This window comes from Molossus molossus, unplaced genomic scaffold (genome assembly GCF_014108415.1).
Source record: "Molossus molossus isolate mMolMol1 unplaced genomic scaffold, mMolMol1.p scaffold_m16_p_6, whole genome shotgun sequence".
NCBI lineage: Eukaryota > Metazoa > Chordata > Mammalia > Chiroptera > Molossidae > Molossus > Molossus molossus.
The window spans coordinates 52,661,013-52,804,025 of NW_023425399.1; the positions used below are offsets into that span (position 1 = coordinate 52,661,013).

The 143,013-nt window shown below is 40.0% G+C and overlaps 3 protein-coding genes and 1 pseudogene across 6 annotated transcripts in view; 1 reads left to right on the forward strand and 3 right to left on the reverse strand.

The window, feature by feature from the left end:
- The window catches only part of ISY1 (ISY1 splicing factor homolog), a 54,468-nt gene extending 31,020 nt beyond the window's left edge, over positions 1-23,448 (reverse strand). Inside the window, exons 1-5 of the mRNA XM_036245812.1 lie at positions 23,347-23,448; positions 20,935-20,957; positions 20,089-20,140; positions 4,732-4,797; positions 4,501-4,543 (exon numbers count right to left, since the gene is read on the reverse strand). Of these exons, the coding sequence (XP_036101705.1) occupies positions 4,501-4,543; positions 4,732-4,797; positions 20,089-20,140; positions 20,935-20,957; positions 23,347-23,349 (187 nt within the window). The 5' untranslated portion in view covers positions 23,350-23,448. The remainder of the gene's footprint in view (positions 1-4,500; positions 4,544-4,731; positions 4,798-20,088; positions 20,141-20,934; positions 20,958-23,346) is intronic.
- Positions 23,449-29,019: 5,571 nt separating this feature from the next.
- Positions 29,020-33,682, reverse strand: SEM1 (SEM1 26S proteasome complex subunit). Its single transcript, XM_036245935.1, has 2 exons — positions 33,577-33,682; positions 29,020-29,321 (listed from the first exon to the last, which is right to left on the reverse strand). Exons 1-2 carry the CDS (start codon positions 33,680-33,682, stop codon positions 29,089-29,091), a joined length of 339 nt encoding a protein of 112 aa, XP_036101828.1. The 3' UTR covers positions 29,020-29,088.
- An 11,884-nt stretch (positions 33,683-45,566) lies between these two features.
- On the reverse strand, positions 45,567-61,360 carry LOC118618537 (CCHC-type zinc finger nucleic acid binding protein). 4 transcript variants are annotated; one of them, XM_036244820.1, is made up of 5 exons: positions 61,209-61,360; positions 48,295-48,411; positions 48,084-48,176; positions 47,726-47,927; positions 45,567-47,137 (listed from the first exon to the last, which is right to left on the reverse strand). In XM_036244820.1, exons 2-5 carry the CDS (start codon positions 48,395-48,397, stop codon positions 47,020-47,022), a joined length of 516 nt encoding a protein of 171 aa, XP_036100713.1. In that variant the 5' UTR covers positions 48,398-48,411; positions 61,209-61,360; the 3' UTR covers positions 45,567-47,019. The 4 variants fall into 4 exon arrangements, with proteins under 4 accessions (XP_036100713.1, XP_036100711.1, XP_036100714.1 ...); XM_036244818.1 differs by having other exon boundaries at positions 48,274-48,411; positions 61,209-61,359; XM_036244821.1 differs by having other exon boundaries at positions 46,049-47,137; positions 47,726-47,924; positions 61,209-61,359.
- Positions 53,003-121,397, forward strand: LOC118619201 (annotated as a pseudogene).
- Positions 121,398-143,013: the final 21,616 nt, after the last annotated feature.

Consider the following 143,013-nt stretch of genomic DNA (forward strand, 5'->3'; position numbering starts at 1 on the left):
AATTAAGATACCTAGGAATAAACTTAAACAAAGAAAAAAAAAGACCTAGTCGCAGAAAACTACAGATCTTTGAAAAAAAGAAACAGAGGAAGTTATAAAAAAGTGGAAGCACATATCCTATTCATGGATTGGAAGAATTAACATCATTAAAATGTCCGTATTACCCAAAACAATCTATAGATTCAATGAAATCCCCATCAAAATACCAACGGCATACTTCACAGAACTAGAAAAAGTACTTCAAAAGTTCATATGGAACCAAAAAAGACCTCAAATAGCCACAGTAATCTTGAAAAAGAAGAACAAAGTTGGAAGGATCACATTACCATATTTCAGGTTATACTACAAAGCCACTCTAATCAAAACAGCCTGGTACTGGCACAAGAACAGGCACATAGACCAGTGGAACAGCATAGAGAACTCAGAAATGGACCCAAGGCAATATGCTCAATTAATATTTGACAGAGGTGGCAAGAGCATACAGTGAAGTAAAGACAGCCTTTTTAATAAATGGTGCTGGGAAAATTGGACAGCTACTTGCAGAAAAATGAAACTAGACCATCAACTTACACCCTACACAGAATAAACTCAAAATGGATAAAAGACTTAAGTGTGACTCATGAATCCATAAAAATCCTAGAAGAAACTGTAGGCAACAAAATTTCAGACATCATACGGAGCAGAATTTTCACTGATACATCACCTAAGGCAATAGAAACAAAGGAGAAAATGAACACATGGGACTACATCAAACACAAAAGCTTCTGCACAGCGAAAGATACAATCAGCAAAACGGAAAGGCTACCCACTGTATGGGAGAGCATAATTGCCAATGCTATATCAGATAAGGGGTTAATTTCCAATATATCTAGAGTGCTCATACAACTCCACAAAAGGAAGACAAAGAACCCAATTAAAAAATGGGCAGAGGAAATAAATAGACACCTCTTCAAACAGGATATACAAATGACTAAGAGACATATGAACAAATGCTCAACATCACTAATCATCAGAGAGATGCAAATTAAAACAACAATGTGGTATCTCCTCACACCTCTCAGAATGGCAGCCATCAACAAATCATCAAACAAATGTTGGCGAGGTTGTGAAGAAAAGGGGACTCTAGTACACTGCTGGTGGGAATGCAGACTAGTGCAGCCACTATGGAAAACAATATGGTGTTACCTCAAAAAATTAAAAATTGAACTTCCATTTGACCCAGTGATCCCACTTCTAGGAATATACCCTAAGAAGCTAAGAAGCCTGAAATACCAAGCAGAAAGAATATATGTACCCCCATGTTTGTAGCAACACTATTTACAATAGGTAAGATCTGGAAACAGCCCAGATGTCCATCAGTAGACAAATGGATAAAAAGCTGTGGTACATATACACAATGGAGTACTACGCAGCTATAAGAAAGAAAGATCTCTTATCCTTTGATAGTACATGGAGGAACCTGGAAAGTATCATCCTAAGTGAAACAAGCCAAACAGAGAAAGACAAGTATCATATGATCTCACTTATTTGTGGAATATAATGAACATAACAGTCTGAGAAATGGGTTAGTCCCAGAGACCTGGAAGTGGGGTACTGACTGACAGTCCCCAGAAGAGGGGGTGGGGGGAAGAGATAAACCACAGAACTTATATGCATGTATGCATGAACAATGGACATGGACAACAAAGCTGGGGACAGGGCAGGGAGGGAAGGGGAGGGGGGAATCAGTGGGGGGAAAAGGAGAAACATCTGTAACAAAAATTAATTAATATAAAAATAAATAAAAATAAAAACAAATAAATAAAAAATGATTGAAAAAATAAAATGTAGTATTACATTTTAAACAAACAAAAAAAAAAATAAAGAACAAGTTTAGAGGTATCACACTACCTGATATCAATCAAACTAGTATAGTTATTAAACCAGCATTGGTACTGGCATAAAAACACAGATCATGGAGGTGGGAGCAGGAAGGAGGGGGTCAAGGAGGGAAAAAGGGGGGCATCTGAAATAATTTAAACAATAAAAAAATAAAATAAATAAAAACACAGATCAATAAAAAGGACCAGAATTAAACCCATGCCTCCATGGTCAATTAGTATACAACAAAGGAGGCAAGCGCTACAATGGAGAAAAGACAGTCTCTTCAATAAATTGTGTTGGGAAAATTGGACTGACACATGCAAAACAAAGAAACTAGACCACCTTCTTATACCACATACAAGAATAAACTCAAAATCAATTAAAAACTTAAATGTAAGACCATAAAACTCCTCAAAGGAAACATAGGCAGTAAATTCTGTGACAACGCTCTTAGCAATATTTTTTTGGATGTGTCTCCTTGATTACTCTATCAAGGGAAATGAAAGGAAAAATAAACAAATGGGACTACATCAAACTAAAACATTCTGCACAGCAAAGGAAATCATCAACAAAATGAAAAGACAATCTATTGTATGGGAAAAGATATTAGCCAATAATATATTCAATAAGGGGTTAATATCCAAAATATATAAGTAACTCAAAAAGTTAACCCAAAAACACCCAAGAAATCCAATTAAAATATGGGCAGAGGACTGGAACAGACATTTCTCCAAAGAGGACATACAGATGGCCAACAGACATATGAAAAGATGTTCAACATCAAGGATATACAAATTAACATCATGATGAGATATCACCTCATACCTGTCAGAATGGCTATCATCAATAAATCAAACAAGTGTTGGCAAGGAGGAGGACAAAAGAGAACTCATGTACCCTACTGGTGGGATTGTAAGTTGGTACAGACATTATGGAAAACAGTACAGAGATCCCCCCAAAAATTAAAAATAGAACTACCATAATTCCCAGCAATCCTACTTCTGGGTATATATTCAAAGAAATCCAAAACACTAATTCAAAAAAATATTTGCATCATGTGTTCACTGCAGCGTTATTTACAACATCCATGATATGTAAGCAACCTAATTGCCCATTGACAGACGAATAGATAAAGATGTGGTACATATACACAATGGAATATTACTCAGCCATAACAAGAATAAAATCTTGCCATTTGCCATAACATAAATGGATCTAGAGAGTATTATGCTAAGTCAAATAAGTCTTACAGAGAAAAACAAATACCATATAATCTTACTTATATGTGGAATAAAAGAAACAAAATAGCAAACAAACTCATAGATACAGAGAACATACTGGTGGTTACCAGTGGGGAGGAGGTTTGGAGGACTGAGCAAAACCTCCCAGTATAGGGGAAGGTGTTAAGTAGTACAAATTGGCAATTATAAAACCAGTTACGAGGATGTAAAGTTGACCACAGGGAATATACTCAATAATAATATAATATCTCCCTGGCCGGTTTGGCTCAGTAGTTGAGTGTCGGCCTGTGCACCAGAGAGTCCTGGGTTCAGTTCCCACTAAGGGCACGTACCAAAAAATAAATAAATAAATACTATAACATCTATCTATGGCATAGACGAATACTAGACTTATTAGGGTGATCACTTCATAAAGTATATAAATGACTAGTAACTATGTTGTATACCTGAAGTTAATATAATATTGTATGTCAACTCTAATTTTGTTAAATTATTTAAAACATAAATACTCATAAACCTCCCCCCAAATTTCTAATCTCCTTGTGGTTTCCTCTTTGACACATGGGTTTTTTAAAACTATGTTGTTTAATATACAAATTTTTAGGAATTTTCCCAATATCTTTCTGTGGTTGATTTCTATAATGATTCTACTATGATTAGAGAACATATTTATATGATTTCAATTATTTTAAATTTTCTAACATTTGTTTTATAGCCTAGAATATCTTTTATTTTGCTAAATGTTCCATGTGCTCTTTTTAAAAAAAAGTGTATTCTTTTTTGTTAGGTGAAATATTATTAGGTAAAGTGTTGTATAAATGTCAACTAGGTAAAATTATTGATAGTACTGTTCAGTTCTTCTATATCCTAATTATCTCCTTGTTCTATTGATTATTGATAGATGAGTGTTGCTCTAGCCAGGTAGCTCAGTTTGTTAGAGTGTCATCCTGATATACCAAAGTTGTGGGTTCTATCCCCTGTTGGGCACATACAAGAATCAACCAATGAATGCATAAATAAGTGGAACAACAAATCTGTGTTTCTCTCTCTCTCTACAATCAATCAATCAATCAATCAATCAATCATTAAAAACAGAGAAGATTAATGAAGTCCCCAAGTCTAATTGTGGATTTTAATTTTAAGTAGCCTGGCGGATGTGGCTCAATGGTTGAGCGTCAACCCATGCACCAAGCGGTCAACGGTTCGATTCCAGGTCAGGGCACATGCCCAGATTGTGGGCCAAATCCCCAGTGGGGGACATGCAGGAGATGACCCATCCATGTTCTCTCTCATTGATGTTTCCATCTCTCTCTCCCTCTACCTTCCTCCCTCTCTAAAATCAATAAAGAATAACAATTGGGGAGGGGGGCCACTTAAAGTAGACAGACTAGCTTACCATTCTGAATTTGAGCCACTTTTTTAGAGATCTCTCCAATGATCTGTGAAAAAAAAAAAGAAGTTAGTAAATTATTATGACTTTTGAATATGTCTAAAAGCATGGAAAAATTACTAAATTAAAAATTAGTAATTAAAAAAACTTAGAATTCTGGTTTAAGAGTCATTTAGATAATAAGAAGCAATCAGAGACTTGTTACTTCTACTAAGATTATATTCACCCATAATATACCTGTCGTCTCCACTTCTCAGCTTTGGGCAACTCAGTACATTCTGAGGCAAGGAAGGGTCTTCGTTCCTAAAAAGAAGCAAATTATACACGTTGCCACTACATGATATGAAATTACAAGCTTCATGCATCATTCAACTCACTCAGGCCTGAAGTCTAAAATCTCTAATGGTTTAAACACATCTGATGTTTCAATTCCAGATTTTCATCAAGCCTTAAACCTCACTCTACAATCTCTACCTAGGAAACTATATAAGTAAAAACATTCATTACATTGTGTTTAGTACAGTGAACTAATAGAAGCACCTTGAAAGTCCAATAATAGAGAAATGGCTAAGTAAACTAGGGTATATCGATTTCCTGACATATTTATATTACCTTAAGACATGATAGCCGTTCTGGTCATGATGGTGGCATAAGAAAACATGGTACTTGTCTCCTCCCACAACCAAATCAAAATTACAACTAAATTACAGAACAATCATCATTTAGAACCACCTGAAATGGAGTTGAATGGACGTCCTACAACTATGAAATTAAAGGAGCAAAACTGAGATTGGTAGAAAGGGCAGAGGTACATAGGGGCTGGTCCCATACCCACGTGTGGAGGATAAAAATCAGGAGGGCAACCTTGGCTAAGAAAGTCCTACTTGGGGAGCAAGGGGTCCCCATTCCACACCAGGTACACCAGTTCAGGAGTTCCAGTACCAGGAAGAGAAGTCTCCATAACTTCTGGCTATAAAAACCAGCAGGAGCCCTGATTGGTTTGGCTCAGCAGTTAGAGCACTGGCCTGCGAACCAGAGTCCTGGGTTCAGTTCCCACTAAAGGCACATGCCTCAGTTGCAGTTTCTCCCCAGCCCCGGTTGGGGTCACGTGGGTGGTAACCACTCGATGTGTCTCTCACGTGGATATTTCTCTCTCTATCTCTGCCTACCTCTCTCACTCTCGCTCTACCTGAGGATAAATGCAAAAATGTCCTCGGGTGAGTATAAAAAAATAATAATAATAAAAAATATATAAAAACCAGCAGGAATTGAGGCTGAGGGAAGCTGAGGCTTCTGGAATCCCAGGCACATCCTCTTAAAAAGCCTGCCCACAGTCTTACTCAGATCTGCTCTCTCCAGGTTCCAGCATTAGGGAAGCAGTTTGAAAGGCACCAGAGATATACCAACAAGAACTGAGTTGTTTGGCATTGTGGGGAGAGCTGGAGAGGCAGCTTTCTCCAGGGCAGATGTGCTGGTGGAAGCTGTTGTTCCTTTGCTGAGCCCTTCCCCCACAGGGCAATCAGACCTGCGCCATATCTGAGACTCCAGCAACCTGGCTCACACCATTTTCCCCACGCTGGTGATTACCTAAGGCCATGCCCCACCCAACTTTCAGGCCCACAAAAGCTTTGGCTTTACCATAGCACTGGTCTATCTTGGCTATTGCTTCAGAGTTTCCTATATTGTCTCGAACAGACAGCACCAGACCTCAGCAAGCCCCATACCTCTAGCTAACTGGCCCTAGGCCTGGCACTTTGCCTGGGCATCTCCAAGGCTAGCACAACAAGCAACCATTGGCAGATCACTTTGTAGCTTACACCTGGTGGTTCCAGGCAGACCACAGGCATAGGCTGACCTTGCCTCAGAGCCAGCAAACCCAGTGGAAAGCTTCAGACCATGTCAAAGCACCACCAAACAACTACCTCTAAAAATGACACACTCAATCAGTGGATTCAGTGGGTATCAGAGCCCTTATGAAGTAAGACTTGCTCTGTGTGGTGGGCCCTGCAAAGCTGATCCACCAAGGTGGTCAGAGGTCAGTGGTCAGTGGGCACAGCTAGTCCTTGCAGCAGATCAGCCTGAGTAAATCCCTTCCATTGACATGCCAACAGCAATCAAGACTCAATTACAATAGAAGAGTGGACAGTCCACACAAGGGATACACCACAAGGGTCCACATGAGGTGACCAAGGAGGCTGTGCCACTGGACCCTACAGGACACCTACTATAATAGGCCACCCTACACAGCCTACAAGACATACCAACTCTACCTAATACATAGAAATAAACACAGAGAGGCAGCCAAAATGAAGAGACAAAGAAACAGGTGCCAAATGAAAGAACAGACCAAAACTCCAGGAAAAGAACTAAATAAAATGGAGATAAGCAATCTAACTGATGCAGAGTTCAATACACTGGTTATAAGAATGCTCAATGAACTTAGTAAGAATGTCAAGGAACTTAGTGAGAAATTCAAGAGCATAAAAAAGGACCAGTCAGAAATGAAGGATGCACTAACTGAAATAAGGAATAATGTATAGGGAATCAACAGTAGAGTAGGTGGAGCTAAGAAGCAAACCATCAGTTTGTAATATAAGGATGCAAAAAACACCCAATCAGAACAAGAAATCCAAAAACATGAGGATAGTATAAGGAGCCTCTGGGACAACATCAAACATACCAACATTCACATCATGGGAGTACAAGAAGGAGAAAAGAGAAAGAAATCGAAAACGGCCCTGGCCAGTTTTGCTCAGTGGTTAGAGCATCAGCCTGCGGTCGAGAGAGACCTGGGTTCAGTTCCCACTAAGGGCATGTACCTCAGTTGCAGTTTGTCCCCGGCCCTGGTTGGTCGTGCAGGTGGCAGCCACTCGATGTGTCCCTTTCACGTCAATGTTTCTCTCTCTCTCTCTCTCTCTCTCCCTCTCCCTCCCTCCCTCCCTCCCACTCTACCTGAACAAAAAATGGAAAAATGTCTTTGGGTGAGGATAAAAAAAAAAAGAAATCGAAAACCTATTTGAAAAATAATGACAGAAGACTTCCCTAACTTGATGAAGGAAACAGACATACAACTCCAGGAAGCACAGAGAGTCCCCAACAAGATGAACCCAAACAGACCCACACCAAGACATATCATCATCAAAATGCAAAAGGTTAAAGACAAAGAGAGAATCTTAAAAGCAGCCAGAGAAAAGCAGTTAGTTACCTACAAGGGAGTTCCCATAAGACTGTCAGCTGATATCTCTAAAGAAACTTTGAAGGCCAGAAATGGGTGGCAAGAGATATTTAAAATGATGAAAATCAACAACCTATAACCAAGATTACTCTATCCTCCAAAGCTATCATTTACAAACGATGGACATATCAAGAGTTTCCCAGACAAAAAAAAGCTAAAAGAGTTTATCACCACCAAACCAGTATTATATGAAATGTTGACAGATCTTCTTGAAAAAGAAGAACAAAAATATAAACAATAAAATGGCAATAAATACATATCCATCAACAATTGAATCTACAAACAAAATGAGCAAGCAGAACAGAAACAGACTCATAGATAAAGAGAACTTTTTGTTGGTTGCCAGATGGGAGGGTGCTGGGGATATGGGTGAAAAAGGTGAAGGAATTAAGAAGTAAGAATTGGTTGTTAGACTGATGAACCTCAAAGGGAAGGGGGGGAGGGAGGGCAGGAAGAGATAAACCAAAAAACGTATATGCATGTATACATAACAAATGAACACAGACAATAGTGTGGGGAAGATAGGAAGGGGGTAGGAGTGGGGAGGAGGGAGTCAATGGGGGAATAAAGAGGAGACATCTGTAATACATTCAATAGTAAAGATACAGTTTCAGCCCTGGCTGGTTTGGTTCAGCGGTTAGAGCGTAGGCCTGCGGTCTGGAAAGACCCAGGTTAGATTGCTGCTAAGGGCATGTACCTTGGTTGCAGTTTGTCCCTGGCCCTGGCTGGGTTGTGCGGGTGGCAACCACTCGATGTGTCCCTTTCACATCAATGTGTCTCTGTCTCTCTCCCTCCCACTCTATCTGAACGAAAAATGGAAAAATGTACTTGGGTGAGGATAAAAAAAAAAAGATACAGTTTCAAAAGAAAAAAAAAAGGCATGATGGCCATCAATGTTTGAAACATAGGCGTGTGTTTGTGTATACACATGTATGAGAGCATGCATGTGTATACAGATGGACAAAAACCATATAAAAAGATGCTTAATGTCACTAAACATCAGAGAAATGAAAAATAAAAGCACAATGAAATATCACTTGCCACCTGTCAAAATGGTAATCATCAATTAATCAGCAAACAAGTGTTGGCAAGGATGTGGAAAAAGGGAAACCCTAGTGCACTATTGGTGGGAATGCAGATTAGACAGGTGCAGTCACTATGGAAAACATTGTAGAGGGTCCTCAAAAAATTTAAAATGGCCCTGGCTGATCTGGCTCAGTGGTTAGATTGTTGGCCTGCGGTCCAGAGAGACCCGGGTTCGGTTCCCGCTAAGAACACGTACCTCGGTTGCAGTTTGTCCCCAGCCCTGGCTGGGTTGTGTGGGAGGCAGCCACTTGATGTGTCCCTTTCATGTTGATGTTTCTCTCTCACTCTCTCCCTCCCACTCTATCTGAACAAAAAATGGAAAAATGACCTCAGGTGATAATAAAAAATAAATAAATAAATAAAATAAAAAATAAATTAAAAATGAAACTGACTTATGACCCAGTGATTCCAATTCTGAATAAATATCTAAAGAAATCCAAAACACTAATTCCAAAGAATATATGCACCCCTATGTTCATTGCAGCATTACTTACAATAGCCAAGATATAGTAGCAACCCCAGTGCCCATCAATAAAAGAGTAAATAGCCCAGCCAGTGTGGCTCAGTGGTTGAATGCTGTCCCATACAAGAGGTAGCCAGTTCAATTCCTGGTCAGGGCACATGCCTGGGTTGTGGTCCAATCCCCAATGGCAGGCATGCAGGAGGCAGCCAATTGATGTTCTTTCTCATCGATGTTTCTCTCTCTCTCTCCTTCTCCCTTCTTTTCTCTCTAAAATCAATAAAGAAAAAAAAAATTTTTAATAAATAAATGAGTATATTAAAAAGTTGTGGTACATATACACAATGAAACATCACTCAACCGTAAGAAAGAAAGCCCTGGCTGTTGTGGCTCAGTTGGCCAAGCATTGTCCAGTGCACCGAAAGGTCACTGTTTCTATTCCTGGTAAGGGCACATGCTCATGTTTTGGGCTCAATCCCTGGTCAAGGTTAATGTGGGAGGCAGCTGATGGAAGTTTGTCTCTCACATCAGTATTTCTCTCTCTCAACCTCTCCCTTCCCTCTCTCTCTAAAATCAATTTAAAAATATTTATTTTAAATGAATGAGAGATTGGAAAAATCGCGGCAGAGTGAATGGAAGCTACACAGTCCGTCTCCCAGGACCAAACTGGAATTACAACTAAAATAAAGACAAATCATGAAGAGCAGCTAGACAGAATGAGTACAACCAGGAACGCCAAATCAAGCCTGGTAGGAATTGCAGAGGCACGAAGGGGCAGGCTGGGAGCCCATACACAGCAGCAGAGACCTGTATTAGCAGTGTGCACTTCCCGCTGAGAAAGTGGGGGTTTTCTAAAATGCACCAAACCAGCTACATCCACTCACCTTGTTCTTCAGCAGAGGGAGGGCAGACTGGACTAGAACTGAGTGGCAAGAGTCCAGGGCTCCTGGCTTGGAAGGGTGGATGCCAGGAGTTCAGTACTGAATCACTCCCTCACAGAACAGCAGCTATCGTACTCAAAGCAGCCCCTTCCCAGAGCACTGGGGAGAAGCAACGGCCCCTCCTACAAGAATTCAACACCACCAGGCCAGGACAGAGAAATGTAAACTGAGGCTCATTAACATCTCAATTTAATGAGCAAGAAAGTGCCTCACATGCAAATCAGCTATAGCCATTCACCTTGGGCTCCAGCAGAGGGAAGGCAGACTGGACTGGAACTGAGTGGAGAGAGTCCAGGGCTCCTGGCTCGGGAGGGGTAGACGCCGGGAGTTCTGTACTGAATCACTCCCTCACAGGACAGTAGCCAGTACCCAGAGCCCTGGAGAGAAACAACATCCCCTCCAGCAGGAATTCAAATTGAGGCTAATTAATATCTAAATTTAATAAGCAAGTGCCCCACCTGAGGCTCATAAAGTAACTGAGACAAATAGCCTCCAGGCAAATAGTTAGAGGATAAGTGAACCTCTCCTTAGCTTACAAATGTACCCAGGAAAGTAAAACTTGACAGCAGTGTTTAACGTGGGTCCTCCCACACTCGTCCAAGCCCAGTAGAGTGAGCCACAACCAGTGGAACACCAAAAATCACACAGAAAATGTGGCAGGCTCCAAAACCCACTGAGATAGCCAAAATGGTGACACAAAGAAACAAAGCCCAAATGAAAGAACAAGATAATTTGACAAAAGATGAAATAAATGAAAAGGAAATAAGCAAGATATCAGAGGGAGAGTTCAGAGTAATAATCATCAGGAAGCTCAACAACATGAGTAAAGATACAGAAGTATTGAAAACCAACTAATTAGAAATGAAGAATGACATAGCAGAAATAAAAAACACATTAGAAGGAATAACCAGCAGAATAAAGGACACCAAGAACCAGATCAGATCATTAGAAGGCAGGGTAGAAAAAAATCACCCAATCAGAAAACAAAAGAAAAAACTATTAAAAAACAAAGACAGCTTAAGAGAACTGTGGGACAACTAGACACATAACACTATCTGCATTACAGGAGTGCAAGAAGGAGAAGAAAATGAGCAACGGTTAAAGAATATATTTGAAAAAATAGTGACAGGAAATTCCCTATCTTTGTGAAGGAAAAAGGCATACAAGTAAGAAGCATGACAGCCCCAAGAAAGAAGAACCCAAACAGGCCCACACCAAGCACATAATAATTAAAATGCCAAAATCAAAGACAAAGAAAGACTCCTAAAAGCAGCAAGAGATAAGCAACAGATTATCTACAAAGGAACCCTCAAAGACCTATCAGCTGACTTCCCAACAGAAACACTACAGGCCAGAAGGATATAGCATAAAGTAATCAAGGTAATGAAACCCACGGATCTGCCCTGGCCATTTTGTCTCAGCGGCTGGAGCTTTGGCCTGCAGGCCAGATAGACCCAGGTTCGGTTCCCACTAAGGGCATGTACCCCAGTTGCAGTTTGTCCCAGGCCCTGGTTGGGGTCATGTGGATGGCAGCCAGTCCATGTGTCTCTCTCACATCAATATTTCTCTTTCTATTCCTCCCTCTCTCCTTCCCACTCTATCTGAAGATAAATGCAAAAATGTCCTTGGGTGAAGATAAAAAAAAAAAAGAAAACCAAGGATCTACATCCAACACTACTCTATCCAGCAAGGCTATCATTCAAAATAGATGGTCAAATAAAGACCTTCACAGACAAAAAAAAAAAAAGGCAAGTGAATAAGTGAATATATTAGCACCAAATCAGCACTCCAAGAAATGTTAAAAGGACTGCTGCAATAAACAGAAGAAATAGGAAGAAAAACATAAACAGAATAAACAAAAATGGCAATAAATAACATATAAATAATAACCTTAAACATAAATATATTAAATACTCTGATCAAAAGACATAGACTAGCTAAACAGATAAGAAAGCATGAATCATATATATGTTATATACAAGAGGCCCACCTCACAACAAAAGACTCACATAGGTTGAAAGTGAAGGGATGAAAAAAATTTTTCCAAAGAAAAGAAAAAAAAAAAAAACTGTGGTAGCAATGCTCATATCTGATAAAACAGATTTCAAAATAAAGGCCATAACTAGAGACAAAGAAGGTCACTATAAATATTGAAAGGATCTATCCAACAGGAAGATACAACCTTGCTAAACATATATGCACCCAAATAGGAACACCAACATATATGAAAAATCTTTTGGAGGACTTCAAAGGAGAAATCAACAGCAATACAGTCCCAGCAGGAAATTTCAACACCCTTCTGACATATAAAAAATTAACAAGGAAACAGAGTCTCTAAATGACAGACCAGATAAAATCGATTCAACAGATATCTACACAGAATTAAACCACAAAACTACAGAATTCACCTTCTTCTCAACTGCACATGGGACATTCTCAAAAACAGACCACAGGTTAGGACACAAAGTAAATCTCTACTATTTCAAGAAGATTGAAATTATATCAAGCATCTTCTCAGATCACAATGGCATGAAACTAGAAATCAATTACAATAAAAACACTCAAAAACATTTGAACACATGGAGGCTAAATAGCATGTTATTAAACAACAATGGGATACCGAGGAAATCAAGGAAGAAATTAAAAACCTCCTGGAAATAAATGAAAATGAACACACAACAACACAAAATCTATGCGATGCAGCAAAAGCAGTCCTGAGAAGGAAGTTCATGGCACTACCGGCCTACCTCAAGAAACAAGAAAAATTCCTAATTGACTTCTAACCATACAACTTAAAGAACTAGAAAGTAAACAAAAAGAAAAACCTAGACCAATAGAAAGAAAGAAATAGTAAAGGTCAGAGCAGAAATAAATGACATAGACACTAAAAAAAAAAAAAAATTCGAAAGATCAAAGAAACAAAAAGCTGGTTCTTTGAAAAGATAAACAAGACTCATGAACCCTTAGCCAGACTTACCAAGAAACAAAAAGAGAGGACCCAAATAAACAAAACCAGAAACGAAAGAGGGGAAACAACAACTGACACCACAGGATCATAAAAAAAATATTATAAACAATCATATGCCAACAAATTGAACAATCTAGGCAAAATGAATAAATTTCTAGATCACACAGTCTCCCGAAACTGAACCAGGAAGAAACAGAAAAACTGAACAGACCAATAACAACGAAGGAAATTAAAGATATAATCTAGAAACTCCCAGCAAACAAAAGCCTGGGACTAGATGGCTTCATGGGGGAGTTTTACTGAACACTCAAAGAAGATCTAACATTTATTCTCCTCTAACCATTGCAAAAAATCCAAGAAGGAAAACTTCAAAACTTGTTTTATGAGGCCAGCATACTTCTAATTCTAAAACCAGATGAAGACACTACAAAGAAAGAAAACTACACATGCCAATATCCCTGATGAACATAAATGCCAAAATCCTTAACAAAATATTAGCAAATCGGATCCAGCAATACATCAAAAAAAGTATTCACCATGACCAAGTAGGATGCAAGGATGGTAAAATATTCACAAATCGATAAATGTGATACATCACATAAACAAAATGAAAGATAAAAACCATATGATCATATCAATACATGCTGAAAAAGCATTCAACAAAATTCAGCACCCATATCTGATAAATACGCTCAGCAATGTGGGAATAAAGGAATCATTTCTTGACATACTGAGATGAAAATCCTATAGCTGTCATCACACTCAATGAGCAAAAACTAAACGCATTTCCTTTAACAACAGGATCAAGACAGGGACGCCCACTTTTGCCACTTTTATTTAACATAGTACTGGAAGTCTTACCCACAGGAATTACACAAGAAGGAAAAATAAATGGCATCCTGGATAAGAAAGCATGACTCACATATATGTTGTTTACAAAAGACCCACCTCACAACAAAAGACTCACATAGGTTGAAAGTGAAGGGATGGAAAAATATCCTTCAAGCAAACGGAAAAGAAAAAAAAGCTGGGGAAGCAATACTCATATCTGATTAAATAGATTTCAAAATGAAGGCCATAACTAGAGAAAAAGAAGGCCACTACATAATACTGAAAGACTCTATTAAACAGGAAGATATAACCTTGGTAAACATGTATGCACCCAATATAGGAGCAACAAAATATATTAAAAATTTTCTGGAGGACTTCAAAGGAGAAATCGACAGCAATACAATCATAGCAGGGGACCACAACACCCTGCTGACATTACTGGATAGATCATCTAGACAAAAAATTAACAAGGAAACACAGACTCTAAATGGACTGCTAAATCAAATGGATTTAATAGATACCTACAGAGAATTACACCCCAAAACGGCAGAACACACATTCTTCTCAACTGCACATGGGACATTCTCAAAGACAGACCACATGTTAGGGCACTAAGTCTCTACAAGTACAAGAAGATTGAAATCATATCAAGCATCTTCTCAAATAACAGTGGCATACAACTAGAAATCAATTGCAACAAGAACATGCAAAGACATTTGAAAACATGGAGGCTAAATAGCATGTTATTGAACAATGAATAGCTTACCATGGAGATCAAGGAATAAATTAAAAACTTGCTGGAAACCAATGAAAATGAACACACAACAACACAAAATCTATGGGATGCAGCGAAAGCAGTTCTGAGAGGGAAGTCATACCACTACAGGCCTACCTCAAGAAACAAAAAAAAATTTCTAATAGACTATCTAAACTCACAACTTAAAGAACTAGAAAACAAACAAAAAGAAAACCCCGGAGCAAGTATTAGGAAGGAAATAGTAAAGATCAGAGCAGAAATAAATGACATGGAACCAAAAAAAAAACAATTCAAAGGATCAATGAAACAAAGATCTGGTTCTTGGAAAAGATAAACAAGATTGATGAATCCTTACCTAGACCCACAAAGAAACAGAGAAAACCCAAATACACAAAATCAGAAATGAAAGAGAAGAAATAATAACTGACACCACAGAAATACAACGGATTGTTAACAAATATTATGAACAATTATACGGGAACAAATCTCACAATCTAAGCAAAATGGACCAATTTCTAGAAACACATAGTCTCCCAGGACTGAAGCGGGAAGAGATAGAAAACTTGAACAAAAGAAATTGAATGGAATTAAGACTCTCCCAGCAAACAAAAACCCAGGCCCGGACAGCTTCACGAGAAAATTTTACCAAACATTCAAAGAACTAATACCATTCTCCTCAAACTATTTAAAACATTCAAGAAGAAGGAAGACTTCCAAACTCGTTTTATGAGGCCAGCGTAAATCTAATTCCAAAACTAGAAAAAGACACTACAAAGAAAGAAAACTACAGGCTAATATCCCTGATAAACATAGACGCCAAAATCCTAAACAAAATACTACCAAATCGAATCCAGCAATACTAATACTTCAAAAAAATTATTCACCATGACCAAGTGGGATTCATCCCAACGATGCAAGGCTGGCACAATATTCGCAAATCAATAAATGTGATACACCCCATAAACAAAATGAAAGATAAAAATGATATGATCATATCAATAGATGCTGAAAAAGCATGCGACAAAACCCAGCACCCATTTCTGATCAAAAAAAATGCTCAGCTATCTGGGAATAGAGGGATCATATCTCAACATAATAAACGCCATATATGAAAGATCTACAGCCAACATCATACTCAATGGGCAAAAACTAAAAGCATTTCCCTTAGGAACAGGAACCAGACAAGAATGCCCACTTTTGCCACTCTTATTTAACATAGTACTGGAAGTCTTAGCCACAGAAATCAGACAGGAAAAAAAATAAAAGGGATCCAAATTGGAAAAGAGGAAGTGAAACTGTCATTATTTGCAGATGACATGATACTATACATAGAAAACCCCAAAGACTCCATCAAAAATTTACTAGACTTAATAAATGAATTTGGAAAAGTAGCAGGATACAAAATTAACGTCAAAAAATTGACGGCATTCTTATACACCAATGATGAACTCACAGAAAGAGAAACTAAAAAAAAAAACAATTCTATTTACCATCATAGCAAAAAAATTAAGATACCTAAGAATAAACTTAACCAAAGAAATAAAGGACACAATGGAGTACTATGCAAGCTGTAAGAAAGAAAGATCTCTTATCCTTTGAGACTACATGGAGGGACCTGGAAAGTATTATCCTAAGTGAAACAAGCCAAAAGGAGAAAGACAAGTATCATATGATCTCACTTATTTGTGGAATATAATGAACATAACAATCTGAGGAATGGGGTAGTCCCAGAGATGTGGAGTGGGTTACAGACTGACAATCCCCTAAAGAGGGAGGTGGTGGGGGAGAGATAAACCACAGAATTTATATGCATGTATGCATGAACAATGGACAACACACCTGGTGGCAGGGCGGGGAGGATGGGGAAGGGGGAATCAATGGGGGAAAAAGGAGAAACATCTAGAACAAAAATATATAAATTTTAAAATATAAATAATAGATAAATAAATAAATAAATAAATAAATATAAATAAAAGGGACCAAATTGGAAAATAGGAAGTAAAACTTGCGTTATTTGCAGACGACATGATACTGAACATAGAAAACCCTGAAAATTCCATCAAAAATCTATTAGACTTAATAAATGAATTTGGCAAAGTAGCAGGATACAAAATTAACATCAAGAAGTCGAGCCCTGGCCAGTTCGGCTCAGCGGTTAGAGCATGGGCTTATGGTCCAGAGAGACCCGGGTTCGGTGTCCGCTAAGGGTACGTACCTCGGTTGCAGTTTGTCCCCGGCCCTGGCTGGGTCGTGCGGGTGGCAGCCACTCGATGTGTCCCTTTCATGTCAATGTTTCTCTCTCTCTCTCCCTCTCACTCTAGCTGAACAAAAGATGGAAAAATGTCCTCAGGTGAGGATAAAAAATAAACGAAAAGAAGTCGACGTCATTCTTATACATCAACAATGAACTCACAGAAAGAGAAACTAAAAAAACAATCCCATTTACCATTGCAGCAAAAAAACTAAGATACCTAGGAATAAACTTAATCAAAGAAGAAAAGGACCTGTTCTGAGAAAACTATAGGATATTGAAAAAAGAAATAGAGAAAGATATAAAAAAGTAAAAGCATATTCCCTGTTCATGCATTGGAAGATTTAACATCATTAAAAGGGCCATTCTACCCAAAGCAATCTATAGATTGAATGCAATCCCCATTAAAATACCAATGACATATTTCATGGAACCAGACCAAATATCCCAAAAGTTTATATGGAACCAAAAAAGACCCCAAATAGCCACAGCAATCTTGAAAAAGAAGAACAAAGTAGCAGGAATCACAATACCAGATATCATTTTATACTACAAAGCCACTGTAATGAAAACAGCCTGGTAATGGCATAAGAACAGATCAGTGGAGCAGAACAGAGAACCCAAAAATTGACCCAAGACATTATACTCAACTAATATTTGACAAAGATGGCAAAAGCATACACACTGGATTAAAGACAGCCTCTCTAATAAATGGTGTTGGGGAAATTGGACAGCTACTTGCAAAAAAATGAAGGTACACCACCAACTTACACCATATATAAGAATAAACTCAAAATGGATAAAACACTTAAATGTAATTCGTGAATACATAAAATCCTAGAAGAAAATACAGGCAACAAAATTTTAGAAACCACACGCAGCAGAAATTTCACTTAGGCATTGTGCCTAAGGCAAGAGAAACAAAGGAATAAATGAATAAATGGGACTACATGAAACAAAAAAGCTCTGCACAGGAAAACAAGCATCAAAATAGAAAAGGGCCCTGAACGCTTTGGCACAGCAGTCCAGAGAGACTCGGGTTCAGTTCCCGCTAAGAACACGTACCTCGGTTGCAGTTTGTCCCCGGCCCTGGTTGGGTCGTGAAGGTGGCAGCCACTCAATGTGTCCCTTTCACGTCGATGTTTCTCTTTCTCTCTCTCTTTCTCTCTCTCTTTCTCTCTCTCTCTCTCTCTCTCCCACTCTATCTGAACAAAAAATATCCTCGGGTGAGGATAAAAAAAAAAAATAGAAAGGGAAATCGCTATATGGGAGAGCATAATTGCCAACAACACTTACGATAAGGGTTAATTTCCAAAATACAGAGTATTCATACAACTCAACAAAAGACAAATAATTCAATTAAATGGGCAGAGGGCCTAAACAGACACCTCTCCAAACAGGACATACAAATGGCTAAGAGACATGAAGAAATGCTCATCATCACTAATCATCAGAGAGACGCAAATTAAAACAACTGTGAGGTATCACCTCACACCTGTCAGAATGGCCGCCATCAACAAATCATCAAACAAGTGTTGACGAGGGTGTGGAGAAAAGTACACTGTTGGTGGGAATGCAGACTGGTGCAGCCACTGTAGAAAACACTATGGTGTTACCTCGAAAAGTTAAAAATTGAACTGCCATTTGACCCAGTGATCCCACTTGTAGGCATACACCCTAAGAAACCTGAAACACCAATCAGAAAGAATTTATGTACCCCCATGTTCATAGCAGCACTATTTACAATAGCTAAGATCTGAAAACAACCCAAATGTCTATCAGTATATGAGTGGATAAAAAAGCTGTGGTACAGGTACACAAGGGAGTACTATGCAGCTGTAAGAAAAAGAGATCTCTTATCCTTTGAGATGACATGGAGGGACCTGGAGAGTATTATGCTAAGTGAAACAAGCCAAGCAGAGAAAGACAAATATCACATGATCTCACTTATTTGTGGAATATAATGTACTAAACAAACTGATGAACAAAATTAACCCAGAGACATAAAGGTAGGGTACAGACTGACAAACCTTAGAGGAGAGGGTGTTGGGGGGAGGGGAGGGAAATCAACCACAGAACTTATATGCATGTATGCATACCCAATGGACATAGACAACAAAACTGGGGATGGGGCAAGGGGGATGGGGAGGAGGGTGTCAATGGGGGGAAAAGGAGAATCATCTGTAACAAAAACAAATTAATAATAAAAAAATTTTTTTAATAAAATAAAAATAAAAATGAATGAAATCTTACCATTTGTGATATCATGGATGGAACTAGAGGGTATTATGCTAAGTGAAATAAGTCAGTCAGAGAAAGACAAATACAATATGATTTAACTTGTATGGGGAATCTAAAGAACAATATAAACAAACAAAAATGTAAAGAGACTCACAGATACAGAGAATAGACTGATTGCCAGATGGGAGGAGGTAGGTTGGGGGACTGAGTGAAAAAGGTAAAGTGATTAATGAAGTACAAATTGGTAGTTATAATAAAATAGTCATGGGGATGTAAAGTACAGCATTGGGAATATAGTCAATAATACTGTAATAATTATGTATGTTGTCCAATGAAATTGGAAATATTAGGGAGAACACTTTGTAAAGTGTATGATTGTCTAACCACTGTGAAGAAAAAAATAAAATGTAAAATTCATGTGTGTGTGTGTGTGTGTGTGTGTGTATGTGTATGTGTTCAAAGAATAGTACATCTTATCCTTAACCTGCCTAAATCTTTTTGAACTTGAGATCATTTACTGTTGCAGGTTAGAACTGTTCCCCACAGTACTTCCACTTCCTATTATTGAATATTAGACAATGCTGGGATAATATCAAAACCCAATTATAGTCGTACAAAGAGATGGAAGAACAAGCAGCCAAATCATCACACTGCCCCAGCTATAGAGAGACACAGATGGAATTCATCAAGTGTATAAACTCACAAGCGTGGCAGCAAATACAAACAAGAAACAGAAAGATTTGGAGTTTGAAGTCTGCTCAAGAGGGAATTTTACCACATTTGTTCATGACACTTTACAACTCGTGAGGAAGATTTACACCAACCTTCACTTTTCCCTCTTCCAATTGAGCTTGGCGAAATCTTGCTAAGGCCGTCCTACCAGAAAGAGAGAAGATTCCATTAGATTCTGCTCAGAGCTCACAGACTTCTTATCATCCAAGTTCCTGGATAGGATAAATCTGCTCATGACCATATTTAACATCATTCTCGTGTGTGTGTGTGTGTGTGTGTGTGTGTGACTAAGAAACCACAGAGAGCCCTAACTGGGTATCTCAGTTGGTTAGAGCATCGTTCTGATATGCCAAGGTTGTGGGTTCAATCCCCAGTCAGGGCACATACAAGAAGCAACCAGTGAATGTATAAATAAGTGGAACAACAAATCAATGTTTCTCTCGCTCTCCTCCCTTCCGCTCTCTCTCTCAAATCAATAAAAATATTTTTTTAAAAATAAACCACAGAAAAATTATGTGTTTCCAAGTTCCAAAGAGTGGAACTTATAAGGCCATGTGTGTTCCTGAACACCCAAATATCTATTTTATTTTCACTCCATGTAAAGACTGTGGGACACTCTACTTATCAGACCACTGTGGTGAGCAACACATCCACAATTTAAAGACTAATATCTTGGAGTACCCCAGCTGTCACTCTCATAGCCCCTGGGCCATCCCCAGGTGAATGAAGGTTAGTTAATCCGGAAAAAGTTCTGAGAGCTGTCAGAAAACTCTAATGGAGAAAACAAATGGGGAAAGATGGGAATACTATTTTAAAACATGTAGATAAAGAAACACATATCAAAAGGCTCATATATCAAAAGAACCAAACACAAAAAGAGCTCCATGGTAGTAATTAAGTTACACAAAATTTACATACAAAATCGAGTTGATACTTACATGGCTTTTTCTGCATTTCGGGCCTAAAAGGAGAGAGAAGGGAGGAAAAATAGCCATTTTTAAAATATCTTTTTTCTCCTTTGCTTTTAAGGCACAGTCACAAGCAAAATGCTTGGACTACTAAATAAATACAGTAACAAAAAAATACTGAAAGAGCACTCTCCTTCTCAGCAGCACTCCCACACCTTTCTTCCCTTTCTGGCATGCATCTCCTAAATTCTGAGGTTCCCCACGAGACTTGTAACCACGGGAGCAATAGGCAGTGGCAGCTCATCCATGGCTAACCCCTTGAACCTGACTCCAAGGCCCCTTTTCTCTGACATTCCAGTGAGCCAAAGCAGCCTAGGCTCATTTCTTTCCTATAACATTTCCAGAAAGCCAAAGCAGTCCTGCCTAGGCTCTTTAGGCTCTTTCCTGTTGCTTCTTCTGTCTTAAGCCCTGCCTTGTTTCACTGTCCCCAGCATTAATAAACATACTCTAAAAATAAATAGATATTAAAAGATTTCTAAATCCTGTAAATGTATGCTGCTCCCTCTACCTAAAATCTTTAATCCTCTGCTCCCCAACCCCTTGGATCTGGCTAACTCCTCCTATTCATCCTTCAAAACGTACCTTTGTTATCACCATCCCAGAAAATTCTTCCATGACCCCCTTCTTCCCAACTAAACTGCTATCCTTTGTCTGGGTATACCTACCATGGCACTTTCTATCCAGCATCACAACTGTCTATTACCTGGCTGTAGAACTGGAGGGATAAAAGACTTCCTTTTGCAAAGTGAGTTTTATGTAAGCACTGTCACACTAGTGTCAAGTAAATTATCCCTGAAACACAATGTCGGGCAGGGAACATATTTTCTGGGTATAAGCAGAAAGAGTTCTTGCTGAGACACGTAATTGAATTTTATTCCCAGCTCTTCCACTTACTATCCCTGAGAAGTGGTCTCTCTAAGACTATTTTACAACAGGGATCATACCTTTTATCTCATAGAGATGTCATGATGACTTGATGAGATAAATACATGAAGACATCAGTTATGCAGTTTATAGATACGCAGCAAAAGTGGTGGATAAATGAACACAATATCTAAAGATCACAAATATCTAAATGAACACAAATACTAAGGAATAAAATAGAGGCTCTCCAAGGGGAAGCCATCATCCTGAAGGATGAGGTTGTCTTGGCTATTTCATTAAAGCGTACAGTTCCTAAATATTTAATTCAGTGTTTCTCAATGCTTTCTCCATGCTTAAAACACCATGGTAGGTGCTAGGAATTCAGCCATAGTTCTTCCCATGGAACTCATAGAACTTCCTTCAAAACAATGAATCAATAAGTGATCAGTAATAAAGGCATGTACCCAGGGTGATTAACCCACAAATATGGAAGTGTGAGGAGACAGTAATATAAAATGCCCAACCACCCCTGTAGCCAGAAATATCCAGGCCTGAAGAGATTCCCAATGCCTGCCCAATGCCTGCCACAGGTCAGAAACGAAGAGCCTCAGGGCAGCATGAAACAGTAAAGTTGGGGTATATCCTCCTACAGAAAAGTCTGCTTCTAGTCAACTGGTTTCTCTCGTTCTTAGGTTCTCGTGCTCATCAATCTTCCAATCTGATCTTATATTGTAATTATTCTATAACCTTACTATGGTGTCCAGTGCTTCTTTTTTTTTTTTTTTTTTTTTTTTTTTGGTATGTGCTCCTATCGGGAACCGAACCGGGACTCTCTGGTCCGCAGGCCGACGCTCCAACCGCTGAGACAAACCGGCCAGATCGAGTGCTTCTTACAGGGGCCTAACTTAATGAAAATATTATTATAACCAACACATATGAGCATCATTTTTGAACCAGCACTATATGTATGCTCATATTTACCCGTCGTGGACACTTCTTGAATGAATGAAGAAGTCAACCAACCACGCCAGATCAGAAATCACGCCCTCATGCAATGACACTATGACATTCATTCGTACACAGTGTTGGACATTAAAGAAGCAATGGTGAAAAGACCCTACCTCAGGAAGTTTGTACCTTGCGGGGAAGAACAGATATAAATTAAATAACCCAGAAACATACGGTCACAATCACTGTGAGACTTGGGGACTAACAATCCGGCCAACGGCAGGCACCATGATTCGGAGCCGGTCCTTGTGCAACTGTTCCTTAGTTTCCCCTATCGGTAACATAAAGCGCTTGGTCTAGATTAAACCACTGGGAGATGGTGGCTCTCGAGATTCCGGTTTCCTCCTCCAACCTCTGGCAGCCAAAGAGAGGCAAGAAAAGAATTCCCAAGCTACAGCCTAGGAGCCTGAGGCCCGCAGTAATGCCGGCTGGGCTCCAGCCCTATGACGAGGGCCTCATATGGGGCTGGGGATCCCTCACCGCGCGCCCGCTCGCCCCCACCCTACTCACCATCGTGCAAGTTAGGGGCCACCCTCGGACCGCGTGGCCAGAGAACTTTCCAGCCTCAAGGAAGGCCAACACTGACGGGAACTGAAGATTCTAACTGACCGAACCACCGATTTTTGTGTCACAACGGAAAAGGGAGGGGGGGAGACCGGAAGTAAAACTGAGACTTGGCCCCGGAACAGGGAGGAAATGCAGGTTCGCTCTCAAAGGCAGCCTTCCCTTGACGTCTGGACGTCGCACCAACGCGTAAGGGTGGGGGCGTTGACAAACTTGCGCTTGCGTGCTGGGACATGCATTTGTTCAAATCGGCCCTGGGCAGCTGGTTTTACTCTCGCGATAACTGCGGAATTTGACGCAGTAACTGTTGGTACCGCGGTAGTCCCTGGTAATTGTCGGAATGTGTGGAATTTTAGTTGCTAATGTAGATACGCATTCCACCGGCTCTTTCGAGAGCTGTCTTCTTCACCCCAACGAATGGCCTGAATTCTTAAACTACTGGGGCAGGTTTCAGATTTGCCAAACATACTGAGAGGTATTCTCAGGTGGCACACAATGTGGTGGCACTATAGGAAGTTTTTTTTTTGTTTTTTTTTATCATCCTCACCCGAGGACATCTTTCCATTCTTTGTTCAGATAGAGTGGGAGGGAGAGAGAGGAACAGAGGGAGAGAGAAACATCGATGTGAAAGGGACACATCAAGTGGTCGCCACCCGCACAACCAACCAGGGCAGGGGACAAACTGCAACCGAGGTACGTGCCCTTAGCGGGAACCGAACCCGGGTCTCTCCGGACCACAGGCCGACGCGGTAACCGCTGAGCCAAACCGGCCAGAGCTAGGAAGTTTGAATAAAAATAAAAGCTACTGTTTAATAGTCAATTAAGTGCTAGGCCATTAACAATGTCTCATGTAATCCATAATGATCCTGCAAGATAAAAAGTCTTTTTTTTTTCTTTTCTTTCACTTAACAGATAAAACTAGAGCTTAAAACTACTCAGCTCCAAATCTAAGCCAACAACTGATTTTGAGCTGAGATTCCAATGAGTTCTGACACCACAGCCCAGGCTTTGATGCTAAAACCGGAAGGATTTTGGAGGCCCACATGCAACAGTACCAACAGACCTTGGGGGAGAAAATGACAAATTACTTGGCCAAGTTTTAGAAGTTACATACTTTAATTCCCGAGATCTTCTACCCTAGGCTTGCCTTTTCTTTTTATTTTATTGGGGGGGGGGGGGCATGCCCCTATCGGGAACTGAACCTGGGACTCTCTGGTCCGCAGGCCGACGCTCCAACCGCTAAGCCAAATCAGCCAGGGCTATTTTTTTTTAATTTTTTAATTTTTTTTTTTTTATTAATTTATATTTGTTACAGCTGTTTCTCCTATTTTTCCCCATTGACACCCTCCTCCCCACCCCCCCACCATCCCCAGCTTTGTTGTCCATGTCCATTGGTTATGCGTACCTGCATATAAATTCTGTGGTTTAGATCTTCCCTCCCCCTCACCCCTTCTTCTGAGAGTTGTTAGTCTGTCCCTACTTCCACGTCTCTAGATCTACCCTGTTCCTCAAACTGTTATGTTCATTATATTCCACAAATAAGTGAGATCATATGATATTTCTTTCTCTGCTTGGCTTGTTTCGCTTAGGATAATACTCTCCAGGTCCCTCCATGTTGTCTCAAAGGATAAGAAATCTTTCATTCTTACAGCTGCATAGTACTCCATTGTGTATATGTACCACTGCTTTTTATCCACTCCTCTACTGATGGGCACTTGGGCTATTTCCAGATCTTAGCTATTGTAAATAGTGCTGCTATGAACATGGGGTACATATATTCTTTCTGATTGGTATTTCAGGCTTCTTAGGGTATATTCCTACAAGTGGAATCACTAGGTCAAATGGCAGTTCAATTTTTAATTTTTTAAGGTAACACCATAGTGTTTTCCATAGTGGCTGCATCAATCTGCATTTCCACCAGCAGTGTACTGGAGTTCTCTTTACTCCACACCCTCGCCAACACTAGTTGTTTGATGATTTGTTGATGTTGGCCATTTTGACAGGTGTGAGGTGATACCTCATTGTTGTTTTAATTTGCATCTCTCTGCTGATTAGCGAGGTTGAGCATTTCTTCATATGTCTCTTGGCCATTTGTATGTCCTGTTTGGGGAGGTGTCTATTTAGCTCCTCTGCATTATTTTTATTTTTAAAGAAACTATTTTACTTGTTTTTATCCTCACCCGAGGATATTTTTGCATTTATCTTCATTCAGATAGAACAGGAGGGAGAGAGGGAGAAAGAGAGAGAGAGAAACAATATGAAACAATACTACAAGATGCAATATGCCAAATACAGGTACTTGGGAATTCAATTTTTTTTTTTTTCACAATAAAAACTGGGAACTCTTAAAGATTTAAGAGACATATAAGACATTACAAAGTACATTGTATGCAGAGCATTTGGGTTCTGATTGAAACAAACCAATTGGAATAAAATATTTTTGCATCAACTGAAGAAAATTAAACACAAGACCAAGTTTTTTACTAAGTATATAATGAGTCCAATAAACACAATTTTTTACCTTAAAAAAGTTTTTCATGTTACTAAATAATCATTAATCTTGTAAATTGCAGTGAAATTCATTGTATCATTATAGCTTCTGTTTCTTTAAGACTTTTCATAATAAAATATTTAAAAAGTTAAAATGAGTGCTGGCCAGTGAGTAGCAGGTTTGATTCTGGCCAAGGGCATGTACCTCAGTTGCAGTTTGTCCCCGGCCCTGGTGGGGTCATGCGGGCAACCAGCCTATGTGTCCCTCTCACATAGATGTTTCTCTCTCTCTCTCTCCCTTTCTCTACCTCTCTCCCCCTTCCACTCTGTCTGAAAAGAAATAGAAAAATATCTTCAGGTGATGATTTTTTTAAAAAGTTAAAATGAAATCAAATGGTAAATCATGTTTCCTCCATTCACTACCACTTACTGTTTTGCAAATATTCCAATTCCAAGGCATATTTTGGTTGATCCATCTGAATCAGAAACCTAGTTAATGAAGCGAATTTTTAAAAAGTCAGTATCTACTTGGCAGTTAGGATAATTCTGAAAGTTAGCATGAAAACCACTAGAGTGAATAGACTCTCTTCCACCCACAACAGAGAAGAAGAAAATGTTTCAAAGTCAGTGGCAAGTTCTTCTTTCTGTTCTCAGTGCCAAGTTCTAGCTTCTGCTCTCAGGTTTTCTGTTTAAAAAACAGAAAAACAAAAATCTTGCCTCTGAATTTTGTCCACTTCAGAAAAAAGGGTCCTGTGATTGCAAACTGACCTCTGCCATACCTGTTCAGGTTCACTGTGTTAAAACAATCACCCAAAATATTGGACAAGCAAATGGTCACAAATTAGAGACAAGTCTAACCTCATCTGTGTTAGACCATACCATTCACACAAATATAGATTCTGACTTTTCAAAATTAAAAACACCACCTGGATGAAATGCCCATTCTTCTAAAAAGGGTTATGCCTAAATCAGCAAATCTTTTCCTAACCTCAACCTATTCTTTTTTTTTATTTAATTATTTTATTTTTATTTATTTTGTGTGTGTGTGTGATATGTGCCCCTAGCGGGAACCGAACCCGGGGCTCTCTGGTCCACAGGTAGACGCTCAACCGCTGAGCCAAACTGGCCAGGGTTCAACCTATTTTATCATTTGTTAATTAAAGGTTCCTAAGGCCTCCAGTGACCATTTAAGGCTGCCTAGTCAATAGTAACACCAAATACTAAGAAACCTCCTTAGTTCACGTACCTAACACATGAATCTCTGTGGCTTGATCCAGGAAGTATAAATTTAGTAGGCAGAATGACTGGAGTCACACATTCTCCATTTGGGGAACCGCCCTGTTCCATCCACATGCCTCTACTTTAAGTGAAGGCCTCATTTTGATCCTTGCTCTAATGACTATCATAATTGGGGGCACAAGTGGGCAAGCTAACTGCAATTAAGAATATTTAAACCAAACCTAAGAAAACACATGTAGATCAGTTGGTTAGAGCATTGCCCTGATACTTCAACATTGTAGTTTAATCTCTGGTCAGGACACATACAAGAAGCAATCAATGAATGCATAAATAAATGGAACAAACAAATGTCTCTCTCCCTCCCCACTGCTTTCTCTTCCTTCTTTTTTTTTCTTATTTATTTTTGTATCCTCACCCGAGGACATTTTTCCATTTTTTTGATCAGACAGAGTGGGAGGAAGAGAGAGAGAGAGAGAAAATGAGAGAGAGAGAGAGAGAGAGAGAGAGAGAGAGAGAGAGAGAGAGAAACATCCACGTGAAAGGGACACACTGAGTGGCTGCCACCTGCATGACCAACCAGGGCCGGGGACAAACTGCAACCAAGGTACGCGCCCTTAGCAGGAACTGAACCTGGGTCTCTCTGGACTGCAAACTGACGCTCTAACCGCTGAGCCAAACTGCCAGGGCTCTTCTTTTTTTTAATTTTTCTTTATTGATTTTAGAGAGAGGAAGAAAGAGGGAGATAGAAACATCGATGAGAGAGAACATCAATTGGCTGCCTCCTGCATGCCCCCCAGTGGGGATCAAACCCACAACCCAGGCATGTGCCCTGATCAGGAACTTAACCTGCAACTTCTTGATGTATGGGACCTCTTGGTACATGGGGCAACACTCAACCAAATGAGCCACACTGGATGGGTTTCCCTTGGGTTTAAAAAAAATTTTTTTAAGAGAGAGAGGAAGGGCCCAGCCTGTGTGGCTGAGTGGTTGAGCATTGACCCATGCACCAAGAGGTCATTGGTTCGATTCTCGGTTAGGGCACATGCCCAGGTTGTAGGCTCGATCCCCAGTAAGGGATATGCAGGAGGTGGCCAACTAATATTCTCTCTCATCGATGTTTCTATCTCTCTCTTCCTCTCCTTCCTCTCTCTAAAATCAATAAAAATATTAAAAAAAAATAAAACCCTAAGGAAAAAGGATGGTTACTCTATGAAGCAGAGCCATGAGATGGGATTACAGTATTACAAGGGCAGGTAGTTGTGCTTATGAAAGAAGTCCATCTCAAGGGAGTGGGAAAATTCTTACTGAGAAGTCAATGAATTAATTACCTCTCTGTCTGCCACCAAATTATTTTTGCCTAAACTTGGTCACTTAGCAATGTTCTGTGGGGGAGAAAAAAGCAGTCAGGTTCTAGCCTCTGGTTTGTGGGTCATACTGCAAAGTATCTTCAATGAAAAATGCAATGCTAAATATGAAAAACCACAATAGCAGGGAGAAAAATGACTAAGAAATATCAGTACTACTCAGTGGAATTGCCCTGGTCTCCTCAGGCCCATTTAGGAAAGTATATATGTTTTCACGTGAAAGAGATGAAATAGAAGTATGAAGAAAAAGTTTGTTATTTTTAAGAAACCAATCCCATCATCCTTGCCATCACATATGTATCAGCTATCTTAGGAGACAGGTTTAATACCACAGCTTGCTATCAAAATACTAAAAAAGTACAAACAGTTAAATTCCTTGTCAAGGTTTCCAGTGGCACCGAAGATGGATACATGGACCAAGTCATGTTTTGTTTTGTTTTCTAGATGAAAACATTTATTTTTTTGTATTACAAAAGCAAAAAGAAAGCCAAGCAAGTAATGAAATAAACATTTTTCATATGTTCCATCCTGGATTATGTGTCCTAGAATTTAGTAACAGTTCAACTTTAGGTTGCTTCAATACTTCTTCTGGATACTATGAGGTCTCCATCTTGTAGCCATGTTTCTCCAGTTCAGCTCGTAACTGATTGGAGAAGTCATCTTCTACCTTGTCATCATCCCAATTACCCTCCCAGACATGTGCATCTTCATCTTCGTCTAAACCAGTCCAGTCTTCTGCAGGGAACTCCTCGAACTCGTCGTCCTCCTCCAGGAGACCTAAGTCTACCGGTTGCTTTTTCTGACATCCCGACCCTCTGAGCCAAAACCCTATCAGGACAGGAGGAAAGTTGGAGGTACTCTCCCTCAAACAAATCTGCCACCACCACCGCCACCGCAGCCTCCCTCAAGGCATGTTTAATGAATGCTCTCTCAATTCTAAGGCAAGCCAAAAAGAATAATTAGTCTGGCGGATGTGGCTCAGTGGTTTAGCATCGACCCACGAACCAAGAGGTTGCCAGTTCGATTCCCGGTCAGGACCTATGCCCAGGTTGTGGGCCCAATCCCCAGTGGGAAGCATGCAGGAGGCAGCCAGTTGATGTTCTCTCTCATTGTTTCTCTCTCTCTCCAAAATAAATAAAGGAAAAAGAAATTTTCAAAAAAGGATGATTACATGTAAATCACTTGCAATTAAGAGCATAAGCAGCCCTGCCAGTGTGGCTCAGTGGATTGAACGTTGTCCCAGGGACTGAGAGATCCTGGTTTGATTCCTGGTCAGGGCACAAGCTGAGCTAGCTGGCTCAATCCCCAGTGGAGGGCGTGCAAGAGGCATCCAATCAATGTTTCTATTTCTCTCTCCCTTCCTCTCTCTAAAAAATCAATAATATATATATATATATATATATATATCCTCACCCGAGGACATTTTTTTAATTTTTTGTTCAGATACATTGGGAGGGAGAGGAAGAGAGAGAAAAAACATCGATGTGAAAGGGACACATTGAGTGGCTGCCACCTGGCAGCACCAACCAACTAGGGCCAGGGACAAACTGCAACCGAGGTACATGCCCTTAGCAGGAACTGATCCTGGGTCTCTCTGGACCGCAGGCCCACGCTCTAACCACTGAGCCAAATCGGCCAGGGCTAAAAATATATATATATATTTTTAAAAAGAGCATAAGCCGTAGAGTTGTTCTCAAGTTCCAACTTTACCACAGTTATGGCCTTGGTTACTTATCCTAATAGTTTTCAATCTAGTGGCACCCTAGAATAATCTGGAATCATAAAATACCGATGCTCAGAATCTACCCTGACAAACTCAAGCCAAATACCTGCATCTCTAATTCTAGCAAAGTTACTAATACCTATTCTATAAGACTATTGGTATACTTTATGCTTTTTTTTTTCTTCAAATACAAATGAAAACGTATTTAGAAAGTCACATAGGAAGAAAAAAGGAGCCAGCTGGGCTGCATGGGCTCAGGAAACAAGTTACAGAGGCAAAAAAAAGGGCCCTTGGAGCTCAGAAGAGAGAGAGAGCAGAGGTATGCCCTTTGACAGAAGAGGGGGAAAGGTGTGTGTGTGTACTCCAGAGGGGGAAAGAGAGTGCGCTAGGATTTATGCTTTTAAACTGCTTAAGTAGTTATATGTTTAAGGCTCACAATAGCAGCCACTATTACTTTGGGTTACACAGAGCAAATGGAATGCATTGCAAAAACAATGTGCTCGAAATCTTTGAGAGAACCTGTGAATTTACCATTTTTTAAATCATGGAGGGTTATGTTAGACTATCACACCAAATACTAGTATTATAAGACAAACAAATTCAAAACAGGGAGTAAGAAAGAGATAGTGGTAGCACCCTCTGTCTCTCTCCAGAGCATGTCTGTGCCTTCTTTCTCAGGAGAGTACTTTTAGTGTCTTTCTCCAAAGTTCCAAGGGCCTTTTTTTTTTTTTTTTTGCTTCTGCAACTTGTTTCCTGAAAATACACAGCTCAGCTGGCTCACTTCTTCTACCTCTGTGACATTGTACATAAACTTCTGGCATTAGAAAAAAAAAAGTGCTAAAAGACAAATATACTCTAAAAACTTTGGACACCCCAGCCCTGGCTGGTTTGGTTCAAGCGGTTAGAGCATCACACCGTGGACCAGAGGCCCGGGTTCAGCTAAGGGCATGTACCTCGGTTGCAGATCACCCCTGGCCCTGGTTGGGGTCATGCAGGTGGCAGCCAGTCGATGTGTCTCTCTCAAACCGATGTTTCTTTCTTCCTTCCTCTCTCCCTCCTGCTTTATCTTTTTTTTATCTTTATTGTTGAATGTATTACAGATGTTCCTCATTTCCCCCCATTCACCCCCTCCTCCCCCTTCCTACCCCCCCTCCTGCCTTTTCCCACACTGTTGTCTACGTCCATTGGTTATGCATATAAGTTCTTTAGTTTATTTCTTTCCATCCCCGAACCCTTTCCCTTTGAGGTTTGTCAGTCTAGCACCCAATTCATTCTTCTTAATCCCTTTACCTTTTTCACCCATTTCCCCAACACCCTCCTATCTGGCAACCAACACAATGTTCTCTGTATCTATGAGAATGTTTCTGTTCTGCCTGTTCATTTTGTTTGTAGATTCCATTGCCGATAGATGTGTATTCATTGCCATTTTGTTTGTTCATATATTTTATCTTTTTCTCCAAAAAGACCTTTCAACATTTCATATAATAATGGTTTAGTGGTGATGAACTCCTTTACCTTTTTCTTGTCTGGAAAAACTCTTTATATGGCCACCGATTCTGAATGACAGCTTTGCAGGATACAGTTATCTTGGTTGTAGGTTCTTGCTTTTCATCACTCTGAATATTTCTTGCCACTCCCTTCTGGCCTGCAAAGTTTCTCTTGAGAAATCAGCCGACAGTCTTATGGGAACTCCCTTGTAGGTAACTAACTGCTTTTCTCTTGCTTTTAAGATTCTCTTTGGCTTGAACCTTTTGCATTTTGATGATGATGATATGTCTTGGTGCGGGCCTCTTGGGGTTCATCTTGTTTGGGACTCTCTGTGCTTCCTGGACTTGTATGACTGTTTCCTTCACCAAGTTAGGAAAGTTTTCTGCCATTATTGTTTCAAATAGGTTTTCGATTTCTTGTTCTCTCTCTTCTCCTTTTGGCACCCCCAAGATGCAAATGTTGGTATGCTTGAAGTTGTCCCAGAGGCTCCTTACACTATACTTATTTTTTTTTATTCTTTTTTTCTTTTTGCTGTTCTGATTGGGTGTTTTTTGCTTCCTTGTATTCCAAATCGATGGTTTGCTTCTTGGCTTTACCTACTCTACTATTGAATCTGTGTAAATTATTCATTTCAGTTAGTGCTTCCATCATTTCTGGCTGGTCCTTTTTAATGCTCTTGAGGCCCTCACTAAGTTCATTGAGCATCCTTATAAGCAGTATTTTGAATTCAGCATCTGTTAGGTTGCTTATCTCCATTTTGCTTAGTTCTTTTCCTAGAGATTTGTTCTGTTCTTTCATTTGGGACCTGTTTCTTTGTCTCCTCATTTTGGCTGCCTCCCTGTGTTTGTTTCAGTGTATTACTTAATGAGAGGTATGGGGCTCGCTGAGACCAGATGCTGCTCATTTGAAAGAATTTAGGAAAAACCTGAAGCAGGATCCAAGACCAGCCAATCCTATGGTTAAGCAAGTGGCAACAGCTTGGGTGGGCCTGAAAGTTGGGTGGGGCAGGGCCTCAGGAAAGCACCAGGGTGGGGCAAACAGTGCGAGCCAGGTTGCTGGATTCCCAGATATGGAGGCTGTCTGCTGCCCTAGGGAAGGGCTCACCAAAGGAACAAAGGCCTCTGACAGCACGTTTGTCCTGAAGAAAGCCCCGTCTCCAGCCCTTGCTCCAATGCCAAACAGCTCAGGTCTTCCCTGTATGTCTCTGGCGCCCCTCGAGATGCCTCCCCTCCAAGCTTAGAGGGAGCAAGTCCGATAAGTCTATGTGCAGGCCCTTTAAGAGGAGCTGCCTGGGGCTCCAGTCACGTCAGCCTCCCTGAGCCTCAGTTCCAGCTGATTTTTCCAGCCTAAGCTTCGGAGACTTCTCTTTCTGGCACTGGAACCCTGAGCAGGGTGCCTGGTGTGGGACATGAACCCCGTAGTCCTCAGGGAGGACCTTCCCAGCCGAGGTGTCCTCCTGATTTTTATCTGCCACACGGTGTGCGACCAGCCCATCCCCCTCCACCCCTCCTACCAGTCTTGATGTGGCTGCTTCTTTAATTCTGCAGTTGTAGGACTTCCACTCAGCTCGATTTCAGGCAGTTTTGAATGATGATTGTTGTGTAGTTTAGTTGTAACTTTGATGTGGTTGTGGGAGGATGCGATACCACTTTTACCTACATCGCCATCTTGACCGGAAGTCCCCTTCCACTTTCTCTTAAGATAAATGAAGAAAAAAAGTCCTCGGGTGAGGATAAAAAAAATAAAATCAAGATTAAAAATAAATTTTTTATATACTTTGAACGTTCTTACATCAACGTACTTGGCATTGCACAGAAGTCTGAAGAAGCCCATTCAGGAGCATTTTGTGGAACCAGACCCAATGCTCAATACCAGCAAGGGCCTCTTGTGCTTCACTGGCCTCCTGTTCTGCATTGAGTAAACTTGGGTGCGTCTCTCTTGGTATTCTCGCCCTCATTGCTTTAAGTAGCAGGTCCATGACTTTTTTTGAGTTGTTCCTGAATAGCCAATAGGGTGGAAAGGTTTTAAGATCCCTGAAACCGGAGTGGCAGAGATGGGTGCTGAGAGTTGTCCAGTGCGGTAACATAGTTGATCCTGATCCCAAAGCTGACAGGAATCTTGGAGAGGGGCAGGAAACCCTGGAATGGGTCCATCCTGAGGGGCCCTGCCTTAGAAAGTGTCAGTATCCGAAGCATCTGGCAAGCTCTTACTGACCCTTGCTCAGGTATTCCCAGGTGACTAAGAATCTCTGTGGGATTGCCTAAGGACATATTTCCTCTATGACATAAATAGTCACATAGGAATATCCACTGCATTTGGCTCGTTTGGGACATACAAGGGCTAGTTTTTCATGGAAGTTTGTTCAGAATATACATATCTCAAAATTAACATGGGAAATCATGCTTAAAAAAAAATTTGTTTTTACTTTATTAATTTTAGACAGAAGTGAGAGGGAGAGAGAAACATTGAGAACATCAATTGCCCCCTGCATGCCCCCTACTGGGGATTTGGCCCACAACCTGGGCAAGTGCCCTGACTGGAAATCGAGCCACTGACCTCTTGGTGCGTGGGTCAACGCTCAACCACTGAGCTACACTGGCCGGGCAGAAATCATCCTTTGGAAATCAACAAGCCCCATGACTGTCAGCTTCTCATAAATACTAAGATAGCTGAAATGAGGATACTTGATACTTCTAAATTCACTTTTGTGTGCACAATTAGAAAAAAGAATAAAAAAAACTATAAAATAAGCATAATGAGTGGAAAACACTTAAAATTTTTCCTTTATTAATTTTAGAGAGAGAAAGTGAGAGGAAGAGATAGATAGATCAATGAGAGAAAACATCAGTTGGCCCCCTCCTGCATTCCCCACACTGGGGATCGGGACCACAACCAGGGCATGTGTCCTGACTGGGAATCGAACAAGCGACCTCTTGGTGCATGGCTTGACGCTCAACCTCTGAGCCACACTGGCCAGACAAGAATGGAAAACATTTTTAATTGGTCTCCCAGAGCTTTGAAGAGGGTTTAGGTAAATAGATCAACCTATGATGTCGTTTAATTCTTCTTTGAAGCATAAAAAATGGCTGGTCTTATTTTAAAAAAGGGAAGGTGAGCCCTGGCTAGTTAGAGTCAGTAGAGTGTTGGCCTATGGATTGAAGGGTTTCAGGTTGGATCCCTGGACCCGGTCGGGGTCATGTGGGAGGCAACCAATTGATGATTCCCTTTTTCTCTCCCTCCCTTTCACTCTATCTAAAAAAAAAAAATCAATCGAAAAACATCCTCAGATAAGGATTAACATAAAAATAATAAGAAGGGAGAGGTCATTTGGATCCTGACTTGTGAAGAACACATATAAATCATAAAATGCCTCCGGGGCAAAATTTGAATCCAATTGTTCTGTTATAGTGTTTTTCTCATGGCTAAAAGGTCTATGTCAGTGTGCGTGCACGCATGTGGGTGTATATATATATATGTTGTAAACGTCTTCTACCTCCAAATGGTATTAACATTTAAAGGGGAGCACTTGTAAGAATTGGCTAGTCTAATATTCTCAGAAATATAGAAATTAACTCAAATATTTTTCAAGTTTACATGATCTAAGATTAATCCTTAGTTAAATAAAAGCTACTTTGTTTCTGGTTTAAGTAAGAGACCTGTATTTATTTTGCAAAAACAAGTTCGTATTAAAAACTGACTTTCTGCCCTGGCCGGTTTGGCTCAGCGGTTGGAGCGTTGGCCTGCGGTCTGGAGAGACCCGGGTTCGGTTCCCGCTAAGGGCACGTACTTCGGTTGCAGTTTGTCCCCGACCCTGGTTGGTCGTGCGGTGGCAGCCACTCGATGTGTCCCTTTCACATCGATGTTTCTCTCTCTATCTCTTCCTCTCTCTCCCTCCCACTCTATCTGTACAAAAAATGGAAAAATGTCCTCGGGTGAGGATAAAAAAAAAAAAAAAAAAAACTGACTTTCTTTGTCTACAATAAATGTTCTATAAAATGTCCTGGTCGGTACACTCAATGGTTAGAGCACTGACCCATGCATCGAAGGGTCACAGGATTGATTCCAGGTCAAAGGCAGGTACCTGGGTTGCAGTTTCCATTCCCAGCCCCAATTGGGGCGCGTATAGGAGACAACTAATCAATGTGTCTTTCTAACCTCCATGCTTCTCTCTCCCTACACCTTACACAGAGAAAATCAATGTAGCCCGGTACAGTTTGGCTCAGCGGTTGGAGCATTGGCCTGAGGACCAGAGTCCCGAGTTCGGTTCCAGGTAGGGGCATGTAACAAAGAAATAAATTAAATAAATGTGAAAAATAACCTTGGGTGAATACTAACAACAAAAATGTCCTAAAGAATGCTAATTGTTTACTTCTTAGTTTTCGCTAGACATTAAGGTTTTAAGGTTAAAAATCTCAAAATAGCCCTGGCCGGTTTGGCTCAGCGGTTAGAGCGTCCGCCTGCGGTACAGAGAGACCCGGGTTCGGTTCCCACTAGGGGCATGTGCCTCGGTTGCAGTTTGTCCCCGGCCTTGGTTGGTCGTGCGGGTGGCAGCCACTCGATGTGTCCCTTCACAACGATGTTTCTTTCTCTCTCTCTTCCTCTCTCTCCCTCCTGCTCTATCTGAACAAAAAATGGAAAAATGTCCTCAGGTGAGGATAAAAAAAAAAAACAAAAAAAAAAATCTCAAAATAGATTCTATCCTGGAATCGAAAATGGCGGCAGGCAGGACCAGAGGGAGGATGAGTGTGTGAGAGAGTGAGCGAGTGTGTGAGAGAGTGAGAGTGGACTTGAAGGTGAACGACCAAACCCAAGAAGTGCAGTGCCACGAAGCAGAAAGTTCCTGTGCTCTGGATGGGAGCAGCTGGCTATCTCGCTAAGTGGACCTTTAGGTCGCTTCTCGCTGTGCCAAAGGGAGGTCACACGATTTTGTAAGATCCTGGGTCTTCCCTAGGAGGAGGCACTGGAGCGGCTAGGGCCCAGCAACCTGGGCCCACCAGCACACATGGCACCATCAGACCGGTGAACACTCTGTGTCAACACAGACCGGTGCACAGTAGTAGAGCTCCCAACGTGCTGGTCGCTGAAGCCACAGACAGCCTGGAACCCAGCACTATCCCCCATAGTAGCAGCAAGAGAGGCTGGGGAGCAGACATCCATCCCCAGGCAACAGAAGCACAGACCAGAGCTGAAAACCATCCCCAAAAACTACAGCAAAAGCTGAGCAGCAGTTGAGCCCAACGGGGCAGCAGCACTTCCCAGCTGCCAGCAGCGGGACCTGGGACTCCACAGAGGCCTGTGCGGACCAATAGCCCACAGGAGCACTGGGAAGCCCGGGCCCGAGAGAGTGGTGGGATCCAGCTGCCCACCCTTAGGATCTGCAGGGGGTGGGGCACCAGAGAGGCCTGTACAACCCAGTAGGGACTGTGCAATCCAGTTACCCACGAGACTTGTGGGATCCTGAAACACCAGAGAGGCCTGTGCAACCCAGCAGGGACTGAGATCTAGTTACCCACGTGACCTGCAGGGTGCAGAAACACCAGAGAGGCCTGTGAGACCCAGCAGAGATTGTGTGATCTCGATACCCGCAGGACCTGTGGGGTGCTGAAGCACCAGAGTGGCCTGCACAACCCATAGGCATAGAGCCAGATCACCAAAGGGACTGTACAATCTAGTTACCCGCGGGACCTGCAGGGTGCAGAGGCACCAGGAAGGCCTGTGCGACCCAGCTATGTAGTATACAGGATGTAAAAATAAAGGTTGAGTGAATAGAAGCCACAGAGATGATCTCCCAGGACCAAACAGGAATTACAACTAAAATAAAGACAAATCCTCGGAAAAAAGCAACAGAAAAGCAACAGTACAGGACCATATAACCAGGGACACCGGTAAAATCTGCGGAGGTGTGAGAGGGTGGCGGACTGGGAGCCCATGGACTACAGCAGTGTTAGCTGTGAGCAGCACCCTTGGCAAATAAAGACCAAGACCACTCCACAGGGCAGAGAGCCGGGAAAGAACGCTAAAATAGCCACAGCCACCCACCTGGGGGCAACGGCAGACGGAGGGCAGACTGGGCTGGAACTCTATAGGGACACCCAGGATTAGGAGGGCAGTCAGAGCTTTAGCTGAGTTACGGCCTCAAAGGACAATGACCAGTGTGCTCCTTCCCCAAGCTGTGGCGAAAACCAGCAACTCTCCTGCCTCAGAGATACAGCCTTTCCCAGGTGAGGCAAAGAAATGCAAATTGAGGCCCATTAATAACCACCCTCTGGAAATCCTCTTATGCAGAACACTGAGGCTACATTCCAAGGCACTGAGTAACTGAGAATACTAGACACCAGGAAAAAGCTACAGGATAATTGAACCTTTCCTGGGCTTGCAAATCTACCCAGAAAAGGAAGACTTGACAGTGGTGTTTAACGTGGGTCCTCCCCCTAACTAATCCAAACCCAGTAGAGGAAGTCACAAACAGAACACCAACACACACAGGGAAAATTTGGCAGGTTCCAAAACGCACTGAGATAGCCAAAATGGTGAAACAAAGAAACAAATCCCAAACGAAAGAACAAGAGACCTCTACCAAATATGAGATAAATGAAATGCAGTTAAACAAGTTAATAGAGCTAGAATTCAGAGCCACAATCTTGAGGAAGCTCTACGGCATGAGTAAGGACATGAGCACCATGAGTAAAGACATAGAAACATTGAAAAATCAACCAATTAGAAATTAAACATCACTGAGAAAAAATGAAGAATGACATAGCAGAAATAAAGAACACAGTGGAAGGACTAACCAGCAGAGTAAAGGAAGCTGAGGACCAGATAGATCAGTGAATTAGAAGACAAGGTAGAAAAAAATCAACCAATCAGAAAACCAAAAAGAAAAAACAATTAAAAAACAGAAAGACAGCTTAAGAGAACTATGGAAAAAATGGAAACATAATTAACATTCCCATCTAGGAGTCCCCAAAGAGGAAGAAAATGGGCAAGAGTTAGAGAATATATTTGAAGAAACAGTGTCATAAAACGTTCCTAATTGGATGAAGGAAGAAGGCATTCAAGTTCAAAAAGCACACAGACCCTCAAGTAAGAAGAACCCAAACAGGCCCACACCAAGACACATAATAATTAAAATGCTAAAAATTAAAGACAAAGAATCCTAAAGACAGCAAGAGATAAGCAACAGGTTACCTACAAAGGAAACCCCATAAGGCTCTCAGCTGCCTTCTCACAAGAAACTCTACAGTCCAGAAGGGAGTGGCATGAAGTCATCATGGTCATGAACAACAAGGATCTGAATCCAAGACTACTCTATCCAGCAAGGCTATCATTCAAAATAGAAGGTCAAATAAAGAGCTTTCCAGACAAAAAAATGACTAAGGGAATATACTAACACCAAACCAGCAATACAAAATATGCTAAAAGGTCTGCAGTAATTAGCAGAAGAAATAGGAAGAAAAACAGAACCACACTAAACAAAAATGGCAATAACTATATATCAATAATCACCTTAAATGTGAATGGTTTGCAAGCTCTGATAAAAAGACAGAGTAGCTGACTGCATAAGACAGCATGACTCACATATATGTTGTTTACAAAAGACCCACCTCACAACAAAAGGCTCACATATAGGATGAAAGTGAAGGGATGGAAAAAATCTTTCAAACGGAAAGCAAAAAAAAGTTGGGGTGGTAATACTCATATCTGATAAAGTAGATTTCAAAATGAAGGCCATAACTAGAGACAAAGAAGGATCTATGCAACAGGAAGATATAACCTTGGTAAACATATATACACCCACTTTAGGAGCACCAACATATATTAAAAATCTTTTGGAGAACTTCAAAGGAGAAATCAACAGCAATACAATCATAGCAGGGGACTTCATTACCCCACTGACATCACTGGGTAGATCTTCTAGACAAGAAATTAACAAGAAAACACAGACTCTAAATGAAGCACTAGATTAAATGGATTTAATAGATATGTACAGAGAATGACACCCCAAAACTGCAGGATTCACATTCTTCTTTTAAGTGCACGTGGGACATTCTCAAAGATAGACCACATGTTAGGGCACAAACTAAGTCCCTACAAGTTCAAGAAGACTGAAATCACATCAACATCTTCTCAGATCACAATGACATAAAAATAAAAATCAACTGCATCAAGAACATGCAAAGACATATGAAAACATGGAGGCTAAATGGCATGTTATGGCCAATGAATAACTTACCATGGAGATCGAGGAAGAAATTAAAAACTTGCTGGAAATCAATGAAAATGAACACACAACAACACAAAACCTATGGGATGCAGCTAAAGCAGTCCTGAGAAGAAGTTCATAGCACTACAGGCCTACCTCAAGAAACAAAAAAACTTTCTAATAGATTATATAACCTCACAACTTAAAGAATTAAAAAGCAAACCAAAATAAAACCCCAGAGCAAGTAGAAGGAAGGAAATAGTAAAGATCAGAGCAGAAATAAATGACATGGAGACCAAAAAACAATGCAAAGGATCAATGAAACAAAGAGCTGGTTTTCGAAAAGATAAACAAGATTGATGGACCCTTAGCTACTAGACTCACCAAAAAACAGAAAACCCAAATATGCAAGATAAGAAATGAAAGAGGAAAAGTAATAACTGACACCACAGAAACACAAAGGATTGTTAACAAATATTATGAACAACTATACGGCAATAAATTCGACAATCTAAGTGAAATGGACCAATTTCTAGAAACACACAGTCTCCCAAAACGAAACCGGGAAAAGAGAGAACACGTGAACAGACCAATAACAACAAAAGAAACTGAAGAGCTAATCAAGACTCTCCCAGCAAACAAAAGCCCAGGCCTGCAGAGTTTCACTGGGGAATTTTACCGAACATTCAAAGAAGAATTAATACCCATTCTCCTCAAACTATTTCAAAAAATTCAAGAAGAAGGAAGACTTCCAAACTCGTTTTATGACGCCAGCATAATTCCAAAACCAGAAAAAGACACTACAAAGAAAGAAAACTACAGGCCAATATCCCTGATGAACATTGATGCCAAAAACATGCACAATATACTAGCAAATCAAATCCAGCAATTCATCAAAAAAATTATTCACCATGACCAAGTGGGATTCATCCAGGGATGCAAGGATGGTTCAATATTCGCAAATCAATAAATGGAACATAAACAACATGGAAGATAAAAATCGTATGATCATATCAATAGACGCTGAAAAAGCATTCGACAAAATCCAGCCCCCATTTCTGATAAAAACACTCAGCAATGTGGGAATAGAGAGATCATATCTCAACATAATAAAGGCCATATATGAAAGACCTACAGCCAACATCATATTCAATGGGCAAAGATTAAAACATTTCCTAAGAACAGAAACAAGACAAGGATGCCCACTTTTTAACACTCTTATTTAACATAGTACTGGAAGTCTTAGGCACAGTAATCAGACATGAAGAAAAAATAACAGGGATTCAAATGGGAAAGGAGGAAGTGAAACTGTCATTCCCAGATGACATGATACTATACATAGAAAACCCCAAAGACTCCATCAAAAATTTACTAGACTTAAATGAATTTGGCAAAGTAGCAAAATACAAAATTAATGCCAAGAAATCGATGGCGTTCTTATACACCAATGATGAACTCACAGAAAAAGAAACTAAAAAAACAATCCCATGTACCATCGACACAAAAAAAATTAAGATATCTAGGAATAAACTTAAACAAAGAAATACAGGACCTATTTGCAGAAAACTACAGGTCATTGAAAAAAGAAATAGAGGAAGATATAAAAAAGTGGAAGCACATACCTTGTTCATGGATTGGAAGAATTAACATCATTAAAATGTCCAAAATACCCAAAGCAATCTATAGATTCAGTGCAATCCCCATCAAAATACCAATGACATACTTCATAGAACTAGAACAAATACTTCAAAAGTTCATATGGAACCAAAAAAGACCCTGAATAGCCACAGCAATCTTGAAAAAAAAAAGAACAATGTTGGAGGGATCACATTACCAAATTTCAGGTTATACTACAAAGCCACTGTAATCAAAACAGCCCGGTACTGGCACAAGAACAGGCATATAGACCAGTAGAACAGAGTACCCAGAAATGAACCCAAGGCAATATACTCAGTTAATATTTGACAAAGGGGGCAAGAGCATACAGTGAAGTAAAGACAGCCTCTTTAATAAATGGTGTTGGGAAAATTGAACAGCTACATGAAAAAAAAAAAAAATGAAACTAGACCATCAACTTATACCATACCCAAGAATAAACTCAAAATGGTAAAAGACTTAAATGTGACTCATGAATCCATTAATATCCTAGAAGAAAATGTAGGCAACAAAATATCAGACATCATATGCAGCAGAATTTTCACTCATACATCACCTAAGGCAACAGAAACAAAGGAGTAAATGAACACATGGGACTACATCAAACTAAAAAGCTTCCACACAGCAAAGATACAATCATCAAAATGGAAAGGCAACCCACTGTAAGGGAGAGCATAATTGCCAATGACATATCAGATAAGGGATTAATTTCCAATATGTAGAGAGTGCTCATACAACTCAACAAAAGGAAGACAAAGAACCCAATTAAAAAATGGGCAGGGAACTAAATAGACTCCTCACCAAACAGGACATACAAATGGTCAAGAGACATATGAAGAAATGTTCAATATCACTAATCATCAGATAAATGCAAATTAAAACAACAATGTGGTATCTCCTCACACCTGTCAGAATAGCCGCCATCAACAAATCATCAAACAAGTGTTGGCGAGGGTGTGGAGAAAAGGGGACTCTAGTACACTGCTGGTGGGAATGCAGACTGGTGCAGCCAGTGTGAAAAACAATATGGTGTTACCTCAAAAATTAAAAATTGAACTTCCATTTGACCCAGTGATCCCACTTCTAGGAATATACCCTAAGAAGCCTGAAACACCATCAGAAAGAATATATGTACCCCCATGTTCGTAGCAGCACTATTTACAATAGCTAAGATCTGGAAACAGCCCAAGTATCCATCAGTAGACGAATAGATAAAAAAGCAGTGGTACATATACACAATGGAGTACTATGCAGCTGTAGGAAAGAAAGATCTCTTATCCTTTGAGATGACATGGAGGGACCTGGAAAGTATCCTAAGCGAAACAAGCAAAACAGAGAAAGACAAGTATCATATGATCTCACTTCTTTGTGGAATATAATGAACATCACAGTCTGAGGAATGGGAGGTAGTCCCAGAGACGTGGAAGACTGACAATCCACAGAAGCGGGGTTGGTGGGGGAGAGATAAACCACAGAACTTATATGCATGTATGCATGAACAATGGACATGGAGAACAAAGCTGGGGACAGGGCGGGGAGGGAGGGAGGAATCAGTGGGGGGGAAAAGGGGAAACATCTGTAACAAAAATTCTCCCCCATTTTTCTCCTTAAAAAAAATTTCAAAATCCGTAGCAATAACTTAAGTGTTGCAGAAGGGTTCCTGGAATACCTGGAAAGATTGGAAATTGCATGGGAAGCATTGTAAAATTGTTGAAAACCTCTAGGGTATATTGTATGGGTTAATAATGGTTATAAATTAAAACATCAACAGGGATAAGTGCAACCCAAGATGGCTGCTTGGTTCTTCCCTTGCTCCCATGTTCTACATTTTTTGTTTTTTGTACTCCTTCATGCATCAGTGTACATAAACTAGACTCAGATAAAGGAATTTGAGTTGACATTACTGAAAGGGAACATCTTATACTACTGCCAAGTTTTCACAGTTGGTAACAGCTTCCTTTTACAGTGAACTCCCAGGAGACAGACACATATTACATTGTATCCGTCATAATAGTTACATTTGTTCTCTGGGTTTTTCTAAATAATCCAAGTTTTTTATTACTGGACATGTATAAAATGTTAATATCATGGCTTATATAAATGTAATTCTAGATGACAAATACATTAAAAAAAGAGAAAGCAAAACTCTGATCATGATAGTTCATAGAACAGAAACAATTCAGAGTGGTTTTTATTGAAATGAAAGGCCATTAGGACCCAACTGTCTTCGGTTTACCTACTATTCTTGTTTTGGGAAAATTCAGCCCCATGGTTTCAAAATTGATAATGAGACTTCCTAGGAATGAACCTTCGTGTTGTTGTGAGACCATACTATTCAAACAGAAGACTGGTCATCAATGCATCCTTTGGACTGATTTGACCAAAAGGGAAAACTGTATAAACAGTAAAACAGATATAATGCAATATTACACACTTTTAAAACATTGTCAGAGCAAATTCAAGCTGAACCCAATAATCAAGATTCTAGACCAGGCAACACAGGCTATAAAACTAAATGAGGCCCTGGCCGCTTTGGCTCAGCGGTTAGAGCGTTCGCCTGCGGTCTGGAGAGACCCGGGTTCGGTTTCCACTAAGGGCACGTGCCTCAGTTGCAGTTTTTCCCCAGCCCTGGTTGGGTGGTGTGGGTGGCAACCACTCGATGTTTCTCTTTCATATCGACGTTTCTCTCTCCCCCCCTCCCTCCCACTCTATCTGAACAAAATATCAAAAAATGTCCTCGGGTGAGGATTAAAAAAAAAACCTAAATGAGAGCACTGGCCGGTGGATCAGAGTCCTAGGTTCAGTTCCCACTAGGGGCACGTACCAAAAAAAAACTAAATGACACCATGAAGAAAACAAATTCAGTAAATATAGGACATTGAAGAAAACTACTTACTATTTTCTTAAAAAAAAAAAAAAATCACGGTTACAACTGTTGGTAGGTTAAGACTAAAGAATGCAATTTATAAACCCTGACTAGACCGACTAGACCTGGTTTGGAAAAACTGGCTATGTAAGACTTTTTGATCCACTCATTTGAGTCAGCGATAAAGCTTCAAGAGGCTAAAGGAAAACTATTCTCTATTCTAGCAGGCAAAAAGGCAACAAAACAGGAATACAAGAAGATGAAATCTTACCTTTTAGACAATGCAAAACTCATTGTATTTCATCCATTTATCTTTTCTTCATCCATCCCTCAACCCATGTTACAAGAGAAATCCTTGATCTTTCATCTAGCTAACAGGGACGGGGAATCTCAGCAGAGAACAGAAAAGCACGGGGGGAGTAGTTTCTTCCTAGTTTATAGTTTGAGAAAGAATAGTTCAAGTTCAGAAATGGATTACTTACCCATTGGTTCCTAGTAATTAGCTCCATTTCCTTGCAAAATACACTTTTTTGTTGTGCTTGCTCAGTAAGGTCAATACAAATAAATGCTCTTATCAAAGAACATTTTATAGTCAGCTGTGAGTAGATCCTTAAATATGTGTATCAAAGGGTCTCAAATCAAAAGGCACTACAAATGCAGCCCACAGAATGGTGTGAAGCAAAGCAGTTCTAAATATCTCATTTGCTGGTTTTTTTCCTACTTGAGGCCAGAAACCTTGGGGGGAAATAACCCCAAATCACCACCCAACCCTGAATATTACATACAAAAATAGGTCTTCTATTATGCTGTTTCATACTGTGGTAGAAACCAAGATTATCAACATATTTAAGGTACTTAGTTAACATCTGAGACAGTTTGCTCAGTAAAAATATAAAATGTAAAAGAAACATGCAAGCCTGTATTCATAAGGAAATAAAGCTGCCATGACTTCTTCCTTGCCTGCTTTAGACTATTAATTTGACCAAGCTGGAATTGGCACAGCACAGCTGACACACCAACATAACATTGCAGTGATATACCATCATAAATTGACCAGACTCTACTTGAAAGATGAAAAATACACAACATGAAGAAGAAATCGCATGGCATTCTGAAGAGAAAAAAAACACATTGGGAAAACATGCCACTAATTGTATTTAGTTTAGTGGAGGGGAACAAAAAAGAATAGAGGACATAGGGTAGGTGGGAAGGACACTTGAGATTCTAGGCTCCAGGTAGCTGTATCTTCCCTTCAAGCAAATTTAACTTCTAGTTAAATAATCTATAAAGTGAATTCATTAAACTAAATTATTTCTAAGGTCCATCTCAACTCTAGATCAGATCCCAGAAAAAAAAAAAACAAGAAATCCAACATTTCAGATCCTTGTGAAGCCCAGGAAAAACATGAAATGCTAAAACATAGCAATGGTATTAAAACTGTTTAGCATGTACATAGAACTAAAGGGCATTGTTCAAATGGAACAGAAAGGAAATTAAATCTTCTATATCCCTGTAAAACTGATGCCAAAGTAGTTACACCTATGCTTCCTTATAATTATTTTTTCATTACTCAAAGACATGACTGAGTTAATACAAAAAGAAAAGTCCAAACTGTCAGCTTTCAGTACTACACATTCCCTTCTTTAATACGGCATTTTGCACTATATACATCAATAAAAATTTGAAACAACAAAAAGAACTTCAGTCAAATTCCCCTTCCTCCTCCAGCTTTATTGGATAGTTTAAAATTACATTTCTATTTTCTAGGACTTCAGTTGCTTTTTCCATCTGACTTTTAAAAACTGATTACATCAAATGAAACACAGTTGTCTAAGTGATATAGTATACAAAAATAACATCTTGATTTCTGTGAAAATGCATTTCTCTGCAATTCCTGAATAGCTCCAAATTATGCTTACTCTAAGCATAGATGTTTACTCTGGGTTTTAGATTTAGTCTTTGCAAAAAAATGTATTCTAAACCTTTGCCATCACCATCTGCATATCCAGCATCAATGCTGTTAAGTTGTTCCTATTTAGGGTTTATCCCGATTTTCCTCCCATAGACATTAACATACATATTGTCTTTTTATTTTGTTTACTCCCACTCAACTGTATGTTCTATGTAGGGCCTGATACAGATGTTACTTGATGTTATTTAATAGCTACTGAGGTCAGACAATCCAAGGCCATCATTATGCTAAAATTAAAGTTATTTATGGAAGCTCACAGATACTTCCAGAATTGGTTTTTACCTCCTACATGGGAACATATTTAAGAAACCCAGAACGGGCTTACTGGTCTGATTCAACTCTTCCCATTCATCAATCCCTATTTGCCAGTGGCATGGAAAGGGGGTTCTTTAACAAAGCATTATACTTAACACCTCTACCAAACTAAACATAAACTTTTTTTGTAGTTAAATGCAGAAAGTCGATTTTTTTTTCCACCCCTTTCCTCCTTTTACATGGCAAGTAAAGCTCACTGGCCTGGGAATAGCCTCTATCTGCCAATCTTTGGCCAGTGAAGAGGATTCAGAGAAAATAATACAACCATCAATCAGAAAAAGGAGGGGCGACAAAGGAAAATAATTAAGCTGTGGCCTCAATCGTGCATTCCCGTGCAAGGTGCCCTGATTCGCCACAGCGGTAACAGTTGACTTCACTTGTCTTGCTGCAGTTGATGGCTACATGACCAGTTTCACCACACCTAAAAAAAAAAAATTAGAAGTTTTCATAATGGTTCTCAGAAAATGTAAAACTGTACTGAAGCAATAGTCAATGCAGAACAAAAAGCAATGACAAGTGAGTCAACCTATCTTTGTTTTCAAGATGGTAAGTCTTATCATTAGCCTCTACCTAACAGCAAAAAGGAATTAGATAACAATGCTACTGAATTGTGTAGCAAAGCCACAAAATTAAAAATTTCACCAAAAGGTATAAACCAATATCAAAACCAAAACACCAGCCAAGATATTATATTTTTATGCAAAGTAATTTCTAAGATTTCACAGGTATGTACATTTCAAAACTTTTAACAGTCTCATTTTTAAAACATTAATAATTCCAAGGTTCTGTAAACTGTCCCGCTGCCATAAGCCACAAGCTATTATATCATCGCAGAATACTGACTAATATACAGATTGGATGCTGGTTATGTATGTAGAAATCCACCTCTTCTGGCCAGAGCCAACTTTCACTAAATGAACTGATCCACAAGGTCCTTCCACTTATAGAGAATTTATCTCTAAAACAATCTGCAATGAGCATTTCCTGCAGTAACATTCTGATAACTTACCTATAGCACTTCACTTTGGTGCAGTCTTTTTGAATATGTCCAAATTCTCCACAAGAATAGCACTTCTGCTCATCTGCGTGGTCACAGTCACGAGCCAGATGGCCTGGTTTGCCACAGTTATAGCAGCATTGCTCTCTCTCTCTCTTGGGCTCCTTGCAGTCCTTTGCGATGTGGCCACCTCTACCGCAATTATAGCAGGCTTCAACAATAAGAAAAAGAAGCAGACCAAGACTATAAAATCTTTACAAAATGTAACCATACAATACAAAACCTCAAGGGTGGAAAATCTTTTCCAATAATATGTGCATGCTCACCTCTCCAAGTTCTAGAAGTATATGAAAAGTGTTAAAATACTTACCATCCTCCTGAAGATCACAATCCTTGGCAAGATGACCAGACTCACCACAGCGATAACAGATGTCTGGAAGAGACGAAGAAACAAACTGGAAACCTATTTGGGGTAGAAACAAAAATAATTTAGCTAATTAGACCAGTCTTGATATTAATGAATATTCTAGTACTTCAAAATTTTTAATTCGACAAAATACCTCTATCCGAGGTAAAACCACCTCTGCCACGGCTTCTCATTCCACGACCACGGCCTCCACCAGTAGGGCATTCCCGGGCCCAGTGGCCAGATCGTCCACACTTGAAGCACTCATTGCTGCTCATGGCTGCAGTTAGATCTTTGAAATATTAAAAATGACAACATTTAACCACTTGAAATTACTTTTATTCCCCTTTTAGTGTGTTTTTGGACAATTATTCTGAGGGGAAAGCCTGCAATTATTATTGCTTAGAAAAAGAATCACACAACTACATGCTTAGGCATTCTACACCTAATATGAAATATATTAAAAGTAAAAAACATTATTTATTTTCATACAATTTTTGACTATTAAAAAATGAAGATTACACATATGTAGATCAATACGCAGACATTAATTCAGTTATTATTGATGGGGTGATGAAATTTTCAGTGTCAATATCAACAAACACTCTAGGTCCAACTTAATGGACACATTTTCATGGTTTTAAGCCAGTAAACTTTATTTTGGGCAACTGGAAGTAATTTACTGGTCATAAAATTGGAATCAACTAAACCAATGGAGCTGTAGTATGAATTCTATGACAGGTAGGTGCAGAAAAATATTTTCTCTCTATAACCTTAGCACATAACAATGCCTAGTTATATTGTAGCTCTTGCTTGCTGATTGAATCTTCACAGGAAGATATGTTTTTGGAAATTAAGAATATACATTTTATCTCTAAAGGGTACAGTATGTTAAAAAATATTAGAAAAACAACAAAGAGGTAAACCAACGTGCTAATACCACATAAGGCACTGAGACATTTATACTTTTTCTATTCTTTTCATATTTTTTTTTTTTTTTTTAATCCTCACCCGAGGACATTTTTCCATTTTTTTGTTCAGGTAGAGTGGGAGGGAGAGAGAGGACCAGAGAGAAAGAGAGAGAAACATCGATGTGAAGGGAACACATCGAGTGGCTGCCACCCGCACGACCAACCAGAGCCGGGGACAAACTGCAACCGAGGTACATGCCCTTAGCGGGAACCGAACCCGGGTCTCTCAGGACCGCAGGCCGACGCTTTAACCGCTGAGCCAAACCGGCTAGGGCTCTTTTCATATTTTTTATGTAATTTTATATTTAAAATAAGGCTATCTGGAATTTCATAATAGACTCCTTTATTGGGTATTGTTTCCAAATGAAAGCAAAAGTCCTACCAAAGCAAATGGGTTTTATACTTTTTATATAACAATCTAAAAATAAACAGGCTATTCCTGGAATGAAATGGAATGCTGTAGGACAAACTCCTAGAATGTTGGCTTTTAAAAAAGAAACTATCTAAAAATAATGTACCTTTACACTGCCAAACTTCTATAGCTAAACATTTTTACCCTTAATTCTAGTGTCAAGCAATGGTACACAAAGTTTTTAAAATACCTTCTCAAAGCCAAGCATATAAGCACCAAGATCTAGCAAAACATAACAGTTTCAATTAAAACCAAATGGATAGTGGAATCATCCAAACCAACTACAGTACCAAAAGTCAGTACATGGTACATAAATGGTCCATCAAGTTGTAGAGAAATCTAGTGACCAAAAATTAAGCTAAAATTGAGTTTCCAAAGCTTTTATTGTGCCCTGGCCGGTTTGGTTCAGCGGTTAGAGCATCAGTCTGCGGTCCAGAGAGACGAGGGTTCAGTTCCCACTAAGGACACGTACCTCGATTGCAGTTTGTCCCTGGCCTTGGTTGGGTCGTGCAGGAGGCAGCCACTCGATGTGACTCTCTCACATCAATGTTTCTCTCTCCCTCTTCCCCTCTCTCACCCTCTTCCGCCCTCTCTCCCTCCCACTCTATCTGAAGATAAATGTAAAACTGTCCTCGGGTGAGGAGATAGAGATTATATATATATATATATATACACATATATGTGTATATATATATATATATATAAAGCTTTTATTGTCAAATATTTTTTTAAATGCAATATCCACATCTCCTAACTGCAGACTCAGGATAAATTTTCAGAGGAATCTTTCTACCAACTCTTGCCACTTGTCATATAAAAAAATCATGGGGAAACACTTGTATGGGATACTTTTAATTAGTGGTTTCAGATACCTAATGCACATTTCTAGTAGGAAGACACCAGCCAGTAAAAATTAAAAATGTATTTTTGCAAAATTTGAGATTACATTTGTTTTCTTATGCTGCTGTTAGTCTAAATCATGTGAAGTGCTAGTTTCCACCTGAAACAGTCAAGATGAAAAAATAAACAGAACAGGCCTGGTCGGCATGGTTTAGTTGGTTGGAATGTTTTCCTGTACACCAAAAGGTGGTGGGTTTGATCCCTAGTCAGAGTATATGCAGGAGGCAAGCGATTGAAATTTCTCTCCCAACCTCCCTTCCTCTCTCTTAAAAAAAAAGGAACGGCACACAAAATAGTCACAGAAAAAAGCTGGTTCTGGTACCTCATCCTTCTTTCATTCGTATTTTCTTTATTTTGCATCTTCTCCAGTTTACAGTCAGACCAATTTGAGCACATTTAACTATTGTTCTCAATGAGTTTTTTGCACAGAAACAATCACTTCCTTATATAAGGTAAGCCAGGCAATTTGAAAAGTCCCGAGTATTTTAAAGTTCAATATTTAAACAAGATACTATCGTTTAGAAAACAAAATAGTTCAATAGTCAATACATTTCTAAACTAAAGCAACGATAGTTTGAGCAATCTCTACTTTAGACTGCAGCTTTAAAAGAATCTCATTTATTTCATAATAGTAAAGTACAAAGAAAATATAATGAATCATCAGATTTTTATAAGTGGAATAAATAAAGTCAGCAGTTAGCCCTGGCCGGTTTGGCTCAGCGGTTAGAGCGTCCGCCTGCGGTCCGGAGAGACCCGGGTTCGGTTCCCGCTAAGGGCACGTACTTCGGTTGCAGTTTGTCCCCGGCCCTGGTTGGTCGTGCGGGTGGCAGCCACTCGATGTGTCCCTTCACGTCGATGTTTCTCTCACTCTCTCTCTCTTCCTCTCTCTCCCTCACACTCTATCTGTACAAAAAATGGAAAAATATCCTCGGGTGAGGATAAAAAATAAAAAAATAAATAAAGTCAGCAGTTAAAATTGTAGGTTTACTTTCAGTAGAGAAATCTATAATTCAGCTCTCAAGAACTGATTAACCTATGTGTGAATTTTTCATGAACTGTTTTGTGTTTTTGCTTTTCTCCATTCAGGGCACCCAGATCCAAAGTGAATAGAGAAAAAATAAACGGCAAGAAAAGTAGTATTTTTAAGAGAAGACACTAAAATAACACTTTCAGATTAAACATAAAACTCTTACTTCCTCTTACCCTAATTCCTAATCGAAAGTTGGTTAAAATGTGATTTCTGTATGAACTACAATTTTAGGGAAGACTGTATTTCTCCACTTAGAATGCAATTAAACTATTCTGCAAAACAGATATACATGCACAGTTCAGTGGCAAAGGCAGAACTTTATACATTGAAACTAGTTTCAGATGTTTGTGTGGACATCAGTAAATTTTAATCTCACATAAATTTGTTTACTGTAGTAAGTTAAGGTTTTAAAAAAACCACTAAAGCTCAAAGGGAAAGGAAACATTAATTTCATTAGTATTCCAAAGACCCATCATCAGTAGGGCACATCTCTGGGCTCAGGTAATGTGTATGCAATCTGCCTTCTCCTCTTTGGCCCAACCACGGCCAATCAGCTGGTCTACGTTTTCATTGAGTCCCTTGTGATAGATTTGTCTCCTTAGTAGCATTAAACCAAATGATTTCCACTCTTTTAAAGGCACCCTACTTATTCTAGGAGGGAGGTCTCCATCCTAATAGTCATATATAGATGTATTTAGCCAAAAGGTCTGTAAAGAATTTCATGCTATTCCTTAAAAAAACTGCCCTGGCCAGTTTGGCTCAGCGGTTAGAGCGTCTGGAGAGACCCGGGTTCGGTTCCCGCTAAGGGCACATACTTCGGTTGCAGTTTGTCCCCGGCCCTGGTTGGTCGTGCGGGTGGCAGCCGCTCGATGTGTCCCTTCACATGTTTCTCTCTCTTTCTCCCTTCCTCTCTCTCCCTCCCACTCTGTGCAAAAAAATGGAAAAATGTCCTCGGGTGAGGATAAAAAAAAAAACAAAAAAACTAGAGGCAGCAAGGTAAGACAGAGCTGAGACTTCAGGCTCCATGATTCTCAAGGTCTAGGACTGCTCTTGGCTAGAATTTTATTGTACTGTCCAGCCTCTGCCCCGCCCCCTACCCTCCACCTGTCACAACCTTTTCCAACCTCCAAGGGTCAACTTAAATGCCAACTCTATTAAAAAAAAATTCTGACATCTCCCAGCCTGAAACTCTACCTTCCTGGAAATTAAGACCTAGGATACTTTGTTAGTATCTGTCTGATGGCACTACTATATTTGCCTTTTATCACATTCCTTGAGGGCAAAGACCAAATAATTTATCTTTGAATCATCACAACAACCCATGATTATCCTTTTAGTAGTTATATAACTCAATATTTTAACTGCTTTTGGGGGGAAGAGGAGGCTTACTAGTCATTTGTGGAATGAAACAAATTGTTTCTTGTATAGACCAAATCCAACCTAATCAAGTACTACTGACAATAAAATACCTAAATTTTTGCTATCAAAAATCACTGCACTGGTACCCATTTCTCCCAACTGTGCTGCTGCTCTGTTTTGGGCCTGCTCGCACCCACGGCCCAGCTCTACCATGCAGCTGCAGAAGCAAGTTCTTAGACTGTACTGCGAGCTGCTGCGCACAGAACAGGAAGCCCGGAGCCGAGGTGCAAGTGTGGGCTGAGTTTCTGCAGCACGCATGTCTGCCACACTCGATATACTACGGATGCATCAAATACTTGTACCGCCAGCTCCAGTTGCTATGCTCTGGCCACATCATGGCCATGGGTGCCTTCGTGTAACCAAGGACCTGGGAAAGGCGGGAAACAGGAACCCGCTCCATGGTATGGGGTGGTCACCAGAGACCCCACTGGATGGACGATGACAGGTTGAAGAGCTTATCCAATGGAGCAGGGGAAGGGGAGAGGTCTTGAGAGACTAGGTTCCATGGATTGGGGAAATCAGACAGCCCTTCTGGTGAGGTAGGGTCCAAAGACCACCATGAAGATGGTGAGAGATGCTTGACCTTTTAAGATCCATAACTTGTCGGACTCTCTCATGAGAGCTTGGGGCAGCCTGGGTCACTAGCTGGCTGGAGACTGTGTCAAGCTGGGAGCTACTTACTCAAAGGCATGGGGAGCCAGGATGCCCCCTGTTGAACCAACAGAGACTGAAACACCCTTCTCTTAACCCCTGGCTCCTGAACTCCCCTCTCTGTATTTAACTGACAAAAGAGTTTTTTGCTGAAGAATTTGAGAAGATACCTTTATGGACAGTGAGAAGTCTGGAATCCCCTTTGGAAAACTTTTCTCCCGTTAACTGCAACAAACTAGGACTGGTAAGGAAGGGGCTAGGGGCCTCATCCCAGCTGATTATTTACAGACCCCCACAAGACCTCTACACCTACTGGTTCTGGGGAGGGGTAGCCCTGACTCCTGCACCCTTCCACCCTCAGGACTGTCCCAAAGAGGCAATCAAGTTGGAAATGTGCTTTAAAAAAAAAAAAAAAGCCCTGGCCGGTTTGGCTCGGCGGTTAGAGCGTCCGCCTGCGGTCCGGAGAGACCCGGGTTCGGTTCCCGCTAAGGGCACGTACCTCGGTTGCAGTTTGTCCCTGGCCCTGGTTGGTCGTGCGGGTGGTGGCCACTCGATGTGTCCCTTTCACATCGATGTTTCCCTCTCTCTCTCTTCCTCTCCCTCCCTCCCACTCTATCTGTACAAAAAATGGAAAAATGTCCTCGGGTGAGGATAAATAAATAAATAAAAATTTTAAAAAAGGCAGTGATTTTCAACCCTTTTCATCTCATGGCACACACAAATTATTAAAATTCGGCAGCACACCAACAAATATATTTTTTGCCGAGCTGTCAAAAAATAGTTATCATTTTGATTCATTCACGCTGGACAGCTATTGCCATTTTTAAATTTGACAATCTAGCCCTGGCCAGTTTGGCTCAGCGGTTAGAGCGTCGGTCTGCGGTCCAGAGAGACCCGGTTTCGGTTCCCACTAAGGGCACGTACCTCGGTTGCAGTTTGTCCCCGGCTCCGGTTGGGTCATGCGGGTGACAACCACTCGATGTGTCCCTTTCACATCGATGTTTCTCTCTCTCTCCCTCCTAGTCTATCTGAACAAAATATGGAAAAATGTCCTCGGGTGAGGATTGAAAAAAAAAAAAAATTGACAGTCTAAGGGAAAAGAGGTCAGTGCCCCCGACTAATTAGTCAGGTACGTATTGCATGTTTTAAAAAAAATCTTGTGGCATACCACTGAATAAAATTGCTGGTTTAAACCAACAATGTATTTTCAATTAGGTACTCATTAGGGATTGACTACAACCACTCTAAACTCAAGAATATTTCAGATTATCTAGTAAAATCCCCCTATGTAACAGAAAATTTTCACTCCACTTAGTAAAAAAGTCAGCAGCCAAGCCAGGATCCTTAACTTACCACCCAGACTCTTCCTATTACTCCAAGAATTCACAACCAATTAGACTGGAATTGGTACCAAAAACACAAATGGTTACACCAAATTTTACAGAATGCTACAAAACACACATATATACTAATTTAAAAGACTAAATACAGCCGTCCCTCATATATCGCGATTAATCCATTCCAGACTCTAGCGGTTGCACCTATCACTGAAGGATTCCTGGGGTGCTCAAATACATAAGCCTACAGTCCATATGTACAGTAATTTATTTTTCTTTATTTTTAATCCTCACCCGAGGACATTTTTCCATTTTTTGTTCAGACAGAGTGGGAGGGGGAGAGAGAGAAACATCAACATGAAAGGGACACATCGAGTGGCTGCCACCTGCACAACCCAACCAGGGCCGGGGACAAAATGCAAACAAGGTACATGCCCTTAGCGGGAACCAGACCCGGGTCTCTCTGGACCGCAGGCCAACGCTCTAACTGCTGAGCCAAACCAGCCAGGGCCATACGTACAGTAATTTTAATTGTAATTGTAATACAGGCATGTATAATTGACTCAAGACAACCAAGCACATGCTGTATCATTTTCACTGTCTCGATCAATTTTTTAATGAATATATTTGAAAAAACCACAACACAGTGAAGCCGTGAAAATCTAAATGCTAACTATTTACAATAGCTACGATCTGGAAACAGCCCAAGTGTCCATCAGTAGACGAATGGATAAAAAAAGCTGTGGTATATATACACAATGGAGTACTATGCAGCTGTAGGAAAGAAAGATCTCTTATCCTTTGAGACGACATGGAGGGACCTGGAAAGTATCATCCTAAGTGAAACAAGCCAAACAGAGAAAGACAAGTTTCATATGATCTCACTTATTTATGGAAATATAATGAACATAACAGTCTGAGGAATGGGGTAGTCCCAGAGACGCAGAAGTGGGGTACAGACTGACAATCCCCTAAACAGGGAGGTGGTGGGGGAGAGATAAACCACAGAACTTATATGCATGTATGCATGAACAGTGGACGTGGACAACAAACTGGGGAGGGGGCAGGGAGGGAGGGGGAGGGGGAATCAGTGGGGGGAAAAGGAGAAACATCTGTAACAAAAATTAATTAATAGCCCTGGCCGGTTTGGCTCAGAGGTTAGAGCGTTGGCCTGCGGTCCTGAGAGACGCGGGTTCGGTTCCCGCTAAGGGCACGTACCTCGGTTGCAGTTTGTCCCCGGCCCTGGTCAGTTGTGCGGGTGGCGACCACTCGATGTGTCCCTTCACATCGATGTTTCTCTCTCTCTGTTCCTCTCTCTCCCTCCCACTCTACCTGAACAAAAAATGGAAAAATGTCCTCGGGTGAGGATTAAAAAAAAAATTAAAAAAAAAAAAAAATTAATTAATAAAAAAAAATCTAAGTGCTAAGTGGCAAGGGAGGACTGTACTGTATTTTCACTGTTGTCAAGCATTAGATCATATTTTCTTCCTTTTGCTTATTTTCACTGTTGTCAGGCATTAGGAGATATTTTCTTCCTTTTGCTCCTAGAAATTATAGCAGCATCTACACCAATGTATCCTTACACAGCCAGATTTTGGGACCATTGGTAACAAGGGGTTAATCGTTTGACTCACCTTAATGATCTGCTGTGTTACCTCAGGTACTTGACCCCTCTCCTGTCCTTATTTGGAAATGGAAGATACTAAAACTGATCTGTGATGAGAATTGTTCTTAGGTGCCTAATGTTTCATAGATTCTCAATTTTAAAAATTGCAAGGATTTATGTCCTCTGCTTACAGTTTCTTTTCCACTATTCCAATTAAGTTAGACTGCTTAAAAGTAGATAGAACTCAGTCTAATGTCTACATAGCAGGCTTAGAGCAGGCTAACTCTGCTTTACCCAATTTTCCCATCTCATAGTCTACTTCCAGAAAGGAATGAAGAAGAGAATTCTGAATGACTTGACACTTTCAAAAGAAATCAGTTTACCTGTTTCCATTTTAATTTTTGTGTGTCAAATTTTCATGATACAAACCACACCTAAAGTTATGGTAAGAGCACAGGGCAACCAGGCAGCAGTACCAGAGGAAGTTAAGATATTGCTCGAAAAGATTTAAGATTCACTGTGAGGGGCCATGTATTGTAAACTAAGAGGTCTATTTTAGATTTTGCATTCATCTAGGCTTTAAGGTTTAACTCCTGGAATTGGTACCAAAAACACAAATGGTTATACCAAATCAGTATTGATTTTTATTTATTAATGTCAGTCATTGCACCATAATTTTGATACTAAGAACAAAGCCAGTAAACAACTTAAATTTTAATAGTACATGCCCAAGACTTAATGAGTTCCAATGAACAGAAGACTAACTCACTCCACAAATACGTTTAAAATAAGTAGCAAAAGGAAAGGGGGGGGGCAAGGAGAAGCAACATAAAGTATGATGGGGATCTGGCTAGATTTATTTTTTTAAGCTTTATTTTTAGTAAGATTTTCCTAACACAGCTACATATATTCACATTTGCTCTATCTTTAGTTATTTTCACCACACTTAGGGTTATCCGTGACTCATCCACATTGTTGACTTAACTACCTTTAGACCATAGTAGAGCTTTTGCTCCATGAATGTACTCACTCATTTTTTATGCTCTAATGATTCAGTTTGGTGTTCCAACAGGGTACTGAAACACTTCTGACTATTAACAAAAACAAACTACAGATAAGCTGGAAGGAAGCTACGTTGTGTATTACCCACATTCTGGCCACAATAATGAAGAACAGTACAATACTGGGAGCAATTCTATGTCCTTATCCTGGTTCCTGCATTTACTGCATGACCTTGGTTAGTATTTACATACATTTCTGCCTGTCCTGGTTACCCCTGAAGGGTTTTAATTAATAGCTAAATATTTACTTAGAGCCAAGCGTTAATAAACATATTATCTATAATCCTTAGAACCCTGCAAATTATGTCTTCTTGCTCTCATTTTACTGATAAAGAAATTGGAGATCTGAGATCAAGTAACTTACCCAAAGCCTTTAAGTAGAAAGTTCTAAAATCAACATTTCAACAGTCCTCTGCAGAGTCTTTTGTAAGGGTTAAGTGGTAATAAAGTACACAAAAATGCTATCACCAGAAGAATACACCAATTCACTCCCTACTTCAAAAATATTACACAGCATGTTACTAACTATATAGCAAATAATTGTATAAAGAACACTTAATTTGAATTTTAATGCAAAAAGTTATCTGCTCTGTATTTCCATATTTTAAAATTCTACATTTAAAAATCCACAGCCATAAATGAATTTATTCACAGTCTGCCATAACACAGCTTTCCTGAATTTTAAGCCAAGACAGATTTTCTTCTTAACCTTCTTCAAGGCATAACTTAAGAGTGCCACTATGGACCCAAAGACTGGCAACCTGATTTTTAAATTTATTTGAGAGAAATTTATTTTTTTGTCCCACTTATTTATGCATTCATTGGTTGCTACTTGCATGTGCCCTGACCAGAGATCGAACCCGCAAGCTTGGTGTATTAGGATGATGCTCTAACCAACAGAGTTACCCAGCCAAGGTTCCTGGCAACCTGATTTCATTAGTTAACACCCTGACTGTAATTATAGAGCCACCACAGGTAATCACTGTACTACATTCTCATTCTCTTGATTAAAAGAATCCATCAACTTATAACTTAAAGTTTGATGGCTACAAGCTCTCACTTTATTATTCCAGTATCTTTTTACTTACAACATGAAAATGGTGCAGTTTACTGGAATCTCTCAATAGCATACCCTTACTGCAACAGCATCTGACACTGCCAGAATAGGAGTTCTATTAAGTGAGATGGTACAGAAAGAGCGTTCCCCACATAGCAGGCCAGGATGCCTTGGCATCAGTCTCCTTGGCATCAGGCTCTCTACTTACTGTTAGGAGGCCAGGAAGAGGAAAGAAGCCAATATTAAAAAACCAACAAAATAACACCTTTCACTTCTGCAAGGGAAAAAAAAAATCTCTGTTGTGGTCAATGTTTAGCCAACACATCAATCTTTCCAATTACAGGTACACCTCAGGTATATTGTGGGTTTGGTTCCTTACCACAGCAGTAAAGCGTTTTTAATTTTTTTTGCTGGTGGAAGGTCTTGCCTTCAATTTATAAAATACACAACATCTAATGCAATAAAGTGACAATGAGGTAATGCCTGAAGTTGAATTGTGACTCTATTGCTTGTAAGCACAGATATGGTACTGTCCCATGTACATACCACTTAGAATACAGTCATAAAACCTTATTACAAACCCATTTATAATACCTTAAAAGGTATCACTCTGCCTGTTCTGGATATTCAAATGCTAGTGTAATAACTGGTTTTCCACCTATTTGGCTCAAAATATTTTAGAAACTACATATTTGCTTGAAACACCTCATCCCTCAAAAAAGAAAACCAAAACACACACACCACCCCTCTTGTTATCAATATGAAAATGTGGACCTCTGGTTTTAAGAAAAACTTACCCAAGTTTTCTAATATGACATAAGTACATAAGTACACAAACATATAGTTAGCTTTAAAAAACAAACAGCTGTTGCCAAAATTTGCAATGGGGGTGGGGTCTTTGTCCAGTTCTTGGGAACATAATAAATTATTCCTTTTATATTCCAGTACAGAGAGCTCCTTGCAAACAAGAATCAGGTTCATCTAGCTAAATAACGCAAGCAAATATCTATGCATGTGGCACTTTGTAGATGGTTGATTAAGCCATGACCAGAGTGATTTTTTTTGTAGAAGTATTTGAAAATAATTGCGGGGGAGCCTAAAAGGCAAAAACTTCATTTCATACTTCTTTTTAAAACCCTCAAACCCTAACTCGCAATTTATAAGGCTTAGGCAAAGAAGAAACAAAGTTGTTAATTTAATGAATTAAAGAGTGTCAGTGATAAGGACATTAACTGTTTACATTTCTCTCGGAAAGCCTATTTTTAAAAACTTGAAAATTGGGGGCAAAATTATGTAAATTAACCCCTTTTTCACCTTAAAACAAAAAATGAGCCTGGCCACTTTGGCTCAATAGAGTATTCACCTGTAGACCAAAAGGTCGTGGGTTTGATTCCATGTCAAGGGCACGTATCTGGGTTGCAGGTTTGATCCCCCACCCCAGTTGGGTGGTGCAGGAGGCAACCAATCCACGCATCTCTCTCCTACCGATGTTTCTGTCTCTCTTGTTCCCTCTCCCTCCCTTCTACTTTGTCTCAAATCAATGGAAAAATATCCTCTGGTGAGGAGTAAAAAAAAAAAGAAAGAAAAAAAAAATGAAACCAGACGTTTACACACGGTGAGTCACATTACGAAATGTTTTTGTGTTGTTTTTGTTTCCCCCTAAGACTCCCCCTACATGACTAGATCACTTCCTTGGAAGTGCCATGTGTCTGAGGCCACGTGGTAAACATGTGGCAACAAGCAAAATCCCTACCCATAATAAAATTAACAGCAAACCCAAATGTGGGCGATGATACCTTTCTAAAACGTTTGGAGGGTGGCAAATCATGTCTTATTTTTAGATTAAACAGTATTCTTTTAATCTCATGAATGATGCTATTGATTTTGGAGATTTGGCAATTTTTTTCCTTCTGATAAGGATATTTTTTTAAAGGATCATCTAAATTAAATAGTGTTGATTCATGGAAAGCCGGCCCTAACTGCCCCTTTTCGAATTGCATTGAATGAATATTAAAAAAATCAATTGGGAAACTATCGAGTATGCAAAGTATGAATCCCAAAGATTATCAGGCCTTCCAGTGGAGTGTCCCACACCCTCAAGAACTTCTTCAAGGATCCTTTTGTAGGCCCACTCAGAGCCTTTGGCACATGGCCCGCCAGGCCCACTACACCAGCACACGGCCTGCACTAAGTACCTAACTCCATCTCCCCTCCATCCGCACCAAGGCCCTTTTCTCAAGAAACGGCCTCCTTGTGATAAGTTCCCGCCAAAACGACCCTCCGTCCCACATTCCGAGACCCTAGAAGTCTCAGAGCCTCGGTCCCAAGAGCGCACGAGCCAGGGCCTCATTTGCTGGAAGGCTATGGCCTGGGTTGCGGCCTTAGCCCCGGGAGAGGTCACTACGCGCGGGGACTCAATTTCTCAGGGCGGAAAAAAAGGGAGGGAGGGTCGTCCGACTGCAGGAGGCCGGAAACCCAGCCCCGAGGCGGCTGTGGCAGCCGAGTTTCCCACCTGACGCAGCAGCGAAAAAGACCAAAGTGCGGCCGCCATCGCCGCCTCACTGCTCCCCACCCTCTTCGTCCGCCTCGGACCAGCGACCGCAGCGCGGTCCCCCCCAGGCCCTATCCCCACTCCTGGCCCTCACCTTAGGGGTCTGAGTGAGCCCGCAGCGACGGAGAATGAGCGAGGTAAGCGGCTCGCAAATTAGAGGATGTTTATTTTCAGGAGGGTCCTTGCCTGCGCCACACACTGCTCTGCACACGGCCCCACACACACGCCGCTGCGCACGGCTCTCCTCCGCCTCGCCCACGCGGCCAATCAGTGCGCAGTCTCGGGCGTCCAATCAGAGCTTCTCACCGGTAAGACAGCCCAGCCTGAGCGCGGCTAGGAAAGCGCGGGGCGGGTCCACGCGAGGCGGTTTTTTTCCGCGCTTTTCGGTCTTTCCAGTTGTTCAACACGCGCGGCCTTTATTTTCCGGATTCTCAGGCACCGCCCCCTCTCGCGCCTTTCTGGCTTATTCCACGCCGGTTCCGAGAGAGGGTAAACTCATGTGTCCTGCCTCGGCAATCTCTCAGCAGCTCGCGACGCGGGATGCCAGGGGACGGGTCTCAGTGTCTGTGATAGGCGTGCGGCCGGGAAAAATCCCTACTTCTTGGGCTCAGAAAAGACTGTATGCCCTTAGACCATTGCCCATTTCCTGAAACATCAGTTTGGGGGATCTCAAGTCACAGAAGAGGCTGGGGCTGTGGACAGCCGGCCCTGACATGTGTTTTGGTTTTTGAGTGAGCCAGGGCAGAGACCAGAAGTCCTTACCTTCTTTCACGTCTAGGTCCCATATACCCACCTCAAAGTAATAGTGGCCTGGGAGAGGGTGTGAAGATGGTGAAATGGTGGCACTGAGACTTAACCGCCTCCCAGCAAACCTTGTGACCGGTTTAGCACATTTATGAACATTCCCTGCGACCTAGGTTGTAATAGCGAGTACCAGGGGAGCCATCTGGCCTGGGCTATCACATTCAGGATTGGTTGGCCTTTAAATTTGGTGTTTTCTCCAAAAGAGATTAGAGAGACAGAGACGGAGAGACTCGCAGATACTGTTAACATGAAAATAATTTAAGTTGTTCAATGTGAACTAAACACGGAATGTTGTGTAATGAAAAAAAAAAGGAGCGCCATCCCCGGTCTCGAGCTTTATTTTATTTTTTTCTTTCTTGAGAAGAGGTTTAGAGAGAGAGGGAGGGAGAGAGAGAGATGGAAACATCATTGGCTGCCCCCTGCAGGCCCCACACTGGGGATTGGGCCCACAACCTGGGCATGTGCCCTGACTAGGAATCAACTGGTGACCTCTTGGTGTATGGGTCAACGCTCAACCAGCAAGCCACACTGGCTAGGCTCCAGTCTTGAGCTTTAAAAGATCCTGAAATTACTATAGTTTCGTACAGACTTAGTATGCAACCCATGTTGCTGGCTGGTGTGTCCCAGCAATGTACTTTTTATTTCTTTAATAACTCTTATTCTTTGTCCTAGTTTCATCTCATTGAATCTTTCCAGTCTCGGTATTGCTTTTGAAATCATGTTTGTGAAGAGGTAGTAAAGTGGTTAAGAGCACAGGTGTTAAGAGGTAGGTATTAAACCTAGGTTCAAATCACTAGGGCTTAGTCATTGTAAAGCATTTAGCAAATTGTCAACATAGTACTTAATAAAGGGTAGCAATTATCAAAGAGGGAAGGGACTATTTTAAAGACCAATGATCTTCTTTTAATCTTTGCAAACTAAGACAATTTAAAGTAAACATATTTTTAAATTCAGAACAAAAAGGCCCCATTTCCAATAAGATTGAATTGTCTAGCATTTTATGTATTGAGTTGTAACATAGGAGTTACCAATAATAAAACAGTATTTTGTATTTATATAGTTTTGTTATGAAGATGTTTACACAGCTTTATAGCTTCCCCCTCCCTGACAAATGTTTATAATATCTTGAGGTAAGGAGTAGTATAATTGCATAGATTTTAGTAGTACTTTCCTAAGTGAGTCAGTATAATGTGTCAAAGGTTCAAAAGTATCCGAGGTAAAACCAGAGTCACTGAAGTAGTAATTGGTAAAAATTTACTGTGCACATGCCAAAAAGTTTATAAACTGGGAGCACTCAAACCAAAACATGGAATGGGGATTACAAAGCAGCTTACACAGTGAGAAAGTAGTGTCTTTCCAGTGATTAGTAATTAAGCTAAATTAATGACTAAATTTGTTTTGTCTGCTCAGGGAACCTTCAAGGTTGGTCTCTGCTTTTGATTTCAACAAGGGCAAGAGGCTAGGTAAGAAGTCCACTTTGGGTGCATTCATGCCACACTAGGAAGACAAGTAAATATTGTCATGGGAAACATAAACTAATATTTCATGGCTTGACTTTGTTTACAGTTCCAATCACAGAGCTAAATAAAATGTTTGCTATTAAAGGACGAATGTTCCTAATTTTTTTTAGAAAAATGAGGCGGGGTATGCAGGCCCAGATGGCTGCACTCGGGATTTTTACCTAACATTCAAAGAAGAACTAATACCCATTCTCCTCAAACTATTTCAATTCAAGAAGAAGGAAGACTTCCAAACTCGTTTTATGACGCCAGCATAATTTTAATTCCAAAACCAGAAAAAGACACTACAAAGAAAGAAAACTACAGGCCAATATCCCTGATGAACATAGATGCCAAAATTCTAAACGAAATACTCGCAAATCGAATCCAGCAATACATCAAAAAATTATTCACCATGGCCAAGTGGGATTCATCCCAGGGATGCAAGGATGGTACAATATTCGCAAATCAATAAATGTGATACACCACATAAATAAAATGAAAGATAAAAATCATATGATCATATCAATAGACGCTGAAAAAACATTTGACAAAATCCAGCACCCATTTCTGATAAAAACACTCAGCAATCTGGGAATAGAGGGATCATATCTAGACATAATAAAGGCCATATATGAAAGACCTACAGCCAACATCATACTCAATGGGCAAAAATTAAAAGCATTTCCCTTAGGAACAGGAACAAGGCAGGGATGCCCACTTTTCACCACTCTTATTTAACATAGTATTGGAAGTCTTAGCCACAGCAATCAGACAGGAGGAAAAAATAAAAGGGATCCAAATGGGAAAGGAGGAAGTGAAACTGTCATTATTCGCAGATGACATGATACTATACGAAGAAAACCACAAAAACTCCATCAAAAATTTACTAAAATTGGACAGCTATGTGCAAAGAAATGAAACTAGACCATCAACTTACACCGTACACAAGAATAAACTCAAAATCGATAAAAGACTTAAATGTGACTCATGAATCCATAAATATCCTAGAAGAAAATGTAGGCAACAAAATTTCAGACATTATAGGCAGCAGAATTTTTACTGATACATCACCTAAGGCAACAGAAACAAAGGAGAAAATGAACAGATGGGACTACATCAAACTCAAAAGCTTCTTCACAGTAAAAGATACAATCATCAAATGGAAAGGCAACCCACTGTATGGGAGAGCATAATTGCCAATGATATATCAGATAAGGGCTTAATTTCCAATATATAGAGAGTGCTCATACAACTCAACAAAAGGAAGACAAAGAACCCAATTAAAAATGGGCAGAGGAACTAAATAGACACTTCTCCAAACAGGACATAGAAATGGCTAAGAGACATATGAAGAAATGGTCAACATCACTAATTATCAGAGAGATGCAAATTAAAACAACAAGGAGGTATTACCTCACACCTGTCAGAATGGCCGCCATCAACAAATCATCAAACAACAAGTGTTGGTGAGGGTGTGGAGAAAAGGGGACTCTAGTACACTGCTGGTGGGAATACATATTGGTGCAGCCACTATGGAAAACAATATGGTGTTACCTCAAAAAATTAAATATTGAACTGCCATTTGACCCAATGATCCCACTTCTAGGAATATACCCTAAGAAGCCTGAAACACCATACAGAAAGAATATATGTACCCCCATGTTTGTAGCAGCACTATTTACAATAACTCAGGTCTGGAAACAGCCGAAATGTGCATCAGTAGACGAATGGATAAAAAAGCAGTGGTGTATATACACAATGGAATACTATGCAGCTGTAAGAAAGAAAGATCTCTTATCCTTTGAGATGACATCGAGGGACCTGGAGAATATTATCCTAAGTGAAACAAGCCAGAGAAAGACAAATATCACATGATCTCACTTACTTGTGGAATATAATCAACATAACAGTCTGAGGAATGGGGTAGTCCCAGAGACGTGGAAGTGGGGTACAGATTGACAATCCGCAGAAGAGGGGGTGGGGGAGAAATAAACCACAGAACTTATATGCATGTATGTATGAACAATGGACATGGACAACAAAGGTGGGGACAGGGTGGGGAGGGAGGGGGAATCAGTGGGGGGAAAAGGAGTAACACCTGTAACCAAAATTAATTAATTAAAAAATAAATAAATAAATAAATGAGGGGGGTATGAAATAGAGATACTGAACATAGTGTCCTTCTATAGGTTTTGAAAGACTTAAGTAGAAGGAATGGAAATGTAATGTTATCTTTGCTGCTTTGCTGTGGGAGTAATAGCTAATGCCTCTTCTCTAGTGGTGTCCAGCTCTCCATAATGACTATTATTGAGTCAAACTGATCATGAGGCATTCTCATTGTCTCCAGAGAAGATCTATAATGGATATTAACTCCATTTACTTGTGTTACCTGGATATGCCCTTGGGTACACCTATTCACTAGAGATGTTTGAAAATAAGATGACAAAAGCTAACTCACTAAAAAGGTAAACCACCGATTGTATTTGAAGAAAGAGGTTCCTATTATATTTCCTTTCCCTGTAAATGTGTTTTATCCCCCTCCTCACCTCTAGTGTTCAGTCTTACCCAGGTATTGTGCTTAACATGGCAGTGATTACAAAGGTGACCAGTTAAGACACAGACCTTGCCCTTGATCTTGTAGGATGACATGGGCCATAAGAAAGTATTAAGTGTCCTGAAAGAGAACCAGCTAAAATGCTATGATTCAGCATGAATCAGGATTTCTTGTAATGCATACCAGTTGAGTACCAATACTGCCAACTCTTAATTTCTGCTCAAGAGCCCAACTGCATAATATATACCTTAGCTTCTGCTTTTAAAAAGGAAATGATGTGGTATATATAATTTTAAACCTGTCCATATCTTCTTTTCTCTGCCAGCAGGAAAATAGTCTTTGTGACTTCACTTGGAAAGTATGCAACTAAGGTTAAGGGAAATAATTGCTTCTACCTCTCCTGTCTGCTTCTGAAGCAGAAACATAGTTTTCTAAGCTAAACCCTGAAACAGACATCAGTTATACTAATAAACACCTAATAGTTAATATATATAAAGTTTTTATAACCATGCCTGGCAGAGAGTAATTTCTACTAAAGTGTTATCCATTATGATAATTATTATTTTTCTAAAGTACCTTCCTTTTTATTTTTTATTGATTTTTTTTAGCAAAAGGAAGGGAGAGAGAAACAACTGATGTGAGATACATAAATCAGCTGCCTCCTGCTCACCTCTGCCTGGGGAATGAGCCCGAAATCCCAGCATGTACCCTGACTGGGAATCGAACTGGCGACCTCTTGGTGCATGGGTCGATGCTCAGCCTCTGAGCCACACCGGCTGGACAATAAGCTATTCTTTAAAAAAAAAAAAAAAATCTAAAACAAAACTTAGCATTCCATTATTTGGTTTAGTCCTCTGTGACCACAAACTGAAACTGTTTCTACTTCTGCAAACCAACTCGTAAGAGGAAAACTTTATTTGCAAATAGTTTTAAAATCTTTTTCTTTAAAATATGTTTTTATTGATTTCAGAAAGAGGAAGGGAGAGGAAAAGAGATAAAAACATCAATGAGAGAGAAACATCTATGGGCTGCCTCCTGCACACCCTCTAATGGGGATTGAGCCCTCAATCCAGGCATGTGCCCTGACTAGGAATTGAACCAGTGACCTCTTGGTGCATGGGAAGATGTTCAACCAACTGAGCCCCACTGGCTGGGCAGTTTTAAACGTTTTTTTTTGTTGTTTTTTAGTCCTCACCCAAGGATATTTTTTCACTGATTTTTAGACAGAGTGGGAGGGAGAGAGAAACATTGATGTGAAAGAGACACATCAATTGGCTGCCTCCCTAACAACCCCAACTGAAGCCCTGGATCAAACCTGCAACCAAGGTATGTGTTCTTGACCAGAAATTGAACTCTCGATTCTTGGGCCCATGACGCAATGCTCTAACCACAGAGCAAAACTGGCCAGGGCCATTTTAAAAGTTTTAAATGAAAACTACCTGTTTTTTGTTTTTTTTTGTTTTTCCTTAAAAGAAAAATAAATGCATTTATTTATTTATTTATTTATTTATCCTCACCCGAGGACATTTTTCTATTTTTTGTTCAGATAGAATGGGGGAGAGAGAGAGAAAGAGAGAGAGAGAAACATCGATGTGAAAGGGACACCCGCATGACCAACCAGGGCCAGGGACAAACTGCAACTGAGGTACGCTCCCCTAACGGGAACCGAACCCTGGTCTCTCTGGACCGCAGGCCAACACTCTAACCACTGAGCCAAACCAGTCAGGGTGATGCATTTTTTTTTTTTAAGTTATTTCTTATCAAACACCTACATTATTGAAACTTTGAATTAGGTAAGAATAGAAAAGTAATGTGTTTAAATAGTTTCCAAATACTATTTTTACAAGATGTCTTAAATTATTCTTTGAGATAGCATTATAACATGTAAAATTTGATCATGTAGCTCTCATTACTTACAAAATAATGTAATTGATTTTCAAAGACTGAATTGACAATTCACATAATTGAGTAAATTAGAATCTAAAATCAAGGAGTATTTAGTGTAATCTCAGAGTATTTAGTCTAACCCCTCATTTTATTTATTTTTATTTTTATTAACAATTTTTTTCTTTATTGATTTTAGAGAAAGAGGAAAGGAGAGGGCGAGAGAGAGAGAGAAACATCGATGAGAGAGAACATCGACTGGCCACCTCCTGCATGCCCCACATTGGGGATTTGGCCTACAACCTGGGCATGTGCCCTGACCAGGAATTGAACCAGTGACCTCTCAGTGCATGGGCCGATGCTCAACCACTGAGAGAACAGGAGACCTATAGAGTTGCACAGAGTTCCTACAAGTCCCAAAAAGAACTGATGTTTTAACCAGGTGCCACCCACACATCATAAGGGACTGTTAGCTAGGTCTGTAGCCAGATTAATCCAATTAATAAATTTTGTTTATAAATTAGTCATGTGTTTGGCAAGGATGAATTAATAATCAATTTCTCATTTTTGAGAAATTATGCATTGTAACTACAAAAGAGAACATTTGAAAGGATGGTACAATGTCACAACCATGATATTAAAATTGATACAGCCCACCAATTTTGTTTAGATTTCCCCAATTTTGCTTGTATTCGGTGTGTGTGTTTTATTTAGTTCTATGCAATTGTATCTCGTGTGTATGTAGGCCTGTTTATCTGCTTTTACACTCAAGATACAGAACAGTTACAACACCACATGATTCACTCCTGTTGCCCTTTTACAGCCACCTCTACTTTCCTCCTACCCTCTCCTTTCTTCCTAATCCCTGTTCCAAAATGTTGTCCTTTCAAAAATGTTATATAATTGGAATTATGCAGTATGTAATCTTTTAGGATTGATTTTTTGTCCCTCAGCATAATTTCCTAAAGAGTCATTGAGTTGTTGTGTATATCAACAGTCCATTTCTTTTATAATTGGTATGGATGGACCAGTTTGTTTAACCACAATCCACGGAAAGATTTCTGTACTGTTTCCAGTTTCTGGCTACTACAAAAAAAACTATTAACACTCATGTACAGTTTTTTTTGGTGTGAACATGAATTTTCAATTATTATCTCATTTTTTTCAATTGGCACATCCCAGATTACCAGTGAGGTAATATATTTGTAGGTTATTCAAGTTTTCTCTTTTGAGATGGGCCAATTTTGTTCATTTTTTTTTCTGTTGGGTTGTTGTCTTTTTCTTACTGAATTGAAAGAGTTCTTTATATGTTCTGGATACCAGTCCTTGGTCAATTATATAAGATTGTTTGTGTTAACATTTTAGTGATCAATGTTTCTCAAAGTGATGTGAAGTTTAGGAATTGATAAAAATTTCTGAAACTTGGATTTGGATCATTAATGAAGGGACAGAGGAGTTTTATTCAGGGAATGTCATTCAGAGCTGCCCACATTGAGTTTGGGGAGACTGCTGCACTCCCACACTTTGTACCATCTCCTTTGTATCTGTTAAATGCCAACAATGTGCTTAAATGGTGGTATGCTGGATGCTAGGCAAAACAGCTAAACTTCTTCCCGCTTGAGGATAGATGCCATGAGCCCTTAGATTTGCTTTTAGCAAACCCTTTGTCTCATTTTGGGGGGGACATATAGATGTATTTACTGCATCACAAAACCATGTTTTTTATAGCATTTTGACCAGCCCTTGGAAAATGCTGACATCATGGTGTACTCCTTCACTGGTGTTTCCATTTTCCCCAGCACTGCAGCCAAGATTTAGAATCCTGACTCATCCTTCAGCCAGCTGCAGAGAATGCTCATTATTCTGATATGGTCAATGCTCACAAAGTGACTTTGAAAGGGGAAGTAGTTTGGGGACAAGCCAAAGTCAGTATAATTTCAGGTAATAGTGAGTCTATTTTTCTTTATTATCTGCTCAGCTGCTGCTTCTTTGTTTCTTGTTAGAAGCAGAAGCCACGCTTCTGCAATCCGGGCCACAAAATTGTGGATTATACACTCTGGAATGGTCAGTCGTGTCCTGAGCTCAGTGATCTGTCTTTTCCATTTGCACTGAGAGCACTTACAGTACAATGGTCTGCATATCTAAATTAATAATTCCAACAAATTTAGCTGTCATTTCAATAAATTATATTATGAAACATTCACTGCTCAAAATTATCTTGACCGGTTTATTTATATGAACATTGCAATTACCAAATTACTGATGGAGAAAACTGATATACTAAGTTTCTTATCATTCTCAAACCAAAGTGAAAACTTAAAGCAAGTACTAGGATATCTAGGAGCGTGAAGTGTATACCTGTACCATACAAATAAATATTGAGGAAAATAGGCTTTGGACATTTTCAAAGGGCTGTGATAAGGATTAAATAAGGTATAATATAAGTCACAAAATTCCTTTTCTACAATGTTTTATTATATATAAAGGAAATATTTTGGACATGTGAATAGGCAGTCATAGTATTTGTACTGCTTTTGAAGGATGATTGGAAGGAATTTTTTCCTTTTGTTTAAATGTTGGGTCTCCAATTTGATGCAATAAGAGTTCTCAGGAAGCCCTGGCCAGTTTGGCTTAGCGGTGAGAGCATCAGCCTGCAGTTCAGAGAGACCCGGGTTCGGAGAGACCCGGGTTCGGTTCCCGCTAAGGGCGCGTACCTCGGTTGCAGTTTGTCCCCGGCCCTGGTTGGTCGTGCGGGTGGCAGCCACTCGATGTGTCCCTTTCATGTCGATGTTTCTCCCTCTCTTTCTCTTCCTCTCTCTCCCTCCCACTCTATCTGAACAAAAAAAGGAAAAATGTCCTCAGGTGAGGATTTAAAAAAATATATAAATAATAATAATAATAAAGGAGTTCTCAGGAAAGTAAAACTAACTCTAAATTAAGTTAAATATCCAAAATGAAGCTTTTTTGGGGTGGTACAGAATATAAAGATAGCTCTGGACCAAAGTGAAGTGGGTCATTCATTTGGTCTTTTTTGTGCTTCCTCTTTTCTTCCATTTGCACACTTCAAAAACTTCTAGTTTTCTAGGGATTTCCTGAACTGTTCAGGATCACTTCCATCTATCTTCAAGGTTGACCTGCCCCATTCCATCAGGGACAGAAACCTCACAGAGTCAAGCACAACTTCTCTGGGTAAAAGCTATATATTTAATTAAGTAGGAGGCATTAGAATGCCAACCTAGTGTTTTATACAGGTGGGCTGCATAGAATGCTTTTCAGTGGTATATGGCAAAGCATCAACTAAAGTTGCATCATGGAGTCTCATTTCAAGTCTGTTTCAATCCTTTGATCCATCTCAGAAAGTATTAGTTTGCTCCCTACCAGCCTTTAGGTCCTCTATAACACTGTATTTAACCTTTATTGAATAGATCCTAGGTTAAGTAGCTATCTGCAACATTATCATTTTATTATGATAACATACAAGTTATACTCTTTCCTCACGTGTACAGTAAAGTTTCCTCTTTTTTTGCACATATACATATTTTATTGCTGAACAATCTGAGAGTAATTTGCAGACTTTGTACATTTTTTAATCAAGATATAATTGACATATAACATTACATTTGTTTCATGTATACATACAACAATGATTCTATATTTGTATATATTGTGAAATGATCACAGTAAGCCTAATGTCCATCAGCATACACAGTTACATTTTTTTTCTTACGATGAGAACTTTTGTTGTTGTTGTTGTTGCTAATCCTCACCAGAGGATATTTTCCCATTAATTTTTAGAGTGGAAGGGAGGGATAATGAAGGAGGGTGAGAGAGAGAGAGAGAGAGAGAGAGAGAGAGAGAGAGATCATTGTGAGAGAGATACATTGACTGGTTGCCTTCTGCACCACCCCACATGACCCTGACTGACCAGAACAGGGGATCGAACCAGCAACACTCTAACCTCCGAGCCAAACCGGCCAGGGCTAGATGAGAACTTTATTTTTCCTTTATTGATTTTAGAGAGAAAGGAAGGGAGAGAGACAGAAACATCATGAGAGAGAACATCGACTGGCTGCCTCCTATACGCTCTCCACTGGGGATTTGATTTACAACCCAGGCATGTACCCTGACCGGGAATTGAACCAGTGACCTCTTGGTGCATGTATCAATGCTCAACCACTGAGCCACACCAGCCAGGCTATGATGAGAACTTTTAAAATCTACTCCTTTGGCAACTTTCAAGTATTATTAACTATAGTCACCATGCTGTACATACCATCCCTGGGACTTACTTATTTTTTAACTAGAAGTTTATACCTTTTGACCACCTTCACTCATTTCATACACCCTCTATCCCCTGCCACTGGCAACCACCAATCTGTTCTCTGTATCTATGAGCTCATTTTTTTGTTTTCATTTTTTAGATTCCACATATAAAAGAGATTGTATGGTATTTGTCTTTCCCTGACTTATTTCACATAGCATAACATCCTCAGGGTCCATCCATGTTATTTCAAATAGCAAGGTTTTATTCTTTTTTATGGCTGGATATTATTCCATTATATATATGCACACTGCTTCTCTATCTATTCACTGTCAATGGACACAGGTTGCGTCTAAAAGTTTCCTCTTAAAATAATAAAATTTGAGTTAGTTTAAAAATAAATGTGAAGTAAATAAGAGCACAAGTACAACAAAATGGAAACAATCACAAAGATAGTGCACAATTATTGGGGCCTGGGAACTCGGCCTGTGGTTGATAGAGGCAGTGGTTCAGGACATGACACAGAACTGGCTGCACAGGCGCAGACCCTGTTTTCTTGCATAAGCATGACACAGCAGAAGCGTGGGACATATGTGCCACGTACCGCCCGTGTAGATCATCCCTTTGCACGAGTCTATAAAAGCTTTAGAAGTACTGAGTAAAGCTGCTGCTGTTGCTGCTGGAAATAGAGATGCTGCTGCCATTTGTTGATCTCTCCTGATGTTGGCTCTGTATGCTGTCTTCATCTTTGGTATCTCACTGCCAAAACCCCCCTTGCAATCCCTAATCTCTGACACTTGACCTAGTTGGCAGGGTCAGGTGGGTACCCCAATGGCCTCTAGCGAGGAGCAGCCCCAGGCGGATAGGATATGGCCCCCAGCATCCCTCAAGTACCCATTGGTGGTGTACCTGATGGCCTGGACACTGCCAAAGATTGGGACGCTGTACATCCCCAACTTGGTGAAGTACAGAAGGCTTTGGACATGCTGGAGCCGAATATTCCCATGGCACATTGGGAGGCTGTGGGTCTGGTCACTTGGATGTTCCTGGTAGTCTTGCGACATGCCAGCTGAAACATCCAGGACCTTACAAACCAAGTGCAGCAGCTACAGTGTAAGGAGGAGAACTTGGAGCAGCACCTGGTGGTGCTGAGCCCATGCTTTGGGGTCCAGCTGAGTCAGCTGTGACTTCTCGTGCCAGCAGTCCTGCCAGGTCTGTATGACAATCCCGGCCCTTGGTGTGACAGAAGCAGTGGGCCCATGCAGGATGTGGAGAACGTAAGCAGCACCAGAGGAGGCCAAGGAGTGGGCTTAAATGGGACAGCCGCAGCCTGCCACCAACCTGCCAGAGGAGGAGCCGCTTCAGCCTAAGGGGCTTGGTGCTCAGGAGGTGGCAGACAGGAGGCAGAGGCTGGGCCAGGGCCTGAAGCACCCGCTGAACCCGAGGCCAACAGGGAGAAGGCCACTGGCTCGACCCCTGGCTCATCCCCACCACTGCCTGAGGAGCTTCCCCCTCACCCACACATCCCGCTGGCAAATGAGGCCCCAGGGGAACAGGCCTGGGATGTGGCCATAGAAGCCCAGTCCAACAGGGCAAGCAGCTCGGCTGAGGACAGCGATGTGGATGAGCCCTCCTTCAGTGATCCCGAGGACTGTGGACTATCAGGAACTGAATAAGATATTGACTCTGAGAGCCAGGAACAGTTTGCCTTTACCTGAGAAGGAAGGCAATGGATGGTTCAAGTGTTACCCCTGGGCTATGTACATGCACACTTGTTCCATTATATTGGTGAAATAACGTTGACCTCTGATTCTCTTGCAGAGCTAGGAGCCAGAATGCTCAGCCTTCAGGAAGCCCTGGTGGGCTGGGGGTGGGCTGTCAAGAGGACACTCTGGTGTTGTTTAGTTGGGTAAGACAAAGGTCGTGCCAGAGGCAATTATAGATAAAATACAGGCCTATCCCTGACCAGAAACAGTGAAACAGTTGCAGACATATTTAGGACTGCTAAGGTTCAGGCGAACCTTTATACCCCAGTTAGCCATGCTGATTAAACCCCTCCACCGCATGGCCTGGAATGGAGAGACCTGGGATGGTCTTCTGTGGTGGAGCAAGCATTTTTGGCCAGGAAGCAGGCAGAAGCCCAGGCACAGACACTGTGAGTTGTGGATTTGGCTTTGCTGTTACTCCTGATGTTCAGGTAGACAACTCAGGGTTTGGCTGGGGTCTCTGACAAAAACAAGAGGCTCAGAAGATTCCTATTTGGTTTTTGTCCCAATTATAAGAGGAAGCTGAGCGTTTTCAGTCCCTTATTGAGAAGCAGTTGGCAGCGATGTACAGTGAAAGTGTCACTGGTCCTTGTTCTGTCACAGTGCAAACAACCTACCCAGTAGAGGAGTGGCTACAGTTGTGGGCTATTTGACCACACACAAGGGTGGCCCAAACTCCCACTTTGATAAAGTGGGGAGCTTACTTGGAAGAGAGAGCTCAGTTCCTCTACCAGCTCCTTGATGCAGGAGCTGCAGTCCTTGCTAGTGTTGTAACCCAGGAGATCGACCATACTCAGACTCCATTTTTCAGTTTTTGGGGATGTTTTATTACCTGCGCAGGGACTGCAGCCAACCTACACAGAGGAGAACTGCAGCCCTGAGCTCAGGGGGAGGGTTGCTTATATAGGGCAGGGGTCATTCAAGAGTTTAGCAGAGCAAGCAAGCTGCGTGTACAGAAGCTGAGGCAGTTAGCGATAAGCAGGAGGGAACGGAGGGGGGAGGGAGCTGAGGCGAAAGGGAACTGGGTGAACTGGGTCAGCATACATCTGTCCTGCTATTCATTCCATTATCCAAGTTTTAAAAACTAACAAATTCGAGACAGATATCAGCGGTCAGTCAGGTGCAATACACACATGTTGAACAGTTACAGTTTTATGGGGTAAAGGGAGCTTCAGTTTCTCCCTATCAGTTTCTTTACAGAGCATGCAGGACACTCTGGCCTTGGGGCCGTTTCTGTCCTCCCTTTTCTTGAAGGATGTTGCTTTTCAAATTCCCAGTGAAGGTCAAACTCTAGTTAATTTTTATGGGGCTAAAGCCCTCTATAACATTCCCCATTGTTCATCTTGCTGTCTCTGAGGTTGTTAATTAGGGCAGCTTAAAGACAAGTTGGATTCTAAGGACAGTGAGCTACAACACTAGGACCTATACAATTTAGGGCAGAATGACAGGAGCCCTCTGCAGAAGCGGAGGAAAACTCCAGCCCTTTTGAGGAGGAAAAGCCTCCCACTCCGGCAGATACCTGGTATATCGATGGTTCTTGCCGAGGCCAACCGCTGATGTGGGCGGCAGTGACTCTGGCACCGGCTGCAAATACTTTTTGGTATGATACAGGAGCTGGATATTTGAGTCAATGGGCTGAACTAAGAGCTATGTGGGTAGTGTTAATGAAAGAGTCTTGCCGTGAGCACATGTGCACCAATAGTTGGGAGGTATATAGGGGCTTAACCCTATGGCTGCCTTGCTAGGCAGCCTAGGTGTGACTTATAGGCCACCGAACCCTGTGGGGGAAAGATATGTAGCAGGACTTTTAAGAACAGGACCTGAAAGAAGGAGCAATGATCTACCACCTAACAGGGCATAAACCTTCACAGGCCTTGCTGGAGGAGTCTTGGTTATGTGTTGCACCCTGTACTGCTATTGTAGGCTCTGGGCACAGGGAAATACTTTATAGGTCAAGTCCCGACACCCCAGCCTCTAGGGGGTGGAGTGCTGGGGTCTGGGAACTTAGCCTGTTGTTGATAGAGGCTGTCAGGACCTGACCCAGAACTGGCTGCACAGGTGCAGACACTGTTTTCTTTTTTTTTGTTTTTGTTACAAATGTTTCTCCTTTTTCCCCCATTGACACCCTCCTCCCAATCCCGCCCACCCCCAGCATATGGTTACGCATGCATGCAGGTAAATTCTGTGGTTTATCTCTTCCCTCCCATCCCCTGCTCCCCTCTTCTGAGGTTTGTCAGTCTATACCCTACTTCTATGTCTCTTGCAGACCCTGTTTTCTTACATAAGCATGGCAAAGCAAAAGCATAGGATGCATGCACCATGCACCACCCTGTGTAGATCATCCCGTTGCATGAGTCTATAAAAGCTGTTTAAAGTATTGAATAAAGCTGCTGCTGCTGCAACAGCCACTGTTGCTGTTGCTTCTGGGAATAAAGATGCTGCTGCCATTTGTTGATCTCTCCTGATGTTGGCTCCACATGCTTTCTTTACCTTTAGTATCTCACCGCTGTAACCCCCCTTACAGCCCCTAGTCTCTGACAACAATGATAGGTACATTTGGCAAAAATGGACTGGATGGTACACAAGTGAAAAAGTGTGGGAAACCTGGTAAAATCTGAAGGAATATTTAATGGTGGAAGAGAGGAAGGTAAGAACATGAGTTGCACTTTCATAGCCTCTAAACCTAATACAATTTGGGTATGTGCCTTCAGACTCTGACAGGCCTTGAGGGTCACTGTAATCTGTGTGACAATTATGGTAGAAGAAAAGGCCTTCAAGTAATATACTTATTACCATTGAAAGTAAAACACAAGATTTTTCCTCCTTGAAAATGGCAAGAATGCTGTTGAGTCATCATAACACTTTGACCAGCTATCCTTGAGGAGTAACAATGTTTTTAAATTTGGGGAAAACTGAAACAAGTTCTTATTTCTAATTCCTTCTGTGTGCTGTCTTCAGAGCACAAGAATCTGGAGCACAGAATCTTGCAGACCACCTGTTCAACCAGCTTTTCATGCTGGTTTGCTATTCTGAGGAAACTGTCCATGGGGCTGTGTGTTGGGAGTAAGGAGGGGAGTAAAGGGCTAATAGGGACACGCGAGCATTCTAGCTTCTGAATGATGTGTATGACTTTAAAGTTCATTGTAGGTATTAGGTGGTAGGTCTCATTAGCCACAGGCATCATCCCAAGTTCAAAGCAACAGTCCGTTTCTGTGTGTGTGCATATCTGCATGCAGCACTTTACAAGCCCCTGATTATTGGAAGATTAGAAGAATAACACAAGAGGGTAAAGCCTCCTGGGGATAAATAATCCCAAGGATGCTGACTGAGTTTCAAGGGGACCTAATACCCAGCTAGAGGGTAAAATTGTCTTTGATTTTTGCCCCTCTTCTTTATCATAACTCCCTTTCCTCTTACTATTATCTTTCCACTTCTCTTAGGTAATGGTCCCAGCTGCATAAGAGCCAAGGAATAACTTCCCATCGAGAGATTAGGTGACATTAGCCAAGGTCTAAGCTTTTCTTGGTTTCTTTCCTGGGTCCTTCTTGAAGACCTTATTACATCTTTTGTGGTAGATTTCACAGAGAGGCTAGTATAGTACAGTCTTCTCAAGGTTCCTCATATCATAGTCACAGACCCTTACCTTTTCTCTCCTACCCACTTTTAAGACCTTTATATATTCTTATATAAGAGAGTATATAACCCAATTACATTGGGTTATTGTTTAGGGACATAAGTGATGATTCACAATAGAGAAAACAGGTAACTCTGAAAAGTAAAATCATAGGAAGTCTTTGAAAACACTTCTTAGTTTAATTATATGATTCTAAACTGTAGACCCTGCAAGGTCAAGAAGGGTTGGCAAAGTCTGACTAATTTTTATACTTCTAGTATCTAACAGAATGCCATAAGTCTTACATGAATTTTCACTGAGTAAATGAGGATTTCATTTTTCTTCTCAGCATCATGTCTGAGATTGCCCAAATTGTTCATTGTCCTCAGAGCCAGCATTTATTATGTTTCACTCTAAAGTTGCTAAGACAATACCCAGCCAGTGTGACTCAGTGGTTGAGCATCGACCCATACACCAAGAGGTCACAGGTCCAATTTCCAATCAGGGCACATGCCCAGGTTGTGGGCCTGATCCCCAGCAGGGGGCATGCAGCAACCAAGACTCAATTATAACAGAAGGGTGTACGGTTCACACGAGGAGTGCACCTCGAGGGCCCAGCTGGGATGATCAGAGAGGTTGTGCCACTGGAGCCTACAGGATACCTACTGCAACAGGCCAACTTGTGCTGGCATGTTTATAAACCCATAATTGATGATTGGTAAAGTATTGTGCTCTCCATCATTGATTATTGAGAAAGTCATTGTGTACCCTCTAGCTGAATCTGTTTAGTCAAAATAACCTTAGTAAATTGGAATACTCCCTGAACCAAGAAATTGTTGGGAGCCAGCTATGTGTCTGACAGAGTCCACAGAGCCTGAAGGTCTTGAATCAGAGACTCGACCTCTTCCACAATCTCGAGGAATTAGGCTTGCATTATGTTTGTGCAGCTCGGGGCTAAGTGTGACCCAATGTACCTTGAAATACCTGAAATACCTGGGTGTTCCTGAGTGTGCCTGGGTGTTCCTGGGTGTGCCTGTTATCCGTAAGGCAAACTAATTCTATATAGCATTGCTGTGGCCCTGGGTGTTATATCAAGAAGATCCTATTTTCTGTAAGGTATAAAAGGCATGTAATAAAGCATATTGAGGCTAATTCCAAAGACTCTGTCACAGGGGTGCTCAGAATCAGATGCCAGCCAGCTAATAAATGGCTCTTATTTGAATTTCAATTCTCTAGTAGTTTTTCTTTGACTCTGTCATGCACAACATTTGGAGGCCCCAAAGCTGGTCTCTGAGAGCTTGGGATCAATCGCTGGCTGGCTTCGTTCTCTATTTGGCTTTAATTTGGCTCTGGTGGTCTCTCGGTTCTCTTGTGCCACAACAACCCTACGAAGCCTAGGAGACATAGCAACTCTACCTAATAGAAACAAATACAGGGAAGCAGCCAAGATGAGGAGACAAAGAAACATATCTCAAATGAAAGAATAGAACAAAATTCCAGGAAAAGAACTAAACAAAATGGAGATAAGCAATCAATCAGATGCCGAGTTCAAAACACTGGTTATAAAATGCTCAAGGAACTTAATGAGACCTCCCAGGAACTTAGTGAGACCTTCAAGGAACTTAAGGAGACCACCAGGGAATGTAGTGAGAACATCAGTAACATGAAAAAGGACCAATCAGAAATGAAGGATGCACTAACTGAAATATGGAATAATTTACAGGGAATCAATAATAGAGTAGGTGAAGCCAAGAATCAAACCATTGAATTGGAATATAAGGAAGCAGAAAACACCTAATCAGAATAGCAAGAAAAAATAGAATTTAAAAAAATGAAACAGTATAAGGAGCGTCGGGGACAATTTCAAGCATACCAACATTTGCATCATGGGGGTGCCAGAAGGAGATGAGAGAGAGCAGGAAATTGAAAATCTATTTGAAAAAATAATGACAGAAAACTTCCCTAACTTGGTGAAGGAAACAGACATACAAGTCCAGGAAGCACAGAGAGTCCCAAACAAGATGAATCCAAAGAGGTCTATACCAAGACACATCATCATCAAAATTCCAAAGGTTAAAGACAGAGAGAGGCCCATGGCAGTGCAGCAGCCCGCCCAGGCTCAAGGCAGCCTGCCCAGGCTTGTGTGGCAATAGCACCAACTTAGAAGCTCAGCACCTCCTCCCACAGCACCAGTGACTGGGCAGGAGTAGAGACCCACCCCAACAGGCATTAGCAACGCAGACTGGCAGCTGAAACCATCCCCAGTGGCATCAGCAAGGCTGATCAAGAGTGGTGCCCCAGACCAAGCAGCAGGGCTAGAGCAGCTAAGACCTGCCCCTGACAACTGCAGCAGCAGAGTTGGAGTAGAGCCCCTTCCCCCAGCAGCAGCAAAACTCCAGGTGTGGAGCATCTTCAGTCCCCAATAGCAGTAAAGGATTGGGACCTGAAAGCACCCTGTGGCAGCAGTAGCAGTTTGAACCAGGAGCTGACACTCACCCCAGCAGTGACTGATCAGGAGCTAAGCCCCACCAGGCAGCAGGGTTCCCCAACAGCACACCAGTCGGACCCACACACCCCAGAAGAAAACCAGAGGGACCTACAAACCCCAGCAGCATGCCAGTGGGACTCATGCACCCCAACAGGGACTTGTGGAACCCCACACATCCCAGCAACATACCAGCGGGTTTCACACACCCCAGCAGGGCACCAAATGGACCCGTGCACCCCAGGCAGCAGCAGCATATATCGGCAGCTAAGACCCATTCCCAGCAGAATCGGCAGAAGCTGATCAAAAGCGGTGCCTCAGCCCAAGCAGCAGCAAGTCTTGGGGAACCAAGACCTGCACGACAGACCAATGGTAGCTGCCAGATGTCAACTCTTCAGGACCCACAGCAGACAAGAGGAGCCATACACCAAAACAGGCTGGGAGGTACAGCAGCCTTAGTTGACACACACCAACCTGCCTACACATTCCAATATCCCTCCCTGGGATTAGAACTACCAGATTGCTAAAAGGTGAGACAAAGAAACAACACCCAAATGGAAAAAAAGAAAAAAGAAAAAAAAAAACAAACCAGAGGAATCACCAGAAAGGGAACTACAGGAACTAGAAAAATACAACTTGTCAGAGAAAGAATTCAAAGCAATGATTATAAGGGTGCTCAAACAACTTGATGATAACTACAAGGAACTTAATGAGAATTATGAAGAGCTCACTGGGAACTACTGCAGCTTAAAAAAAAAAGAGGTAGAAGCTATACATAAAAATCATGAGGAAATAAAGAATGACATAACTGTTATGAAAAATAACTTAGAAGAGTTCAATAATAGATTAGAAGAAGCTGAAGACCAAATTAGTGACTTAGAAGACAAGGTAGAGAAAAACACCCAAATAGAGCAGCAAATAAAATAAAAAAAAGTTTAAACAGCAGGAGGAGAGTTTAAGGGTGCTGTGGGACAAGACAAAACATAACAACATTTGCATTATGGGGGTACCGGAAGGAGAAGAATCAGAGAAGGGAATAGAGAACCTGTTTGAAGAAATAATGACAGAAAACTTCCCTAAACTGGTGAAGGAAAAAGTCACACAAGTCCAGGAAACACAGAGAGTCCCAAGCAAGATGAACCCCAGACGACCCACAGCTAGACACATCATAGTAAAAGTGACAAACATTAAAAACAAAGAAAGAATCTTAAAGGAAGCCAGAGAGAAACAGAAAGTTACCTACAAGGGAGCTCCTATTAGACTGTCAGCTGATTTCTCAATAGAAACGCTGCAGGCCAGAAGGGAGTGGCATGAAGTATACAAAGTAATGCAAGGCAAGGGTCTGAATCCAAGACTACTCTATCCAGCAAGGCCACCATTCAAAATTGAAGAAGAAATAAAGAACTTCACAAATTTAAAAAAAAAAAAAAAAGCTAAAGGAATTTACCACCATCAAACCAGCACTGCAAGAAATGCTGAAGGGACTGTTGTAAGAAGAAGAAGAAACTGAAAGAGAAAAGGGGGAACACAGGTATGGAAGAAAAAAGGCAACTAATAACTATCAATAATAACCTTAAATGTAAATGGCTTAAATGCTCCAATCAAAAGACATAGGGTAGCTGATTAAAAAAGAAAATATGACCCATATATATGCTGTCTACAAGAGACTCACATCACAACAAAAGACTCACACAGGATGAAAGTGAAGGGATGAAAAAAATTTACCAAGCAAATGGAAATGAAAAAAAAGCTCATGTAGCAATACTCATATCTGACAAGATAGACTTCAAAATGAGGGCCATAATAAGAGACAAAGTATGTCACTACATAATATTAAAAGGATCAATCCAACAAGAGGATATAACCCTGGTAAACATATATGCACCAAATACAGAAGCTCCAAAAGATATATCAAAACTGATGGAGGACTTCAAGGGAGAAATCAATAGCAATACAATCTTAGTGGGTGACTTTAACACCCTACTTACACCACTGGATAGATCTTCCAGACAAAAACTTAACTAGGACATAGGTCCTTAAATGACGACCTAGATGAGTTGGACTTAATTGATATTTACAGAACATGTTACTCCAAAGCTTCAGAATATACTTTCTTCTCAAGTGCACACGGACATTCTCAAAGATAGACCACATGTTAAAATACAAAGTAAGTCTCTACAAATTAAAAAAGATGGAAATTGTATTGAGCATCTTCTCAAACCACAATGACATGAAACTAGAACTCAGTTATAACAAAAACACACAAAAACATTCAAACACTTGAAGACTAAATAGCATGTTGTTAAACAACAAATGGGTTACCAACGAGATCAAGGAAGAAATTAAAAAATTACTGGAAACCAGTGAATATGAACACACAACAACACAAAATCTACGGGATGCAGTGAAAGTAGTCCTGAGAGGGAAGTTCACAGCACTATAGGCCTACCTCAAGAAACAATAAAAATTCCTAATTGACTCTCTAATGCTACAACTTAAAGATCTAGAAAGAAAACAAACAAACAAAAAACCCAGAGCAAGTAGAAGGAAAGAAATAGTAAAAGTCAGAGCAGAAATAAATGAAATAGAAAATAAAAAAAGAGTTCAAAAGATCAATGAAACAAAAAGCTGGTTCTTTGAAAAGATAAACAAGATAGATGAACTTTTAGCCAGACTCACTAAGAAGCAAGAAGAGAGGACCCAAATAAACAATATCAGAAATAAAAGAGAAAAAGTAACAACTGACACCACAGAAATACAAAGGATCATCGAAACATACTGTGAACAATTATACACCAACAAATTTGACAATCTAGGCGTAATGACAAATTTCTAGAATCACACAGTCTCCCAAAACTGAACTGGGAAGAGACAGAAAACTTGAACAGGCCAATAATAACTAAGAAAATTGAAGATGTAATTAAAAAACTGCCAGCAAACAAAAGCCCAGTCCCGGATGCCTTCACAAGGGTGTTTTACCGAACATTCAAACTATTCCAGAAAATCCAAGAAGATGGGACACTTTCAATCTTATTTTATGAGGCCAACATAATCCTAATTTCAAAACCAGATAAAGACATTACAAAGAGTAAACTACAGGTCAATATTCCTGATGAACATTAATGCCAAAATCTTTAACAAAATATTAGCAAATCGGATCTAGCAATACATCAAAAGAATTATCCACCATGACTAAGTGCGATTCATCCCAAAGATGAAAGGATGGTACAATATCTGCAAATCAATAAATATGATACACCACATAAACAAAATGAAAAATAAAAACGATATGATCATATCAATAGAGGCTAAAAAAGCATTCAAAAAAAATCTAGCACCCATTTCTAATAAAAATGCTCAGCAATGTGGAAATAAAGAATCATATCTCAAAATAATAAAGGCCATATATGAAAAACCTAAAGCCAACATCATATGCAATGGACAAAAACTAAAAACTTTTTTTTTAAGAACAGGAACAAGAGCCCCAGGCAGCTCCTTACAGGGCCCGTGCACAAACTTATCGGAATCACTTCCTCTAAGCTTGGAGGGAGGCAGCTTGAGGGGCACCAGAAACATACAGGGAAGAACTGTGCTGTTTGGCACTGGAGTGAGGGCTGGAGAAGGGGCTTTCTCTGGGACAAACGTGCTGTCAGAGGCCTTTGTTCCTTTGGTGAGCCCTTCCCTAGGGCTGCAGACAGTTGCCATATCTGGGACTCCAGCAACCTGGCTCACACTGGTTGCCCTGCCCTGCTGATTCCCTGAGGCCCCACCCCATCCAAATTTCAGGCCCACCAAAGCTGTTGCCAGTTGCTTAACTATAGGATTGGCCTGTCTTAGATCCTGCTTCAGGTTTTTATAAATTCTTTTAAATAATCAGCATCTGGTCTCAGATACCTCTTGTTAAGTAATACACAGAAACAAACACAGGAAGGCAGCCAAAATGAGGAGACAAAGAAACAGGTCCCAAATGAAAGAAAAAAACAAAACCCCAAGAAAACAACTAAGCGAAATGGAGATAAGCAATCTACAGATGCTGGGTTCAAAATACTGCTTATAAGGATGCTCAATGAATTTAGTGAGAACCTCAGTGAACTTAGTGAGGACCTTGAGAGCATAAAAAAGGACCAATCAGAAATGATGGATGCACAGTCAGAAATGAAGGAAGCATTAACTGAAATAAAGAACAATTTACACAGATTCAATAGTAGAGTAGGTAAATCCAAGAAGCAAACCATCGATTTGGAATATAAGAAAGCAAAAAATGCCCAATCAGAACAGCAAAAAGAAAAAAGAATTAAAAAAAATAAGGATAGTGTAGGGAGCCTCTGGGACAACCTCAAGCGTGCTAACATTCACATCTTGTGGGTGCCAGAAGGAGAAGCGAGAGAATAAGAAATTGAAAACCTGTTTGAAACAATAATGGTAGAAAACTTGCCTAACTTGGTGAAGGAAACAGTCATACAAGTCCAGGAAGCACAGAGAGTCCCAAACAAGATGAACCCCAAGAGGCCCACACCAAGACACATCATCATCAAAATGCAAAAGGTTCAAGACAAAGAGAGAATCTTAAAAGCAGCAAGAGAAAAGCAGTTAGTTACCTACAAGGGAGTTCTCATAAGACTGTCGGCTGATTTCTCAAGAGAAACTTTGCAGGCCAGAAGGGAGTGGCAAGAAATATTCAGAGTGATGAAAAGCAAGAACCTACAACCAAGATAACTGTATCCTGCAAAGCTGTCATTTAGAATCGATGGCCATATAGTTTTCCCAGACAAGAAAAAGTTAAAGGAGTTCAGCACCACCAAACTATTATTATATGAAATGATGAAGGGTCTTTTTGAAGAAAAAGATAAAATACACGAACAAACAAAATGGCAATGAATACATATCTATTGACAATGGACTCTACAAACAAAATGAACAGGCAGAACAGAAACATTCTCGTAGATACAGAGAACACTTTGTTGGTTGCCAGATGGGAGGGGGGTTGGGGGAATAGGTGGAAAAGGTGAACGATTAAGAAGTACAAATTGGTTGCTAGACTGACAAACCTCAAAGGGAAGGGGTTCGGGGGTGGGAAGATATAAACCAAAGTACTTATATGCATTACAATGGACACAGACAACAGTGTGGGAAAGGGTGGGAGGGGGGTGAGAATGGGGAGGAGGGGGTCAATGGGGGGAAAATGAGGAACATCTGTAATACATTCAACAATAAAGACAAAAATAATAATAAATAAATAAATAAAAATAATAAAGCTTAAAAAAAATTAGATGCTTTCTCACAAGGAAAAAGCATTGTCTATACATAAAGACCTAAAAACTACAGCCTGGGCAGTGTGGCTCAGTGGACTGAGTGTCCTCCCATGGACTGAGAAGGGAAAAAAGAGAAACATCTGTAACAAAAATAAAGTAATTAATAAAAAAATTGAATTTACAAACAAAACGAACAAGCAGAACAGAAACATTCTTATAAACATAGAGAACATTTTTTTGGTTACCAGATGGGAGGGTGGATGGGGGAATGGGGGAAAAGGTGAAGGGAATAAGTAGTACAAATTGGTTGCTAGACTGACAAACCTCAAAGGGAAAGAGGTTGTGGGGTGGGAAGAAATAAATCAAAGAACTTATATGCATAACCAATGGACACAGACAATAGTGTGGGAAAAGGCGGAAGGTAGGCGGGAGTGGGGAGGAGGGGGTCAATGGGGGAAAAATAAAAAACATCTGTAATACATTCAACAATAAAGATTTTAAAAAAAGAAGAATAGGAACAAGATAGGGATGTCTACTTTCACCACTCTTATTTAACATAGTACTGGAAGTCTTAGCCACAGCAATTAGACATGAAGAAAAAATAAAAGGGATTCAAATGGAAAAGGAGGAAGTGATACTGTCATTATTTGCAGATAACATGATATGGTACATAGAAAACATTAAAGACTCCAGCAAAAATCTACTATACTAAATAAATGAATTTGGCAAAGTAGATGATTACAAAATTAACGTCAAGAAATCAATGGCATTATTATACACCAACAGTGAACTCACATAAAGAGAAGCTAAAAAAAAATCCCATTTACCACTGTGGCAAAAAAAAAGTTAAGATACCTAGGAATTAACTTAACCAAAGAAGTAAAGGGTCTCTTCACAGAACACTACCAGTCATTGAAAAAAGAAATAGAGGAAGATATAAAAAAAAGTGGAAGCATATACCTTGTTCATGGATTGAACGAATTAACATCATTAAAATGTCTATATTACCTAAAGCCATATATAGGTTCAATGCAATCTCCACCAAAATACCAACGATATACTACACAGAACTAGAGCAAATACTCCAAAAGTTTATATGGAACCAAAAAGGGCCCTGAATAGCCACAGCAATCTTCAAAAAGAAGAACAAAGTAGGAGGGATCACATTACCAGACATCAGGTTATACGACAAAGCCACTGTAATCAAAACAGCCTGGTCCTGGCACAAAAACAGACACATCGATCATTGGAGCAGGACAGGGAACTCAGAAATTGACCCAAGACAATATGCTCAATTAATATTTGACAAAGTTGGCAAGAACATACAGTGGAGTCAAGATGGCCTCTTCGATAAATGGTGTTGGGCTAATTGGACAGCTACATGCAAAATAATAAAGCTTGGCCAGCAACTTACATCATACACAAGAATAAACTCAAAACAGATAAGAGGCTTAAATGTGACTCATGATTCCATAAAAATCCTAGAAGAAAATGCAGGCAACAAAATTTCAGACATCATATGCTGCAGAATTTTCACTGGTACGTCACCTAAGGCAAGAAAAACAAAGAAAAAAAATGAACATATGGAACTACATCAAACTAAAAAGCTTCTGCACAAGCAAAGAAACAACCATCAAAATGGAAAGGGATCCTACTATATGGGAGAACATAATTGCCAATGATACATCAGATAAGGGGTTCATTTCTAAAATATATAGAGTACTCACACAACTCAACAAGAGGAAGACAAAAAACCCAATTCAAAAATGGGCAGAGGACCTAGAGAGACACCTCTCCAAACAGGACATACAAATGGGTAAGAGACATATGAAGAAATGCTCAACATCACTAATCATCAGAGAGATGCAAATTAAAACACAATGAGGTATCATTTCACACCTGTCAGAATGGCTGCCATCAACAAATATCAACCAACAAGTGTTGGTGAAGGTGTAGAGAAAAGGGGACTCTAGTACACTGCTGGTGGGAATGCAGACTTGTATGGCCACTATGAAAAACAATTAAACTGTCATTTGACCCAGTGATCCCTCTTCTAGGAATATACCCTAAGAAGCCTGAAACACCAATCAGAAAGAATGTATGTACCCCTATGTTCATAGTAGCACTATTTACAATTGCTAAGATCTAGAAATAGCCTAAGTGCCCATCAGTAGACAAGTGGATAAAACAGCTGTGGTACATATACACAATGGAGTACTATGCAGCTATAAGAAGGAAAGATCTCTTATCCTTTGAGACAACATGGAGGCGCATGAAAAGTATTATCCTAAGCAAAACAAGCCAAGCCGAGAAGACAAATATCACAAGATCTCACTTATTTCTGGAATATAATGAACTAAACAAACTGATGAACAAAATAGACCCAGAGTCACAGAAGTAGGGTACAGACTGACAATCTTCAGAAGGGGGGTAGGGGAAGGCAAGGGATAAACCACAGAACTTACATGCATGTATGCATAAGTGATGGACATAGACAACAAAGCTGGGGATGGGTTGGGGGGATGGAAGGAGGATGTCAATGGGGGAAAAAAGGAGAAACATCTGTAAAAAAATAAATTAATAATAATAATAAAAAAGTTAAAGAGAGAATCTTAAAAGCAGCCAGAGAAAAGCAGTTAGTTACCTACAACAGAGCTCCCATAAGACTGTCAGCCAATTTCAAAAGAAACTTTGCAGGCCAGAAAGAAGTGGCAAGAGATATTCAAAGTGATGAAAAGCAATGATCTACAACCAAGATTACTCTATCCTGCAAAACTATCATTTAGAATCAATGGACATATCAAGAGTTTCCCAGACGAGAAAAAGCTAAAGGAGTTCATCACCACCAAACTAGTATTATACAAAATGTTGAAGGGTCTTCTTGAAGGAAAAGAAGAACAAAAATATGAACAATAAAATGGCAATAAATACATATCTATCAACAATTGAATCTACAAACAAAATGAGCAAGTAGAACAGAAACAGACTTATAGATACAGAGGACTTTTTGTTCCTTACTAAATGGGAGAGGGCTGGGGGGGTGGGGTAAAGATGAAGGAATCAAGAAGTACAAATTGGTTGTTAGACTGATGAACCTCAAAGGAAAGGGGGGAGGGAGAGCGAGAAGAGATAAACCAAAGAACTTCTATGCATATATACATAACCAATGGACACAAACCATAGTGTGGGGAAGGCAGGAGGGGGGCAGGATTGGGGAGGAGGGGCAATTGGGGAAAAAACGGGGGACATCTAATATATTCGACAATAAAGATAAGTTAAAAATGATAAAGAATAGCCCTGGCCGGTTTGGCTCAGCGGTTGGAGCGTCGACCTGCGGTACAGAGAGACCTGGGTTCGGTTCCCGCTAAGGGCACATACCTCGGTTGCAGTTAGTCCCCGGCCCTGGTTGGTCGTGCGGGTGGCAGCCACTCGATGTGTCCCTTCACATCGATGTTTCTCTCTCTCTCTCTTCCTCTCTCTCCCTCCTGCTTTATCTGAACAAAAAATGGAAAAGTGTCCTCGGGTGAGGATTAAAAAAAAAAAAAAAAAAAGATAAAGAATTAAACAAAAAGTAAAAATACATAGGAAACTTTGTCAAACAAGTAAATAATAATTATTTTCTATTTATATACACATGTTATTACAATAAATGTTACAGAGATTTTTTTAAAAGTCTACAAATTCTAATATACTTTTATGTATAGCTCTAATCGGGAGTGTTGTGACTTGCAGAAAGTACAGGATTCTATATCAAATGTATTATAATCAATAACTGTGTCATCTTAAGTTTCTAATTGTCATTTAGAGACAGTCACTGTTTTGTTGTAATGTATTTGTAAAAAATGTTACATCTTCTGTAAGATACATGGAAAGGATTCTGACTTATTTTAAATTACATACCTCTGAGAATTAATTATCAGATTATCTACTTGAACTGAATAAAAATTACTAGAACTCTATAGAGTATTCAGATTTATATAAATACTGGCAAGAAAAATCAGGAGAAACAAAAATTGATTATGGGACTAAATGAATTAAATATAATTATAATTCTTATAACTTTTTATTAAAAGTATTGCTGATTTTTTAATCTTTTGTATTCCAGACATAAAGAAACTTAATTTTAAAGCAGTTTGGTAAATTATACCTGAATAAGCAATATTGAGGCATTTATATTTTTCTCCCTGCCTGATCCCTCTGGAATTTGAAAACTCTCAATTATTATTACTATTGTCATGGCAATATTTTTGTTTGCATAAATCCAATAAGAATCTGATTTCTTCAAAATAGGACATAAAGCCAGTTTCTAGTTGTGGTTAACTAAGACTGACTAGAATGTCATTTCTGAGAGAGACATGCCAGGACTCTGGATGTCACCAGAAAGCTTTGAGGAATGAAGATTTGAAGCCAATAAAAGCTTCTTGGAGTACTGGCCTTGTACCTTGCTTATTCATGTGGTTCATGGCAGTCCTTCCAGGTAAGTAATAAAGGTTGCTTTCCTGAGAGATGGCAAAGAAAGAACCTTAAGACCTTTTGGAGACCTCAAGAACTTGAGGAATCCACCCAAACCTATAGGTTTTACAGGTAAAGCCAGATGACAACAGTGTGGCTTGGCTTATGTTCCCTTAAGGGCTGACCAAAGCTCAATCTGAAGATTCTTGTGAAATTCTAGCAAAGCACATTTATAGAGCCTATGTGATCTAATTGATTAGTTATTATTCTTATTGTGTTTATGCAAATAATCGGGCCAAACTAAAACTGGACTTGAGTATAATCCTAGGGAGAAAAATTGTGTTTCATTAAAAATCACTGCACACAATTGTAGATACTGGACTCCAATGCAGTTAACTGTCATTCTAAGTTTTATTTTAAGGCTATGTCTGTGTCTACCATATACATCTCAGCACCTGATAACATCACCAGAAATGTTCTGATTTTATTTTGTTTTCTTGATTTTGTTTTCATAGAATATATGCTTATGTCCTTACTTACCTGAACACCTGCTCACACAATATAGGTCTCACTGTAGAAGCCATCATCATCTGCATCATCATCTCCTGAAATATGATACACAATGGTTTGGACTTATTATTAAGTCCATGACACATGGTGAATCTATTAGTTTTGTTTAAAACTGCTTTCCCTTTTCTGCCCAAATAGTTCAGACAAGTGCAACACACCTGCCCCCAGGAAAGCCATTCTTCCAACCTAATTTGGGACACTGTTAAATTAGCCTTTCCCTTTATCACATTAGTTTTTACCTCTCACTAGACCTTGACTTGCTGTAAGTCTCCTCACTTTTGAATTTTACCTTTTAACCTCCTTGTCAAGTTTGTCATTTCTAGAATACAACTAAGATGCCCACTTGCCCAACATGCCCTTCTCCTGGACATCACCTATATCACCTCCCAGAAACACCAGATTGACCTGGACTTTGCAAAATCCCTCTTCCCTGTATAAAGACTCCCCTTCCCCTTTTGGTTCCCTCCTTCTTTAGTCAGACAAAGAGAACCTTAGGATTCACACCCCTATTAGCAGGAAGCATTTACAGAAGAGATCCGATTACCCTTTTTCCTGAAAAGATTAAGAACCAAAGTCCATGAGGGGAAAATATAATAGGCCAGAAATAATACAGTTCAACAACAAGATACTTTTCATATAAAACTAGTCTCCAAATATAAGATGTTAATATTAATATGGGGGAAATGATAGGGAAAGGCATGTAATAGGAATAGGACCACAGTTGTTTAATGATTATTCACCTTATTAACTATAGATAAGAGGTTTTCTTACAGACTGGGAAATTGGAGAATATGTTGCACAAAGAAAAACAGGACTATAAAAAGAAAAGATGACTCAGAGCTTTATGGGTCCATTACTCAGAGAAAAAAAAAAGTACATTTTGAGAGAAGACCAAGGACAGGACACACTTTGACTTGGTTGCTATGCCTGGACCCTGACCTCCTCTGGGAGTTTGCTTCAGGAATGATGACCATTCTCCAGTCCCAAGAATGGGCTGGGATATTTTTAACATCATAGAAAATTAACCTGTCATCAGACTTTAGATCCTGGAAGGAGACACACAGACCATAGTCCTACAGCCCCTATTCTGCTCTTCTTCCTCTTGCACATAGCCCTTCTTCCTTATTCCTATATAATCAGCTGGCTAGTACGAAACAGGAGAGCAGAATTTTCAGGATGAGCTGCTGCTCTCTCCATACTGCCAGCATTATCAGAATAAATGCTCATATATGAGTCAACCCTATCTCTGCTTAATTTGGCTCAAGTAATGACAGGTGGCCTTGGACCTGTTTAGTGTCTGGTATCATTACCAATGTGCCTGCTTTCTTTCACTCTTTACTAGGTGTTCCTGAACAATCTGTTCCTGGCTGCTTTCTCTCCTCACTCCCCAATCTCCCTGTTTCAGCTACCATCTACCTAAGACAAAGGAGTCAACTAAGATAACTTGGGGGTACAGTGAACACTATTGAAACAAACCTGAGCATGGAAACTTGCCTGCCTAAAAGCTCCAGCTTGTTGTTGCCTTTGGAAAATATGGGATTGGGGTTTCCAGATGTCCGATCTTCAACAGAAGTTAAAATTCTTGGTTTTTATAACAAATCTCCTAATTTTCAACTGTTGACGATTTTTATTAAAAATTGTACAGAAGATTGTTAGGGGAATGTAAATGTTCCACATGATACAATAATGGCAGATACATATTATAAATTTTCCTAAATCCATAGGATGTATATCACCAAAAGTGAACTCTAATGTAAACTATGAACTTTGGGTAATTATGATGTAAATGTAAATTCATTGACTGTAACACATATGCCACTCTTATGGGGGATATTGATAGCAGAAGAGTCTGTGTATGTGTTAGGAGTAAGGGAATATGGAGGAACTCTCTGTACCTTCTGCTCAATTTTGCCAGGAACCTAAAACTACTCTAAAAAAAATTCTCTATTTGCCTGACCAGTGTGGCTCAGTGGATTTAACATCGACCCATATACTAAGAGGTCCTGGTTGGATTTCCTATCAGGGCACATGCCTAGGTTGTGGGCTCGAGCCCCAGTAGGAGGCCTGCAGGAGGCAGCTGGTTGATATTTCTCTCATATCAATGTTTCTATCTCTCTCTCCCTTTCTCTCTAAAAAATCAATAAAAACATATTTTAAAAAGTAAATAATAATCTCTACTTCAAAATTGCTCTGGCCAAATGAAACCTATTAATAGTTTAGATTTGGCCCATAGACTACTGTTTAGCAACCTGTGACACATTTTCTGGCTTTACCCCCCACACTTCTTCTTTGAGCCTGAGACCTGTATTTTTCATTAAAATTTGGATAAATTAACCTGGGCATTTTACAGATCGCTCAAATGGAATTTGTATAAACTAGAATATACTTTACTCATACAAACCAACAAATGAAATCTGCTTCCCATCTTGAAGTCCCTGTCAGTCACAATCTATCTGTTTGTCCAGATTAGAAGCCCTGGAGTAATCTGTGACCCTTCTTTCTACTTTATCTCTCACCTCCTATTCCTTCAGTAAACCTTTACTGAGCATCTTCTAATTGCCAGTACCATCCTAAGCACCAAGGATAAAAAGATGAAATCATGCAGTCTAGGCTCTGGAGGAGTTTATGTCTAGAGGTGGAAAGGAACAGCTATATACAAAACAATATTTATCAAGAGCTATAGTACATTTGTTTAAATGCTGTACAACCTTTTTAAATCTGAAAACAAATTTATGAAATAATCTTTTTTAACAGCTTTATTGAGATATAATTGACACAATACAAAAGCCACCCTTTAATAGTGTTCAATTCAGTGGGTTTTAGTACATAAACAGAGCCATGCAATCATCACCACTATTTGATTCCAGACTTTTCTTTTTTTTTTCAATTTTTATTAATTTATTTTTGTTGCCAATGTTTCTCCTTTTCACCTCCTAGACACTCTCCTCCCCATTCTGCCCCCCCCCCCATTCCCCCAACATAGACATGTTGTCTATGTCCATTGGTTATGCATACATGCATATAAGTTCTTTGGTTCATCTTATCCATCCCCCCACCCCCCTCCTCTGAGCTTTGTCCAGACTTTTTTTAAAGAGCTGTTTTAGAGTCACAGCAAAAGCGAGTGGAAAGTTCCCAAACCCTTGGAGAATTCAGAGAGTTCCCAAACCCTCCACTAGAAACCCTGGCAACCACTGATCTTTTTAAAAAAATTCTCAACTGAAGATATGTTGTTGTTTTATTGATTCTTTTAGTGAGAGAAAAAGGAAAAGAAGAAAGAGAGAGGGATGTGAGAAAGAAACATCAATTGGTTGCCTCCCATATGTGCCCAAACCAGGAATCGAACACTCAACCTATCTATGTGCCCTGATCAGGAATCAAACCCGCAACGTTCTTGTGGTGTATGGGACAGTGCTCCAACCAACTGAGCCATCCAGCCAGGACAACCACTGATCATTTTATCTTCATACTTTTACCTTTTCCAGATCATCATATAGTTGGAATTATATTGTAGGTAGCCTTTTGAGATTGCCTTCTTTCACTTAGTAATATATATATTTAAGTTTCCTTCATCTCTTTTTTAAAAAAATCCTGAACCAAGGACATTTTTGCATCTATCTTCAGATAGACTGGAAGGGAGAGAGAGAGGAAGAGAGAGAAACATTGACATGAGAGAGACACATCAAGTGGTTGCCACCCACATGACCCCAACCAGGACCAGGGACAAATTGAAACCGAGGTACATGCCCTTAGCGGGAACTGAACCCAGGACTCTCTGGCCTGCGGGCCAACACTCTAACCACTGAGCAAAATTGGCCAGGGCTCCATCATGTCTTTTTGTGGCTTGATAGCTCATTTCTTTTTGGAACTAAATAATCTTCCACTGTATAGATGTATCACCGTATAGACTTACCAAAATTTATGTATGCACTCACTTACTGAGGGACATTTAGGTTTCTTCCAAGTTGGCAATTATGAATAAAAATGCCATAAACATCTGTGTTTTAGTGTAGACATAAGTTTTTAAATCCTTTGGGTAAATACTAAGAATTATGATTGCTGGGTCATATGGTAACAGTGTTTTTAATTTTGTAAGGAACTGATGAACAGTCTTTCAAGTTGGCTGTACCATTTTGCATTCTCACCAGAAATGTATGAAATTCCTGTTGTTCTACATCCTTGTCAGCATTTAGTGGTATCAGTGTTTGGGTTTTAGTCATTCAGATAGATGTGTAGTGTTATCTCATTGTTTTAATTTGTAATTCCCTAATGATACATGTTGAGCATCTTTTCATATGCTTACTTGTCATTTATGTATCTTTGGTGAGGTGTCTGTTCAGGTATTTTTCTGTTTCTAATTGAATTGTTCTTTTTCTTATTGTTGAGTTTTTGTATATTCAAAATATTTTTAACTTTCTCTTAAGATTTCATTGATCAATGTGTTATTGAGAAGTGTATTTAATATGCAAGTATTTGGGGGGAGGCTTCCCAGCTCTCTTTATGTTATTGATTATAGTTTAACTTCATGTGTTCTACAAGAAGGCTGAGATCACCCAGCTACCTCATGACAGAGTTATGGTCATCAGTACTGACACAACTGAATCCACTGCATCTGAGCTGGGTCTGACTGTACTTTAATCTGGAAGGATTAATAATCTAAAAAATAGTTCCCAGACTTCCGGTCAAGATGGCAGCATAAGTAAATGTGGTATCGCATCCTCCCACAACCACATCAAAGTTACAACTAAACTACAGAACAACCATCATTTAAAACTGCCTGAAATCAAGCTGAATAAAAGTCCTACAACTATGAAATTAAAGAAGCAGCTGCATCAAGACTGGTAGAAGGGGTGGAGGTGCGACGGGCTGGTCCCGCACCCGTGTAGCACATAAAAATTAGGAGGACACTTTGGCTGGGAAGGTCCTTCCTGAGTACTGAGGGGTCCCCGTCCCCACTCAGGGTTCCAGTGACAGGAAGAGAAGTCCCCATAACTTCTGGCTGGAAAAACCAATGGGAACTGAGGCTCAGGAAAACTGAGGCAGCTGGAGCACCAGGCAGCTCCTCTTAAAAGGCCCACACACGGATTTATCGGACTCACTCCCTCAAAGCTTGGAGGAGAGGCAGCTTGAGGTATGCCAGAGACATACAGGGAAAAACTGAGCTGTTTGGCATTGGAGCAAGGGCTGGAGAGAGGGCTTTCTCTGGGACAGACGTGTTCTCAGAGGCCTTTGTTCCTTTGGTGAGCCCTTCCTGGGGGTGGCAGACTGCCACCATATCTGGGACTCCAGCAACCTGGTTCACACTGTTTGCCCCAACCTAGTGATTCACTGAGGCCCCATCCCACCCTATTTTCAGGCTCACCAAAGCTGTTGCCAGTTGCTTGACCATAGGATTGACCTGTCTTGGATCCTGCTTCAGGTTTTCCTAAATTCTTTCAAACAAGCAGCATCTGGTCTCAGCTAGCCCCATACCTCTCATTAAGTAATACATAGAAACAAACACAGGGAGGCAGCCAAAATGAGGAGACAAAGAAACAGGTACTAAATGAAAGAGCAGAACAAAACTCCAGTAAAAGAACTAAGCAAAATGGAGATAAGCAATCTAACAGGGGCAGAGTTCAAAACACTGCTTATAAGGATGCTCAATGAACTTAGTGAGAACCTCAACGAACTTAGTGAGAGCCTCAAGAGCATTAAAAAGAACCAGTCAGAAATAAAGGATGCACAGTCAGAGATGAAGGAGGCACTAACTGAAATAAAGAATAATTTACACAGATTCAGTAATAGAGTAAGTAAATCCAAGAAGCACACCATCAGTTTTTAATATAAGGAAGCAAAAAACACCCAATCAGAACAGCAAAAAGAAAAAAGAATCCAAAAAAATAAGGATAGTGTAAGGAGCCTCTGGGACAACTTCAAGCGTGCTAACATTCACATCTTGGGGGTGCCAGAAGGAAACAGAGAGAACAAGAAATCAAAAACCTATTGAAACAATAATGGCAGAAAACTTCCCTAACTTGGTGAAGGAAACAGACATACAAGTCCAGGAAGCACAGAGAGTCCCAAACAAGATGAACCCCAAGAGGCCCAAACCAAGACATATCATCATAGAAATGCAAAAGGTTCAAGACAAAGAGAGAATCTTAAAAGCACCAAGAGAAAAGCACTTAGTTACCTACAAGGGAGTTCCCATTAGACTGTCAGCTGATTTCTCAAGAGAAACTTTGCAGGCCAGAAGGGAGTGGCAAGAAATATTCAGAGTGATGAAAAGCAAGAACCTACAACCAAGATTACTCTATCTTGCAAAGCTGTCATTTAGAATCGATGGCCATATAAAGAGTTTCCCAGACAAGAAAAAGTTAAAGGAGTTCATCACCACCAAACCATTATTATATAAAATGTTGAAGGGTCTTCTTGAAGAAAAAGATAAAAATATGTACAAAAGAATGGCAATAAATTCATAGCTATCAACAATTGACTTAAAGACTAGAGATTGGAGATTGGCGGCGGGCAGGACTGGAGGGAGGGTGAGTGTGTGAGAGAGTGAGCGAGTTTGTGAAAGACTGCGGTGGACATGAAGAGAAACGACCAAACCTGAGCAGTGTAGTGCCACGGAGGAAAAATTCCTGTGCTGTGGATGGGAGCTGCCAGCCCTTCAGGCCATTTCTCTCTGTGCTGCGAGGAGGTCCCACCATTTGGAAGATCCTGGGTCTTCCCTGGGAGAAGGCAGTGGGAGCAACTGTGGCCCAGAAACCTGAGCCCACCAGCACACCTGGCACCATTGGACCAGTGGACACTCTGTGTCAACACAGACCTGTGCACAGTAGTAGAGCTCCCAAGGTGCTTGTCACAGAAGCCACAGAGAGCCCGGAGCCCAGCACCATCCCCCATACTAGCAGCCCAATCAGAGTCTAGTTATAACCCCAGCAACAGAGGCTGGGGAGCAGATATCCATCCCCAGGCAACAAAAGCACAGACCACCAGCTGAGACCCATACCCCAAAACTACAGCAAAAGCTGAGCAGGAGTTGAGCCCCCACTGGGCAGCAGCACTCCCCAGCCACCAGCTGCAGAACCTGGAGCTCCACAGAGGCCTGTGCAGTCCAGTAGCTTACAAGAGCAGTGGAAGCCAGAGCCCGAGAGAGACTGGTGCCATCCAGGTGCCTGCCCTCGGGAACTACAGGGTGCAGGGGCACCAGAGAGGCCTGTGCAACCCAGCACGGACTGTGTGATCCAGTTACTCACTGGACCTGTGGGGTGCTAATGCACCAGAGAGGCGTATGTGACCAGGCAGAAACTGTGCTATCCAGTTACCCGGGGGACCTGTGGGGTGCAGAAGCACCTAGAGGCCTGTGCCATCCAGCAGAGACTGTGCAATCTAGTTACCCCCAAAACCTGTGGGGTGCTGAAGCACCAGAGAGGCTTGTGGGACCCTGCAGGGACTGTGCCATCCAATTACCCACAGGACCTGTGGGGTTCTGAAGCACCAGAGAGGCAACCTGTGAGACCTAGCAGCCCATAACATAGGCATAGAGCTGGGTCCCAAAGGGACTATGCCATACAGTTACCCACAGGACCTGCAGGGTTCAGGGGCACCAGGAAGGCCTGTGCGACCCAGCTATGCACAAGATAGAGAATGTTAAAATAAAGGTGGAGTGAATAGAAGCCGACGATCTCCCAGGACCAAATGTGAATTACAACTAAAATAAAGACAAATCCTCGGGAAAAAAAGCAACAGAAAAACAGCAGAACAAGACCATACAACCAGGGATACTGGTAGGATCTGTGGAAGCATGAGAGGGTGGCGGGCTGGGAGCCCACAGACAGCAGCAGTCTTAGCTGTGAGAAGCACCCTTAATGAATAAAGACCAAGCCCACTCCACTGCCCATAGAGCCAGGACAGAGGGCTAAAATAGCCACAGCCACTCACCTGGGGGCTATGGCAGAGGGAGGGCCGACTGGGCTGGAACTCTGTGGGGACAACTGGGATTCAGAGGGCACACAGAGTTTTAGCTGAGTTGTGGCCACAAAAATGGTGACCAGTGTGCTCTTTCCCAGAGCTGTGAGGAAAAACAGCAGCCCCCACCCTCAAAGATCCAGCCTTTCCCAGGTGAGGCAAAGAAATGCAAATTGAGGCTCATTAACAACCAGCATCTATCCCACCCTCTGTAAATCCTTTTATGCAGTACACTGAGGCTACATTCAAGGCACTGAGCAACTGAGACTACTAGCCATCAGGAAAAAGCTAGAGAATAACTGAACCTTCCCTGGGCTTGCAAATCTATCCAGGAAAGGAAGAATTGACAGTGCTGTTAACGTGGACCCACCCAGGCTAGTCCAAACCCAATAAAGGGAGCCACAAACAGCAGAACACCAACACCAAAGGGAAAATTTGGCAGGCTCCAAAACCCACTGAGATAGCCAAAATGGTGAAACAAAGAAAAAAATCCCAAATGAAAGAACAAGAGAACTCTATCAAAGATGAGATCAATGAAATGCATTTAAGCAAATCATCAGAGGTAGAGTTCAGAGCCATGATCATGAGGAAGCTCAACAGCATGATTAAGGACATCAGCACCATGAGTAAAGATATAGAAACATTGAAAAACAACCAAGTGGAAATGAAAAATGACATCACAGAAATTAAGAACACTTTGGAAGAACTAACCAGCAGAGTAGAGGAAGCTGAGGATCAGATCAGTGAAATGTAAGACAGGGTAAAAAAAAATCAACCAATCAGAAAACCAAATGGAAAAAACAATTAAAAAACAGGAAGATAGCTTAAGAGAACTGTGGGACAACTGGAAACATAATAACATTGGCATCAAAAGGGTCCCCAAAGAGGAAGAAAATGGGCAAGGGGTAGAGAATATATTTGAAGAAATAGTGACAGAAAACTTTCCTAATTTGATGAAGGAAGAAGGCATTCAAGTTCGAAAAGCAAGAGAGCCCCAAGTAAGAAGAACCCAAACAGGCCCACACCAAGACACATAGTAATTAAAATGCTAAAATTAAAGACAAAGAGAGAATCTTAAAGGCAGCAAAAGATAAGTAATAGGTTACCTACAAAGGAAACCCCACAAGGCTCTCAGCTGACTTCTCAATAGAAACGCTACAGGCCAGAAGGGAGTGGCATGAAGTAATCAAGGTCATGAAAAACAAGGATCTGAATCTAGAACTACTCTATCCACCAAGGCTATCATTCAAAATACAAGGTCAAATAAAGGGCTTTCCAGACAAAAAAAAAAAAAAAAAGGCTAAGGGAATATATTAACACCAAACCAGCCCTACAAGATACGCTAAAAAGACTGCTGCAATAAGTAGAAGAAATGGGAAAAAAATAGAACCACACTAAACAAAAATGGCAATACATAAGTACATATCAATTATCACCTTAAATGTGAATGGTTTGAATGCTCCGATAAAAAGACACAGAGTAGCTGACTGGATAAGAAAGCATGACTCACATATATGTTGTTTGCAAGAAACCCACCTCACAAGAAAAGACTAACATAGGTTAAAAGTGAAGGAATGGAAAAAAAATATTTTAAGCAAACGGAAAGCAAAAGAAAGCTGGGGCAGCAATACTTATATCTAATGAAGTAGATTTGAAAATGAAGGCCATAACTAGAGACAAAGAAGGCCACTACATAATATTGAAAGGATCTATGCAACAGGAAGATATAACCTTGGTAAACATATATGCACCCAATTTAGGAGCACCAACATATATTAAAAATCTTTTGGAGGACTTCAAAGGAGAAATTGACAGCAATACAATCATAGCAGGGGACTTCAATACCCTGCTGACTTCACTGGATAGATCTTCAAGACAAAAACTAACAAGGAAACACAGACTCTAAATGAAACACTAGATCAAATGGGTTTAATAGATATGTACAGAGAATTACACCCAAAACTGCAGGATTCACATTCTTCTCAAGTGCACATGGGACATTCTCAAAGATAAACCACATGTTAGGGTACAAACTAAGTTTCCACAAGTTCAAGAAGATTGAAATTATATCAAGCATCATCTCAGATCACAATGGCATAAAACTAGAAATCAATTGCAACAAGAACATGCAAAAACATTTGAAAACATGGAGGCTAAATAGCATGTTATTGACCAATGAATGGATTACCATAGAGAACACGGAAGAAATTAAAACCTTCCTGAAAACCAATGAAAATGAACACACAACAACACAAAATCAATGGGGTGCAGTGAAAGCAGTTCTGAGAGGGAAGTCCATAGCACTACAGGCCTACCTCAAGAAGCAAGAAAAATTTCTAATAGACTATCTAACCTCACAATTTAAAGAACTAGGAAGCACATAAATAGAAAACCCCAGGCAAGTAGAAAGAAAGAAACAGTAAAGATCAGAGCAGAAATAAATGACATGGAGACCAAAAAACCAATTCAAAGGATCAATGAAACAAAGAGCTGGTTCTTTGAAAAGATAAACAAGATTGAGGGACCCTTAGCCAGACTCACCAAGAAACAAAGAGAGAGAACCCAAATACACAAAATCAGAAATAAAAGAGGACAAATAATAACTTACACCACAGAAATACAAAAGATGGTGAACAGATATTATGAACAATTATACAGCAACAAATTCGACAATCTAAGCAAAATGGACAAATTTGTAGAAACACAGTCTCAGAAAACTGAACTGGGAAGAGATAGAAAACTTGAACAGACCATAAACAACAAAATGAATTGAAGATGTAATCAAGACTCTTCCAGCAAACAAAAGCCCAGGCCCAGACAGCTTCATGAGGAAATTTTACCAAACATTCAAAGAAGATCTAATATCCATTTTCCACAAACTATTTCAAAAAATTCAAGAAGAAGGAAGACTTCCAAACTCATTTTATGAGGACAGCATAAGTCTAATTTTAAAACCAGAAAAAGAAAGAAGACTACAAATCAATATCCCTGATGAACACAGATGCCAAAATCCTGAACAAAATACTCACAAATCGAGTCCAGCAATACATCAAAAGAAATTATTCACCATGACCAAGTGGGATTCATCCCAGGGATGCAAGGCTGGTACAATATTCGCAAATCAATAAATGTGAGACATCACATAGACAAAATGAAAGATAAAAATCATATGATCATATCAATAGACACTGAAAAGGCATTAGACAAAATCCAGCACCTGTTTCTGATAAAAACACTCAGCAATCTGGGAATAGAGAGATCATACCTCAACACAATAAAGGCCATATATGAAAGACCTACAGCCAACATCATACTCAATGGGCAAAAATTAAAAGCATTTCCCTTAAGAACAGGAACAAGACAAGGAGGCCCACTTTCGCCACTCTTATTTAACATAATATTGGAAGACTTAGCCACAGCAATCGGACAGGAAAAAAGTAAAAGGGATCCAAATTGAAAAGGAGGAAGTGAAACTGTCATTATTCGCAGATGACGTGGTACTATACATAAAAAACTCCAAAAACTCCATCAAAAATTTACTAGACTTAATAAATAAATTTGGCAAAGTAGCAGATTTCAAAATGAATGTCAAGAAATCGATGGCATTCTTATACACCAATGATGAACTCACAGAAAGAGAAACTAAAATAAAATCCCACTTGCCATCAGGGCAAAAAAATTAAGATACCTGGGAATAAACTTAACCAAAGAAATAAAGGACCTATTTGCAGAAAACTACAGGTCATGGAAAAAAAGAAATAGAGGAAGATATAAAAAAAATGGAAGCACATACCTTGTTCATTGATTGGAAGAATCAATATCATTAAAATGTCCATACTACCTAAAGCAATTTATAGATTCAGTACAATCCCCATCAAAATACTTCATATAACTAGAACAAACCCTCCAAAAATTCATATGGAACCAAAAAAGACCTTGAATAGCCACAGCAATCTTGAAAAAGATGAATAAAGTTGGAGGGATCACATTACCAGATTTCAGGTTATACTACAAAGCCACTGTAATCAAAACAGCCTGGTACTGGCACAAGAACAGAACAGAGAACCCAGATATGGACCCAAGGCAATATGCTTAATTGATATTTGACAAAGGTGGAAAGATCATACAGTGTGGAGTAAAGACAACATCTTTAATAAATGGTGTTGAGAAAATTGGACAGCCACGTGCAAAAAAAATGAAACTAGACCATCAACTTACACCATACACAGGAATAAACTCAAAATGGATAAAAGACTTAAATGTGACTCATGAATTCATAAAAATCCAAAAGAAACTGTAGGTAACAAAATTTCAGACATCATACGCAGCAGAATTTTTACTGATACATCACCTAAGGCAACAGAAACAAATAGAAAAATGGAGCCCTGGCCGGTTTGGCTCAGCGGTTGGAGCATCGGCCTGCGGTACAGAGAGACCCAGGTTCGGTTCCCGCTAAGGGCATGTACCTAGGTTGCAGTTTGTCCCTGGCCCTTCACATTGATGTTTCTCTCTCTCTCTCTCTTTCTCTCTCTCCCTCCTGCTCTATCTGAACCAAAAAAAAAAAAAAAATGGACACATGGGACTACATCAAACTCAAAAGCTTCTGCACAGCAAAAGATACAATCATCAAAATGGAAAGGCAACCCATCGTATGGGAGAGCATAATTGCCAATGATATATCAGATAAGGGGTTAATTTCCTGTATATATAGAGTGCTCATACAACTCAACAAAAGAAAGACAAAGAACACAATTAAAAAAATGGGCAGAGCAACTAAATAGACACCTCTCCAAACAGGACATACAAATGGCTAAGAGACTAATGAAGAAATGCTCAATATCACTAATCATCAGAGAGATGCAAATTAAAACAACAAGGAGGTATTACCTCACACCTGTCAGAATGGCTGCCATCAACAAATCATCAAACAACAAGTGTTGGCGAGGGTGTGGAGAAAAGGGGACTCTAGTACACTGCTATTGGGAATGCAGACTGGTGCAGCCACTATGGAAAACAATATGGTGTTACCTCAAAAAATTAAAAATTGAACTTCTATTTGACCCGGTGATCCCACTTCTTGAAATATACCCTAAGAAACCTGAAACACCAATCAGAAAGAATATATGTACCCCCATGTTCATAGCAGCACTATTTACAATAGCTAAGATCTGGAAACAGCCCAAACATCCATCGGTAGATGAATGGATAAAAAGCAGTGGTACATATGCACAATGGAGTACTATGCAGCTGTAAGAAAGAAAGATCTTTTATCCTTTGAGACGACATGGAGGGACCTGGAAAGTATTATTCTAAGTGAAACAAGCCAAACAGAGAAAGACAAGTATCATATGATCTCACTCATTTGTGGAATATAATGAACATAACAGTCTGAGGAATGGGGTAGTCCCAGAGACGTGGAAGTGGAGTACAGACTGACAATCCCCAGAAAATAGGGTGGTGGGGGAGAGATGAATTGCAGTAGTTATATGCATGTATGCATAAACAATGGAATGGACAACAAAGCTGGGGACAGGGCAGGGAGGGTTGGGGAGGGGGAAATTCGTGGGGAAAAAAGAGAAACATCTGTAACAAAAATAAAGTAATTAATAAAAAAATTAAATTTATAAACAAAATGAACAAGCAGAACAGAAACATTCTCATAGACATAGAGAACATTTTGTTGGTTACCAGATTGGAGGGTAGATGGGGGAATTGGTGAAAAAGGTGAAGGGATTAAGAAGTACAAATTGGTTGCTAGACTGACAAACCTCAAAGGGAAGGGGGATTGGGATATGGGAAGAAATAAACCAAAAAATTTATATGCATATATCCATAACCAATGGACACACACAACTGTGGGAAAAGGCAGTAGGGGAGCAGGAGTTTGGAGGAGGGGGAAAAATGAGGAACGTCTGTAAAATATTCAACAATAAAGATTAAAAAAAAATAGTTCCCAAATCTCTACCCCTCTACATTTTAAACTGATTTATTATATATATATATTTTAAGACTCAGGGTTGCCCTGGCCAGGTGGTTCAGTTGGTGAGAACATCACCCTATACATCACAAGGTTGTGGGTTGGATTCCCAGTCAGGACACATACCTAGGTTGCAGGTTTGATCCCCTGTTGTGGTGCATGAAGGAGGCAACCAATTGATGTTTCTCTGTCACATCATTGTTTCTCTCTGCCCCCCTCTCTCTTTCCTCTCTTTCGTTCTCTTTTTCTCCCTTCCTCTCTCATTAAAAAGCAATACAAAATATATCCTTGGATTAAAAAATAACAAAAATAAAAATAAAAATAAAAATACTTACAGTTCAATAAAGGCAGATTTCTGTTTAGTAAGCCAGGACCTAAATGTACAAAGCTGTGCAAATTTAGAGTAGATTTTCTTTTCTTTAAAAATGTTATTTTTTAGCCCTGGCCAGTTTGGCTCAGTGGTTAGAGCATTGGCCAGCGATCCCAAGGGACCCAGGTTCGGGTTCCCACTAAGGGCATGTACCTCGGTTGCAGTTTGTCCCCAGCCCTGGTTGGGTCATGCGAGTGGCAGCCACTCAATGTGTCCCTTATATATCGATGTTTCTCTCTCTCTTCCTCTCTTTCCCTCCCACCCTATCTGAACAAAAAAATTGAAAAATGTCTTGTGGTGAGGATAAAAAAAAAATGTTATTTTTTATTTTTTAAATATAGTGAACATTCAATATATTGTAGTTTCAGGTGTACAGCATAATGGATAGACATTTATATAATGTATGAAGTGATTTTCCCCAAAAAGTCCTGCACCCACAAGACATCATATTCATAGTATTTCCTATGCTTTACATTACATCCCATGACTATATTGAACCTATCAATTTCTACTTCTTAATTCCTTTACCTTTTTCACCCAGCCACCCAACCTGTCTCCTATCTGGCAACCATCAGTTTGTTCCCTGTATCTAGGAGTTTATTTCTGTTTTGCTTGTTCATTTATTTTTTTCTTTAGATTCTACATAAAAATGAAATCATATGGTATTTTTCTTTACTGTTCTGACTTATTTCACTTAGTATAATACACCTTTGGTGTGTCTGTGTTGTTGCAAATAGTAAGATTTCATTCTTTTTATGGCCAAGTGATATTCCATTGTGAATATGTACATAATTCTTCACCCATTCATCTTCTGATTGAAACATTTAATCTATTTGCATTTAAAGAAATGACTAATATGTATGTAGTTATTGCCATTTCAGTGTGTGTGTGTGTGTGTGTGTGTGTGTGTAGTTCTCTGTTCCTTTCTTATTCTTTACTCTCTTCTCTTGTTTGTTGATGACTTTATCTAGTATAGTTTGGATTTATTTCCCTTTCTTTCTTTTTGTATATATTTTTATTTATTTTAGAGGGAAAGAGAGATAGAAACATCTATCGGGGGTCAAGCCCGCAACCCAGGCATGTACACTCACTGGGAATCAAACCTGTGACCTCTTGATGCATGGAATGATGCTCAATCCACTAAGCCACACCAGCTGGACTTCCATTATTTCATTTATATCTCTTGTAGATAGATTTTTTGTTTGTGGCTAACATGTGCTTTAAATATGTGTATAGGGGTCTGTTTTCAATGTAATGTTCCTTAAATACAAACACATAAAATAACTACCATTTTTACTCACTCTATCCATGTTTATGTTTTTATCAGGACTTTTCACTTCTTGTGTGTGTGTGTGTGTGTGTGTATCTCTTAATTTACTATGGTAATTACACAAGATCTTCCTACTTTTGCCTTTTAAATTTTGTACTAGCTTTCGTGTTTGTTGATATGCTGCCTTTTTTTTTGAGAGAGAGAGATCAAATCTGTATTGGTTAGAATGATCCGGGAAAGGATATGTTTTGACAGGCAGGTGATGAATCCTATAACTTCTATCCCTTCAAGACTTACCTATAAATTGTAAGGAAAGCATTGCTTTCATTTTTTATCTTTATTGTAATTTTTGGTTAATGAACACCAACTCAGATTAAAAATATAGCCTTCCTCGGTGCATTTGGAAAAGACCTTTCCTCTGATGGAGAAAGGGAAGGCGCACTTAGAGGGATCCTGCCCTGTGCAGTACTGCCACCTGCCTTGGAATTTCTGGTCCAGAGAACACTGTGGATGGAGATACAGTTGTAGTAGGTTACATCGCCATACATAAATGGAAAGACACAGGGAGTGTCAACAGAGTTTCCATCCAATGACTGAAACTAGGTTTCTCCTAAGGTCAACTTTGGTCCTCAATGTGTGATTCCTATACATGAAGAAACCCTGCTGTCTGCTGCTCTGAAAATGGTTTCCTTCACACCCCAAAAGGAAGAGAGCAGATGGGCCACACTTCTCCACCATATACTCTAGGCGATGTTGGCCAAACTGACAAGCAATTAATTGCTGATATAGTTTTTAAAATTAATTAATTTATTTTTGTTACAGATGTTTCTCCTTCTTTTACACCTCCTACTGATACCCACAACCTCCTTACAGCATTGCTGTCTATGTCCATTGGTTATGTATATACGCATATAAGTTCTTTGGTTTATCTCCACCATCACCACCCCCAGCCCATCTCTGAGGATTGCCAGTCAGAACCCTACTCCTTTCTATGTCGCCGGGTCTACTTTGTTCATCAGCTTATTTTCTTCATTATATTTCACAAATAAGTGAGATCATGCCGTATTTGTCTTTCTCTGTTTGGCTTACTTCTCTTAGCATAGCACTTTCCAGGTCCCTCCATGTCATCTCAAAGGATATGAGACTTTTCTATCTTTCAGTTTGACAACTCTGGTAGTATAGTAGAATATTCCTTATATAATTAGAATCATACAGTATTTGTTCTTTTGTGAATGGCTCATTTCTTTTTATTTATTTATTTTTATCCTCACTTGAGGACATTTTTCCATTTTTTGTTCAGATAGAGTGGGAGGGAGAGAGAGAGAGAGAAACATCAACATGAAAAGGACACATCAAGTGGTTGCCACCCGCACGACCCAACCAGGGCTGGAGACAAACTGCAACCAAGGTATGTGCCCTTAGCGGGAACTGAACCTGGGTCTCTCTGGACCGCAGGCTGATGCTCTAACCGCTGAGCAAAACCAGCCAGGGCTGTGAATGGCTCATTTCACATGAGTCAGAATTTCCTTCCTTTTAAGAAAATATGTTTTTATTGATTTTAGAGAGAGAGGAAGGGAGAAAGAGAGATAGAAACATCGATGTGAGAGAGAAACATCAATCGGCTGCCTCCTGAATTCCCCCACTGGGATTGAGCCCACAACTCGGGCATGTGCCCTGACTGGAAATGGAACCTGGACCTCTCAGTCCATGGGACAATGCTCAATCCACTGAGCCACACAAGTCAGGCAGAATTTCATTTCTTTTTCAGCTTTTATCTAAATTCTTATTTCTTCATGTTATTTCAAATAAAAACTACAATAATACAAATTAGTCCTGATTTTGCAAACAAATGTGCCCTGACGAGGCAGCCTAAAGACATGGCACAGCCTGACATACAGTGTGGTGTTCTCTGGCTGTTTTCTCCTTTGTAGTGATGGCATCTGGACAAAAAGCTCAAAGCTTTCTCTGGAGCATGGCTGAGAAGTAGCAGAGCATTATTTAGTTTTCTTTTTTTTTGTATTTTTTATTTATTAATTTGTTTTTGTTACAGATGTTTCTCATTTTTCCCCCATTGACACCCTCCCTCCTTCCCCCCATCCTATTCCTAGCTTTGTTGTCTATGTTCATTGGTCATACATACATGCATGTAAGTTCTGTGGTTTCTCTCTTCCCCCACAAATTCCCCCTCCCTTGAGGCTTGTCAGTCTATACCCCACCTCTATGTCTCTGGGTTAATTTTGTTCAGCAATTTCTTTAGTTCATTATATTCCACAAATAAGTGAGATCATGTGATATTTGTCTTTCTCTTCTTGGCTTGTTTCACTTAGCATAATACTCTACAGGTCCTCCAGTGCCATCTCAAAGAATAAGAGCTCTTTCTTTCTTATAGCTGCATAGTATTCCATTGTGTACATGTACCACAGCCTTTTAATCCACTCATCTACAGATGGACACTTTGGTTGTTTCCAGATCTTAGCTATTGTAAATAGTGCTGCTATGAACATAGGGGTACATATATTCTTTCTGATTGGTGTTTCAGGTTTCTTGGGGTATATTCCTAGAAGTGGGATCACTAGGTCAAATGGCAGTTCAATTATTAACTTTTTGAGGTAACACCACAGTGATTTCCACAGTGGCTGCACCAGTCTGCATTCCCAATAGCAGTGTACTAGAGTCCCCTTTTCTCCACACCCTCGTCAACACTTGTTGTTTGATGATTTGTTGATGGCAGCCATTCTGACAGGTGTAAAGTGATACCTCACAGTTGTTTTAATTTGCATCTCTCTGATGATAAGTGATGTTGAGCATTTCTTCATATGTATTTTGGCCATTTGTGTGTCCTTTTTGGAGAGGTGTCTATTTAGGTCCTCTGCCCATTTTTTAATTGGGTTCTTTGTCTTCCTTTTGTGGAGTTGTATGAGCACTCTATATATTTTGGAAATCAACCCCTTATCTGATGCATCATTGGTGATTATGGTCTCCCATATACTGGGATCCCTTTTCGTTTTGATGGTTGTTTCTTTTGCTGTGCAGAAGTTTTTTAGTTTGATGTAGTCCCACGTGTTCATATTTTCCTTTGTTTCTGTTGTCTTAGGTGTTGTATCAGTGAAAATTCTGCTGCGTATGATGTCTGAGATTTTGTTGCCTACATTTTCTTCCAGAATTTTTATGGATTCACGAGTTACAGTTAATTTTTTTATTCATTTTGAGTTTATTCTTGTGTATGGTGTAAGTTAGTGTTCTATTTTCACAACTAGCTGTCCAATTTTCCCAACACCATTTATTGAAGAGACTATCTTGACTCCACTGTATGCTCTTGCCACCTGTGTTAAATATTATTGAGCATATTGTCTTGGGTCAATTTCTGGGTTTTCTATTTTGTTCCATTGATCTATCTGCCTGTTCTTGTGCCAGTCCCAGGCTGTTTTGATTACAATGGCTTTCTAGTATAACCTGATGTCTGGTAAGGTGATCCCTTGTACTTTGTCCTTTTTCAAGATTGCTATGACTATTCGGGGTCTTTTTTGGTTCCATATAAACTTTTGGAGTGTTTGTTCTAGTTATGTAAAGTATGTCATTGGTATTTTGATGGGGATTGCATTGAATCTATACATTGCTTTGGGTAGTATGAACATTTTAATGATGTTGACTCTTCCAATTTATGAATAAGGTATGTGCTTCCACTCTTTTTATATCTTCCTCTATTTCTTTTTTTAATGTCCTGTAGTTTTCTGTGAAGAGTTCCTTTACTTCTTTGGTTAAGTTTATTCCTAGGTATCTCAATTTTTTTTGCTGCAGTGATAAATGAGATTGTCTTTTTAGTTTCTTTTACTGTGATTTCACCATTGGTGTATAAGAATGCCATTGATTTCTCGACGTTAATTTTGTATCCTGCTACTTTGCCAAATTCATTTATTAAGTCTAGTAGGTTTTTTATGGGGTCTTTAGGATTTTCTATGTACAATATCATGTCATCTGCAAATAATGACAATTTCACTTCCTCTCTTCCAATTTGGATCCCCTTTATTTTTCTTCATGTCTAATGAAGAAAGACTTCCAGTACTGTGGCTAAGACTTCCAGTACTGTGTTAAACAAGAGTGGTGAAAGTGGGCATTCCTGTCTTGTTCCCATTCTTAAGGGGAATGCTTTTAGTTTTGGCCCATTGAGTATGATGTTGGCTGTAGGTCTTTCATATATGGCCTTTATTATGTCAAGATATGATCGCTCTATTCCCACATTGCTGAGCATTTTTATCAGAAACTGGTGCTGGATTTTGTCAAATGCTTTTTAGCATCTATTGATATGATCATATGGTTTTCATCTTTCCTTTTGTTTATGTGGTGTATCACATTTCTTGATTTGTGAATATTGTACCATCCTTGCATGCCTGGAATGAAACCCACTTGGTCATAATGAATAATTTTTTTGATGTATTGCTGGATCCGTTTTGCTAATATTTTGTTCAGGATTTTGGCATCTATGTTCATCAGGGATATTGGTCTGTAGTTTTCTTTCTTTATAGTGTCTTTTTCTGGTTTTGGAATTAGACTTATGCTGGCCTCATAAAATGAGTATGGAAGTGTTTAGTCTTCTTGGATTTTTTGGAATAGTTTGAGGAGAATGGGTATTAGATCCTCTTTGAATGTTTGGTAAAACTGCCCCGTGAAGCCATAAGGGCCTGGGCTTTTGTTTGCTGGGAGAGTTTTGATTACATGTTCAATTTCATAGTCGTTATTGGACTTTTCAAGTGTTCTATCTCCTTCTGGTTCAGTTTTCAGAGGCTGTGTGTTTCTAGAAATCTTTCCATTTCTCCTAGATTGTCCAATTTGTTGGCATATAATTGTTCATAGTATGTTTTGATGATCCTTTGTATTCCTGGATTTCAGTTATGACTTCTCCTCTTTTGTTTCTGATTTTGTTTATTTGGCTTCTCTCTTTTTGTTTCTTGGTGAGTCTGGCTAAAGGTCCATCGATTTTGTTTATCTTTTCAAAGAACCAGCTTTTTGTTTCATTGATCTTTTGAACTGTTTTTTTTTGGTCTCTGTATGATTTATTTCTGCTTGACCTTTACTATTTCCTTCCTCCTACTAGCTCTGGGTTTTATTTAGTTTTTTTGGGGAAAGAGAATATAAATTGTTATGAATTAGAACTATAGACATTGTTTTCTTTTAGAGTTTTCTCTTTTTTCAGCAGGCTCTGAGATAATCAGACCGTGTTCTGGAGCTGTGTTTCTGAGAAATAGATACAAATGAGTCTTCAGGGTCCACAACCAAAATATTTTAGGACTTTACAATCTAGGAAACACCAATGAATATAAACCATGTATTACCGTATTCCTGTACTTTATTTTAACATTTTACTATAAGTACTTTTTCATATAATATTTTCAAAGTACTACAATTTTATCAACTCTTCTTATTGCAAATTGATAAAAAGTGGAAGCAATAACTGCTACTCTGGCCAAGATGACAGAGTAGGGACCTGCTGTGCTTGCTTCCTCCCATGACCACATCAAAATTATGGCTAAACAAACAACAGAACAACCACCATCAAGAACCACCCGAAGTAAACTGACCAGAAGTCCTATAACTAAAGATATAGAGAAGAAGCCACATTGAGACTGGTAGGAGGGGCAAAGATGTGAAATGAGCTGGCCCCAAATCCTAGTGTGAAGTTTAAAAATTGGAGGGATGTCTTGTCTATGGAGGACTCCCTGAGGAGCAAGGAGATAGAGACCCATGCCAGGCTCCCCAGCACAGGTTTCCAGAGCCAAGGAGAGAAGTCCCATGAATTCTGGCTCTAAAAATAAGTGGGTATTGTGGCTGAGTGAGATGGTAGGTTTCTAGGGTCTCAGGATTTTTCTTAAGTGGGCCACACATAGATTTACTCACTGATGTACTCACGTGCTATGAGCTCCAGCATAGGGGAAGCTGCTTGAAAAATTCCAGGGACATATGGTAGCATATGAATTGTCTGGCTTCAAGGTGAGGGCTGGAGGGGCAGCTTTATTCCAGACAGACGTTCTGGCAAAAGCCACAGTTCCTTTGTTAAGCCCTCCCTGCACTGAGCCAGCAGGCACAGGTGGGCTCCAAGTCTGAATATATTATCAACCTGGATAACACAGTTCCCCACACTCTGGTGATTCCCTAGGACCCTGTCCCACTTAACATGCATCTCACCCAAGCCATTTCCAATGGCTTTTCCATACAAATGGCCTGTCTTGGCTCATGCTGTGGACTTTCCTAAAATCTCTCAAAGGTTCACAAGCCCCAAACAAGCAGCATCTGGCCTTGGTGACTGTACTCTGTAGCTCTTGCTAAGTGTTCCCAATCCTGTCACTTGTAATAGCCAGCCTCATTTAATAGCTTAGTGTTCCCAAACACCTCCAAGATGAGCACAAGTGGCAACCATCTGCAAATAATTTTGTAGCTCCATGGCTCACCATGGCCTGCACCAGATCCCCTCTAAAGAGGCCCCCAGAACTAACACACACAGTGGCCAGCTTCAGACCACACTAGAACACCACCCAAATACCTCCACATATGACACACACAAGTATGGACTCAGCAGGTAACAGCCCTGCTAAAGCTAATTCTGCTCTGTGTGGTCAGCCCCTGAACAACAGCTCCTCTACTATAATCATAATCCATCCTCACAGCCAATCAGTTCAAGAATCAATCCCTCCTATCTATGTGCCAACACATAAGGCTTAACTACAACAGGAGCATGCATACACACAACCCACATAAAGACAAACTTGGAGCACTAGGCTCAGGTGAACAGGGCCAAAGTGACACCTGCTACATAAGGTCACACTACCAAGACCAAGAGACATAGGAGCTCTACATAATACATGAAAACAAGCATGAGGGGAGGGGTGGCAGCAAAAATGAAGAGACAAAGAAACATGCCCCAGATGGAAGGATAGAATAAAAGTCCAGGAAAAGAATTAAACAAAATGGAAACAAATAATCTACCAGATACAGAGTTCAAAATACTGGTTATAGAATGCTTAATAAACTTGGGGGAAGAGTAAATGAACTCAGTGAGAACTTTAACAAAGAGGAAACATAAAAATGGAAATAGAAAACACAAATAAAAACCAGTCAGAAATTTAAAAAATTCATTAGTGGGAGTTATCAGTGGATTACATAAAGCAGAAGATCAAATCAATGATTTGGAAGACAAGGTAACAGAAAACACACAATCAATACCACAAAAAGAAAAAAGAATTTTAAAAAATGAAGATAGATTAAAGAGCCAGTGGGACATCATGCATACCAATATTTGCATCATAGGGGTACTAGCAAGAGAAGAAAGAGAGCAAGGGATTTAAAGCCTATTTGAAGAAATAATAACTGAAAACTTCCCTAACCTAGTGAAGGAATGTAATCCAAGAAGCAAAGAGAGTCTCAAACAAGATAAACCCAAAGAGGCTCACACCAAGATATATTATAATTAAAATGTGAATGGTTAAAGACAAAAAATATTTTTAAAATATATTTTTATTGAATTTTTAGAGAGAGAAAGACAGGGAGCAAGAGATAGAAACTTCAATGTGAGAGAGAAATGTCGATCAGCAGCCTCCTGCACACCCCCTACTAGAGATCAAGTCCACAACCCGGGCATTGCCCTGACCAGGAATTGATCCAGGACCTTTCAAGGATACATAATCTTTTTTTTTTTATCCTCACCTGAGGACATTTTTTGATATTTTGTTCAGATAGATTGGGAGGAAGAGAGAGAGAGAAAAATCAACGTGAAAGGGACCCATCGAGCGGCTGCCACCCACACGACCCAACCAGGGCCGGGGACAAACTGCAACCGAGGCACGTGCCCCTAGCAGGAACTGAACCTGGGTCTCTCTGTACCACAGGCCAACGCTCTCGTCTGAGCCAAACCGGCCAGGGCAAGGATACATTATCTTAAAGCACAAATAGGAAAGCATTTACTTACTTACAAGGTAGTTCCCATATGACTGTTATCTGATTTCTCAACAGAAACTTAGCAGGCCAGAAGAGATTGGCACAGAATAGTCGAAGTGATGAAAAGCAAGGACCTGCAACCAAGATTACTCTACCCAGCAAGGTTGTCATTTAGAATCAAAGGACAGATAAAGAGCTACTCGGACAATTAAAATCTAAAAGAGTTCCCACCACCAAAGAAGTATTACTTCAAATTTAAATGGATTAAAGGTTCCAATCAAAAGACATAGGGTGGTTGAACAGATAAGAAAACAAGACTCAGCCCTGGTCAGTGTGACTCCATTGGTTGGAGCACCATCCTGTGCACTGGAAGGTCACAAGTTTGATTTCTGATCAGGGCACATACCTAGGTTATGGGTTAGATCTCTGGTGAGGGCATATGCAGGAGGCAACTAATGGTTGTAACTCTCTCACAGTGAGTTCTCTCTCTCTCTCTCTCTCTTCTTCCCTCTCTAAATGTTTTTTAAAAGAAAAGAGCCCAGCCGGTGTGGCTCAGTGGTTGAGCATCAACCCACGCACCAAGAGGTTGCCAGTTCATTTCCTGGTCAGGGCATATGCCTGGGTTGTAGGCTCTGTCCCCAGTAGGGGGCGTGCAGGAGGCAGCTGATGGATGGTTCTCTCTCACGTTGATGTATCTCTTTCTCCCTCTCCCTTCCTCTCTCTCTAACAATCAATAAAAATATATTTTTTAAAAAGAAAATAAAACAAGACCCATACATATGATGCCTACAGGAGACCCACTTCAGGTGGAAAAACACACACAAACTGAAAGTAAAGGGATGGAAAAAGATATGTCATGCAAATGGAAATGGGAAAAAAAGCTGGAATAACAATACTTATATTAGATGAAATAGACTTTAAAACAAAGGCTATAACAAGAGACGAATAAGAACCCAGCAATTGTACCTCTGGGAATGTATCAGAAGAAGCCAAAAGCAATAATTCAAAAAGATGTATGCATTCCTATGTTCTATGCAGCATTATTTACAATAGCCAATTTATGTAAGGAAGCAACCTAAGTGTTCATCAATAAACAAATGGCCATAAAAAATAATGAAATTTTGCCATTTGCAGCAACATGGATAGACCTAGAGAACATTATGCTGAGTAATATAAGTCAATATGTCAGACGGGAAGACAAATGCCATATGGTTTCTCTTATATGTGGAATCTGAAAAACAAAGTAAGTAAACCAACAAAACAGAAACAAACTCATAGGTACACAGAACATTTTGAAGGTTGCCATATAGGAGAGGGGTTGGAGGATGGGTGCAAAAAAAGGGAAGGAATTAATATGTGCAATTTGGCAGTTATAAAAAGTCATGGGGAGCCCTGGCCAGTTTGGCTCAGCAGTTAGAGTGTCAGCCTGTGGACCAGAGAGTCCTGGATTTGGTTCTTGATAAGGGCACTTACCTCGGTTTGTCCCCAGCCCCAGCTGGGGTCATGTGGGTGGAAACCAGTTGATGTGCCTCTCTCACATCGATGTTTCTCTCTCTCTCTTCCTCCCCCTCTCCCTCCCACTCTATCTGAAGATAAATGCAAAAATGTCCTCAAGTGAGGATAAAAATAAAAAAGTCATGGGGATATAAAGTACAGCATAGGGGATATAGTCAAGAATATTATAATAAGCCCTGGCCAGGTAGTTCAGTCACTTAGAGCATTGGTCTAATATGCCAAGGTTGCAGGTTCAGTACCATTCAAGGCACATAAAGAATCAACCAATAAATGCATAAATAAGTGGAACAAATCTCTCTCTTTCTTCCTCTTTCTCTAAAATCAATAAATTTAAAAAAATATCGTAAAAACTATGCATGATGTCAGAAGGAATACTAAGACTAATCCGGGAGGTCACTTCATAAGTTATAGAAATGTCTTATTACTATGTTGTACATCTGAAACTAATATAATATTGTATGTCAAGTATAATTGAAAAAGAAAATAAGATCTCATATCCTTTGAGGTGACATGGTGGAAACTGGAGAGTATTATGCTAAGTGAAACAAGCCAAGCAGAGAAAGACAAATATCACATGATCTCACTTATTTGTGGAATATAATGAACTAAACTAACTGATGAACAAAATTGACCCAGGGATGTAGAAGTAGGGTACAGACTGACAAACCTCAGAAGAGGGGATGTTGGGGGGAAGAGATAAACCACACAACTTATATGCATGTATGCATAACCAATGGACATAGACAACAAAGGTGGGAATGGGGCAGGGGGTATGGGAAGGAGGGTGTCAATGAGGGAAACGTGAGAAACATCTGTAACAAAAATAAATTAAAATGTAAAAAAATAAATTCATATAGTTGGGGGGAAAAAGCAATAATTTTTGGTACATTTAGAATACAAACCAACTAGAAAACACTGCTTTTTTACATCGAATTACTATAAGAATGTATTCATATTCTATACTTATAAATACATATAAGTAAAGTATATTTATTCATATTACTATCAGAATATAAATAAATATTTATATATGTAAAATTATATAGTTTTTTTTCTGGTTAGAACAAATTTCTTTAATTATCCCCAAATGTATAAATTGTAACAAATAAAAGCTGTCTTGATGGTTTTAACAGTATCCACCATAGGAAAAATATTCAAGACAATATATTGTTATTTAAAAATGAATAAAAAGAATATTAATGATTTTTGCGTGGATTGCAGGAAAAAATGTTTTAAGACATAAACCACCCTGGGATTTAGCCAAAAACTTTATGTACAGTTAGGGTCTAAATTTTAAAAGCTCAACATCAAGCTTGAGAATATCAGAAATAATGCAAAGATATACTTACTATATAACTGTGTTCCTTTTTCCCCAAGTATCAAGACAGACAGTCTTCTGAAAAAAGTCTTCAGACATCACATCTGCTAACATTCTCCACAAACCAACAAGCCCAGAAAATTTCAGTGACTTGATGATGGTCACAAAGCTAGGACACCATCCCTTTTCCAATAGACTCTAATTAGAAAGTTTTCAAGGAGAGTAGAAAATATTTAACAAGGCAGAAATATGTTGGAATAGGAAAGATCTAAATGTTTTGCTTAGAACTTTCAAACACTGGGATGTATTAGGATTAAGGAGACAGATAATCACTACAGAATTAAATACACCAAAAGAAAAGAGCCCTGGCCAGTTTTGCTCAGTGGTTAGAGTGTTGGCCCACAACCAGAGAATCCCAGATTCAGTTTCCGCTAAGGGCACGTACCTTGGTTGCAATTTTTCCCCGGCCCTGGTTGGGGTCATGTGGGTGGCAACCAGTCAATGTGTCTCTCTCATGTTGATGTTTCTTTCTCTCTCTTTCTCCCTCCTGCTCTATCTGAAAAATAAATAAATAAATAAATAAATAAATAAATAAATAAATGAAAAGAAAAAATCAAGGTTGGCATTGCAATAGCCCAAAAAAGGTGGTTTACACAGGCAAAGTCATTTCCTAATCCCTGAAGAATACTGCAGCAGTCCAGCTCAGGGAAAGTTATCTTATTCCAGCTTTGCTCAAAACCCTCCAGTGATCCTTGTACATTGCAGGTGGGCATATAAAATGGCACAGCCACTATGGAAAATAGTTCTGTGGTTCTTCAAAAAGTTAAACATAAAATTATCATATGACCCAGCAATTCCACTGCTAGAAATATACCTGAAAGTATTGGAAGCAGGGACTTGAACACGTAATTGTATGCCAAAGTTCATTGAAGCTTTATTCACAATAGCCAAGGGGTGGAAACAACTGAAATATACAATGAATGAGTAGATAAACAAAAATGTGATGTGCATATAGAGATACAAAATCCTTAAAAAGGAATGAAATTCTGATACATATTAGAACATGAGTGAACCTTGAAAACATTCATCTAAGTGAAATAAGCCAGATACACAAAGACAAATGTTGTACAATTCCAATTATTTGAGGCATCTAGAATGGTCAAATTCCTAGCAACAGAAAGTAGAAAGCTGGTTGCAAGGTGCAGGGGGAGGGAAAATGGGAGTTAGTATTTAATGGGAATGTCACCAGTAAAGGGGTCTTGATCCTCTCACGATAGAAAGCAAAAGAGGAGGCAAAATAGATTCAAAAGAAGATTTACTATGGATTAAATGCTTCAATCAAAAGACATAGGATAGCTCTGGCATGTTTTTCTCAGTGGTTAGAGTGCTGGTACACAGACCAAAGGGTCACAGGTTCTATTCCCAGTCAAAGGCACATACCTGGGTTGCAGGTTCAATCCCTGGTCCCAGTTGGGGTCATGTGGGAGACAACCAATCAATGTGTCTCTCTCACATCAATGTTTCTCTCTCTTTCCCTCTCCCACTCTCCCTCCCTTCCACTCTACCTGAAAATCAATAAAAAAATATCCTCAGGTAAAGATTAACAACAACAACAACGACAAAAAGACATAGGGCAGCTGAATGGATAAGAATACATGACCCATATATGCTGTCTACAAGAGACCCACCTCAGAGCAAAAGATACACACAGACTGAAAGTGAAGGGATGGAAAAAAAATATTCCATGCAAATAGAAACAAACAAACAAAAAAGCTGTGCTAGTAATACTTATATTAGATGAAATAGATTTCAAAACAAAGACCATAACAAGAGACAAAGAAGGTCACTACATAATACTAAAAGGAATGATCCAACAAGAGGATATCACCCTTGTAAACATTTATGCACCCTACATAGGAGCACCTAAATATATAAAGAAAACCTTTATATATTTATAAACTGACAGCAATGCAGTCATAGTAGGGAATTTTAACACACTACTGACATCAATGGATAGATCTTCCAGACAAAAAATCATCTAGACAATAGTGACCTTAAATGGCACACTGGATCACTGGATTCATTTGATGTCTACAGAACATTTAATCTCAAAGCAGCAGAATATACATTCTTCTCAAGTACACATGGAACATTCTCAAAGGACACAAAATAAGTCTTAAATTCAAGAAGACTAAAATTATTTCAAGTATCTTCTCTGACCACAATGGTATTAAACTAGAAATTAATTACAATAAAAAACTCAAAAACATTCAAACACACGTAGGCTAAATAACATGTTATTAACCAATGAATGGGTTAACAATAAGATCAAGGGGAAAAAAATAAAATGTTACCCTGAGACAAATGTAAATGAACACACAACAACCCAAAATCTATGGGACAAAGTGAAAGCAGTCCTGAGAGGGAAGTTCATAACATTACAGGACTACTTCAAAATGGGAGAAAAAATATGAAATAAACAATCTAACCCTACACCTAAATGAACTAGAAAGAGAACAACAAACAAAGTTCAGAGTAAGTACAAGAAAGGAAATAAGATAGGAGTGGAAATAAATGACAGAGACTAAAAACAACACAAAAGATCAATGAAATCAAGAGATAATTCTTTGAAAACATAAACCATATTGATGAATCTTTAACCAGACTTATCAAGAAAAAAAGAGAAAAAGAAAAAAAAGAAAAGAGAGAGGACCCAAGTAAATAAAATCAGAGATAAAAGAAGAGAAATAACAACTGACACCACAACAATCAAAGGATTGTAAAAAATAAATAAATACTATGAACTATTGTATGCCAACAAATTGGACAAGCTGAGCGAAATGAATACATTTATAGAAACATACAATCTTTCAAAACTGAATCATGAAGAATCAGAAAATCTGAATACACCAATTTCAACAAATGAAATTGAAGAAGTAATAAAAATAAATAAACAAACACCTTCCAGAAAACAAAAGTTCTGGACCAGATGGCTTCACAGGGAAATTTTACCAAACACTCAAAGAACTAACACCTATCCTCCTCAAACTACTCCAAAATTTCAAGAGAGGGGAAGACTTTAAAGCTCTTTTTATGAGGCCAGCATTATTCTAATTCCAAAACCAGATAAAGACACTACAAAGAAAAAAATTACAGGTCAATATCCCTGATGGACATAGATGCTAAAATCCTCAACAAAATATTAGCAAAACAGATCCAACAATACATTAAAAAGATCACACACCATGACCAAGTGGGATATATTCCAGGGATGCAAGTCTAGTACAATATTCACAAATCAATAAACATGATACAGCACATAAAAGAAGGATAAAAATTACATGATCATACCAATAGATGCAGAAAAGCATTTTATATAATCTAGCACCCAGTTATGATAAAAGCTCTCAGCAAAGTGGGTATAGAGGAATTATACTTCAACATAATAAAGGCCATATATGAAAAACTTACAGCCAACATCACACTCAATGGAAAGAAACTAAAAGTGTTTTCCTTAAGAATAGGAACAAGACAGGAATGTTCAGTTTCACCACTGTTATTCAACATAGAACTGGAAGTCATAGCCACAGCAGTCAGACAAGAAGAGGAAATAAAAGGCATACAAATGGGAAAAGAGGAAATAAAATTATCATTATTCACAAATGACATGATATTGTACATAGAAAACCCTAAAGACTGCAAAAAAACAAAAACAAAAACAAAAAAAACCCCACTAGATCTAATAAATTAATTTGGCAAAGTAGTAGGATACAATATTAATATTTGGAAATCAGTAATATTTTTGTACACCAATGATGAACTATCAGAAAGAGAAATTAAGAAAACAATCCCATTTTTTGTTGCAACAACAACAAAAAGATACCTAGACATAAATTTAACCAACGAGGTAAAAGATCTGTACACAGAAAATAATAAGATACTGAAGAAAGAAATTGAAGAAGATACAAATAAGCATATACTGTGTTCATGGATAGGAAAAACTAACATTGTTAAAATGTCCACACTACCCAAAGAATTCTACAGATTCAATCCAATTCCTGTTAAAAAACAAACAAACAAACAAACAAAACAAAACCACAAAACAAAACCAATGGCTTTCTGCCAGTGGATACTGCCAAGTAAGCATTATTGAATTCTCCCCTCATGCAGTCGTCATATCCATCTCAGAGTCTTCCAAAAAGCCAGAACAGTTGTGGAAGCTCTGTGTCAGAGGTTTGAGCTTTGAAACAACCAATGATAGTCTGAGGAGCCACATTGAGCATTGAGCACTGGGGACGCTCACAGACTGTGTGTGATGAGAGATCCAAACACCAAGCACTAGCGGCTTTGAGTTTGTCACTTGTGCCACTGTGAAGGAGGGGGATATAGCCATGAATTCAAGTACACACAAGGTAGATGGAAGAGTTGTAGAAACACAGAAGGCTGTCTCAAGAGAAGATTCTCAAAGACCTGGTGCCCACTTAACTGGGAAAGAGATTTTTACCAGCAGTATTAAAGAAGACACTAAAGAACATCACCTAAGAGATTATTTTGAACAATATAGGAAAATTGAAGTGATTGAAATAATAACTGACTGAGGCAGTGGCACAAAGAGAGGACTTACTTTTGTAATTTTTGATGATCATTACTCTGTAGACAAGATTGTCATTTAGAAATACCATCCTGTGAATGGCCACAACCATGAAGTAAAGCCCTATCTAAGCAAGAAATGGCTAGTGCTTCATCCATCCAAAAACGCTGAAGTGGTTCTAGAAATTTTGGAGGTGGCAAAAAACAAGAAAAATCTCTAACAGACTATTTAACCTCACAACTTAAAGAACTAGAGAGTAAACAATAAGAAAACCCCAGAGCAAGTAGAAGAAAGAAATAGTAAAGATCAGAGCAGAAATAAATGACATAGAGTCCAAAAATAAAACAATTCAAAGGATCAATGAAACAAAGAGCTGGTTATTCGAAAATATAAACAAGATTGACAGACCCTTAGCTAGACTCACCAAGAAACAAAGAGAGAGAACCAAAATACACAAAATTAGAAATGAAAGAGGAGAAGTAACAACTGACACCACAGAAATACAAAAGATTGTTAACAACTACAATGAACAATTATATGGCAACAAATAAGACAATCTAAGCAAAATGGACAAATTTCTAGAAACACATAGTCTCCCAAAACTGAACCAGGAAGAGATAGAAAACTTGAACAGACCAATAACAACAGAAGAAATTGAAGATGTAATCAAGACTCTCCCAGAAAACAAAAGCCCAGGCCCGGATGGCTTCACGGGGGAGTTTTACCGAACATTCAAAGAAGAACTAACACCCATTCTCCTCAAACTATTTCAAAAAATTCAGAAGAAGGAAGACTTCCAAACTCGTTTTATGAAGCCAGCATAATTCTAATTCCAAAACCAGAAAAAGACACTACAAAGAAAGAAAACTACAGATCAATATCCCTGATAAATATAGATGCCAAAATCCTGAACAAAATACTAGCAAATCGGATCCAGCAATACACCAAAAAAATTATCCACCACGACCAAGTGGGATTTATCCCAGGGATGCAAGGCTGGTACAATATTTGCAAATCAATAAACGTGATACACCACATATATAAAATGAAGAATAAAAACCACATGATCATATCAATAGATGTCGAAAAAGCCTTTGACAAAATCCAGCATCCATTTCTGATAAAAACGCTCAACAATGTGGGAATAGAGGGATCATATCTTGACATAATAAAGGCCATATATGAAAGACCTACAGCCAACATCATACTCAATAGGCAAAAACTAAAAGCATTCCCCTTAAGAACGGAAAAAAAGACAGGGATGCCCACTTGCACCACTCTTATTTAACATAGTACTGGAAATCTTAGCCACAGCAATCAGACAGGAAGAAAAATAAAAGGGATCCAAATTGGAAAGGAGGAAGTGAAACTGTTATTATTTTAGATGACATGATTCTATATGTAGAAAACCCCAAAGACTCCATCAATTTTTTACTGGACTTAATAAATAAATTTGGAAAAGTAGCAGGATACAAAATTAACATCAAGAAATCGATGGCATTCTTATACACCAATGATGAACTCACAGAAAGAGAAACTAAAAAACAATCCCATTTTACATTGTGGCAAAAAAAATTAAGATACCTAGAAATAAACTTAACCAAAGAAATAAAGGACCTATTCACAGAAAACTACAGGACATTGAAAAAAGAAATAGAGGACGATATAAAAAGTGGAAGCACATAACCCTGCTCATGGATTGGAAGAATTAACATCATTAAAATGTTCATACTATCCAAAGCAATCTATAGATTCAATGCAATACCCTTCAAAATACCAACCGCATAGTTCACAGAATTAGAACAAGTACTTCAAAAGTTCACATGGAACCAACAAAGACCTCGAATAGCCACAGCAACCTTGAAAAAGAAGAACAAAGTTGGAGGGATCACATTACCAGATTTCAGGTTATACTACAAAGCCACTGTAATCAAAACAGCCTGGTACTGGCACAAGAACAGGATATAGACCAGTGGAACAGAACAGAGAACCCAGAAATGGACCCAAGGCAATATGCTCAATTAATATTTGACACAGGTGGCAAGAACATACAGTGGAGTAAGGACAGCCTCTTTAATAAATGGTGTTGGGAAAATTGGACAGCTACATGCAAAAAAATAAAACTAGACCATCAACTTACACCCTACACAAGAATAAACTCAAAATGGATAAAAGACTTAAATGTGACTGATGAATCCATAAAAAACCTAGAAGAAATTGTAGGCAACAAAATTTCAGACATCATACGCAGCAGAATTTTTACTGATACATCACATAAGGCAATAGAAACAAAGTAGAAAATGAACACATGGGACTACATCAAACTCAAAAGCTTCTGCACAGCAAAAGATACAATCATCAAAACGGAAAGGCTACCACTGTATGGGAGAGCATAATTGCCAATGATACATCAGATAAGGGGTTAATTTCCAGTATATCTAGAGTGCTCATACAACTCCACAAAAGGAAGACAAAGAACCCAATTAAAAAATGAGCAGAGGACCTAAATAGACACCTCTCCAAACAGGACATACAAATAGCTAAGAGACATATGAAGAAATGCTCAACATAACTAATCATCAGAGAGATGCAAATTAAAACAACAATGAGGTATTACCTCACACCTGTTAGAATGGCCACCATCAACAAATCATCAAACAACAAGTGTTGGCGAGGGTGTGGAGAAAAGGGGACTCTAGTGCACTGCTGGTGGGAATGCAGACTGGTGCAGCCACTATAGAGAACAATATGGTGTTACCTCAAAAAATTAAAAATTGAACTTCCATTTGACCCCGTGACCCCACTTCTAGGAATGTATCCTAAGAAGCCTGAAACACCAATCAGAAAGAATATATGTACCCCCATGTTTGTAGCAGCGCTATTTACAATAGCTAAGATCTGGAAACAGCCCAAGTGTCCATCAGTAGACGAATGGATAAAAAAGCAGTGGTACATATACACAATGGAGTACTATGCAGCTGTAAGAATGAAAGATCTCTTATCCTTTGAGACGACATAGAGGGACCTGGAAAGTATTATCCTAAGCGAAACAAGCCAAACAGAGAAAGACAAGTATCATATGATCTCACTCATTTGTGGAATGTAATGAACATAACCGTCTGAGCAATGGGGTAGTCCCAGAGATGTGGAAGTGGGGTACAGACTGACAATCCCCTAAAGAGGGGGCGGTGGGGGAGAGATAAACCACAGAATTTATATGCATGTATGCATGAACAATGGACATGAACAACAAAGCTGGGGACAGGGCAGGGAGGGAGGAGGAGGGGGGAATCAGTGCGGGGAAAAGGAGAAACATCTGTAATAAAAATAAATAAATTAATTAATTTTAAAAAAAGAAATTTTGGAGGTGGTTGTGGAGGTGGTTTTAGTAGAAATGACAACTTTGGTTGTGGAGGAAACTTCAGTGGTTGAGGAGGCTTTGGTGGCAGCCATGATGGTGGTGGATATGGATAGCTATAATGGATTTGGAAGCAATTTTGGAGGTGGCAGAAGCTACAATGCTCTTGGCAATTACAAAAGTTAGTCTTCAAACTTTGGAGGCAGAAACTCTGGCCCCTAGGATGGTAGAGGCCACTACTTTGCCAAACCACGAAACCAAGGTGGCTATGGTGGTTCCAGCAGCAGCAGCAGCTATGGCAATGGCCGAAGGTCTTAACTACTTCCTGGAAACAAAACTTAGCAGGAGAGGAGAGCCAGAGAAGTGACAGGGAAGCTACCAGTTACAACAGATTTGTGAACTCATCCAAGCACTGTGGGGGCAGGGCCTAGTTGCTACAAAGAAGACATGTTTTAGACAATACTCGTGTGAATGGGCAAAGAAGTCAAGTACTGTATTTGTGACTAATTGTATAACAGGTTTTTTAGTTTCTGTTCTGTGGAAAGTGTAAAGCATTCCAACAAAGGGTTATAATGTAATTTTTAAATTTTTGCACCCATGCTGTTGATTACTAAATGTAATAGTCTGACTATGACACTGAATAAAAGTATCTTTTTAAAAATGTGCTGTGTAAATTTATTCTTCTATGAAGCCATCTTGGTAAATTACCCCAACAGTGTGAAGTTAGAATTCCTTCAGGGTGAGGCCAGAGTCTATTTGAAATTTATTTACAAACTGGGCACAAGAGCCATTGTCTTAAGAAACATTGGTGTAGTTGAATTGACAGTTGCTGTGTTGTGACTCAGAGTTCACCATTCAGAGGGTCACCCAAGCAAAGTCATGGAGTTTATTTGGTTATTAATGATTGGTGCACCCCATATGGAATATATCTAAATTGAATTATGGCACCAGATAAAATTATGGAAAGGTATGATGGTTGTGTATCATCCATTATCATGTGTAATCAATAAACAATTTCATATCCTCTTTAAAAATAAAATACAGATAACATACCTCACGGATCTAGAAAAAATATTCCAAAATTTTATATGGAATCCTAAAAGACCCTGAATAGCCACAGTAACCTTGAGAAAGAAGAACAAAGTTGAAGTTATTACACTACATGATATCAAATTATACTACAAGGCCATAGAAATCAAAACAGTATAATACTGGCCTAAAAACAGGCATATACATCAATAAAATACAATTGAAGCACAGAAATAAACCCACACCTATATGGTCAATTAATATTTGACAAAAGAGGCAGAACATACAATGGGGTATAGACAGTTTCTACAATAAATAGTTTTGGGGCAACTGGACAGATACATGCAAAAAAATGAATCTAGACTACCAACTTTCTCCATACACAAGAATAAACAAAATGGATTAAAGACCTAAACATAAGTCTCAAAACCATAACAATCCTAGAAGAAAACAGGCAGAAAGATCTCAAACATTTCCCGTAGCAATATATATATATTTTTATCCTCACCCTAGGAGAGTGGGAGGGGGAGAGAGAAACATCGACGTGGAAGGGACACAGCGAGTGGTTGCCACCCGCACAACCCAACCAGGGCCAGGGACAAACTGCAACCGAGGTAAGTGCCCTTAGCTGGAATTGAACCCGGTCTCTCTAGACTGCAAGCGGAAGCTCTAACTACTGAGCCAAACTGGCCAGGGTCCATAACAATATTTTTGCCAATATATCTTCTCAGGCAAGAGAAACAAAGAAAAAAAAATAAACAAATAGAAATGCATCAAACTAAAAAGCTTTTAGACAGCAAAAGAAACCATCAACAAGCCTGGCCAGTTTGGTTCAGCGGTTAGAATGCTGGCCTGTAGACTGAAGGGTCACAGGTTCAATTTCTGGTCAAGGGCACATGCCTGGGTTGCAGGTTTGATCCCTGGCCCCTGTCAGCGTTGTGCGGGAGGCAACCATGTGATGTGTCTCTCTCATATCAATGTTTCTCTCCCTCCCTCTCTTTCACTCTCTCTAAAAAAAAAAAAAAATTCAATGTAAATGTAAAGTATCCTCAGGTGAGGATTAAGAAAAAAAAAGAAACCATCAACAAAATGAAAAGGAAACCCACTGAATGACAGAATATATTTGCCAAGGATACATCTGATAAGGGGTTAATTTCCAAAATTTATAAAAAACTTATACAACTCAACACCAAGAAAACAAACAAGTGAATAAAGTAGGCAGCCCTGGCTGGTGTGGCTCAATTGGTTGGAGTGTCATCCCATGCACTGAGTTCGATTTTTGGTCAGGGCTTGTACCCAGGTTGCAGGTTCAATATCCGGTTCCATCCCTAGTCGGGGAGCATGTGGGGAAAATTGATCAATGTTTCACTCTTACATTGATGTTTCTCTCACTCTCTTTCCCCCTCCTCCTTTCTCAAATCAATAAAGGCATGTCCTCAGGTGAGGATTGAAAAAAAAGAAATGAGCAAAGGACCTGAATAGACACTTCTCCAAAAAGAACATACAGATGGCCAATAGACTTATGGAAAAATGCTCAGCATTACTAATTGTCAGAGAGATGCAAATTAAAACCACAATGAGATATCTTCTCACACTTGTCAGAGTAGCTACCAACAATAAATTAACAAACAAGTATTGGTGAGGATGTGGAGAAAAGGGAACTCTAGTGCACTGTTGGTGGGAATGCAGATTGGTGCAGCCACTGTGGAAAACAGTATGGAGTTTCCTCAAAAAATTAAAAGTAGATCTGCGTTATAACTCAGTGATTCCACTTCTGGGGATATATCTGAAGAAACCTGAAACACTAATTCAAAAGAATATATGCACCCCTATGTTCATTGCAACACCATTTACAATAGCCAAGATCTGGAAACAGCCCAAGTGCCCATCAGTAAATGAGTGGATAACAAAAGCTGTGATAAATATACACAATAGAATACTATGCAGCTGTAAGAAAGAAAGATCTCTTATCCTGCAGTGTACTGTTAAGCGAAATAAGCCAGTCAGAGAAAGACAAGTATCACGTGATCTCATTTATTTGTGGAATATAGAGAACAAAATAAGTTGATGAACAAAATAGACCCAGAGACATAGAAGTAGGGTTCAGACTGACAAACTTCACTGGAGGGGAACAAGGGGGAGGGAAAAGATAAACCAAAGAACTTATGCATATAAGCATAACCAATAGACATAGACAACAATGCTGAAGGAGGGGGTGAGAACCAGAGGAGGGTATCAATGGGGAAGAAAGAAGAAACATCTGTAACAAAAATTAACTATTTTTTTTTTTTTAAAGCTGTGGTTCATGGACTACTCAGTCATAAAAAAGAAGAAATTCTTACCTTTGGGGCAGCATGGATGGACCTGGAGAGCATTATGCTAAGTGAAATAAACCAGTCGAAGAAAGACAAATACCACTCTGGCCAGTTTGGCTCAGCAGTCAGAGCATGGGCCTGCAAACCAATGAGTCACGGGTTCAATTCTGGGCAAGGGCACGTACCTCAGTTGTGGTTCGGTCCCTGGTCGGGTTGTGCAGGGGAAAACCAGTTTATGTATCTCTCTCACATAGATGTCTCTTCCCCACCACCCCAACTCTACCGGGTAACACATGAAGAATGTCCTCGGGTGAGGATTAAAAAAAAAGAAAGACAAATATCATATAATTTTACTTATATGTGGAATATAATGAACTAAACAAACAAACAAAATAGAAGTAAACTCATAGATGCAGAGAACAGTTTAACAGCTGTCAGAGGGGAGGAACGTTGGGGACTGGGTGAAAAAGATGATGGAATTAAGAAAAAAAACATAAAAGACGCAGACAACAGTATAGTGATTACCAGAGGGAAAGGGGAATAAGGGCAGGTAGAAGGTAACAGGTGGGTAAATGGTGATGGAAGGAGACTTAACTTTGAGTGATGAACACACAATACAATATACAGATGATGTATTATAGAATTGTACACTTGAAACCTATATAATTTTATTCACCAATGTCATCCCTATAAATTAAATAAAAAATAAAACAAACTCTAGCCCTGGCCGGTTTGGCTCAGCGGTTAGAGCGTCGGCCTGCGGTCCCGAGAGACCCGGGTTCGGTTCCCGCTAAGGGCATGTACCTCGGTTGCAGTTTGTCCCCGGCTCTGGTCAGTCGTGCGGGTGGCAGCCACTCGATGTGTCCCTTCACGTCGATGTTTCTCTCTCTCTCTCTGTTCCTCTCTCCCCCTCCTACTCTACCTGAACAAAAAATGGAAAAATGTCCTCGGGTGAGGATAAAAAAAAATAAAATAAATAAAACAAACTCTAAGTAAATAGTGTCTGGCTCAGTTCCTGGGGAACCCCCTCCCTTGTAGAAACTACATTTCCCAGGCTCCCTTGCCAATTGGTCCATGGCTCGGTTCAGCTAATGGAACATGCAAGTGGTAGACGGACAGGTAGGAGGAAGGGAGAAACCAAAGTATTCATCCTTTTCTCCTTCTCCTTGGGGGTGAAATTGGACATGATGGTCCTCTGTAGTTCTCATTCCCCGCTGGACATCCCTCCCTCTGTAGACCCAGTACCCACCAAGTAGCCCCCACATATCAATTCCCACAGATGACTCCAGCTTCTGGGCTCTAGTAACACCACCTCCAGTGCTAGGAGCAGCATGGGCTTTCTTTTTATTTTTATTTTTTTATCCTCACCCCAGGACATTTTTCCATATTTTGTTCAGATAGAGTGGGAGGGAGGGAGGGAGGGAGAGAGAGAGAGAGAGAGAGAGAGAAACATCGACGTGAAAGGGACACATCGAGTGGTTGCCACCCATACGACCCAACCAGGGCCAGGGACAAACTGCAACCGAGGTACGTGCCCCCTCAGAGGGAACCGAACCCGGGTCTCTCTGTACCGTAGGCTGAACCAAACCGGCCACAGTGGAGCAGTAAGGGCTTTCTGTTGCTGCTGCCAATTTCTGGGTTTCCTCACTGTCTCCTGCTTAGCTTCCTAGATATTCTATCACCTATGTGACCAACCCCTTTCTTTAAAATTTTCCTGTTTTAAGTACTACAGTGGTTTTGATTTTCCCGACTAAACTCTGGCTGATACCCATGGTAACTGTTCAGAACAAGTATGCAGTAAAAGGATAACTCAGCAGGCTTGAAGTGCTAAACTCTGCACATTCCAAGAAGGACTTGATTGGCTCCTTAGACACAACCTATAAGCCCTTAAAATATCCCGCCTGATGAGTGTCTTTGTATACCTGGCACCCTGGGCTATACCAGATAGCTTATGCTAACAATGTGGTTTATGTTGAACTCCTGTTTTTGTTTGCCAGGGCCATGAACCATGCTGCTTCAATTTGACTTGAGGGTGGGTGTAGTGGAGGCTGAATAACTGTAGTCAGTCATGCAGGTGCTCCATGCCTTTGTAACTGGCTCTCAACAAAATACCTGAGCACTAAGGCTCAGATGAGCTTCCCGGTTTGGCAGCATTTTGTACACACTGTCACACATTTTGCTGGGAGAATTAAGCACTGTCTGTAGGACTCCTCTGGGTAAGGACAACTGGAAGCTCACACTTGATCTTTCCTGGATTCTGCCCTATGCACTCTTTCCTTTGCTGATTTTAATCTTTATTATTTTGTTGTAATAAACTGTAGCCATAAATATAATAGCTTTTCTGAGTTGTATGAGTCCTTCTGGCTAATCATTGAACCTGAGTGTGTTCTTGCTGATCCCCAAGACACTAATTAAAAAGGAAACTTTTTTTTCACAGACCAAATGAATAGGGTTCCCAGAATATAAGTAAGCTACCTAAACTGAATGCAGATTCTACTTGACTCTAAAAACCTGGCTCCTGTCACCACATTGCACTGCCTCTTGTAATTACAGGGCCAGGTGTTGAGGAATATGGAAGCATAATAACCACTTGACAAAGAATTTTAAATAGATGGCTGTTAAGGACTCTTCTGGCTCCAACAGTTTATAAATCTGTAGGTCAATAGCATCTATTGAAGTCTTAGACTAAGCAATTATTTGCTTATCAGGGAGTGACTGAAGAAGGTTTGTGTGGATAAAGCCACCACTCTAGCTGTAGAATGAGGGAGGACTGGGGAGGAATGAAACAGGGTGGAGGCTATTGCAGAAGTCCATGGAGACAGGCTAATAGCCTGGACTAGGGTTGGCAGTGGGGAGGGAGGAACAGGGTGGATTCAAGCAACTACACAGGAAATGGGCTGTTGGGCATATCCACTGGGAATGTTGTTTTTTGTCCTTCCCCATAACAGGTAGTGTCCTAGGCTTCCCATTTCAGTAAATGAAATTGGCTAATTAAAGTAAAAAAACACTGGCATCCTCTTTGATTCCTCCTTTTCCCTTGCTTTACCCACTGACAGCAAATCGTGTCAATCTTACTTCCAAAATATATCTGATATGGGTCCTCTTTTCTCCCTCCCTCTGCCTTCTCCACCTTAGTCCAGACCAGCATCACCTTCTGCCCTTGCATTTGTTGTTCTCTCCCCTCATGTTTGCAAAGCTGGTCCCTTTTCACTCTTCCCATTTCATCCAAAACATGGCCTCCTCAGAAAAGCCTTCGCTGCCTATCCCAGTGAGGTGAGGTCAACTTTCCTGTTCTCTTCTATAGCACCTTCTTTTTGTTCTTTGTTTATGATTTTTTTACTTTCTCTAAAAAACAAAACAAAACCAAAAAAGCAACTAGCATTTGTGGGGCACTTTCCATGTGCCAGACACTGTTCTGAGGACTTACCCAATCCTGTTGGGTAAGTTCTATTTTAAATTAATTTTACAGCTATGGAAACCAGCTGAAAACTTGCCTCAGCGAGACTGTGGGCATCAGGGAGGCAGAGATCATACCTCTCCTGTTTGTTGCTGATACCCAGAAGCCAAGAATACAGCTTGGTCCATAAGGAGGAACCCTGTATGTATTTGAAAGAAGCACAAAGAAGAATGTGGGTGGATTGAATATGGACAGTGAGGGGAAAGATGTTAAGGATGGCTCCAGGTTTCTGGATTATGCAACGGGTGGTGCCATTAATAGTGGTGAGGAGTTCTGCAGAGGGAGTCAATGGATAGACTGGAGACAGAGTGATGAGTTGGATTAGGGAAATGTGGAATTGAGAAGTCAGTCATTGTGTTGCATTAAGCTCACTTTTGGGCAGAGAATCTGGATTGAGGAGTGGTCAGAACATAGTAAATGGAGTCAGAGTCATTGAGATCACCCAGGGAAGTATGTTGAGTGAGAACAGAAGGCCTGTGGCAGAGTCTTAAGTAATGTCAACATCTAATTTTTTTTTTTTTTTTTAAAGATCTAGCCCTGGCCGGTTTGGCTCAGTGGTTAGAGGGTCGGTCTCCGGACCAGAGAGTCTTAAGTTTGGTTCCCGCTAAGGGCACATACCCCGGTTGCAGTCTGTCCCCCATCCTGGTTAGGGTTGTGTGGGTGGCAACCAGCCGGTGTGTCTCTCTCACATTGATGTTTCTCTCTCTTCCTCCCTCTCTCCCTCTTGCTCTATCTGAAGAGAAATGCAAAAATGTCCTCAGGTGAGGATTAAAAAAAAAAAGGATCTAGCAAAACTGTAAAAAGTAGCAGCCAAAAAGGTAAGTGAGAAACTAGGGCAATTGTGATGTCCCCCCACCCCTGCCCACAAGCCAAGAAAAAAGAGAAGGGGATACAATGTGTCTACAGTCATCATTGGGCTGGAGTATGATTTTTTGGTCTGCTTCTTCCTGGCCTGTGCAATATTTTTAAACAGTTTGATTAGTTGTCACATTTTAAAAATGAGATTTTTTTTAGAAATCTTTGGGAAAATCTGAAGATTAGCTATTCTGGAACTGAACCCCTGCATGCCAACAGCCAGGTACAGTGAGTCAAGACTGCCTCACTAGCTGTATAATCTCTTATTTTCTTCTGTCCCCACCTCTACTTTGTTACTTCCCTGACATTGAAGGCCTGTCAAATGCCATTCACTATGTGTCTTAGCTCAGGCTGCTATAACAAAATACAAAGATTGGTTGGTTTAAACAGAATACATTTATTTTTCATAATTCTGGAGGTTGGGAAGTCCAAGATGAAGGTGTTGGCAGATTCAGTTCCTCGCGGAGGCCTGCATCCTGCCTTGTAGACAACCACTATCTTGCTGGGGATTCACATGGTCTTTCCTCGGTATATGTTTGTGGAAAAATAGACCTCTCTCCCTTCCTTTTCTTATAATGGCACTAATCCCATCATGAGGGTCTGACCCTCATAAACTAATATACACCTATTATCTCCGTATATCATTGCATTGGGAGTTAGGGCCTCAACATATGAATCCTTGCAGGGTACACGAACATTCAGTCCATGACACCATTTCAATTGTTTAATTGCTTTTCTTTTAATAGAGTTAAAATAAAGGCAACCTGGCCAGTGTGGCTCAGTGGTTGGAATGTCAGCCCATGCACCAAAAGGTCATGTGTTTAATTCCCAGTCGAGGGCACAGAGCTGAGTTACAGGTTCAGTCCCCAGCCTCAATTGGGGCATGTGCAGGAGGCATCCAACCGATGTGTCTTTCTCACATCTATGTCTCTCTCTCTCTCTCTCTCTTTCTCTCTCTCTCTCTCTCTCTCTCTCTCTCTCTCTATCTCCCCTCCTTTCTTCCCTTCCACTCTCTCTAAGAAGCAATGGAAAAAATATCCGTGGGTGAGGATCAACAAAAAAGAAAAAAGGAAAGAATTTCTTAAGTTTATTTCTATTGAAAATGGGAAAACACACCAAAAAAACTAAGACAGTCAAGCATTTCTTTAAAAATGAAAAGGAGCGCCCTGGCCTGTTTGGCTCAGCGGTAAGAGCATTGGCCTGCGAACCAGACAGTCCGGGTTTGGTTCCCGCTAAGGGCACGTGCCTCGGTTGCAGATTGTCCCCAGTCCCAGTTGGGGTCGTGTGAGTGGCAGCCACTCGATATGTCTCTCTCACATCAATGTTTCTCTTTCTCTTCCTTCCTCTCTCCCTCCCATTCTATCTGAAGATAAATGTAAAAATGTCCTCGGGTGAGGAATAAATAAATAAATCGGGGGAAATTGGACACCTATATGCAAAAAAAAAAAAGAAAAGAAACTAGACCACGAACTTACACCATACACAAGAATAAACTCAAAATGAATAAAGGACTTAAATGTGACTCATGAATCCATTAAAATCCTAGAAGAAATTGTAGGCAACAAAATTTCAGCCATCACACGCAGCAGAATTTTCTCTCTCTCTCTTTTTTTTTTGTTGCCAAATTGTATACTTTATTTTTTTTGCTTTTTTATTAATTAATTTTTGTTACAGACGTTTCTCCTTTTCCCCCCACTAATTCCCCTTCCCCCTCCCTCCCTGCCCTTTCCCCATATTGTTGTCCATGTCCACTGCTCATGCATACATGCATATAAGTTCTGTGGTTTATCTCTCCCCCACCGCCCCCCTCTTTAGGGGATTGTCAGTCTGTACCCCACTTCCGCATCTCTGGGACTACCCCATTCCTCAGACTGTTATGTTCATTATATTCCACAAATAAGTGAGATCATATGAAACTTGTCTTTCTCTGTTTGGCTTGTTTCACTTAGGATGATACTTTCAAGGTCCCTCCATGTAGTCTCGAAGGATAAGAGATCTTTCTTTCTTACAGCTGCGTAGTACTCCATTGTGTATATGTACCACTGCTTTTTTATCCATTCGTCTACTGATGGACACTTGGGCTGTTTCCAGATCTTAGCGATTGTAAATAGTGCTGCTACAAACATGGGGGTACATATATTCTTTCTGATTGGTGTTTTAGGCTTCTTAGGGTATATTCCTAGAAGTGGGATCACTGGGTCAAATGAAAGTTCAATTTTTAATTTTTTGAGGTAACACCATATTGTTTTCCATAGTGGCTGCACCAGTCTGCATTCCCACCAGCAGTGCACTAGAGTCCCCTTTTCTCCACACCCTCGCCAACACTTGTTGTTTGATGATTTGTTGATGGTGGCCATTCTGACAAGTGTGATGTGATACCTCACTGTTGTTTTAATTTGCATCTCTCTGATGATTAGTGATATGAGCATTTCTTCATATGTCTCTTAGCCATTTGTATGTCCTGTTTGGAGAGGTGTCTATTTAGTTCCTCTGCCCATTTTTTAATTGGATTCTTTGTCTTCCTTTTGTGGAGTTGTATGAGCACTCTATATGTATTGGAAATTAACCCCTTATCTGATATATCATTGGCAATTATGCTCTCCCATACAGTGGGTAGCCTTTTTGATTTGATGATTGTATCTTTCGCTGTGCAGAAGCTTTTGAGTTTGATGTAGTCCCATGTGTTCATTTTCTCCTTTGTTTCTATTGCCTTAGGTGATGTGTCAGTAAAAATTCCGCAGCAGAATTTTCAATGATACAATCCCTAAGGCAAGAGAAAGAAAGGGAAAAAATTATACATGAGACTACATCAAACTGAAAAGCTTCTGCACAACAAAAGAAACAACCTTCAAAATGCAAAGGGGACCCACTATATGGGAGAGCATAATTGCCAATGATACATCAGATAAGGGGTTAATTTCCTAAATATATTGAGTACTCATACAACTCAACAAAAGGAAGACAAAGAACACAATTAAAAAATGGACAGAGGACCTAAATAGACACCTCTCCAAACAGGACATAAAAATGGCCAAGAGACATAAGAAAAAATGCTCAATATCACTAATCATCAGAGAGATGCAAATTAAAACAACTATGAAGTATCACCTCATACCTGCCAGAATGGCTGCCATCAACAAAGCATCAAACAACACATGCTGGCCAGAATTAGGAGAAAAAGAGACTCTAGTACACTGCTGGTGGGAATGCAGACTGGTGCAGCCACTGTGGAAAACAGTATGGAGTTTCCTCAAAGAATTAAAAGTGGATCTGCCTTATAACCCAGTGATCCACTTCTGGGGATATATTTGAAGAAACCTGAAACACTAATTCCAAAGAATATATGCACCCCTATGTTCATAGCAGCACTATTTACAATAGCTAAGATCTTGAAACAGCCCAAGTGTCCATCAATAGATGACTGGATGAAAAAGCAGTGGTACAGCCCTGGCTGGTTTGGCTCAGCGGTTAGAGCATTGGCCTGCAGTCCAGAGAGACTCGGGTTCAGTGAGACCCAGGTATGCTAAGGGCACGTACCTCGGTTGCAGTTTGTCCCCGGCCCTGGTTGGGTCATGTGGGTGGCAACCACTTGATATGTCCCTTTCACGTCAATGTTTCTCTCTTTCTCTCTCTCCCTCCTACTCTATCCGAACAAAATATTGAAAAGTGTCCTCAGGTGAGGATAAAAAAAAAAAAGAAAAAGAAAAAGAAAAAGCAGTGGTACATATACACAATTGAATACTACGCAGCTGTAAGAAAGATCTCTTATTTTGAGATGACGTGGAGGGATATGGAGAGTATTATACTAAGCGAAATAAGCCAGTCAGAGAAAGACAAGTATCACGTGATCTCATTTATTTGTGGAATATAAAGAACAAAATAAGCTGAGGAACAAAATAGACCCAGAGATATAGAAGTAGGGTTCAGACTGACAAACTTCAGAGGATGGAACCATGGACGGGGGAGGAAAGAGATTAACAAAGGAACTAATGCCTATAAGTATAACCAATGGACACAGACGACAACATCTCTAACAGAGAGAAACAAAAAGAGAAACATCTCTAACAAAAATAAATTAATTAAATAAAATTCAAAAAGAAAAAGAAAAGAAAACAAGATCATGGAAAAGAGAAGGGGATGGTATTTGAGCTATGGAGGCCAGGAATGCCTCTATGAGGAGGTGGTCTTTCAACTCAGCCAAAGTAGTAGATCAACAGCCATGTAACATTCTGTTCTATGCCCTAGTTTGTTATGTGATCTTGGATAAATACATGCACCTCTCTGAATTTTAGTGTCCTGGCATTGTTGTAAGGATTAAAAGAGATAATATAAGTGGATCAAGCAGTACTGTGTCTGGCCCAAAGAAGTGGCTGTAAAAACTTCAGTTTCCTGCCTGGTTGCTGTGGCTAAGTGGTTGAGCATTGACCAAGATATTGCCAATTTGATTCCCGGTCAGGGCACATGCCCAAGTTGTTGGGCTGATCCCCAATTGGGGGCATGCAGGAGACAGCCAACTGATATTCTCTGTCATCAATGTCTCTATCTCTCTCCCTCTCCCTTCTTCTCTCTCTACAATCAATAAAGAAAATTTATTTTAAAAATGTCCGTTTCCTCTTTCTGGTAAATGCTGACACTAAAACAAGCTGGGGAAGTGGAACAAACATGAATTTCTAGAAGGCAGTATATAGCATACCCTTTGAGAAAGGACTGCTCTGCTAGGATTGTAGCCTAGGGAAATAATGGAAATCAGGAAAAAAATGTATACCAAAGATGCTTATCATAATTTTTACACATTGAAAAACTAAAAACAATTAAATTTCTGAGATAGGAGATGGTTTAAATAAATTTTTGGTACAAGTTAGAGTTTTGGAGTTAAATAGACTTGAGCTCTAACTTTGGCTCTTCATCTTCATCCCAGGGTGACTTTGGGCAAGTCATGAAATTCTTTAAACCTCAGTTAACTTGGAAAATGGGTATAACAATAGCACCCCCACCACCTTGGGGGTTAAATGAGAGTGCTTGTGCAACACATAACACAGTGCTTAGCACACATCAGACCCCCAGTACATGGGAGCCATCAGGGAAAAATGCAAGTAAAATAGGATTAATTTTTAAAACACATATATATACTAAATATTGCTTAAATTGATCTATAGATTTAATCAGTTCTAATTAAAATCCTAACAAGTTTTTATATGGAATGAGCTTTATTTGGAAGATTGATATGAAGGAGTAAAAGCCAAGAAGAGGCAAGACATGCCTCAAGGAGAATAAGCTAGAAAGACTTACCCTGCTAGATATTGATATCAACATTTATTCTAAGATTATGATAATTAAGACTGTGTAGAATTGACAGAGGGATAGACAGGTAGAAAATGATACAGAAGAGGAAGCCCAGGTAAAGACCTATAGAGATGTGCCTTTGATAGATGATATATAAACAGAATATAAATGGAAGTTTGATATAGGACAAAAGTGACATTTCAGGTCAGTTGGAAAGAAAGGATTATTTAGAAAACTGTGTTGGGGCACAATTTTCCCAAATGGAAAAAAAAATAAAACTAACTTCTAACCTTGAACCATACAAAAAACATTTCAGATAAAGTTAGAACTTACATGTGAAAAGCAAAGTTTTAAATATTTAGAAAAAATAAAACTGTGCTGTTCAATAGAGTAAGCACTAGCCACATGTAGCTATTTAAATTTATTTTTTAAGTAATCAAAATTAAATAAAATTTAAAATTTAGTCCCTAAGACATACTAGCCACATTTCAAGTATTCAATAGCCACCTGTGGCTAATGGCCAAGGCACTGGACAGAACAGTTAGAGAACATTTTCATCACTGCAGAAACTTCTATTGGATAACACTGATATAGAAGAATATCTTTCCAACCTTGGGATAGGGAAATATTTATTTTAAAGACCCAAAAAATAATTCCCCCCCAAAAATATTAATAATTCAGCATTGTAAAATTTTCATTTATTAAAAAATACCATAAAGAAAATGAAAAGACAGGTCACCAACTTGGAGAAATAATTGCAATAAATAAAATACACAAAGATTAGCACTCACAACTCCTACATATTGTCAATCAAACAACAACAAAAAAAGACATGAGTGAGCATTTCAGAAAAGTACCATAATTGTCAAATTTTCAAGCACATTAGACCCTAATGAGATTCTACTTATACACATCAGGTTGGCAAAAAATAAGGTTAATAACACCAAGTTAAAGAGAATGTGGATCCATGGTGGGAGTATAAATCAGTAAAAAAAAAAACTTTAGGAAACAACTGGCATTATCTTGTAAGGTTGAAAGTCTTAGGCAATTCTGATCCTTGTGTATGTCCAAAAGGTATTCCTGCAAACATGCATCAGAAGACAGGCACAAAAATGTTTGTAGCAGTATTTTGGGGGGTAATTAAAAAAGGAAAACAAATTAAATGCCCAGCAATAAGAAAACAGATAAATATGTTATGGCATAGTCACACTGGAATATTATCCAGCAGTGAAAAGGATGAACTACAGCTACATAACTTCAAAATAAATCTTACTGGATCTGGAAAATGGCAGCCAAGTGAATGAAAGCTACACACACTGTCTCCCAGGACCAAATTGGAATTACAACTAAAATAAAGACAAGACACAGGGGAAAACCAACTTAAGAGCAGTTGGAGAGAACCCTTACAACCAGGGACAGAAAGAGAACACCAAATCAAGCCTAGTAGGAGCTGCAGAGGCATGAGAGGGCTGGTTGGGTGCCCATGGGCAGAAGCTGAGAATTGTCTGAAATATGAGCAGTTTCCTCTGAGAAGTCAGGGGTTAAAACCTCAAGCTGTCTCCACAGCACAGAGTGGCAGAGCAGGGGAAAGCTCCCACATTACACCTGGCTGAGGAATTCACAAAACTTTGTCCAGCAGGGAAAGGTTTGAAGAACTCTGGCACTTCCCTGAAGGGCCAGGTCACTAAATCAGCTACAGCCACTCACCTTGGGCTCTGGCAGAGGGAGGGCAGACTGGACTGGAACTGTGTAAAGAGAGTTAGGGGTTTGTGACAGTTGGGAGAGAGCTGGGAATGAGGACACCAGGAGTTTTATGCTGAATCACTCCTTCATAGCACAATAGCCATCTTAATCAAAGAGCCTCTTCCCAAAGGTCTGGGGAGGACCAATGGCCCCTCCCTCAGGAATTCAACACCACCTGGCTGGAGAAATGCAAATTGAGGCTCGTTTTCCGCTAGAGTCTACCAGCAAGTGGGGGAAGGGAGGTCCCTTGAAATTTGGACCCTGCACTCAGTGTTGAAGGTCTTGGCTCTGAGGACTGAGCTGTGAAGGCTGAGGCCTGAGTTTATATGCTGAGCCCCTCATCCATGGCTTTAGTAGCCATCTCTGTCAAGTAGCCCTCTGTTTCAGCCTGTGGGAGAAGCAACTGCCCTCCCTCAAGAATTTGCCCTGGCCAGTTTGGCTCAGCGGTTAGAGCGTCGGCCTGCGGTCTGGAGAGACCCAGGTTCGGTTCCCGCTAAGGGCACGTACTTCGGTTGCAGTTTGTCCCCGGCCCTGGTTGGTCGTGAGGGTGGCAGCCACTCGATGTGTCCCTTCACGTCGATGTTTCTCACTCTCTCTCCCTTCCTCTCTCTCCCTCCCACTCTATCTGTACAAAAAATGGGAAAAAAATATCCTCGGGTGAGGATAAAAAATAATAATAAAAAAAAAAAAAAATGAAAGAATTTAACATCACCCTGTGGCTCTGGGGGATGAACTGTGAAGGCAGAGGCCAGGACCACCTACTGAGTCAACAATCCACACTGCAGAAATCACTTTCTCGTCAAAGCTACCTCAACCCGGGGGACAGCAACTGCCTCACCTGCTGGAAAATCTCTTACCCTGTCCACCTGAGAGCTAAAACTCAGGGTTCATTGAGGAACTGAGATTAATAGCCTGCAGGCAGAAGCTGTAGGATAACTGAATCTTTGCTTGGCATGGGAATCTACTAAAAAAGTAAGACTTTATTTATTTATTTATTTACTTATTTATTTATTTAACCTCTTTATTGTTGAATGTATTATAGATGTTCCTCATTTTTCCCTCATTGACCACCTCTTCCCCACTCCTGCCTTTCCCCACACTGTTGTCTGTGTCCATTGGTTATGCATATACACATATAGGTTCTTTGCTTTATTTCTTCCTACCCCCCCAAAACCCCTTCCCTTTGAAGTTTGTCAGTCTAACAACCAATTTGTACTTCTTAATCCCTTCACGTTTTTTACCCATTCCCCCAAACCCCCTCTTATCTGGAAACCAACAAAATGTTCTCTGTATCTGAGAAGGTTTCTGCTCTGCTTGTTCATTTTGTTTGTAGATTCAATTGTAGATATATATGCATTTATTGCCATTTTGTTTGTTCATATTTTTTTTCCTTTTCTTAAAGAAGACCCTTCAACATTTTACATAATAATGATTTGGTCATGATGAACTCCTTTAGCTTTTCCTTGTCTGGGAAAATCTTTATATGGCCATTGATTCTAAATGACAGCTTTGCAGGATAGAGTAATCTTGGTTGTAGGTTCTGGTTTTTCATCACTCTGAATATTTCTTGCCACTCCCTCTTGCCTGCAAAGTTTCTTTTGAGAAATCAGCTGACAGTCTAATGGAAACTCCCTTGTAGGTAACTAACTGCTTTTCTCCTGCTGCTTTTAAGATTCTTTCTTTGTCCTGAAACTTTTGCATTTTGATGATGATGTGTCTTGGTGTGGGCCTCTTGGGGATCATCTTTTTGGGACTCTGTGCTTTTCTAGATGTGTATTTCTGTTTCCTTCACCAAGTTAGGGAAGTTTTCTGCCATTATTGTTTCAAATAGGTTTCAATTTCTTGTTCTCTCTCTTCTTCTTCTGGCACGCCCAAGATGCAAATGTTGGTACACTTGAGGTTGTCCCAGAGGCTCCTTAAACTATCCTCATTTTTTTGGATTCTTTTTCCTTTTTGCTGTTCTAATTGGGTGTTTTTTTGCTTCCTTATATTCCAAATTAATGGTTTGCTTCTTGAAATTGCCTACTCTACTATTGAATCTGTGTAAATTATTCTTTATTTTAGTTAGTGCCTCCTTCATTTCTGACTGGTCCTTTTTTATGCTCTTGAGGCCCTCACTAAGTTCACTGAAGTTCTAAGTTCATTGAGCATCCTTATAAGCAGTGTTTTGAACTCAGCATCTGTTAGGTTGCTTGTCTCCATTTCGCTTAGTTCTTTTCCTGGAGTTTTGTTCCATTCTTTCATTTGGGACTTGTTTCTTTGTCTCCTCATTTTGGCTGCCTCCCTGTGTTTGTTTCTATGTATTACTTAATGAGAGGTATGGGGCTAGCTGAGACCAGATGCCACTTTTTTGAAAGAATTTAGGATAACCTGAAGCAGGATCCAAGACAGGCCAATCCTATGGTAAAGCAACTGGAAACAGCTTGGGTGGGCCTGAAAGTTGGGTGGGGCAAGGCCTCAGGTTATCACCAGGGTGGGGCAAACAGTGTGAACCAGGTTGCTGGAGTCCCAGATGTGGCAACAGTCTGCCATCACAGGGAAGGGTTCACCAAAAGAATGAAGGCCTCTGACAGCACGTCTGTTTAGGAGAAAGCCGCCTCTCCAGCCCTCGCTCCAATGACAAACAATTCAGTTCTTCCCCATATGTCTCTGGTGCCTGTCAAGCTGCATCCCTACACTGCAGCCTGGAGGGTGTGAGTTTGAGTAAGTCCATGCATGGGCCCTTTAAGAGGAGCTGCCTGGGGCTTTAGTAGCCTCAGCTTCCCTTGGCCTCAGTTCCTGCTGGTGTTTTAGCAAGAAGTGATGGGGACTTCTCTTCCTGGCACTGGAACCCTAAGCTAAGTGCCTGGTGTGGGATGGGGACACCTCATTCCTCACCAAGGACCTCCCCAGCAGAGGTATCCTCCTAATTTTTATCCACCACATGTGGGTGTGGTACGAGCCTATCACACCTCTGCCCCTCCTACCAGTCTTGATGTGGCTTCTTCTTTGATTTCATAGTTGTAGGACTTTTATTCAGCTTGATTTCAGGCAGTTTTGAATGATGATTATTCTGTAGTTTAGTTGTAACATTCATGTGGTTGTGGGAGGACACAATACCACATTTACCTACGCCGTCATCTTGACCAGAAGTTGGAAAGTAAGACTTGACATTGGTGTTTAATGTAGACCCTCCAACAGTCATCGAAACCCAGTAGAGGGAGCCACAATCAGTGGAACACCAACATCCACAGGTAGAATTTGGCAGGCTGTAAAACCCACTGAGATAGCCAAAATGGTAAAACAAACAAACAAACAAACAAACAAGAACAAATCTCAAATGAAAGAACAAGAGAATTCTAAAGGAGAAGGGATAAATAAAATGGAATTAATCAAGTTATCAGAGATAGAGGTCAGAGTAATGATTATGAGGAAGCTCAACTGCATGATTAAAGAGCTCAACAGCATGACTAAAAATATAGAAATAATAAAAATCAACCAACTGGAAAGAAAAACCACCAAGCAGAAATAAAGAATGGCATAGCAGAAATTAAGAACACATTGCAAAGAATAACCAGCAGAGTAGAGGAAGCCAAGGACCAGATCGCTGAATTAGAAAACAGGATAGAAAAAAATCACCCAATCAGAGAACCAAAAAGAAAAAAAATTTTTTAAAAACAGGAAGACAGCTTAAGAGAACTGTGGGACAATGTGAAACATAAGAACATCCTCATCACAGAAGCTCTTCAAGAAGAAGAAAATTAGCAAGGGTTAGAGAATATATTTGAGAAATTGGTGACAGAAAACATCCCTAACT

Coding starts and splice junctions, on each gene's coding strand:
- SEM1 (XM_036245935.1), bottom strand. CDS start 33,682: ATGGACCTGCTACTTAAAGCAATGAGGGCGAGAATACCAAGAGAGACG. Junction 29,322..33,576: donor AGCACAAGAGGCCCTTGCTG/GTATTGAGCATT, acceptor CTGTCCTGATAG/GGTTTTGGCTCAGAGGGTCG.
- LOC118618537 (XM_036244818.1), bottom strand. CDS start 48,397: ATGAGCAGCAATGAGTGCTTCAAGTGTGGACGATCTGGCCACTGGGCC. Junction 47,928..48,083: donor TTGTGATCTTCAGGAGGATG/GTAAGTATTTTA, acceptor TTCTTATTGTTG/AAGCCTGCTATAATTGCGGT. Junction 47,138..47,725: donor ACCAAAGTGAAGTGCTATAG/GTAAGTTATCAG, acceptor TTTTTTTTTTAG/GTGTGGTGAAACTGGTCATG.